The sequence below is a fragment of the Lygodium microphyllum genome, chromosome 5 (genome assembly GCF_053477565.2).
Source record: "Lygodium microphyllum isolate KBCC chromosome 5, Lygodium_microphyllum_v1.1.10, whole genome shotgun sequence".
NCBI classification, from domain to species: domain Eukaryota; kingdom Viridiplantae; phylum Streptophyta; class Polypodiopsida; order Schizaeales; family Lygodiaceae; genus Lygodium; species Lygodium microphyllum.
In genome coordinates this window covers 61,226,535-61,370,713 of record NC_141139.1, presented here as the reverse complement: position 1 = coordinate 61,370,713, position 144,179 = coordinate 61,226,535, and the positions used below count along the sequence as shown (strand labels likewise).

At 41.4% G+C, this 144,179-nt stretch overlaps 1 protein-coding gene and 1 pseudogene across 6 annotated transcripts; both read left to right on the top strand.

The window, feature by feature from the left end:
* The first annotated feature begins 59,832 nt into the window (after positions 1-59,832).
* On the top strand, positions 59,833-130,820 carry LOC148035886 (uncharacterized). Of its 6 annotated transcripts, none has more exons than XM_087677899.1 (7): positions 59,833-60,288; positions 85,173-85,294; positions 126,512-126,594; positions 126,684-126,805; positions 126,953-127,117; positions 127,208-127,301; positions 130,443-130,820. In XM_087677899.1, the coding sequence occupies exons 1-7, from the start codon at positions 60,246-60,248 to the stop codon at positions 130,681-130,683; spliced, it is 870 nt and encodes a 289-aa protein (XP_087534025.1). In that variant the 5' UTR covers positions 59,833-60,245; the 3' UTR covers positions 130,684-130,820. The 6 variants fall into 6 exon arrangements, with proteins under 6 accessions (XP_087534025.1, XP_087534023.1, XP_087534026.1 ...); XM_087677897.1 differs by lacking the exon at positions 59,833-60,288 and adding an exon at positions 60,538-60,621; XM_087677900.1 differs by lacking the exon at positions 59,833-60,288 and adding an exon at positions 60,654-60,924.
* LOC148035887 (uncharacterized) lies at positions 104,861-120,307 on the top strand (annotated as a pseudogene).
* Positions 130,821-144,179: the final 13,359 nt, after the last annotated feature.

Genomic DNA, 144,179 nt, shown 5'->3' with positions numbered 1-144,179 from the left:
TTTCAATTGTGGTCCAGGGGAGCTCTTACATTACCTCCTAACATTAGCCATGGACTACTTTGGGGTCTTCTTGCTGACGTTGTTGTGACACTATGCGTCCACCACTGTGAACCTAAGGGTGAAGTTTTTTCTTTTTGGCTAAGAATTTGAACACATTAGTCAACGTCATTATGATTTTGTTTCCTGTTGTAACTATTTTGAAGGCTCAAGGATCCAAGGAAAAGACCAGCTTGGTTTTGGACTTTCCTCATGGGATAGAACTTTGGAGAGGCTGAACTCATTGACCAATAACTTGGATGCTCGAGGGCTTGATTACAAACTTGGAATAACCTTCATAGGCTCCTAAAGTCAGCTTTCACAATACTAGTCAACAAAGAGTTGCAAAGCATTCTTCTATTGATAAGGTGTACACACAGTGTAAAAGATACACTCACAGCAATTACTTGAGCTATTGTCATTGATGAAGCAGGAGTTAGTGACCTTGTTTTTGGTTATGCGCACTATGGTATGGTTGCAGCTGCAAGGTGGATTGCACAACTTGCCACACCGATTTTGTTGGATAGCCTAGTCAACTACCCCAGTTATAAAATAAAGGTTGTTGGTCATTCTGAGGGAACACCATACTAGGAAATATGAGAATTTCCCATAAGTTTGGGACATGTGGTCAAATCTTTGGATTTGTCATAACTTGAACACTATAACTCTAAATTGAGCGCTCTATAGCTCAATAGATTCCAATTTTCAAGCGCTTTCCAATGATAGGTCACATCATATGTTTTTGAGAAACTTACAAGCATGTTATTCGGGTGCCACCTTTTTAATATTCAAAAAATGGGAATTGGGAGATTCCCAAACTCACTAATATTGTGTTAGGGGGGAACGACTGCATTGCTTACATATATTCTCAAGGAAAAGAAAGAATTTTCATCCATCTTTTCTATTTGTTTTGCAAGTGTTGCTTGCATGACATGGAAGCTTGCAGAATCTGGTAAAGGATTTATAACTTTGGTAATCAATGGGTCAGATCTAGTGCCTACTTTCTCAGCCGCAGCTATTGACAATCTTCGAAGTGAGGTGACTACATCTGCATGGTGATTCTAGGCCTTTCTATCCATATTTGGGAGATGTGGCAAAAGCTGGTGTGGCTAATGCATGGTGACCTATTCAAATGGCACCTAGGTGGTAATGAAACAAACACAAAATGTTATGCAAGCAGTAGTAAGAACACGCCCATCTCTTGGGCTAGTTGGTTGGTCTTGTATGGGTGAACGGTGTCATTTTCAGCTTCGCCTTCTTTAACTATCCAAGAGTTAGAGGGCCAGGATGGAGTCGGTGGAAGATTAGGAAAAGATGGCCTTACGATTGTGAAGGGAGTTCTTTTGCACTATCATTGACTAAGGTCAAAAAATGGCACACAATCTCAACATGTAGAAGACAATAACAGTGTCTTTAATGGGCACATCCTACGGTAGCACAACAAATATAAGCACTACACTAATGTCAATCAAAGACAATATCAAGAGTGCTTTTTTCAAAGCTTGGCGCCTCTCAAATAGAACAATATTAACGACGACACCTTCAACGATTGGCTTTTTGAAGCTTTTTTGAGGTGGCAGAAGAGTATAAAGCAACGAGGAGGGGACAACTTGATGCATCTCTCAATCATTGGAAGAATTCATGATTGGAGGGGGGGTGTGCTACTCTGGGAAAACACCATTGCCTTCTTCATCAAGCTTCGGGGAAGTCCTGCAATCAACAGAAGGTGATGAAGAAGGTGATTGTGTCAACAGCAGTAGGTGACGTGAAGAAAAAGTCAGACGGGTGATGAAGGAGAAGACCAGAAGGTGACGATGAAGGAAAAGATCGGGAATAGTCGGCATTAGGTGACGACGAAGGAGAAGACGATAGAAAATGACAAGGAAGGAAAACACAACAACAAAGAACCGGTCTTCCATGTAGGGTTGGCCATAGCGATAGCCTCCTGCCAATAATCTGCCATCCTATCACAACAGCTGTTCTGGCCTTGTCCAAGCCTTGTCCAACACATTGATGCTTTGCTCTCCATCCTCAAAGTATACAGAAAAGCCAGGGCTCTCCCTCAGGTCAACCAAGTTCACACCCTTCTCTACAAGGGTTATGTTCTCAAGTATTCTCCTGTTATCCACAAGTTCCCTGAATGAGATTCACCATATTCCGCTTCCCTGGTCATGCAAATCAGTAGTTCCTTGGATAGCCCTGATTTCAGCATACACTGTTTGAGATCAAGGAGTTGATGCTTGAGATTATCGTTTGTGCTAAGACGCTGCAATCATTCTATCCTGAAAGAGACAGTATTTGAGTCATATGATCTCATCTATTATCTCTTTTGTGAGATCATTTATTGTTCCTTGTGAATGGCTAAGATTTGTTGCTTTTTTTCTATGACAAGGAGTGATATCATGTTGAGAATTGATCACTTCCTGGCGCCTTTTCATGAGAACGAAGATGCCATTCTAAAGAAGAAGAGCTTTATACATGGACAACAGTCCTCAACATGCATGTTTATGGGAAAAGGAAGAATAGCTATTCATGTGCCATTGCAAGGTGGTCACAACATTGGCTTAATCTATGAAGTTGATGACCTGAAGTAATGTTGAGAGGCATGCTAAGTGGAAGAGGCCTTTCTCAACCTTTGAATCTTAAAGTACCATATCAAGATTGTCAAATACACTTTCAATTTGCTTCTCTTTTCATACATATCCATGATATATAAAGCTCTTTTGTGACCAAACTTGGAAATTCTCTTCTATGTAGCAATCAAGAAATCTATGTATGAGAACATATTGAGAAGATTGAAATCTTTGTAGTCCCACATCTCCTTATCACGAAATCATTCGAAGGAGAATCCTAACCATTCTTTCACTGAATGTATTTATCTTGACTTGAGTACTCTTCTTAATCTTTTGCTCCCATCTTGCTAAGTGTCCGTGCAGCGAGTGACTTCATGAACCCCCCCACGTGAATCCCATGTGACATCTGGTAAACATGACGTGAAAGCATTGCTTCTGATGATCAAGATGGGAGACTCTTCAAATAATCCATCTCTTCATCGACTACTTCCTCCTTTTCAATTGATGAGATGAAAAATTTATTACAAACTCTTTTTTCTGCCATTATGATGCAAAATCAGTAGATGTAGTTATCTATGCAGCAGCAACAATTGGATCCACAACGAATGCTACATCAAGAACAAGAGCATACTCATGGTGCAACCAAAGCAATCAAGGCTGTGGTTAGTGAGCGTAAATTATTTGATGGCCGGAATGTTTCAGCCTATCTTAAAGCCTTTGAAAGCTTGATGTGCTTCTTCGGAGTTCTATCCAATTGGAGCAATTATTTCCTACAACTTGTCACACCTACTTTACAGGTCAGAGTGACCAATTTGTTTGTAACATGATATTGGGAAATATGGGAATTTCCCATAAGTTTGGGACACATGGCCAAATCATTGGATTTGTCATAATGTGAACACTATAACTCCAAATTGAGTGTTCTATACCTCAATAGATTCCATTTTTCAAGTGCTTTCCAATGATAGGTCATATCATATGGTTTTGAGAAACTTATGGGCATGTTATCTGGATGCCACCTTTTTAGTATTCAAAAAATGGGAATTGGGAGATTCCGAAATTCATTGATATTGTGTTTTGTGCAAGTCTCAAACTTGAATGTTTTCAAGAAAGCAATCAAAGATGAATATTTTCTGGAGGATTATGGTATTGCTACATGGAAGACATTCCAAGAGTGGGTCTATCAGCCCAACAAAAGACTTGTTGCTTCTGAGTTGTTGCGGGAGTTTGAAGAGTGATACAACCAATTGGATGCATTAGAGCAAAGAGTTTTGAACTCGGAGAAAGTGGAGTTATTCTTGCAGGCGGCTGATCCTACACTTCAAGATGAGTTGGGAGAGCTTCTTGAAGACCATACACAGCCTATGGGATTGAAGACAGATTGGCAGGATGCTGTCGTTGCAATTTCTACATTGACAAAGAGGCGGAGATAGAAGGCTCACTTGCAAAACGGCATGCAACAACACCAGCGATGTCTTCTCCTACCTCGACTTCTCCTGTTTCTCCTTCCACTTCTTCTCCTATTTCTCATCATGTGTCTATGCCTACTTCTATGCCTATGCCTATGCCTCTTCTTGCTGCAGCTGTCAGACCATCTGCAAAACCGATTGTTGAAGATATGGTGGAGGAAATTTCAAAGAACTTGAAAGATCTTCAAAGTAAGATGATTAGAAGGGAGGAGCAGCCACTTAGCCCAGCTCCAATTCCTGCCCCAACTTCTTCTACTCCAATTTCTGCCCCAACTTATTCTACTCCTACAAATTCTTCTAGAAATGATTTGTTTGCCATTGCATGTGGTGCAATAGTCTAGACTGAATGGAAGGACTGTCAAGATTTTGAAGAAGTGAAATGGATGAAGTTGGTAGTCTAGAAGGATAAGATGATATGTTTCAAAGATATAGAGCAACCGATGAAACCAAATTTTGGTAAAGGAGGTATGAAGAAATTATTGGAGGAGTCTCTTTTGCACTCTTCTTATGTGATGCGAGAGGTGGCAAGAGAAGCTACTACTTATGGTCTTCAGTTGGAACAGTTGCCGAAGGAGAAATTTCCTTTATGGTCCTATGCACTACATGCAGAGAAGAAGGGAAAAGCTTCATCATCCGAACTTTCAGCCATAGGAGATGCAATTAGAAAAGGGACTAGATGGAATGATCGAGTTGACGTTTTTTCTATCTATGCTTACATCATGAAATCTCAAGGATTTGAAGTGCTTGTTGAAGAGAAGTGGAAAAGAGATAATGATTTTCCCTAAAGGATTGAAGAGGGAGACTGGGAGAAGTGATCCAATTCTTCAGCCTTCTTCTTTAGGACTCGAGCAAAGTATGGCTGATGTTCAGATGCTAAAAGTACAAGAAGATCAGAAGGGCCCAAAGACAAAGGATCATAAGCCAAAAAAGCAACATGGATTCAAGCTGCTTTTCGACATTGAGATGACTACGGACTTGAAAAACGTACTTGAGGATCGGATTCTTAATTGCAAAACTGAATTTGCTCTTGGAGAAGTCTTGGGGATTGCTAAAAGAGAATTTCATGATGTTATCATTGACATCATTAAAAGAAAAGACATGTTAATTGAAGAGCCGGCACATGATATCATCCATCATGAGGCTTTAGTTATTGCTGTAGAGGCTATTCTCTATGAGCTGTAGATTGAGGAGATTGATTTTGATGAGGAGACTATTGAGGAGTCTACAAATGGAGTTTTATGTATGCAGTAGTCCAAGAAGTCTCTTCAGCCTTTACTTTAGCCCATACATTATGATGAAAGTGAAGATGCACCTAGATTGGTGCCTCGTAGCCATTTTTCTCATAGTCACTGGGCTCGTGCGACTACAGAGACTATGGTCAAGCTTGGCGAGACAAAGACTCCTTGTGTTTCTCTTTTGGATCATGGCTCTGAGATTAATGTCATAGTGAGAGGTTTATATGATATTGATAGATGGCCAGTTTATGTGGATCATGGTTGGCGCATGCGTGCAGCCAACAACACTATAGGAGATTTGTATGTTGCTTGTACAAACTTGAAGATTTATATTGGAGATGTGGGTACTCTTATCATTTCTTTGTATAGAATTCTTGTTCTTATCCTATTATTTTGGGGCAGCCATTTATTTCTGAGTCTCGGATGGAGATTGAGGTTCTAGATGATGGGTCTCCCTATGCACGGATCCAAAGCAAGGATGGAAAGAGGGCTATCCAGTTCATGACTGTTTGTATCAACCATTAGCGAAATAAGGATTCTTTGAGGGATTCCTCTCTTGTAGTGGGAGAGCTAAATTTTTGTTAGGTACCGCTGTCTTGCGAGACGATAGTGGTACGAGTTAGGGAAGGCTCTCGATCCTGGCAGTGGTAGTTTTTTCTCATTTGTTTATGGTGTATCCACTGAAAGTACTTTGTGTTCTCAACATGTTATTGATATACCTAGAGCTGCTAGGCATTATGTAAAAAGAAAAGAAAAAGAATTGATGCTTGTAGGTGTTTTGGAGGAAGAAGACCGGATAGATAGTCTCTATGATGGTCTTTCATGCTCGGATACTATAAACGATCTTTTAGTATTACTGAAAACTAAAACTCAAGAGTTGACATATGTCTTATAGGTTTGTTCTCTAGTGATGTATTGCAAAATTGCTAATTTCATGCTTCAAGAGAATTTGGGTGCTAAGGATTCTCAGCAAAAAGTATTGTTTGCTTACATATTTTAGAAAAAAGAGTTGGATGATGTTGCATATACACAACAAAATTTGTGTTTAATAAGGTAGTTTCAACAAGGGCTGAAATTCGTAAGTTGTAGCAATGAAGCCACAGTCTTAAAAAAATATAAGACAATTGACAAGAAGGTTAGACCAATTGCAAGGCCGCTACCTTTGGACAGTGATGAGATAATTAGGAGAGCTATTATACAACCTCATTTACAAGATCGTGTATCTTGAGATATTTGCAATCACACCTACTTCAGTCCCTTTGTGAGGAGCAGTGAGGGCTCAAGACCAGAATCCCATATGCACAGTAGGAGAAAGTACCACCACTCAAATCCTATAAAGCATTGTACTTGCACTCTTTTTCTAATGCAATGATAGTACTCTTTTCTTTCCAATAAAGTGTCATGTCACTATCAATACACAAGATTGTGTTTATTAGTCCAAGTCTCAATCTTGGAACCTAATTCACTTGTGTAACAATTTGTCCTAGTCAGGGTCAATGTCTTCATGAGTTTATTTTTCCTGTTTCAACCTCCATAGCTTCCGCATCTGCCATGCTCTAGATTGTGCATATTTCACATGGTATCAGAGCTCAGTTGAGCATGGACCAACTCTCTTTTCACTCCTCTTAGCTACTTTCCATCTCTGCTTAGCTCAGTTTGATTACTGGACCCTATCTCCAACTTCATTTGCATTCCTACCTTCAATGAAGCTTCCATGGCAACCATAGCCAGTAGCACCCTGTTAGCTTTCATATCTCTCTCCACAAGCCAAATCTCTTTGAACTTCCTTCTGGAGAAGTGTTTCTCTACTTCTAGAGCTCCTCCTTGGTACCTCAATCATTGGGATTGGGCAACTATAGCTTCAGCATTGCCTCTTTTTAGAGTTGGTGCCATAACTATGTCTATGGACAGCACCTACCTACCTCTATTGGAGCAGCCATATCTCATCAACCATGCCATATCTCTTCAAGTTTTCTTCTCAAGAATTGTTCTTCAGGTCAAGGCACAAATTCTTGGTACAAAAATCAAGAATATTGATGCACAACATGCCCGGCATTTGCATTTTCCCAAATCTGGGTGCAGTTTTGACAATGATCACTTTGAAGGCTTAGATCTCTCAACTTGGGCAAGATGAGTACAAACCCTTTTAGGGGGAGTTAGATCCATTAGTGAAGGTCGTCCATCTCAAAGGGTTTGAGAAGATTCAACCTGTGGAGCTCATGGGAGCTCATTTACCAATCGATGGTCCCTGTTTTGACAGGATAGCCATAGCCAAACTTCACCAAGCTTAAAAATCTCATCATTTTCTCACTTGTGCCACTGGAACAACCCACTGCCACTCAGACCTGAAGGTCCCAGTATCAAATCAAGAAGGGCAAGATCTAGATCTGAAAGAACTTGAAGGATTTTTGCAAGTTTGAAAGACTCAGGAAAGAAACATAGTGTCTATTTACACTCATTTCTAGTGATCTAAACGCTTGAGTCTCTTGACACATCTCAACCAACTCTTCTGCTACTTAAATTTGATAAGTCTTAAGCTAATTTGTTGTTGGTCTCTCAAGTCAAAAATGGGCAAAGATTCTCCAATTTCTCGTTTCAAAGGAGTCGGGTTTCATACCTGGCAGACCTGCATCAAACTGATCCTGATGAAGAAGGTCCTCTGGGCCATTACCACTGGAAAAGAAAAGAAGCCTCGTGATGCGGATCTTGCTATCACTTGGCAAAAGAATGATGATAAGGCTCTGGCCATTATCAAACTGGAGCTAGATAGAAACTATATCCACCATGTGGATAATTGTGAGACTTCACAGGATACATGAAAGAGACTTGACACTTTGTTCGGTGCATAGTCTAAATCATCAAAGTATGGTCTCTTGATTGAATTTTTCAAGCTTGAAATGAAGTCCAGCACATCACTTGCCACACATCTAAATTACATGGAAGGACTTCTAACCCAACTTGCAGGAATCAACATTAAAATGAAAGAAGATGTTTGCATGGGTGTTCTACTTAAGAGTTTGCCTCCTGAATATAATAATGTATCAACAACTCTAATTAATATGACAAACCCTGAACTTGTTGATATCCAAGCATCACTATTAGAGGAGGAAAAGAAGCTAAAAACTAAGGAAGAACCAAGTACCTCTAGAGATGAGCATGCATTATATGTTGGCAACAGGTACAAGAAGGATCAACTCTTCTATGATTTCTGCAGAAGGACCGGACACATCGAGAAGTTTTGCCACGCCAAAAAGAGGTCCCAAAAGGCCTATCTAGTTGCAGTCAAAGAAGAAAAAGAAAACAGAGAAAAGAAAGAAGAAGAAGAACCACCAGGAGAAGGACAAACCTCATCAGTCCTTCTATTCAGACAGACTTTTTTAGCTATGTATTTCCTAGCCCTAATGCCTCAGACATAAACTTGTAAACTCCTCAATTATCCTTGTACTACAGCCTCTGTACACTTTGTGAGGCCCCTGCTATAGCCTCTGGATGTCCATCATGTTTGTGGTACCCACACTTATCCTTTTCTATGACAGCCTCTAGTGTTTTGCCATGTTTATGGTGTGCCCACACTTTGCAGGTGTTGCTTTCACTAAAGCCTCTACACACCTTGTACTTTTGGTTGTGATTTTGAGGAGGGGTGTTGAGATATTTGCAATCACACCTACTTCAGTCCCTTTGTGAGGAGCAGTGAGGGCTCAGGACCAGAATCCCATATGCACAGTAGGAGAAAGTACCACCACTCAAATCCTATAAAGCATTGTACTTGCACTTTTTTTCTAATGTAATGATAGTACTCTTTTCTTTCCAGTAAAGTATCATGTCACTATCGATACACAAGATTGTGTTTATGAGTCCAAGTCTCAATCTTGGAACCTAATTCACTTGTGTAACAATTTTTCCTAGTCAGGGTCAATGTCTTCATGAGTTTCTTTTTCCTCTTTCAACCTCCATAGCTTCCGCATCTGCCATGCTCTAGATTCCGCGTATTTCACACTATAGGTATTAGACATAAGTTTTTTGCTGAGACATTGAAAGAGATGAAGATTGGAACTGGAGATTTTCTCCTTCTACAAGAGGTGAGATGTTTTGAAGAGATGTTGTGCAGACATGGGAAAGCTTTTGCTTTCTTCCCACATGAGATTGGATAAGTTGATCCTACAGTTGTGATGCCTATGGTTATTTTTACCATTTCGTCTGCCCCTTGTAATCTATGGCCTATTCTTGTGCCTAGGGCTCACTTGCCCAAATTGGTGGAGCTTTTCAATAAGCGGATCAGGATGGGGATTGTAGAGCCATCTTCAGCTCGATATTCCAATAAATGGTTCACGGTTCCTAAGAAGAATGGGACACTTAGATTCATATAGGACTTACAGCTAGTAAATAGGATCACTATTTGAAATGTTGGTGCACGACCTATTGTGGATGAGTTTGCCAAAGCTTTTGCTGGATGTGCTATCTATTCACTCGATGATCTTTACTCCAGATATGACCAATTCCATCTTGCCTTTGAGAGCACTGATTTGACTACGATGAAGACACCTTTAGGCCTTGTCCGAATGTGTACGCTTTTGCAAGGAGCTACTAATTTGGTTGCCCATATGATGAATGGGATGAACAAGGTTCTACGAGATTTTATTCCTGAGCTTACCATGCCTTTCATTGATGACTTACCTATCAAGGGTTGCTTGGATAAAGAGAAGATTGATTCTTTAGACGATCATGGATGCAAGTTCTTTGTGGCTTCACATATTAGAGATGTTGAGAAGATTCTTTGAAAGCTAAAGGAAGTGAATCTAACATTGTTAGGTTTGGAATCTATTTTTGGAGTCAGATAAGTTTTGATTGTTGGACATATGTGTGGATATTATGGCATGAAGCCTTCTCTTGCAAAGGTTGATACCATAGAGAAGATTGCGGAGACTTGCTCTTCTACTTTGGAGGTTCGTAGGTTTCTTGGAGCTTGTGTGTTATATCTTATTTGGATTCCTCATTTTGCTCATATTGCAGGCGATCTCTACTAGCTCTTGAGAAAATGGAAATGTTTTTCTTGGGAGATGAGACATACTAAAGCTATGCAAAAACTGAAGAAATTATTGAGAGTTGCTTCGACTCTTCAAAAAGTACATTACGAGTGTGGGAGACCTATTGTTCTAACGGTTGGTACTAGTCCCATCGGCATTGGATGGGTTGTTGGCCAAGACGATGCAAATGAGAATAGGTATGCTATTTGGTTTGGGGTGGAATTCCTAAATGAGAGGCAACATAGGTATTCACAGATGAAGAGGAGCTCTTGGAAGTTGTCACGGCTCTCAAGAATGACAAAGAGTGCTTCATTGGTGTTGTTGTGGTGGTCGAGACTAATTGTTTGTCTCTTCTAGGTATGATCATGAGTTGTTCTACTCCAGATATTTCCATGCTTAGGTGGATTGGGTACATTAAATCCATGAATCTTGAGTTCAGTCACATAGCAGATAAAGACAACCCAATAACTGATATGCTTTCACGAACAAGGTATGATGATATGGATTTTTCTTACATTGATGACAATGATGGGGCTGATCTTTCAGCCATACATGCTGATCATATTTGTCATGTTTCTGCTTTAGAAAGCTTTGATGAGTCTTTGTATATAGGAGAGTATTTATAGATTGGTTGTTATTTGAGTGCCATGTCTAGACTACATGTCTAGACTAGATGGATGGATTGATGTAGACTTCAAGAAGATCAGGAGAAAAGCTTATGGTTTCTTCTTGCAAAGTGGGCTACCTTGGAAGCATCCACAAAAGAGAGGAGGACAGCCATTGAGAGTTGTCTGTGATAGAGCTTCATGGGTGCGGATCATGAAAGAGTTTCATGAAAGTCTTTGGGCTAGACATCAAGCTGTTTGGGTGACCTATGAGAAGATCAAAGAGCGCTATTGGTGGAGAGGCATGTACAGAGATATCTCACAGTTTGTTGAGACATGCCCTGATTGTCAGTTATTCTCTTCAATGAGGCATAGAGATGAGCTTCATCCTACTTACTTGCTATGTATCCACTACAAGTGGGTTCTTGATTTGATTACTATGCCTTTTGGTTTATGGAAGATGCGCTATATTGTTTTGGCATGAGAAGATCTCACAAATCAAGTGGAAGGAAGAGCATTACAGACAAAGTCTACTTCAGTGGTTTATAAGTTTCTATTGGAGGATGTTATTTGCAGGTATCGATATATTGGAAAAATTACTGCAAATAGAGGTGAGTTGGATGTTGATGAGGCTAGGGAGTTTTTCTCTCACCTTGGCATTAAACTTACATTGACTTTGGCATATAATCCAAAAGGCAACGGCAAGAGCAAAAGAGGCCATCCACCGATTGTGAAAGCCTTGGCCAAAGCATATGGTGGATAAGTCAAGGAGTGGCCTAGGTTGTTGCCTTATGCCTTATGGGTTGATCACACTACTCATAGTGTGACTATAGCTTATATGCTAGCTAAGTTGATGTATGGGCAGAATCCAGTCATGCTTACAGAGACTTGCACGCTTACTTGGAGTGCTTTACCATGGCAACAAGAAGAGATGACTAGAGAGGATCTTTTAACTCTTCGTATTCGTAAGTTGGAGAGAATATTTGAAGATATTGAAAGAGCAGTTCAAAATCTCAAAGAAGCTAGAATTCGCAACAAACACCGCTTTGATGCAGACACAAATTGAGACCTAAAGAGATTAAGGAAGGAGATCGGGTGTTGGTCTATGACAATAGTCTTGACAATCAGTATAATGCTATCTGCAAGGTTTTGAGATGATGGTTTGGACCCTATTTGGTGCAGCAGCATGTCCATGACAATGCTACATATTCCTTAACAGAGATTGATGGCATGGCCTTCTGGATTCCCATTGCAGGGAAAAGAATCAAACTATTCAAGAGAAGAGATGATGCACCTTATGCAATTGAAGAATTGGACGATGGGATTTATGATGGACTTGAGACTTGAGCCCGAATATAATGAAGATGAAGATGTGGATGTTGGAGATGCTTTCACTAAAGATTAAGAGATTACATTGACCATCTAGCATGGTGGTGATGTGGATGGATAGCTATGGTCCATTCGGAGGATGTGCAGGTATTTGGAGGGGGCGGATGTCGTGATGCTGTGCATCCACCACTATGAACCTAAGGGAAAAGCTTTTTTTTTCGCTAAGAGTTTGAACACATTAGTCAGTGTCATTAGGATTTTGTTTCCCGTTGTAACTATTTTAAAGGCTCAAGGATCCAATGAAAAGACCATCTTGGTTTTGGACTTCCTCATGCGACGGAGCTTTGGAGAGGCTGAACTCATTGACCAATAACTTCGGTGCTTGAGGGCTTGATTGCAAACTTGGAATAACCTTCATAGGCTTCTAAAGCTATCTTTCACAATACTAATCAAAAAAGAGTTGCAAAGCATTCTTCTATTGATAAGGGGTACACACAGTGTAAAAGATACACTCACAGCAATTACTCGAGCTATTGTTCCTTTCCACCACACAGTCCTTGATGAAGGAGGAGTTAGTAACCTTGTTTTTGGTTATGCACGCTGTGGTATGGTTGCAACTGCAAGGTGGATTGCACAACTTGCCACACCGATTTTGTTACAGGTCCTAGTCAACTACCCCAATTATGAGATAAAGGTTGTTGGTCATTTCGAGGGGGGAACGACTGCATTGCTTACATGCATTCTTAGGGAAAAGAAAGAATTTTCATATGTTTGTTGTATTAGTTTTGCACCTATTGCTTGCATGACATGGGAGCTTGCAGAAACTGGCAAAGGATTTATAACTTCAGTAATCAATGGGTTAGATCTAGTGCCTACTTTTTCGGCTGCATCTATTGATGCAACAAAAGCTACTGTGGCTAATGCATGGTGACTTTTGTCAAGTTGCACCCAGTGGTAATGAAACAAACATAAAATGTTATGCAGGCAGTAGTAAAAAAAACCCCATCTCTTGGGCTAGCTAGTTGGTCTTGTATGGGTGCACGGCACCATTTTGTTTCAGCTTCACCTTCTTTGGCTATCCAAGACTTAGAGGCTAGGATGGAGTCTTCGATGGAAGATCATGCAAAGATGGCCTTACGATTGTGAAGGGAGTTCTTTTGCACTATCATTGACTAAGGTCAAATAGTGACATACAATCGCAACATGCAGAAGACAATAGCAACGTCTTTAATAGGCACATCCTGCAAAATCACAGCAAGGTAAGTGCTAATGTCAATCAAAGACAGTATAAAGAGTTTTCGAGACCAAAAACGGGTCCGACACTGGCTCTCTAGCACTAACCAGACCTCTAAGACACACAAGACACCCCACACGATCTCATGGCAAAGAGCGTCTAAGGGACATGCTATACTAAACTCTACTATCGATCTTGTGTTTTTAACAAGACCAATGTTTGCCTTCCCCTACTCCTCAAAGGGAGATCCCATACACATTGGTATAATATAGCACGTACCACATACATAGGAGGCAACCTCTCGGTTGAAACACTGCGGCCCCAAAATGCAACTCTCCTACATCTCGAGGATTGGCCCCTTTGATGCACTGCTCCAACATAAAGAACAAACGTACAAGCTCCACTCTTTTGTATATTGAACGATCTAGGAGTTGATATTTCCTCACTAAACTTACCCCAAGGAACCGCTCGTCTGCCTTACGGCCTAGGAATCCTCACACACTCCACGTTGGTCATTTATTAGGCAATCAAGTGCTATGCATCCAGGTTTTATACCATGTGGCATGCAAAATGTAGAAGTGTATGACCATTGTGCGAAACCATTTTTTGATTAGCAATCAAACACATGGTGTGCAAAACAATCCTTTAATGATTTTCCAATCTACTCGTTGTTGCTGCGTTGCTAAAGACTAGCACTGAGTTTCCTCGTGCTACTAGTCTCCTTAAATTTAAATTTTTATCAGCCTATATGCTTTGCATAAACGAAATTAATCAGAATTTAATGTATTTTCAACACAATCACAAATGTTCTCTCCCCCTAACTACTTAGGTTTTGCCATAATGCATAGGTTCAAGGTTCAGTTTATGTCATTTTTAAATGTGGAAAGCAATAAAGCAGAGGCTTAATCCTCATGCCTCAACCTTACTACACATCCACAAATATTAATCATATTTTCCCCTAATTATTTATCATGAAAACCTAATTTTTCTCATTTTTCTCTATTTATTCCTATTTATTTTCTTTAAAAATTATGAAAAAATTGACTTCTAAGCTGCCACTAATCAAAAGCACTGATCCCCATTTTTATATTCATTTTTATTCCATGGGAACTCAAAATGCTCACTAAACCCCCCAATTTTCATGATTTTGTCAAAAACCACACTTTGCACGTTTAACGTGTTTTGAGGAAATTTTATTATATCATCAAAATTTCTAGTTTTTTTCCTTTCATTTCAAAAATAATTCAGCATATGCAACGAAGATCAATCATCATCAATCATTTCTTGCAATTATCTTTCATCCAATGAAGAAAAGTAATACTTACTCATAGAAACCTGCGTGTTCAAGGTGCATATCTCGAGATTGAGAGGCCGCTGACGCTTCCCTCTTGCCGCTAATGTGCTCTCTAGCCCCGATCTATGTTCTCTACCGCTCCATCAGCATCGTTTGCTTGAAAATTGTCATCAACCCTCCCCTCCCCTCCCCCCCAATCCTTCTCTCTTTCATTGATGCATATGAACAATTGCTAAGAGGAGAGAGGAGAGAGGAGAGAGGAGAGAGAAATACTAGAAATAAAAATTTTAAATCCTCCACTAAAACAGGAAAGCTTATAGCCATCTCGTTCCTCTCTCTACCCTGATCGAGAATCTCCCTCTCTCTCCAAACGAGTGTCTATCAAAGAGGCATCGAGCAAATTTCAGGAGGCACAAAAAATTTTGCACCTCCCCTCTGTTCGACAATTTTTCCATTATTTTTAAGGTTTTTATTAAGCCTAAGGTTAAAAATTTAAAATAACCGGTTTGGTTTTTTTTTTTTCACACTGTCCTGCAAGTGGATATTTCGATTTTGGACTGTCCTGCAAGTGGATTCGAGATCCGTTTGGTTTTTTTTATTCACACTGTCCTGCAAGTGGATGGGCAAATGGACTCGGATTCGAGATCCGTCTGGACAAGCGACTTCACAACATCAAAATCTATAAAGTTCGCCTTCGTTGCACACTTTCTTGCTCTCAAAACCAATAGCTACTTTATAACGCCAAACCTTGCATGGATTAAATGGGGGGTCAAACAACCTCCGATCGACGAACCGAGATTTGCTTTGGATTCCTGATGTCAAAATGCATCTAGGAAACCTCTAGCTCAGCCATCTTCCGCCATTTGATTTTTCATGAAAATTGGCTCTTTGACACACACCGGCCATGTTTTCTCTTCAAAACCGGCCCGAACCGCTTTCAAATCGGCTCCTAAACTCCAGCTCTCATTGGCGACCACAAAATAGGGCAAATCAGCCCCTCGAATCCCACAAAAAAAGTCTGCACAACCATAAGCACAAGGAGCATCAAGCTAATACAAAAAATACACAACAAAACACATTACAGCTTTCACCTTACTCCTTGACAAAACCAAGGCATCAAATCCATGAGGAGTAGGCCAAGCATAATCTGACAGAAAGCCCCAAGCAAGTCACTAAGAAACTTCTCCAACACGGCCAAGCTAAAAAGAACTATCAAAGAGGTCATCCTAAGTGGTAGTCTAAACTACCTAACGAACTAAGGACAACTCAACTAGGAGCTCCTACTAGGTGAGGACTCCTATAGCTCGATCAAAGTTTTTTATCTTTTAGACATTTTTCTTTTAGGCCTTTAATGTTTTTTTTTTCACACTCGAGCATGAAAAAGGAGGGAGCTGAGTGTGGTGGCCCAAGGAGAACATGGCATCGGTCTTAGGTCCTATCGTCTTAATACCCAAGATCCTACCAATCCCTCACAAGGCGGCACTTAATCATTTTTCTTATCATCTGCTGCTCACTTTTATTTTCACTCCAACCTTCCTTATTTATCTTTCATGGCAAGATGTCACCCCAAGGAAGATAAGGCATCAGCCTCGGGTCTTGTCTTGTCCCCAAGTACCTACCAGGCCTTCGTAAGGCAATAGACACTTCACTCAAAAATTTTCCTTTTCTTTTCTATTTTTACAGGGGTTAAAACCCCTTTTTACACCCCTCTTTATATTTATATATATATATATATATGCTCTTTCAGATACTCAAAGTTTTTCTTCTTTTTATGATCACTTTTTTTTGCAAGCTTGTTTAACTCCCCCACAACTAATAGAAACTAGAACGACCGCCTAGCAAGTTAGCAGAATAGGATCACTAGGATAGCCATCTAAAACGCATCTCTCAGTGCCTGACAATGCCTTTACAAGAGGCAACGGCTACCCAGACCTCCTTAGATATACCCAACCTAAACATGGGACTTCATGCCTTGATTGCCGGTCCCCAACAAGAATACGAAATCCCCCACAAGTACACAGACACACATAACATAAAAGAATGGTACTCGTAAAAGGAAAGATATCACCTAGATTGGGCCACAAGAAGCTTTGGCATAGCAAAGGCTCCCCCAGGTTCCACGCAATTTGTCTAGCATAGCACTAAAACAGAAAACCGTAAAATGCACCCACACTAAACAGACATTGGCCCTCTTGGCCTAATGAAATAGAACATTTCACTACAAACTACCTGGCCCTCTAGGCCTAATGAAAATAGCTCATATGGATGCATCTAATGGATGGTCTACTACATCTTATATGGCTAGCCGAGACCAAAGATATCATGAGATGTGAGGGCTAGCCACATACTACTTATGCAAGTCAGCTCAAAGCTTGATCTTGGGCTTTTGTAGATCCACTAGCCCAAGCCTTTCTACTGCTATCTCAGTAATAAGGGCCATCTCTTCTTGGGGTACTATGAGCTAAATGAAAGACCTCATTAGACTCATGAATCACAGCTTTGTGCTCATTCAAACCTTTTGTGTTTGGATATTGGCATAGGTTAATGTTGCAACCCAAACTAGGTAGAACTTCAACCCTAGGCCCATCACCTAGATGCAACTTAGGACTGTGCATATTGTCAGATGTGTCATTATGGCCTTTGATCTCATCCACTTGGGAAATCATCAAGGCATATCCACGTGGAATTCTTAGCCTTTCATCTAGCACACCAACCACACATTTAGAAATTTTGGGTCTCCAAACCCATCTCATATTCCTTATTATATTCTTATGCTACCTTATTTTGCCGCATTGGTCTAATGGACTCAAAGCGGACTTATTGTTATAGCCAGATGGCCTCACATCCTTAGGGCTTCTACTCAGCATAGGTGGACCTTGGGCATGATATATCTTCCTCATACACGAGATGTGTTTACTTGCCTTTGTCCACTCTGCAAACGACTGCTTAGCCATAGGAATCATGCTTTTACTAAAAGGAATAGCATCTACTCGTAAGCATGATTCATCCATAAATTGAAAAGGCTTCTCAAGGGCCTTACTAGTAGTACAACTAGGACCACTCATAGCATGCTTATCCATATTCATAGGCCCCATGGTCCTATCAATGCCGCCATTGTAACAACCTCTTGTGGAGCTGTTGCAAGCCTTGATGGGACTTGTTGGGCATGGAATCTTTTTATCCCCAAGAGGCATCTTATCACTGCTCATAGGATTTCCATTTCTTGCTTGGAGATTTTGATCACCAAGATCTCCCGCTAAGGTTGTCTTGATATTAGCAAAAGGATTTTCTCTTTGTAGAAAAGGCTGGATATTTGGATGCACTTGCACTGAATGGGGGAAACTACAAAAGTTTTTCCAACATCTTTGAATATATTGCTCATAGTCAATTGCATGCCTCTTGGCCTCATTTAATGACTTACGATCTCACATCCTCACTTGGATTTGCATATTAATCTCTAAGCCGCTCATAAAGAGCTCACATAGCACATCCTTAGGAAACATAGTAGCTCTTCTTGGCCAAAGTCTCAAGATATCGTCAAAGGCTCTAGCGTATTCTTTAGCAGAAGGGTAAGACTCTTGTCTTACTTGCATAATCTGCCTTAAGACCTAGGTCATAGGCACCTCCTTTTCATATTCATCTAAAAATTTATCGTACAGCTCCTCAAATGATTTAATCGGCCTTCTTGCGAGGCTCCAATATTTTCATATTCATCTAAAAATTTATCGTACAGCTCCTCAAATGATTTAATCAACCCTCTTGGGAGGCTCCAATACCATTTTCTAGCCTCTCCCTTCAGGGTACTTGAGGATACGAGTATCCGATGTATATCATCATACCCGCTTGCAAGACAAGTTAGGACATATTCTTTTAAGTGCAACATCCGGTCCTCAGTTACTAGCCCATGAAATACTGGGAGATCCCTATAAGGAGGAGGGCATTTAGTCCCCTTTCTTGGGGATCAGAACGGGGTCATTAAAATCTTCATAATCATGGCCTAACTCCAGTGTCCTAGGGTCTCCAACCTCTTCCATTTCCACCTTTACTAGTGTAGGGAGGTTAATATTATCATTGCCATCCCTTTCTCCCAACTCATAGAGTGGTCTAGAGAGTCCTATGCTATGCAATAAGGAGTCTACTCCATCACCTGCTGATGGTGTTTTAATAATTCTATCCTTATTTACTACCGTTTCCCTAGAATCAGAGGTAGGCCCTAATAGAACCGCCCTCTCTGATAAGGGTTTTCCACATACGTAGATATTGTACAATGCTTTGTGAGTCCGCAAAATTGTGCTTTGGAACCCAATTGCATCAGGCCTTAGCATTGGAGGTATCTCCTGCTCATAGGCATCTATTACTTTGACTAGTGGCATCACGATCTTTTCCTCTAAAACCTTATCACCACTAAGGATAGTAGATGCCTATGCCTTCCTAGCCTCTTTTTTACTTTCTAATCCTTCCTCTAACTCCCGTGGACTATTTCTCATGATTACTCCATGTCTATTTTCCCGTAGTGACCCAAACTCCATCATGGTGTCACTTTTAGGGCACAAGGTAAAGTAATCAGCCACATTTCTAGCCAAAGATCCCAGTAAACCATTTAAAATGGACAAAGTATATTAAGGGTTATGGGGATTCCTTGGTTTCATCGTCATTCTCATGGCTAAAACTTTAATCAGCCTATTTTAGCATCCACCGCTTCAAGGTGGCTGTCAACTATAGAATAAAGCTAGCATGTCCCTTATAAGACCATGATTCAAAAATTTCCACTTATAGGTGGCTCCTGACAAATGCACCACCCATCGGAACCAAAAACGGGCTCGACACTGGCTCTCTAGCACTACCCAGACCTCTAAGACACACAAGACACCCCACACGGCCTCGCAGCTAGGAGCATCTAAGGGACATGCTATATTAAACTCTAATATCGATCTTGTGTTTGTAACATGACACAATCCAACATTTTCCTTCCCCTACTCCTCAAAGGGAGATCCCATACACATTGGTATAATATAGCATGTACCACATACATAGGAGGCAACCTCTCGGTTGAAACACCACGGCCCCACTACAACTCCCCTACATCTCCGGGATTGGTCACTTTGATGCACTGCTCCAACATAAAGAAAAAACGTACAAGCTCCACTCTTTTTTATATCGAACGATCCAAGAGTTGATATTTCCTCACTAAACCTACCCCGAGGAATCACTCGCGCCTACGGCCTAGGAATCCTCACACACTCCACGTTGGTCATTTATTAGGAATCAAGTACTATGCATCCAGGTTTTATACCATGTGGCATGCAAAATGCACAAGTGTATGACCATTGTGTGAAACCATTTTATGATTAACAATGAGCCACGTGTTGTGCAAAACAATCCTTAAATGATTTTCCAATCTACTTGTTGTTGCTGCATTACTAGAGACTAGCACCAAGTTTCCTTGTGCTACTAGTTCCTTAAATTTAAATTTTTATCAATCTATATGCTTTGCATAAACCAAATTAATCAGAATTTAATGTATTTCCAGCAACTAAACACAATCACAAAATTAATGCTCTCTCCCCCTAACCGTTTAGGTTTTGCCACATTACATAGGTTCAAGGTTCATTTGTATGTCATTTTTTCATAAGGAAAGCAATAAAAACACACTAAAACTTAAAAACAAGGATGATCAAAGGCTTAATCATCATGCCTCAACCTTGCTACACCTCCACAAACATTAATCATGTTTTTTCCTAATTATTTATCATGAAAACCTAAATTTCTCCATTTTCTCTATTTATTCCTATTTAGTTTCTTCAAAAATTATGAAAAAATATACTTCTAAGATTCCACTAATCAAAAGAACTTACCCCCATTTTTATATTCATTTTTACTCCATGGGAACTCAAAACACTCACTAAAACCCCCAATTTCCATGATTTTGTCAAAAACCGCACTTTGTGAGTTTTACGCATTTTGAGAAAAAATTATTATGTCATCAAAATTTCTAGTTTTGTTTCTTTCATTTCAGAGATAATTCATCATATGCAACTAAGATCAATCATCATCAATCATTTCCTGCAATTATCTTTCATCCAACAACGAAGAAAAATAACACTTACTCATAGAAACACATGTGTTCAAGGTGCGTATCTCGAGATTGTGATGCCGTTGACGCTTCCCTCTTGCCACTGATATGCTCTCTAGCCCCAATATACATCCTCTACCATTCCATCAGCATCGTTTGCTTCAAAATCACCATTATCCCTTGTTAGAAGATAGGCATAGGAACCCACTGTAAGCAAGGGTGTATGAGGGCAGATGGGTGTCAATAGCCTTAAGGGCAGGGGAAACCCTAACCCTACCTTGGTAGAGGATATATAAATAGCCTATGGGTCACTATCAAACAAGAGATAGAGTGTACCTAAGTTGTACCTTGAGCAACTTAATAGCCAAGAATTTGTTCATTAAGACCGACATTTACTATCTCTAGCAACATGAGCTACAAATGAGTGCTTATAAGCACTAAGGCACTTTGTTTAAATCATCATTACTGCTAATACCTACACATTCTGAATGTTTTTATCAAGAAATGAAAACAACTAAGTGCTCTGCTTAAAATTGTAAGGCTATGTGTACAATTATAAACACATAGACCATCATACACTAGAAGTGTATTGCATATCTTGAGTGACTTTGTTTCAAGTACACTGGTCAATGAAATCAAAAAGATGAGTGTCATTGTACTCTCCTCAGAATCATCAGCAACAAGCATTGAGATCATAGACCAACCTTGTCCAACAGAAGCTTCATCCACTAAGCCATACCACAAGGAGGAGCCTGAAGTCCAGTCTAGGTTTACTTTATTAAAACCTAAAAAGACTATTAAACCTTGGAAGAAGATTGCACATAAGAAAGGAGCACCACAATCATACCTTGAAATATTACATCTATATGATTTTCAGCCTTTCTCCTCATTGCAACTTTGATTTCAATTGTTTGATTTGCTTCCGCATTCAGTGGCAAATTTGTAAGGGACTAGACACTGCCCTTGTCCTAACAAGTGGTAAGACCTTCCCAATGGCCACAACATATGCTGATGTCCCTCCTCAAATTTGAAAGTTTGATGGCAAAGATTTCCACCCATGGCAGGTACTTATAAAGTACAAAATGATGGAGAGAGGGTATTGGCCTCTCATTCAAGGCACTAGAGTTGTAAACTCTGCAAATCTGGTTGATGTAGAGGATGACCAACACGCCCAAGTAATCATAATGTTACACTTAGATGAGTCCCTGATTCATCATGTTGATCAACTAAACACTGCTAAAGAAAAATGGGATGAGCTTGAAAAGCCATATGGAGCCACTGGTAAAAATACTAAAATCTTCCTTAAAATTGAATTCTTTAGCTTGGAATATAGATCAAGAGAAGATTTGGGAAATTTCATCTCTCACATGAAGGGACTTATGGCACAGCTTGCCTCTGTACAAGATCCAATACATGAAGAAGATGCTATTGCTATTCTCCTAAAAGCTGTAAAACAGGTGTTTCCTACTCTTGTAACCACTCTCACCAACATTCCAGATCCTACATTGGCAAGTACCATCCAATCTTGTTTGGATGAAGAAAAGAGGAACCACAAAGAAAGCAGCAACAGTCAGGCATCTTCAAATTCCCGTGATCAAGTATTGGTACATACAACTCTCACTAGATGTTCTTTCTGTAAGAAAAAAGGACATCTTGTAAACAACTGTTGGAAGAAGTATCCCAAGAAAATGAAATGTAACAAATGCAAGAAGACATGGCATATCACTAGAAAATGCCCCAACACTCCTGATGTACCCAAAGAATTGGTGGCCAACTATGCCTCCAATCCATCTAAAGATCGACTGTTTTGACTCTTTAAATCATCTACCTAAAACACTCTTGTAAGCCTGATTTATAAAGGCATCCCGGGGAGGGGGAAGACATCTTACATGCCTTGTAATCCAATGCCACCATGGCACTGAGGGGGGGGGTGTTAGAAGATAGGCATAGGAACCCACTGTAAACAAGGGTTTATGAGAGCAGATGGGTGTGAATAGCCTTAGGGGCAGGGGGAAACCCTAACCCTAGCTTGGCAGAGGCTATATAAATAGCCTATGGATCACTATTAAACAAGAGATAGAGTGTATGCAAGTTGTACCTTGAGCAACTTAATAAACAAGAATTTGTTCTTGTACTTTGAGCCTCTTTCTCCCTCTTGTGCACACATTCCAATGCTACAACTCTGATTTATAACACCCCCCTCTGTCTTTCATTGATGCATATGAACATTCGCTAAGAGGAAAGAGGAAAGAGGAGAGAGGAGAGAGAAAGACTAGAAAATCAAAATTTTAAATCCTCCATTAAAATGGGCAAGCTTATAGCCATCTCGTTCATGTCTCTGCCCTAATCGAGAATCTCCCTCTCTCTCCCCTCCAAATGAGTGTGTATCGGAGAGGCATTGGGAAAATTTAAGGAGGCACAAAAAAAATTGTGCCCCCCCTCTGTTCGATAGTTTTTCCATTAGTTTCATAGCTTTTATCAAGCCTAAGGTTAAAACTTTAAAATAATTGGTTCGCTTTTTTTGTGTTCTCATTGTCTCTCGAGTGGATATTTGGATTTTAGATGGGCAAACATACTCGGATTTGAGATCCATCTAGACAGGCGGCTTTGCAGCATTGAAATCTATAAACCTGGCCTTCATCGTGCACTTTCTAGCTCGTGGATCTAGTACCTACTTTATAACGCCAAACCTTGGGGGGATTAAATGGGGGGTCAAATGACCTCCAATCGACAAACCAAGATTTGCGTTGGATTCCTAATGTCAAAATGCATCTAGGAAAACTCTAGCTCAACCATCCACCACAGTTTGATTTTTCATGAAAATTGGCTCTTTGACACATCCCAGTCATGTTTTAGCTTCAAAATCGGCTCGAATTGCTTCCAGATCGGCTCAAAACCACTCCTAAACTCTAGCTCTCGAGAGTGCTTTTTTAAAAGATTGGCGCCTCAAATAGAATGGTATTAACAATGATGCCTTCAATGATTGTTTTTCTGAATCTTTTTCGAGGTGGCAAAAGAGTACAAGAGCAACGAGGAGGCGGCAACTTGAGGCATCTCTCAATCATCGGAAGAATTCATGATTGGAGGGGGTGTGCTGCTCTAGGAAAACACCATTACCTTCTTCATCAAGCTTTGGGAAAGTCCTGCAAAGTTGGCAGAAGTTGACAATGAAGGTGATTGTGACAATGCTAGCAAATAACCTGAAGAAGAAGGCAAGCGGGTGACGAAGGAGAAGACCAGAAGATGATGACAAAGGAAAAGATCTAGAACAGCTGGCAAAAAGTGGCAACGAAGGAGAAGACAACGGCAAATGAAAAGGATGGAAAAGACAATGATAAAGAACCAGTCTTCCATGCAGGGCTGGCCATAGCCATAGACTCGTGCTGATAATTTGCCATCCCATCACAACAGCTGTTTTGGCCTTGTCTAACACATTGATGCTTCGCTTTCCATCCTCAAAGCATGTAGCAAAGCCAGGGCTCTCCCTTAGGCCAACCAAGTTCACACCCTTCTCTACAGGGTGGTGTTCTCGAGTATTCTTCTCTCATCCGCAAGTGCCCTTAATGAGATTCACCATATTCTGCTTCCGTGGTCATGCAAATCAGTAGTTCCTTAGACAGTCCTAATTTCAGCATACATTGTTTGAGATCAAGGAGTTGATGCTTGAGATTATCGTTTGGGCTAAGACGCTGAAATCATTCTGTCCTAAAAAAGATAGTATTTTAGTCATGTGAGCTCATCTATTATCTCTTTTTTGAGATCGTTTATTGTTTCTTGTGAATGGCTAAGATTTGTTGCTTTTTTTGCTATGACAAGGAGTGATACCATGTTGAGAATTTATCCCTTCATGGCGGCTTTTCATGAGAATGAAGATGCCATTCTAAAGAAGAAGAGCTTTAAACATGGACATGTGACACAACAGCCCTCAACATGCATGTTTATGGAAAAATGAAGAATAGTTGTTCATGTGCCATTGCAAGGTGGTGAGAACGTCAGCTTAATCTCTGAAGTTGATGTCCTGAAGTAATGTTGCGAGGCATGCTAAGGGGAAGAGGCCTTTCTCAACCTTTGAACCTTAAAGTACCATATCAACATTGTCAAATACATTTTCAATTCGCTTCTCTTTTCATGCATATCCATGATATATAAAGCTCTTTTGTGACCAAACTTGGAAATTCTCTTGTGTGTAGCAATCAAGAAATCTATGTGTGAGAACATATCGAGAAGATTGAAATCTTTGTATTCCTACTTCTCCTTATCATGAAATCGTTTGAATGAGAATCCTAACCATTCTTTCACTCCATGTATTAATCTTGACTTGAGTACTCTTCTTAATATTTTACTCCCATCTTGCTAAGCATCCCTATGGCGAATGACTTCACAAACCCCCCCCCCCCCCCGGGTGCAAATCCCATGCGACAACGCGTCATATTTCCGCCGCCAATGGTTCTTCGTCACTCAATTTGGAGCAAGCAAGTAAAGATTGAATCCATTATCCCAATAATGGAACCAAAATGTCATCGCTCTCACAAGCACACCTCCAAGATCCATGGGTTGCTTATTTCTTTAAGCATTTCAAGTCGAGAGCTATGGCTACCTCTCACATACTTGTGTGCACTCTCCCCCACACACAAATGTAGTGAACTTACCTTTGAATTTAATCGAGCTTCCTCCTCCCAGGATGTGCTTTCAAGTAAGCTCCATCTCCAAGCTTTGAACTCCATAGCCATGCATGAGAAAGGAGAAGATAAGAAGGAGAAGATGAAGAGAGGAGAAGAAGAGCTTCTCCACAATCCCTCACTCTCCTACACATACACACTATTCCTCTCTCATACTCCCTCTCTCATACACAAGAATGAAGCAAGAGTAAGAAGCAAAAAGAGAGCAAGTTTGGCCATACACGGAGAATGAGCTTCTTCATTCACTTGTTGACTTTTATACATGCCTTATCTCCTCCTTGGGCAGCCATCCCCCTTTTTGGTCCAGCCATTCCCCCACTCTTTTTCCTCCTTTTCTATTAACATGGTCTTAATCCATGCCTCTCATTCTTTACAACTTGTGTGAGAGAGAGCTGATGCTCTTTTACAATATAAATTACAAAGCATGTGGTGCTCTTTTTGCAAAATATTAAGGTGCACTTGTTCTTTTGTGACTTCCTCTTACATTTAGACTTCTTCTTGCACTTTGTATGTTTAAAATTTCCTTATTGTACCTTTGTCCTCCATCTTCCTCTTGCCTTAGGGTTGTCTTCCACTTTTGATTTACCAAAATTTTTGGATTTTTTCATCTTGGTCTTCCGAGGGTTAGCAACATCCCTCTTCTTCAACAGATGTTTAACATCCTTGAAAACTAAAGTTGATCTTCATCCAAAATCATTGAGAGTGATGTGAGCTTTTATCCTAATAGGATGGGGATGTGAGTATGGGTTGCCCTCTCCATTCATCCACAAACCATGACATAGAGGGTGGGGTAAGTGACATGTCCTTTTCCCTTCAATTAAAATGAGAGGTGAGTTGTGTCAATGCAGTGTTGCACGCACATGTTGGGCCTCTCAATGCACAAAGCACGATCTATTTTGTGCAAGACACTATAAGGATCCCTTGCTTTTCTTTTTGCATCATATACTGACACAAGGTGGGATGCACAATTACACTATCAACTATGCACAAGGCATACACCCTTCGCATAAGTGACAGTGAGGATTACATTAGCAAATGTCAAGAATCAGGCTACCCTCCTGCATCTATCAGAGCATGAGATAGAGAGTCAAAGCAAGTGACTGACCTTTAATTTTCACCAAAATTGAGAGGAGAGGATTGAGGGACATTACAACAATTAGTGATTAGGTACACTCTCATTTCCCTCTACATGCAAGGGATGGGTCTCTGCAACTAGAATGGGACACATCACTCTATTTTGTGCATTGCATTATAAGGCTCCTGAGCCTTCCTTTCTCGCACCTATGCTAGTTAGGTTGGGCCACAAAGATACATCATCAATTGCACATGCTAGCATATTTCCTACGAGCCCCTCAATCTTATCTATTTGTAAACCGGGTGTATGATATGGGTTTTTCAACTCCTCTTCAAGTGACGTGAGGCATGGGGTGAGAGACTGATTTATCATTCCAATATGAGTGACGATTGAGGAGAGTGCTATCTTCATCATCAACAATAAATTGATAGTCTTCATCAATAACACTACCTCCTTGGGTGCTATTGCATGGTTCTTGCTATGATTGGAGCATGTTGTGCCAAGCCGTGGTACCTCCTGCTACTCCAAATAGTCGACATTGACCCTTCAATACACGCCAATAATCATTATCGACAATTGGCAAAACAGGCCAAGTGTTGCTAACCCTACTCTTGCCTATATGTGTGTACATCATGTCTTAAGTATGGGGCCATCAGGATCTAGTCGTCTATCAGCGCATAGGACCTATTGGTCATCTTCACCTAATCTGGTAAGGTCATAAGTGTGGGGACACATCCCTATGCATCCATTTTACATAAACCCATACAAACATCCTTTATACTTGATTGATTGAGAATGTTTATTTTCTAAGCCTTGTTGGGGCCCTTTCCCCACCCCATCCATGATGTTACACCTCACAATTGAGGGCTTTCCCCTTTCCTTTTTTCCCTTTTTTCATTTTGCATGTTTCCTAGATGAACTCACCGTAATATTACCGGAGCTAGAATTTGATATCAGAGTCATGTTTAGCCTTTCAAATCAGACACTTCTCCCTTTTATAACTCTTTATTTCTGAGCAATGATTCATAAGTTATTAATTTTTAAAGTTTTTAATGTAAATGGGACATATTTCCATGCAAACACATATTTTTTTGCATCGGAATGGATATTTGATATGATACTCTTGACCTTCCCCTTTCCGGGACATTTTTCCTTTTAATAGTCCATCATTTCGATGCATGGATTGTTTGTTATTACTTTTTGCATATTTGTGAGAATTTTTTTAATATATATTCTCTTTTTCCATGTGAATATCCTATTTTCTTCTCCGAGTTGTATTTTGACTTAGTAGCCCTTTATAGCATATCAAATCAAACCTTCTTCCTTTTTCTTGCCCCTCGTTCGAGTACACAGATTTCTTGTTATTAATTTTTTATTGTGTTTTCTTATGTATTTTTATTATTTCTCCATGTGACTGTGTCCCTTGGCCATTGGACTCACATTTTGATGTGACAGCCTTGTCAAGCACTTCCACTCTAATATCTTTCCTTTTCACTACATTGTGTTTTGACTCACGGATTCCCTCGAATTAATTTTTGATTCCTTTTGCGTGTGTATTTTTTAACATTTTTCCATGTGAACCTACCCTTTTCATTACCAACATGTGTTTTGACTTGACAACCATGTGCGGCTCATCACCTTGGCTATTTTTCATTTTTACTACACTTTGTTTTGGTAGATGAATTTCCTAATATTAATTTTTGAGTGCTTGTATATATGCCTTTTTTGCCCTTTTTTTTCCATAGAAATGCCCCTTTTTGACATCAGATACCTCGTTTGGGTCGTCCATCTTCTTCTCACTATTGCATTGTCCACTTTTTTTTTTTTTGCATCTTCATCCAATAGCTATATTTTTTTGAATTAATTTTTTCATACTTTCGCATAATTTGGCCTCCTCGTGTGCTTGCGTGAATGTCATTTTTACCTAGTGCCACGTGCCATCGTGTTTGCAATGCATTGTGTTTGCCATGCTTTGTCGTATTCACAATGCATTGCATTTGCCTATCCGTGCTCCTATGCACCCATTTTTCTTCTGTCAATGCAAAATTTTTAACCTCACCCCGTGTGCATGTTTGCGATGTTGCGAAGAGGGTGGACACCTACTTCTGTATTTATTTATTTTTTCTTTAAAATATTATTTATTTCACTTTCCTTTCCCCATCTCCTTCCTTTCCTTTTTTTCTCTTAAAAAAGTCAAAAATTAATTTTTGAAATTTTTTTACTTTTTGTCCCTCTAACCACCCATGCTCTCTCTCTCTCTCTCTCTCTCTCTCTCTCTCTCTCTCTCTCTCTCTCTCTCTCTCTCTCTCTCTCTCTCTCTCTCTCTCTCTCTCTCTCTCTCTCTCTCTCTCTCTCCCCCTCCATGCATGCCGACACCTTCAACCTCTCTCACCACCTCCATCTCCTCCCCTCCCTCCCCCCTCCTCCTCCTCCTCATCTTCCCATCCCCTCCTCTTCTCCTCCTTCTCCTTCTTCTTCCACCCCCTCTTCTCCTCCCTCTCCTCCCTTTCCTTCACCCTCTTGCCTCGCAATGGTTTGTGTGTGTGTTTTTGTGTGCATGTGGTTGGATTTTTTAAAATTTCCATTCATGCACGAGGAGATATGTCTCATTTTGTCCACGCCGCGTAGCTCACAAGTAGTCATTCTAGATTCACCTTTTTCCCGCTAACACCCAATTTCAAAAATACAAATTTTTTGTCTTTAATTTTTTTAATGTCATTAAATTTTAGAAAAAACTAATGATCAATTGATTTTTCTCCAAATTTTAACAACTAAAATTTACATTAAAATTTAGAAAATTCTTTAAAAACCAAATTAAAAAGCTTTAAAACTACATAAAATCATTTAAATGAAAATAAATCCTTAAAAATACCAAATAAAATAAAAAATCCAACAATCATATATTTTATGTTCTTTATTTTACATAAAAACCAAAACAAATAAAAGTCAAGTAAAAATCTATCAAATTATTATGAAAAAACAAAAATAAAAAATAAAAACCCCAATAAAATAACCAAAAATCAAACAGTAAAAATCACCTACATAAATTCATACATGTGTCTATTTCAATTTTTTTTTTGTCACTACGATTAGCCAAGGTTTTTCTAAATCTATTATTATAGAAGATTGACTAGCTTCTAGTCACCTATTTGTTTGGTTCTTTCATGGATTTTTGGCCATCGCGGGAGTTGAGAAGCAGTGTCCTTATCACCATTTTCTTATCAAACTTTACAAGTGTCCCATATATCACCAAGTTTATTTCTTTTTCCCTTCTACACGTGCACCCTGAGACACAATTAACTTGTAATTAGGATCAACTCAACATTGCATCACCAAATGAACATGCTGCATCCCCTAAATTCTAAATAAAACCAAACACACTGTTACTTGTAAAATAAATCCTAGCCATTGTATGAGCACATTGCACTCTAACCCCACTTAATTCTTTAAGAAAATAAAATTAACCCTTGTCACATATGTAATAAAATAAACCCCCTATCACACATACATGTGATTTGTGCCAAACATAATCTAATTGTAAAAAGGAATTGCGTTTGTAGAGACCTCTATCGAGTCAAAGTCTGAGTGGGGTTGGGGTGTGAAACTCGATTCACCTTACATAAACTGGCTTAATTAAAATTAACTACTATATAACTTTGTAACTCATAAAAGAAATGAAAATTGCAATCACCCACTCACCTCATCACACCATAGGTTGCCAAAATGCATTTACGATGATGGAATTATTGGTCCAAGTTGGTCTAATTAGTCCTTGTCTTTTCTATTTGTTAATCTATGGTCGTGTTATGGGTCTATTGTCATATGTATTTGATCATTGGTTAGTATCACGATTCACAATATGATTGATCTTTGATTTTCTTTTGTGTGGCTGACTATGGGATTTCGAGGTACTTATATGTTGCATATCATGAAGCTATCATTCGCATGTGTATATGTCATGTCAAAATTTTAATGTAGGTTGTGGATTCTTTAGGGATTGGTCTAGTCTAGTCCTATTGGTCTGTGTTATTCCTTGATTCTCTCTAAGTGGTGGTCTCTATGTTGGTTTGCAATAATTTCCTTTCTTGTTTAGTGGTTTGTGTGTGTGTGGCATATCATGTGTAGTCTGAGTGGTAGCCCCACCAATAGTGGTTTAGCATGTCTCTCTACTAATTCATAGCTACTCCTTGTTATTGGACCTCATTGAGTGTTGGTTTCCATTATTTTGTTGCCCTCACATTCCCCCCTATGGATGTCTTGGTGTATGGTCATAACTTATGTTTATCTTTTGCCAACATCAATGAATCTTTGTTTTTACCCCATTCTGCTTCTCATGTTCCTAGTGGCAACCGCCTATTATCAGGTGAGGAGATTGTTGCTATTCTTTAGAAAGAAACTTCCACCCCCTTGGTGGCCAATAAAGTGATTACCAATTCAAGGGTATTAGTGGCTAGTATCACCTCTCTTATCTAAAAGCAATTATGCACATTTCTCCACAAAACACCATATTAGAGATTTTGGAAAATTTCCAAGTCCCAATTTCAAATAAGTGATATATTTGACCACATGGCTGAATCTTGATCCATATTTGAAAGTGGCATTTGGGAAGGTAGCTTATATATCATTTAGGGTAGACTCCATCTTTAAGTGAGACAATATGATTTGACCATGTGGTCAAATAATAAAGGTATTGGGGGTTCCCAAAGTGCATGAAAATTTCCAAATTCCCTAATATAGTGTTACAATTGCTTTATGTGTAGCAAATGCATATCTAAGGAGTGTTTGCTTGCTTCTATCAAGATTCTTGAGGGTATGAAGTTTAATTAGGCACAATTCCTTCTGACAAAGATGGATAAACATTTTCACTGAGTTCAAAAAAGGCAAATTTGTAATGTTTCTTATAGATCCTTTCTCCAAAAGGTGATTACTTTTAAGCTTTTCCCTAGTGGCATTCATGTTCCTAATTCTAATGATACTTCTATGCAACCTCCCCCTATAATTCCTTTCCCTCCTCCAATAATAGAAAATTTTGATGGAAATGAAATCCAATGACAAGGCAAGAGCACCAATGGGGCAACAGTTGGTGTAGAATGAGGGTTTAAAACCCCAAGGAAGAGGGGATGAAGGCTCACTTTTAGTCTCAGCAGTGTGAATGAGAGAGAGAGATAGAGCTTGAGAGAGAAGAGAGAGTCCTAGGGCAAAGCACGGATCGATCATCACATATGAGTGTTTTTCAGCTGTGTTAGGTATATACGAACCTTGCCCCTTGTCAAATCCTTGCATGCTAGAAGTTTGTGTAGCCTTGCATGCCCAAAATCGTTGCCATCAATTCAATTTTCATCTTGTTTGGAACCATGGCCGTCAAAATCAGGTGCACCTGACAGAGTCCGATTCCCAGAATCAGACTTGGATGTCCAATTCTGAATAATTGAATGATCCAATTTTGGAAATCGGACTACTTAGATGCCACTTGACTCGTCTAATCGGACATGTGACTCATCCAATTAGGAAAATCAGACCATCAAACAATCGGACAATCTTAAATTGAACAATTACATCGATCCACATTTGAACACTCGATCAATTGGATTTTGACCTTCATAATCAGACACATCAAGATTAGACCACCCATAATCAGACCACTTGGACTCGGATCGTTCAAGTGGGCCGATCACACCTGGACATTCCGATCTAATAATCACACACCTACAAATTAGACACATGCAAATTGAACCAAAAGCTGACATGAAAATTTTGCCAAATCCCAGTACATCCTAGGCTAGGTAGAGCACCTCTTGCAATAGGGAAACCTTTTGATAGCCTTCTAGACGCATTGGATATGGCTTATAGAGCCTATTGACTATGGAAAGTGCAACCCGATGACCTAAAATCAATATTTAGTGAGCTCGTTATAAGATATCCACCCATTTAGAGCCCCAAATTGACCCACAGATCCCAATTACACCCTCACCAAGCTAAGAGACCTACTTAACCCATAAGAGCGGCTAACAATTGCGTTAGAGCCATATTTGGCCAAAAATGGAATGAGGGGAGAGTGAGAACTGCATTCATCATCCTGCATTATTCGCACCCCACATTGTTTGTCACTTGAAGTACACTTAAAAGCTGAAAGCCTGATTTCACACAGTGCATGAAAAGATCACCACGCACAAATTAAGTGAATGTAAGTTGAGGGCTACTTGTAATAAGAAGGAACACACTTAGACATAACAAGCGGAATGAACCACTGATAGGAGACAAGTACAATGGCTATTGTTCCTTCAGTGAAGAGAGCAAAGAAGAGATTGACATGATAGAATATGACACTGACGGACATGAGATTGAGCAAATACAAGTAGATTCCAAGCCGTGGAAAGAGAGTACATTTAGAATTGAGAGAGGAATCATGCGAATGGAGTGCAATTGCATGTGGTTGGAGCACATAGGAGCGACTGACTATGAATGGGCAAGGCTCACCCAACCAACAAGTGCCGCACCACTACTTAGGACGGAATCACCTTTTGGAGCTATCACCACCAGGGAGACTCCCTCTTCCAAAGCGAAGATGATAGAGAGTTTGAATCTAAGTCAAAAGTAAGCTCAGATAGCGATCTTGAAATATCCCAACCACCTAAGACCAAATGTAGCAAGGGGGACCTGCCAGTCCACCTAAGGCACAAACAGTTGAAGGAGGAAAGAAAGAGGAAATCTAGGGAGTCAAATGCTAAGGAGCAAAAAAATTTGCAAGATCTACCAAAGCAATTCATGAAATTTAAGAAAGGTGACAAAGTAGTGATCTTGCTAGGTGCCAAGAGGTAAGGACAAGCAAACGAACCCTTAGAAGGGCCTGCCAAGGTCAAGGAGGTCAACCTAGCTAGGGAAGGGGAGAAGCCCGATGACCTGGCAATTGAGCAAGAAGAAGCTAATCCCATTGTGTTGATATGAGAGTACATAGAAGGGCCTGCCAAGGTCAAGGAGGTCAACCTAGCTAGGGAAGGGGAGAAGCCCGACGACCTCTATTTATAGCCTGATGACCTGGCAATTGAGCAGGAAGAAGCTAATCCCATTGCGTTGATATGAGAGTACATAGACGTATTCAATTGGTCCCTCGATGAGCTGAAAGGAGTAGATCCAAGTGTAGTGACTCATAACATTCCCATGACACTAGATGCAACGTTGATCAAGCAATGGCCATACCCTATGAATCCCAAGCATACTCATGTAGTAAAGGAGGAGATAGATAAGCTGTTAAGAGTGGGATTCATCTATGAAATTGAGCACAAGGACTAGGTTTCACCCATTGTAATCATCCTAAAGAAGAATAGAAAAATCAAAGTGTGCATTAATTATAAGAAATTCAATGCTACTACGAAGAGAGACAACTATCCACTACCGTACACTGAGCATATGCTCAACAGAGTGGCTAGAAAAGAAGCCTATAGCTTCATGGATGGCTTCTCATGGAACAATGCAATCTATAGAAGTATGTGGAGAAAGTCGGGCAAGCAGTGGACTACGGCAAGTGTGTAGAATTCCTTTGAACCTTTAACAAGAACCATGACATTGTAACTGTGTAGTAAGGAGAGGAAACCCACTAGTTGAGCTGAGCCCCAAGTTGGTGGAGAGAGTGTTGGGCCTGGCCAACAAAGTCAAGAGACAATCCAAAAGGGATGTGTATAACATGCTGGGAATGGACAAGATTTTGGTCCACACCAATGACAACATTAGCCTTGTCGATATCCTAGATTCGAAAGTCTAGTTGTGAGCAAAGATGGTGCATGCCTTGTTCTCCAATCAAAGGTACAATGCACTAATGAGCAGGATCAACGTACCGATGTTGAAAATCATTGCAGCCAAATCCCTTGACAAAGTGAACTTGAATGGCTTCATGCAAAAAATGATCATAACCTTAGCAAAAGCACTAGCTATAGGTGGAAGGCTAGCAAGTGGAGAGTCCCTAGCCTCCAAGGCCAGAAAGAAGTCATCCTCCAAGGCCTCAACCGTAGGATTTGGTGGCGTATTGATAGCCATCATCTAGGAGGAAGTAGGAGAGATGCAAGGCAAAGAACAAGTTGGAGAGACACCCAACAGGTCACCTTTCTATGAGGTAGGAACAATCTAGTGAGAGAATTGTGAGTGAGGAAGGAGAGTAGGAGACACAGTCTAGCCCAGGAGGGGCTAAGAAGTAGAAGAAAAAGACACCCAACACCCCAAAAGAAGGCTGATGAAGAGGTATTGGGACCTAAAATGAGCCCAACACTGGCTATAAGCACTAAACAATCACAAGACAACCCCACACGGACTCGTGGCCAAGAGTATCCAAGGGACACACTACCCTGATTGCTAATGTAGATATTGCATTTGTAGTTGAACGTAGTCCAATGATTGCCCTTCCTTACTCCTCAAAGGGAGATCCCACACATCTTGGTGGTGTAGTACACCAACGTGATACAAACATAAAGGAGGCCCCCCTCCGACTGGATGTTGTGGCCCCACTATTGCAAATCTCCTACATTGAGAGGATTGGCCCCTTGTCAATGAGCCGCTAACACAAATAACACAGATGTAACAAACTCCACTATTTTTTTAAATTATCCAAGAGATAGAAATTTTCTCACTTGACAATTTCCCCAAAGAACTCAATGCCTAAACTTACAGCTTAGGTGCCTCACAGCTCAGCATGGGTCATATATATTGGAAACCAATTGCAATGCATCCAAGAGTTACCATGTGATATGCACAATTGTGAATGGCATCGTGCTCAAACATTTTATAAATCGGCATTGTGTGGTGCAACAAACATATCTTTCCATGATTTCAATCTACATGTCATGCTTCATTGCTAAGGGCCAAAGCCCCGAGCCTTCTCGTGTGGATTAACCCTCTTTTAACTTAATTTATAAACATCATGCATGGTATGCACAAACAAATAGACCAGAATTTCCAATGTTTTCAGCAACTAATCAGCATCAAAACTCCTCTTTCCCCCTACCGTTTAGATTGTGCATCATTGATAAGTGTAAAGAGCGGTTTTTTATGTGTTTTTCTTGTAAAAAGAAATAAAAACAAACTTCAACATGAAGACATAGCTAAAATAAGGCTTATCCCTCATGCTAAAGCCATGCCATACATTCACGGACATAAACCTTATTTTTTTCTACTTTTCTAGAACAAAAAACTAACTTTTCCTATTTTTTCACTATTTATATTCATTTATTTCAATAAAAATTATAATATTACTAATTTACAAGTTGGGACTAATCACAATCAATAAGAATTGATTATATATTTATTTTTACTCCATGTGAACCCCAAAATCACAATAGAACTCCTAAAATTTGCCATTTTCATGAAAATTGCTTAATTAGAAATTTTGCATGTTTTGTTTTAAATTATTAAATGACTCAATTTTTTTTGTTTTTTCCAAGATTTCTAATCAAATTCAATATTTGCAATCAAATGAATCTATTTACAAACAATTGCATCAAACATCTTTCATGAAACGAATAAAATGAGTGCTTACGCATAGAAACCCAATTTTGGAGGCACATAATTAATGGTTGGAAGCCGATGACGCTCATTTATGGCTGTTGACACTCTCTCCAACTCTGATCTACGATCTCCTTTACTCTAGGACTATCATTCTATAAAAAACGTCCATCAAAACCCATCCCCTTCTCTCATAGAATCACGCGTGTGAATAGGCAATAAAAGGAGAGAGGATGGAGGAGGGAGAAAGACTAAAAATTAGAATTTTGTTTCCCTCTATGAAAATTAGCATGCTTATGACCAAAACAAAGCCCTTAGGGAGTAGATTAGGAATGTGCAATCGGTTCTTGATGATACCCAGTATCAGAGAGGCACAAATCTCAAGAAAAATGGGGCGCAAAAAAATTTGCATCCCCTCTCTCCTCACGATCAGTTTTTTGGGTTATCTTTCATTAATTAAGGCTAAGGTTTTAATGTTTAAAATATCTAGTACATCTCTTTGTATTCACGGTGCAATTAAAGTGCATTTTTTGTTTTTGGAGAGGCAAACAAGATCGGATTTGAGATTTGCCTGGCCGAGATGGCTTCGTGACACTGAAATCTATAAACCTAGGACCCACCATGCACTTTTCGGATTTTGAATCATGTAGCTACTTCATAATGCAAAACCTTGCGGGGATTAAATGGAGGGTCAAACGGACTCCAATCGATGAACTAAGACTTGCATTGGGTTCCTCGCATCAAACTCCATCTAGGAAAACTCTAGCTCATCGATCCGCAACCATTGCATTTTGTATGAAAATTTGGTCTTTTACGACCTACGGGCTCTTTTTTGCATCAAAAAGGGTCTTTAAAATCCGCTCTCATTGGCGACCACGGTATAGGGCGACTTAGCCCATCGAATCCCACGAACTGATCTACACAAACAACAATCAAAGCAAGCATCAAGCTACCACAAAAAATATACTCAACAAAACACAAGAACAACTCTCACTCTACCCCCTGATAGAATCAAGGTATGAAAATCCACAAGGGATAGGCCCAGCATAATCTAACAAAAGTCTATAGCAAGTCTCCAACCAACTGCTCTAATACGGATCGGCTAAAAACTCTATCAAAGAGGTCATTCCGAGTGGTGGTTTAAACTACCTATCTAACTTAGGACAACTGGACCAGGACCTCCTACCAGGCGAGGGCTCCTATAGCCTAGTCACCATATTTTTCTTTTAGCACATGTTCTTCCAAGGTTTCATACTCTAGCGTGTAAAAAGGAGGGAGCTGAGCATAGAGTGATCCAAGGAGAACATGGCATCAGCCTCAGGTCTTGACTCAATACCCAAGAACCTACCAAGCCCTCGCAAAGGCGACACTTAATCCTTTTTCAACGCTCACTTTTATTTTCACTCCAATCTTCCTTATCTTTTTTCTTTTCGGCTAGCTGCTACTCCTAGAAAGACAAGGCATCATTGACTCATTCCTAGGAACTTACCAGGCCTTCGCAAGGCAATGAGCAATATCTCATAGCATTTTTCATTTCTTTCCTTTTCTTTTTATAGGGGTTAGAACCCCTTTTTATACACCTTTGTATCTTCTTTATCTTTCAGATATGCATGGTTTTTTCATTCTGTGTATATTTTTTCTGACAAGCTTTTCTAATTGTCTCACAACAAACAGAAACTCCTCAAATGCTTACCTCACAATCGCCTAGCAAGTTAGTAGAATAGGGTCACTATAAATGCCTTCTAAAAAATGTCTTTTAATGAATGACAATGCCTTTAACAGGAGGCAATGACTACTCAAACCTCCCTCAAACCTAACCTAAACCTGGGAATTCATGCCTTGATTACCAAACTCCAACAAGAAAAAATTCCTCCCAAGTACAGGGACACATAAAAACAAGTTACTTGTAAAAGGAAAGACATCACCTGGATTGGGCCACAAGAAGCTTTGGCACAGCAAAGGCTCTCCCAAGGTTCCGCTAAATCTATCTAGCACAAGACTAAAACAGAAAACTATTAACCGCACCTACACTAGATAGACACAAGGCCCTCTTGGCCTAAAGAAATAAAACATTTTAATCAACCAAATACATGGTTTTCTTGGCATATACATTGCACCTTATATGGCTAGCCAAGGTGAGCCAAAGATGTCATGAGATGTAAGGGCTATCCCCATGCTACTTATGCCATGCAGCTCAAGGCTTGATCTTGGGCTTTTGTAGATCCACTAGCCCAAGCCTTTCTACTGATATAACCTCAGTATAGGCTATTTCTCTTTGTGTGCTATTAGCTAAATGAATAACCTCCTTAGGCTCGAGTGTCTTATCATCCAAATAGATTGGTTGTTCCAACTTTCCAAAATCTCCACCTACAAGGAGAATCATAGATTTATGATTGTTCAACCCTTCCTTATTTGGATCATTACATGCATCAATGGTACAATCCAAACTAGGTAGAGATTCAATCCTAGGCCCTTCACATAGATGCATCTTAGGGTGGTGCATAGCATCAGATGTATCAATATGGCCTTTGGTATCCTGCTCAGAATTCATCAAAGCATAACCACATGGAAAGCTTGGCCTTCCACCTAGCCTTCCACCTAACACACCAATATTATTTTTAGGGGTTTTGGGCCTCAAAACCCATCTTACATTTCTCTTTATATGCTTATACATTCTTGATTTTCCACATTGGTCTAATGGACTCAACGTGGGCTTATTGCTATAACCAAATGACCTCACATCATTATGACTTCCATTGAGCATAGGTGGACCTTTGGCATCATGTATATTTTTCATATGAGATATCTTTACTTGCCTTTGTCCACTCTAAAACTTCTTAGCCATAGGAACCATGCTTTTACTAAAAGGAATAGCATCTACTCGAAAGAATGATTCACTAATAGGCGGTATATATCTCCTATGAGCCTGACTAGGAGCAAGATAAGAACCACTCATAAGATGCTCATCCACACTTGTAGACCTAATGGTTCTATCATTAGTTCCTCCATAGCTACCTCTCATGGAATTGTTGCAAGCCTCGATGGGACTTGCTTGGCTTGAAAACTTTTTACCACCAAGAGGCATCTTATCCTTCCTCATAGGATTGCCACTTCCTACTTGGAGATTTTGGCTACCAAGATCTCCTGCTAAGGTTGTCTTGGTATTAGCAAATGAATTTTCTCCTTGCAAAATTGACTAGATATTTGGATGTACTTGCACTGAACGGGGGAAACTCCAAAAGTTTTTCCAACATCTTCGAATATACTACTCATAGTCAATTGCATGCATCTTGGCCTCATTTAATGACTTAAGATCTCCCATTCTCACTTGGATTAGTGTAGTAAGCACTAGACCACTCATAAAGAGCTCACATAGCACATCACTTGGCAACATAGTGGCTCTTCTTGGCCAAAACCTAAGAATATCATCAAAGGCTCTAGCGTATTCTTTAGCAGAAGGGTAAGACTCCTATCTAATCTGTAGAAGCTGCCCTAAAACCTCGGTCATAGGCACTTTTTCTTCATATTCATCTAAAAATTTATCACATAGCTCATTGAAGGATTTAATTGACCCTCTTGGGAGGCTCTAGTACCATTTCCTAGCTTCTCCCTTCAGGGTGCTGGAAAATATAAGCATCCGATGAATATCATTGAACCCACTTGAAAGGAAAGTTAGGCTATATTCTTTCAGGTGCAACATTGGATCCTCATTTACCAGTCCATGAAACACTGGGATATCCCTATAAGGAGGAGGGCATTTAGTCCTCTCCTTCAAGAGATCAGCACTAGGTCATTAAAATCTTAATATTCGTCATGACCTAGTTCCAGCCTTTTAGGATATCTAGCCTCTTTCATTTCCACCTATTCTGGTATAGGAAGGTTAATACTATCCTTGCCATCCCTTTCTACCAACTCATAAAGTGGTCTAGGGAGGCCTATGCTCTGCAATAGGGAGTCTACCCCATCACCTACTAATGATGTTTTAATAATTCTATCCTCATTTGCTATCGTTTCCCTAGAATTGGATATAAGCCCCAATAGAACCTTCCTCTCTGACAATGGTTTCCCACATATATAGATATCATCCAATGCTTTATGGATTTGTGACATTGTGCTTCGGTACCCAACTGCGTTAGGCCCTAGGATCGGATGTATATCTCGCTCATAGGCATGTATTACTCCAACCAATGGCATCATAGTCTTTTTCTCTAAAACCTTACCATTATTGAGGATCATAGATGAGTGTGCCTTCCTAGGCTCACTTTTTCTCCCTAATCTTTCCTCTAACTCCTATGGATTATTACTCAAGATTACTCAATGGGTACTTCCCCATAGCGACCCAATTCGAGCATGGTGTCGCACTCAGGGCAAAGAATAAAGTAATCAGTCACATGCCTAACTAAAAATCCCACTAAACCATTTAGAATGGACAAAGTATCTTTTGAGTTACGAGGATTCCTTGGATTGGTCATCATGCTAATTACTGTAATTGTAATCAGCCAATTTTCACATCCACTGCTTCAAGACGGCTCTCGATTATAGAATAAGGCTAACATATCCCTTATACGACCAAGATTCAGAAACCACCACTTGTAGGTAGCTCCTGAAAAACGCACCACCTGCCAGGATCTAAAACGGGTCCAAAACTCGCTATAAGCACTAGCCAGGCCTCTAACACTCACAAGACAAACCCACATGGCCGTGTGGCGAGGAGCATCCAAGGGGCGCATTGCCCTAATCACTAATGTAGATATTGCATTTGTAGTGGAACGTAGTCCCAACAATTTCCCTTCCTTACTCCTCAGAGGAAAATCCCACACATCTTGGTGTAGTACACCAACGTGATACAAATATAAAGGAAGCACCACTCCGGCTAGATGCCATGGCCCCACTAGAGCTGTCCTACAATGACAGGATTTGCCCCTTGATGTGCGGCTAACACAAATAACACATATGTAACAAGCTCCACTCTTGTTTTAAATGATCTAAGAGATAGAATTTTCCTCACTTGACAATTTTTCCAAAGAACCCAATGCCTAAACTTATACCTTAGGTGCCTCACTGTAATAGTCCCGTGTTTTCTCCCCCATAGGAACACCCCCCTTTTTAATTTCAAAACAAAAATAAATTATTATCAACAGTTCAAATTTTTTTAACTCCCCCTCTCTCTCCCCGCCAACAGCACGTCAGGGAGAGAGAGAGAGAGGGAGTGGTGGTGATGGGGAGCATGCAGCCCCCAGGTGGGAGGGGTGGCCATGCCACCCACCTCCTCCCCCTCCTATATAAGGGGAGGCCCCTCCCCTCCCTCGGCTACACAGGAAGACTGCGCCCCCCCTTTCCTACGTCGCCACCTCTGCGGCAGCTATACTGAGCGGGCCCCTGGGCTGTCATTTGAAGAACACCCCCCTCCTCGCTTGTGCAGCAGCTGCACCCCCCTTGGGCCTTCCGATTGGAGTTCTCCCCCCTCCGACCTACTGAAATGGGGTCCCTGGACCTACGACTCAAGCCACCCCCTGTTTGCCAACCAGCTGCGGCCTGTGAGGAGAGAAGAAGAAAGAGTGAGGGGAGAGAAGAAGAAGGAGTGGGAGAGAGAAGGGAAGAAGAGGGAGAGAAGAAGAAGGAGAGGGAGAGAGAAGAGAAGGAGAGGGAGAGAAGGAGAAGGAGAGAAGAGAAGGAGAGAGAGAAGAGAGGAAGCAAGAGAGGGAGAGAGAAGAGAAGAAGAGGGAGGGAAGAAGAAGAAGAGGGAGAGAGAGAAGAGAAGAAGAGGGAGAGAAGGAGGAGAGAAGAAGAAGGAGAGGGAGAGAAGGAGGAGAGAAGAAGAAGGAGAGGGAGAGAGAAGTGAAGAAGAGGGAGAGAAGGAGAAGGAGAGAAGATAAGGAGAGAGAGAAGAGAGGAAGAAGGAGAGGGAGAGAGAAGAGAAGAAGAAGGAGAGGGAGAGAGAAGAGAATAAGAGGGAGAGAAGGAGAGAGAGAAGAGAGGAAGAAGGAGAGGAAGAGAGAAGAGAAGAAGAGGGAGAGAAGGAGGAGAGAAGGAGGAGAGAAGAAGAAGGAGAGGGAGAGAGAAGAGAAGAAGAGGGAGAGAAGGAGAAGAGAGAAAGAAGGAGGAGAAGAAGAGGAGGGAGAGAGAGAGAGTAGGAGGATAAGAGAAAATAAGAAGAAGAGGGAGAGAAAGAGGAGAGAGAAAGAAGGAGAAGAGGAAGTGAAGGAGAAGTAGAAGAGGTAGAAGGAGGGAAGAGAGAAGTAGAAAAAGAAGAAGAAGAGGAAGGAGAGAGAGAGAAAGAAGGAGAAGAGAAGAGGAAGAAGAGAGGGAGAGAGAGAGAAGGAGAAAGAGAAAGGAAAAGAGTTGTAACAAGTTACCCCCTCATCGACAAAGGATCCCCTTTTCCACAACCTTTCCCTCCCGAACCGATCATCCTGAAGGCCGCTAAGGCCCGGACTTCCCAAACCTCGAGTAGAAATGGCACCCAAGAAGAAAATCGCAGGAAGCATAGGTGCCAAAGCTACCGTTGGTACTGGTAATGCGGGAGAGGCAAGCGGAGCGACCAACGCAATAAACGCCCCTACAAACACGAATCAAACCCAGGTTCTAAGATTTAAAATTAACTATGTATTATTTCTCGTGGACGAGATGAAGGGGTTAGCTACATGCATAGAACAAAAATAAGTCTTAGGATTTTTTTGTTTACTCTAAGCGCTCGGTTGCATGCGTGAAATGGTAGAGTATGGAGTTCGCATAAGTTTATATGCATGAAATGATAGCTTTTACAGACATAAAATGATAAGGTTTTTGCATATTTCACATAAAATAATAGATTTTAAACCAGCTTAGTGCGTGAATAGTCATTTAGAATTCATGCTTCGCGATCATGACTAAAAGAAACACATGAAATGATAGTTTCTGATGGATAGAAACCTAGACCTTCATGAGATCCGGTGCATTACGAATAAGTATAATTGCCTACAAATTGTTTTATCGATCATGCTGTGGACTATCGCAAGTGGATACGCTCCTAGCTTAATTGAAGCTGGTGACCTAACCCTAAATGGATTGTTGACCCAAGTTATGCTTGGTTGTTTGAAAATGTTGTAAAACCCTTGAGCAAGTGTTTTGATACTTCCAAGTTAAATTTTGATTGTGCATGCAATGGGATTGCGATGCCTTGAAGTAAGAGGTTGTGCATTCAACTGTTTGTTAATGTGGCTTTGGATGTTAACCCAAGTGGGGTGTGATTGATGATTGCATGGCCGGGTCTGAGATGTCTGATTGCCATGGAAACAAAAAGGGGTGTTTTCCCTAGTAACTGTTTTAAGATGAATGCTTCAGCTGTGGTTGATTTCCTAAAGGGATAATTAAGGAAGGATGGCGCTAGCTACCCCCCGTGAACCGCCAAACCCTAACCAAGGGGGTTGTGAATCCGTGCCGGGAATGTGGACCGAACCCGCTGTGAGAGGTCTCTCCGCGGAAATTACTTGGCATAGGAGGGCGCTTGGGTGCCAATGGGGGCTCTGGCCGTAAATCCCAATGCCTCCGGGCCCTACACAAGTGTTCTACATGACTCGAGATGGGATCTCGAGGCCTTGATACTAGTTACAAGGCAGAATCTTGGTAAGATAAACCTTCGGGTTTTGTTGACAGGAGACGGAAGGATTTTTCTACGAAGGCAGAAAGAAACACTTAAATCTCCTGTATGGGCAAGAGACAAACATTAATCTGAAGATAAGTTAAGGAAGTGTTTGATCTTGTTTTATCTTGTCTTCGTGTTAGTGGCCTAAATTACGTAAAGGAACCTGTGACTAATAGGTTAATTAAGGAAGCTGCTTTTATGTGTCAAACATAACGTGGTAGGTAATTAGATAACTAAAACAACCCCCGAGGGAAGCGTGGTGGATGTGACCAATGGGTCTATCCTATGGAAGGGTGGTCTCGACTAGCCGAGAGCTTTCCTCAAAGGAAATGTTAACGAGAAATGTTAGGAAAAAGTTGGTCTATGACCTTAGACGATGTTGACTAGGAACCCGAACTTCAGGTCGATCCTAGTAGGAATGGCCGGATAAGTTTCGTTGTGGAGTAGACTCCAGAGACCCTAGTTGGCAAACCTCGTGTCATTCCTTGGGAGTGCCGGGCAGCGTCTTCTAGATATATCTCTCGATGGATTGCTAAGACGTGTCCCGCAATTTGAGGAGCGGCCACGTTACACTCACAACTCAGCGTGGGTCATATATATCGGAAACCAATTGCAATGCATCCAGGAGTTACCATGTGATATGCACCATGCAATTATGAATGCCATAATGCTAAAATATTTTATAAATCAATATTATGTGGTGCAACAAACATGTCTTTCCATGATTTTAGTCTATACATCATGCTTCGTTGCTAAGGGTTAGAGCCCCGAGCCTTCTCATGCGACTTAATCTCCTTTTAACTTAGTTTATAAACATCCTATATGGTATGCACAAAAAAATAGACCATAATTTTCAATGTTTTTAGCAACTAATGAGCATCAAAACCCCTCTTCCCCCCTACCGTTTAGATTGTGCATTGTTGGTAGGTATAAAGTGTGGTTTTTTTGTGAATTTTTCTTATAAAAAGAAATAAAAATAGACTTTAACATGAAGACACAGCTGAACTAAGGCTTATCCCTCATACTACAGCCATGCCATACATTCATAAACATAAACCTTATTTTTTTCTAAATTTCTAGTGCAAAAAACTAAATTTTTACATTTTTTTACTATTTATCTTCATTTATTTTAATAAAAATATTGATATTATTGATTTATGGGTTAGGACTAATCACAATAATTAGACATTGATTTTATATTCATTTCTACTCCATGTGAACCCGAAAATCACAATAAAACCCCCAAAATTTGTCATTTTCATTAAAATTACCTAATTGTGGGTCTTACGTGCTTTGTTTTAAATGATTACATGACTCAATTTTTTGGTTTTTTTAAAGATTTCTAATCGAGTTCAGAATTTGCAATTTTCACTTTTGGAGGGGCAAATGAGCGTCGATTTGAGATCCATCTGGTTGGATGGCTTCGTGATGTCAAAATCTATAAATTGGGACCCGCCATCTACTTGTCGGCTTCCGAATCATGTAGATGCTTCATAATGCAAAACCTTGCGTGGATTAAATGGGGGGTCAAATGGACTCTGATCGACAAACGGAGACTTGCGTTGGATTCCTAAATTGAAATCCATGTAGGAAAACTCTAGCTCATCAATCCACAACTGTTCCATTTTGCATGAAAATTTGGTCTTTTACGGCCTACCAGAATCTTTTATGCTTCAAAAAGTGTCTTTAAAACCCGATCTCAAGAGGCCAAATAGCTTAGGAGGAAAGAAGATGAGGACATGGCTAGGGCCATGCACATGTCGGTAGAGCAGTGCTCTAGGGAGGAGGAGTTGGCTACCACCATGAGCCCTTTTAGAGGAGAAGGACCAAGAACTAGTTCCCAAGTGCCAGACATCATACCATCCCTAGTGATTGATAGAAGACAAGGGCAAGGTCTTGCTTCATCCAATCTCACCCGCTCTTATGCTGACTACCCTAGCTACCACAACTACCCAAAGCACTACACCCAAGGTAGATGCCCACAATCTCATGGCCTGGGTGTAGTTCTTGGTGGACAAGGCACAAGATACAACCCCAGATGTAAGTGTTGGAACCCCAATGATTGGAACTAAGAGACCGGTGGTTGCAGATGCCAAGTCGAGAGACAAGACCTCAAAGGGCAAAAGATAGAGGCCTCCACCACTTCCATCCCCACTGTTGTGCCGCCTTCCGTAGGCTATGATGAATATGTTAAAGAGATTCTCTCACAACTAGAGAAAGAAAAGGAGGATAAGAAGATAGCAGTGGCCGAGTTGTTGGAGGATAAGAAGAAGACACTAGTAGCTGACCAACTCAAGAGAACTCGCCAAGTAGCTGGCTATCAAAAAGAGATAAGTGTGTTGAATGTAAAGCTCAAGGATAAAGAAGGAGAAGATGATAAGTGGCGAGAAAGGCTTGAGGAAGAGCATTAGGAACTGATCAGCCTACAAAGACAGTAGAAACTCCTCACTGTGCAAAATGAAGAGCTAACAAGGCAGTAGATGGACAGAATCCAAGAAGCCATGGATCAGCTCATAGCAGAAGAAGCAAAGAAAACTTCAAAAGGAGAAGAGCATCAAGGACGAATAGATGAAATGATAGGTAGGTTGCTGATGGAGATGGAAGAGCAAGGGGGATTAGAGAGAGAGATTGAATGCTTGGAGAAGAAGAAGGAGAAAATAACCAAAAAGTGGAAAGAGAAAGGACCAATGATAGTGGGCTTAGCTCAAAGACAGAATGAAACCTTAGAGGAAATGAAACAGAGAGCCAAAGAATGGGTGATGAAGAGTGAAAGAAGAGAGTGAGACTTGGTGAGTCGCCTGGCCCTTGTAGAAGGGAATAGAGTTTTAGTAGAAAGTAGGGTGGCAGAGGCCACATAAACAAGATTGGAAGCCCAACAACATGCCTTCCTCAGCACTATCTTGGATATCACACAATCAAAAGAGGAGGAGGCCATTGAGACACTAAAGAAAAAGTTGGAGATCACCCAAAGAGCCATAAGGCATGCGATGTGTGCTCAACTGCAAGGAGAAGGGACCAGTCTAAGTCAACAAGATCAAAAAATTTATTTGCTAAGGGTAGGACTAACGATTCAAGATGTGGACCTTCTAGGCTTCAAGGAAGGAGAACCACAAGATCCTAGGAGAGAAGATGAAATGCAGAGGCCACTTCTAGAAGCAAGACTTGAATTCAAAACGGGTCAGCCAGACGAGCAGCTAGTCCCACAACCTCCCTCTTCATGACTCGGAAACACAGTAAGAGGTGGACACCACTATTGAGAGAAAAGTAGAAATCAAGAAGAAGAGAATACAGATGTTGGAGCAAGCAAGGAGAAGATTACAAGTCCAGTCGATAGTATCCCCAGAAACGCCCAGTCCACCACGACAAGATTATTTTCCAATGAATTGGAATGCATAGCTCATAGTGTGGGGGTAGAAAGAGAATGGCCACCAACCCTTTGACTTCACTTTTAAATTCTCCTCTACACTATGCAAGGTACTATCAACCAAAGCAGTGGAGGAGGTGATAAGCGTGGGAGGAAGGATCAGAGATAGGTGGAACCAAGAGAGGGAGAAGAATCCAATGTATGGGGGAATGGAAGCACCTGATTACAAGAAAACAAAAGTCATAGAAGTGCCCAGGACAATGAAAGGCTAGAGTCCCAACCAAAGTAAAGGAGGAGAATTTGGGATGGCAACATGGATGCATGGATGTCATTTTGAAACACACTATCCTTTGAGAGAAACAACCCCACATATATGCCATATTCGAGAAGGGTAGGGGTGGGGACTTCAACCCAGACATCCATGTTAGTTATATGATTTCCCGAAAATATACAATGTAAATGCCACCAAGTCACAGGATGCCATGATCTTCTCCAAGAATGACTTACGGGACTCGATTGCCTATTTTCTTAATGAGTTCACTTCTTGCTGAGATCTCACCTTTATCACTACTTGTAACTATCTTAGATTACTTAGGGTACTACTTAAACATGATCCTACACCATAAGAATACCACTTTCTGCCCCCATTTTTTAATCTTAAAGATTGCATAGATAGATGTGCCATGGCTAGGTTGATGATGCAAGCTGCCCTCTTACCATCCTTTTGCATGGCCCTCCTAAAGGACATGAACAAAAACCGCTTCACTAGGTGCAACCACCCATTTTTGTCCATAACTCCTCTCTACATTAGAATGAACCTAAAAGGATATATGCAGGGAAAAAGCTTCCTTAGCAAGTCCCTTAAGCCCCTAACTTCTTCTCATGACCATGATGAGAAAGATTAGTTTTTTGTTACTTTTTATGAACAAAGGAAATAGAAAAGAGAAAAAAAAAGGAAAGGAAAAGAAAACAGAGAAGAAAATCACAAGAGAAAGCAAGAAACTCACTATATGAGCACCACAGTCATTGCACCTAGGGGTCCTCAAATTAGGTGCATTTGGTGGCATCAATTAGCTAGCTCCATCCCTAACCCCCTATCCCCTTTTTGATTCCCTACTTCACACTTAGGGCACATCAAGGGCACAACATACCTGGGGAGGTCACACTCGTCAAACTTGTCTCCCTAAGCTTCACCCATCACACCTCCCTTATACACGAACTGGGTCCTTAAGTGTGGGACAACACCTTGGCTTGCTTATGGTTTTGCCTTTGATTATCGGCCCAACTCCCAGTTGTTCCACTAGCACAAGCACATTACACCACATGGTAAGATAGACACACCCCCTAGGCAATGTATTTTTATTTTTCTTTCAAGTAAAGTCGAAGGTGACTAAGCACTGACCTCGGAGGCCCCATCATCCACTCGACATACCCTCGACATACCCTCAGCCTCCACCACCTCAATCACTTGATAAGCTTCTCTTCCATGACCAATCTCCACAAGGCTCCATCATCAATCCACATGACCACCCTTCAACTCACCAAGCCCTCATCAACAAAGACCCACAAGTGCCATAGCACTGACACTCGACTAGGAGGGGGATAATGTTAACCCCAGTGCAGGATAAGAAAAAAGAAAAGAAAAAATAAATCTAACGAAATTTTGAAATGTGTATCCAATGAAGTCAACAAGAAGGAGAAAAGGTGTGTGTATTCCCCCATTGTGCAAGCAGGAAAGCTACAAGTGAGACTCCTTCCTTCTCTCCCATAATCTTGACATCCAGATGCTGGTGATAAAGATTACGTTAGCTGTTGTTGGCGTCGGGATCTTGAGGAGGAGGCGTACCCAGGGAGGCAGCCTACAAATCTCATACCTCAATGATGTGTAAGAAGAGTCGTCTGTTAAGAAGGGCGGACGGATTGATATTGCAAAGACAGCGCACCAAGGGAGGTGGCTTCAAATTACTTGCTGAAGAGGTTCTGTTGGTGAATCATCTATCTTAAACTGCGGGGTGTTGCCACCTTTTCCACAGTCAGCTTCTCGCCCAAGGGTGTTTCCACCTTTTCTTGGAACGAGGCCTATTGTGATAGAGAATTTCTTCCTTTTCTCCCATAACAGTTTTGTTTGTTTTTGCTTCTTTTTTTATTTTCTTTTTCTCTTTTTTTAATTTTCTTTTATTTTTTGTTGTTGTTTTTTCATTAAGAAAGAGAATGGTAGAAATACCATATGTTAGGACCAACCTCGCCACCGTTATTGGATCAGACGAGAAGAGAACAATGTCGGGTTGAGATGTATCTGCGAGGGGGTAGCAAAACGAGACCACCTCATGAGGAGAATCATAATGGCTATCAGAAGCACAACAAGAAGGACAGTGCGACGCCCAAAAGGGAAGGGGTAGGTTGACTATGATTGTCAAGATCCCCAGGGAGGGAAGTACTTCAAACGATAGCCATTGATCAGAAAAGGATCGTCAGAGGCATCAACGGTCTGCACCTAAACAGAGCCGTTAGGATTGACGGCTAGTACTTTGTACGGGCCTATCCACCTTTGTTGAAGCTTGCCAGGAAACTTGCCAAATCTTGAATCATAGGCTAGGACAAGATCACCTTCTTTGAACTCCTTGTGCTTGATGAAACTATCATGATAGGCCTTGCGTCGCGCTTGAGTGGTTTCCATGCATTGTAGGGCCATCTGTCGTATCTCATCCAAGCATTCCAAGTGCAGGAAACGGCGTTGCAGTGACTCACTATCTCCCAAGCGTTTTTTAACTGCCACTCGCAAAGAGGGCAATTCCAGCTCAATAGGAAAGACGGCTTCTATACCATACACTAGCTGAAAAGGGGTCTGTCATGTAGCTACCTTATGAGAGGTTCTGTACGCCCGAGGGCCTCTGTAAGTCGATCGTCCCAGTCGCGACGATGTGCGGCAATTGTTCTTGTCAGAATCGAGCAAAGGATACGATTGGTGACTTCAACTTGGCAATTGGCTCTGGGGTAATAGGGAGTGGACTTGCGATGGCGGATCTTATACAGTTCTGTCAACTCCTCCATGATTTTGTTAAGGAAGTGAGTACCTCTGTCACTTACCAGCTCGAGGGGACTGCCAAAACGGGTGATAATATTCTCGTACATGAACAGGGCTACACTATTACCATCGTCCTGCTTTAGAGCTTTAGTTTCACACCACTTTGTGACATAATCTATACATACTAGGATGTATCTGTTCTGCTTCCGTCTGGTAGGTGGATCAATGGGACCCACGAAATCAATCCCCCACTTCTCAAATGGCTTTAGGGAAAGAATGGGTTGCAGTGGCATGGCACTTGTTTTGGTGGGTTTCCCCATTCGCTGACAAGCATTACATCTTTTACAGTAATCATATGCATCCTTCTGGAGGGTCGGCCACCAGTATCCTGCTAACAGAGCCTTCCTGGCTGTTGCTTCTCCTGCGAAGTGTCCACCACATGGTTCATCATGGCATGCTTTCAATACTATGCCGATTTCATCCCCTGCAACACATCTTCGCAGCACTTCATCTTTGCCTTTCTTGTACAATGCACTGCCTAACAAAGTGTAGGGGGCTGATTCTAACAAAAGCTTCTTCTTCTCATGACTTGAGATGCCAGGAGGATCCTGTTGAGTTGCCAAGAGGTTGGCTATGTCTACATACCAGGGAGTAACTGTTTCAACTAGAAACAAGGAAGTATCAGGAAGGTCTGGATCATCCTGTTCCTCTTCTTCTGTTTGAGGGATCCGTAATAGATGATCGGCTAGGACATGGGAACGGCCAGGCTTAGTGACTACTTCGAAGTTGAACTCCTAGAATAGGAGCAACCATCTCATCAGTCGTCCTTTAACATCTGCTTTGTTCATCAAGAATGACAGGGCTTCATGATCCACATAGAACTTGAAATGTGTTGACAGTAGATAGTATCGAAACTTCTCCAGTGCAAACACTATTGCCAACCACTCAAGCTCTGTAACTGTATAGTTCCGTTCCCTATCAATGACCTTTCGGCTTGCATAATATATCAATTGATCTAATTTAGAGGGGCCCTTTTGACATAGGACAACACCTAGCCCTTCAATTGATGCATCGGTGTGCACATGGAACTCCTTTATCCAGTCAGGAGGCTACAAAATAGGTGCTTGGATAAGGCATTGTTTTAGGGTATTAAAGGCTTCTTCACAGTCATCTGTCCAAAGGAAATCAGCTTCTTTTCTTAGGAGCTTGTGCAGAGGGGCTGCCTTAGTTGCAAAATGTGCAATAAATCTTCTGTAGTAGCCCACATGGCCAAGAAATCCTCTTAATTGCTTGAGGTTTGTTGGTGCTGTTAAGGCGGCAATCTTCTCAATCTTTGTCGGGTCCGTTGCAATCCCTTGTGCAGAGACAATATGGCCCAAAAGAACTCCTAAGGAGATGCCAAAGACACATTTGTCAAGGTTGAGAGAAATCCCATACTCTCGGCATCTGTCAAAACATTGCTCTAGGTGTCCCCAGTGCTCTCGGATCAAACTATAGACACAAAAGTCATCAAGATACACCTCTATGAGATCATGCAGATGATTCTGAAAGGCAGTCATCATTACTCGTTGGAAGGTGACAGGAGCATTACAGAGCCCAAATGGCATCACTCTGTAGGCATAGGTCCCCCATTCTGTGGTGAAGGTTATTTTGGATTGGTCCTCTTCTGCAATTTGGACTTGGTTATATCCACTGAATCCATCCAAGAGGGAATACAGCTCATGACCTGCCACTGTGTCCAACAGTTGGTCTGTAAAAGGGATAGGGAAATGATCCTTCTTCGTCTTTGAATTGAGCTTCCGAAAGTCAACACATATTCGAAGTTTTCCGTTCTTCTTGGGTACTATCACAATGGCCAAAACCCATTCACTGTTAGCCACGGGATAAATGAACTCTGCTACAAGGAGTTTCAATAATTCGACCTTTACCAAAGCAAAATAATTAGGATTCATACGCCTTTGTCTTTGCCTTACAGGTTTGGCATCAGGCTCTAGATCAATGTGATGTTGACATACTATGGGATCAATCCCCTTTAGGTCTTTGTACGACCAAGCGAACACATCTAAGTTCTCCTTAAGTAGGTCTCACACGACCACTAGTTCTTCTTCTGGAAGATTGAGACCCACTTTCAGGTGACGTTTAGTACCCTCAGCATCTAGGAACGTTACTTGTCTTTCACCTTCCACTTCGCGGATTAATGTCCCACGGATTGCTTCTGAATAGAGGTCTGACTCTTTTAAGAGAATAGTATCCTCATCTAATGTCCCACTAGAACCAGTGTCCTCCTTCTAAATAGATGACTCCTTTGTCTGTTTAGGTTGCTGGAAGGGTATCAGAGCTTTGTTTGTTTCAGTGTGAGTGGTAATTTCTTCTGGACTTAGGGATTCATCTTCCGAGGATGCATCCAGGAATGTCACATAGCACGGATCTTCTAGAGGCCATGGCTCTGAGGGCTCTAGCTTCTGTTGGCAAGGGGCATCATCATCATCTTTTCTTTGGATTGAACAGTTAGGGGACATGAGCCACTAGTGAACTTAATTTTGTGCTTTTAATCCGTTGCTTATACATATTCTGCATACTTTGTGGTCCATTGATCAACCCAAATGGAACCATAGTCATTCCATCCAACACCCTGAGATATTCGGTCTCCGAGGTATCTGTAGGGATATCAACCAGATAATTCCCTATCAGAGGAGATTCTTCATCTGCACTTTCATAACCTGCTTCATTTTCTTTCTCATCATTTTCATCCTCTTCCTCTAGAGGCTCTGTCTCTGCTTCTGTAGAGGCTCTGTAGGAGAAGAACAGATCTTCTGCCTCTGCATGCGCTTCTACTTCTGTCACAACTTTTGACTCTGCTTCTGCCTCTGGCTCTGGCTCTGTATCTGTTACTGTCTCTGTAACTATCTTTGTATCCGCTCTATCTCTGTTCTGTAGTCGCTCTGTATCTGCTCTGTCTCTGTACTGTGTCTGCTCTGTAACTGTACTGTCTCTGTACTGACTCTGCTCTGTCTCTGTACTGTCTCTGCTCTGTAACTGTACTGTCTCTGTACTGACTCTGCTCTGTCTCTGCGACTGTCATGTAACAGGGAGAACAGTACATCCATGCTTCTATTTCACTGTCAAAGATGATTTCAGAAGTTAATTCTAATTGAGGCAGGAGGTATTCTCCCATGGACAAGGATTTTGCTTCTCTTGGCAGTTGGTTTACAGTGCCCACTGTTAGGGACTGTGCCTCTGTTTTCTTAGGAAAGATTTGCTTAACAACCTCTTCATCTCCTGATGTACCATCTGTTACCTCGTTAGAGGAATCACTTATGACTTCAATGGATGTGGATCCATTGCCTTTTTGCAATCCATACAGCTTCAATACCACTTTATTGCGTCCTCTACCTAGGGTTAGGATTCCTTTGAACCGATCCGTCCTGGCTCTTGCTTAAAAAATCCAAGGTCTTCCCAACAGCAAAGGGTATGAGGTCCCATAAGAATTTGGTTTGACCACCAAATATGTCAGCCAATAATCTCTTCCTGCAAGGGTTGTTTTTACATATGGAAGGATGCCCAACGGTTTGACTCTGCTTTGGTCTGCCAATCTGATAAGCCATTGTGTAGATTGAATTCCTTGCAACCCTAAGTCCATTGTGACATCCGTCATTATGTTCACTGATGATCCTCCATCAATCAATGCATCTGAAATGAAGCATCCTTCTATCCATACACTAATCTCTGGGGTTCCAGGATCTAGGAAGGCATTAGCCACATCTACTTCCTTTATAGGCTCCGGGGCCTTATTGGTCTTGGTCGCTGTTGAAGGAGCGATCCTTAGTCCATGTCTTCTTGTTAAGATGCCTTTGAATTTCTTTCGGTAGAGCTGGGAGATAGCATTAGCAACTACCAGAATGTTAAGTTTGGTTTAAAAGTGTCTAGGTCTTTGACCAAGTCATAATCTTTAATAGGATCCACATGCTTTTCCAGCTTGCTGGGGAAAGGGGCTACACCCATTTTCATCTTTCCTCTTTCTTCTAACAATTGCAGCATTGGCACTTCTTCTGTTTCTGGAGGTGCTTCTGTATCATCTATCTCTTGGGCCTCTGGTCCTGTCTCTGTAACTCTCTGTGGCATTGTAGTGCTCTGTACTACACCGTTCTGTTCTGTATTGCTCTGTCCCTCTATAGGTAGGTTGAACTTCACAGTCTTGGCAGGAGAATTATTTTTATTTTGAACAACTGGTTCTTTCTTCTTGGTACGCGTAATAGCAGCAACTTCCAACTCTACCAAATTGGAGGCAGGCTCTTGTACCTTCTGTTGGCTATAAGTGGCATTGGCCTTTACAGGGGCTGGACTGGGACAGTCCTTTGCGGTGTGGCCTTCACCTTTGCATCGGCTGCATAAGGGCTTATAATCCACAGATCGTCTAGGGTTTGGACAATTTGGGGAGATATGTCCCTTTTCTCCACACCTATAACATTCCACCTCTGATCTCTGACCACCGCTGGACTATCGTCCTCTATAACTTTGAGAGGGAAATCTCCTTGGACTAAAATTAGGACCGAACTCCCTAGGCTTTGGTCCAATATCTTGTGTTGTCATTTTGGATTCTAGCAAGTTGAATCTTGCATTTTCATCATTCTATCTTCGTTCATGCATCTCTTTCAGAGAGCAAATATCCTTTGTATGGTTTTTTCGCAAACAGTAAGAACAGAAGGCTCCAGGAATGGTTGGTTTTTTAGTACATTCAGTGGCTAAATGTCCCGCTTGATGACACTTTCCGCACCATGTATTAGAGCGCATCACATCTCTTCCAGCTCTCCTGCAGGAGTGGATATATTAGCGGTATTCACCTTTAGCATCTGTAGCTACTTTGTAATCACATCCAGAAGCTCTTTCTTCATACTTGCAACTGAGTTGGATAAGTAGTCCTTCAGATTTTCACCTCCTGAAGTACTTGTAGTAGGGCTTTGGGAAGCATCTATAATTACTGCATAAACTGGTTGGGTCGATCCATAGGGTCCTTTGCTCTGGCTCTGATTCAGAGCTCCTATTATGACTTGGGGTTGTTGATTCCAGTTGGTAGGGTTCCACTGTTGTTGAGTCACCATTGGAGGAACTGTTTGAGACCACTGTTGTTGTGGTTAAACCATCATTTGAGGCACTATTGTTTGCGATGACCACACTGGATTAGGTACATTATACTGCGGCATTGTTTGCATCTGGGGATAAGGGTAGGGAACTGTCCCTAGGACTGCATTTGGTGGGTATATCATTCCAGGCATAGGAGGAGGTAAGACTCCCCTTCTTGGAGTCATTGACAGTCTTGCTTCAACTTCGTCATACAATCTTGCATCTTCCACTGCAACTTGCAAATTGACAGGTCTTCTCAATTCCACGAACTTGCAAACTTCTAGTTGTAGGCCCCTGAGAAACACTCCTTTCTGGATTCCTTCATCCAAATGATGGTTAGTCCATCTCTTCAGGATGGATTCCATTCGTGAGACATAAGCTTCTACTCTTTCTCGAGAGGATTGACTTAGGTTCATGAACTCCTCTTGCATCTGCTCTTCAAAACCTTCACACCTGAATTTAGTGAGGAATGCCAACTTCAGGTCATCCCATGTGCCAAAAGTTCCCGCTGCTTGTCTCTCATACCACTGAAACGCCACGCCCTTGAAAGTGGCGGGGAAGATTGCTAACCAATGCTCAAGGTTTCCGGCATTGTTAGCCACACATGCTACCATAAACTCTGCTACATGAAGATCAGGGTTTTCATTGTACTCTCCCTTAAAAACAAGCAATGGGACTATATTTGGTGGCTTGTCATCAATATTTCTAGGACGAATCTGACTAGGAAGGGAACCTTGAGTCACCATGGGGACTTCTGTAAAGAGTGCTTTTAGGGCGTCAAAGGAGGCTTCTGCTGCTGCAAGCTCGTTCTCAGCTTTGATTTTTGCCTTCTCTCTTCTCACATACCTCTGGACTTGTTCCAACGCTTGTCTCTTTATTGTGTCATTCATCAGGGGGTTGGCTCCAACCAGTTGGTTTGGACTCAACAGGATAGTATCAGAGAGGGCTTCAGTCTCTGAGGGATTCTCTGGCCAACATCTCCTCTACTTCCTTCTTTTCAACATCTTTGAATTCAGCTTTCAAACCACTATAGAGGGGAAGATATTCTATTCTGAAAGTATCAAAACTCATTCTTCTTAGGATCGTTATTGCATCATTATAATAATGCCAGCTTCTGAGGGTTTTAACAGTGTATGTTGTGAAAAACACTCTGTCTACGAACTTTCAGTGGGTTGCTAATTAAACAAATAGAAGATTATCAGTGCACCAAGCATCCCATGTATCTTGCTGTTGAGCATCCACAAACAAATTCCAACTCTTTTCCTTTTTGTCTTCGTGAACCTCTACAGACTAAGACTCCTGAAGCTTCTTCACAATCTTCCACTTGATGATGTCTGGAAACTTCTCAATGAATGTCAAATCTTCCATGGATGGTCATTCTCTCTGTTTCCGCTCTTCAGTTTGTTCCCAAACAATTTACCACCAAGATGCAAGTTTATGTTGCTTCAACAAGAAGAGGAAACAGTCCACCACATAGAGCACGCATCATGATGGTAATATGTTTCCGCCATTGTGGGATGAACTTCTTGTGGAAAGTGGCTTTGATAATGATAAATTCCAATTCTTCAGTGGAAGAATGAACTTTGCAAATATCCATTGAATTCCCCTCTTTTTGACAATGCCATTTTCTTCATTTTCAGCCTGTTCTGGTGCGTGTTGATGACAAGCTTCCCCGGCTGCGCACCAAAAACATAGAGCCCCAAGAGGAACACCAAGGAAAAGGGAATTCTCTTGCAAGAAATCTATCTTGTAACATCAACAAGCTTTTATTCCATTCTTCTGATCATCAAAACAAAGAAAACAACAAACCTTCACGCAGCACCATAGTAGATATCTCCCACGGATTTGATAGAATCAACCATAATCTTCAACATCTTCATAAAATTCTTCAATATAACAAGAAACACAAAGGAATACATAATCTTTGAATGGAAATCAATCACATATTATCCTTCTTCAATGTCTTCATAGTTCTCTCTCTCAATCTCTCACATACAGTTACACTGTTTTGATAGAATTGGCTATCTCTGGCTCTCTCTCTCTCTCTCTATTAATAGTACATCATATCTTCACTACAATGCTCTCATAATAACACTCAATAATCCTTCTTAGGTCGTGGATGCACTTCCCAAGAGGTATGTCTGATATCAAGAGTCACCAGAGCCACTACAGTGTCTTTTCACAGCTTACTACTATCACTATCACTTAGTCTTCTCTTCAGTCAGCAGCTGTTTCTTTCACTTGTTTTAGCTCTTTTGCACTTAGATTCATCCTTTCCAAAGGTTAGAAAACTTTTCCAAAGTCACACATACATTCTACAGAACACTTACAGAAGGTCTATAGAACAGTTACAGTACAGCACCAAAACACCTATAGTACAGAGATAGTACAGTACTAGAACAGAGAGAGAGGCTCTACAGAGGGTCTCCAGAAGGTTACAGAAGGTCATTAGAACCTCATAACTCATACTCAAACCAGTCCAAACTATCAAAAACTATTCAATAAGCTTTCAAAAGATCTCAATCTTCATCAATCATCAATCTATGCTTCATACAGAAGAAAATTAGAACAAAACAAAAGCTATACAGAAGCTATATAAAACCAATCAGAACCTATTAGAACATCACAAAACTTCATATCTCCACTAAGAATCATCATGAACTTCCAAAACATAATTAATATCATCCAAAACACTCTCAAATACTTCCATTATCAACCATACATCACTCTAAATCCATCAAAAATAAATCATTTAGACCTCAAAAACAACAAAAATCAGTCAAAAATTCAATCTTTTTCCACTCTCAATAGCATAAGATGAGATGATATCTATTATTTATCTTATTGTACTTTATATGCATTTGTACTATCACTTTTTTTTAATTCTCTCCTCACTTGAGGAACATTTGCCTTTAAATCGAAGGTCTCTAGGACTAAAGTCACCTGTGCCTATGCTACCATATATTTACTATACATACCACGATCGCATACCTATATATTGTAGGTAGTGGTTACCCATTACTATCACTTTATTCCTTATTGTTTTAGTAATTGTTGAATAAGGGAAGGCTGATCTCATGTTATGACTATTGGAGTTTTCACATACTGTGTTTCTCTCTTGCTCTATCTGCCATAGCTCTTGATTTACTATTTCTTCCACTTATGTGCTTCCACTCGAGCTCTACATTTTATTGTCCAGATTAGCATCGTAGTGAAACTCTAAGATGTCTAAGTGCTATACCCAATCCTTTTGATTAGCCCTCACATAATTATGAATATAGTCTTCAATTTATTAAGTCAATTTCTTTGTTTGCCTATTTTTTTGTGAATGAAAGATTGATGAAGAGAATTGGAGATGGCTATCTAAGAGATTGAAGAGCTTATGCCACATGTTGCTAAAGAAGCACGGGTACATTAGATATAATAGAAAGCCAAAGGTGCTAATTTCAAGAAGGAGATAAAGAAAAGAATTCATCAAATTTTTGATAAAGAAAAAATTTGTATCATATTATGATATTATTTTTATGAAAGCCAATTTTTCACTTGTGAAAATTATATTTTATCAACTAGCATAATGGTCACAACTTGCATTGGATTTATTTTCATCAAAACTAAGGTCTAGTTGCATCTAAAAAGAGCCACGACCATCTAGAAAGACCACAAAGAGAGAGGATAACCAAGGGGGATAGGAAAACCCTAATCTTAATTTCATGTATTTAAATGATGAGAAAGAATAGAATAAGGTATTTATATGTGTGCATAGTTTGTGTGCTTGCCTTCTTGCCCTTTATTGTGAGAGAGGGAGAGAGTGAGAGTTGAGAGAGTTTGAGAGAGAGTACGCATGTGAATACGAGGGACCATGCGGGTGAAGCCTTCTTCTTTCTCTCGAGCACTCTCTCATACTTATGCTTATTCTCCTTCCTTGCAAGCTACAACCATAGAGGGTTGAAAATAATAAGAGTATAGTTTTGGATCATGGAGCATTGCACAATGTATCCTTCATGCTTGAGGGAAGGCCATGCAAGCTAATTCAAAAATGGATCTTGGTATTTGTAAGGCAGGTAAGAGGCCAGGTGAGACATAACTATCGTACTTCATAGTTAAACCTCTTGAATGAATAAGAGGGTGTTCAAAGTCCATTGTTGAGCTCGTGTAATGCAACATTTTGATTCCATTACTGGGATTGAGGATACATGAGCCTTGAAGCCACTCAATATGAGATCGTTACAACATAGATAATCTATTACAATTCTTGTTTTTATTTTTTATTTTTCAAATGCTTATTAACAAGGAAAACATTTTAAAAACTTTGGACACATGTTGTGGATAAGAAAAAGAATGAGGGCATGCATTATGAGTAATTTGACATTACAATGTGTGTTCCAAGAATCTAAAGATCTATCCTTGGAGAAGCGGGGAAGGATATGCCATCACATGGGAGTAATAGTGCCACACCTTAGGAGGAGAGAGAGAGAGAGAGAGAGAGAGAGAGAGGTCCTGTGCATTGATGATGTGTGAGCAAAGACCTCAAATAAAAGCAAAAGCAAAGAAGAATAGAGGGAATGAAGGAAAAATTTAGGGGACAAAAAAGGCTGATCGATATTCTCATCATGCCTTGCTTCGTGTACACAAGTTGATCACCTTCCTCCTATCCGCGGACAGTCGCCTACTTATCGTCATCAACATCGACATCATCTTCACCTTCATCTTCATTAGCAGAGCAAGAGCATCAACATTCTTGTCTTCATCCTCATCATCGTTGCCTATTCTAGGGGTTGCTTGCTGTCCACGACTGGTTCCATGCAATGTCATACATTGCCTGAAGTAGGCCACCCTGCTCATGCTTGCTCCTTGGGATCAGCATCATCATCTCTATGTCAAGAGCGATAGTGGGTAAGCCTTCTCCATCATCAAGGGCTTCATCAAGATCATCAAGGGCAAGTCCGGAAGAGGGTGCCTATTGTATGTGCTGCCTGCACTATTTCGAGGCCTATCCATGCTGTCATCAGCATTACAACCTGTACCTGTGGACACCTCCGGTAACTTCTACCTCTTTGGTATCATCTCTTGTGACATTTCGTTTAATCCTCAGATTCCTCACTCTGTGTGCATAGGGGCTTGGGATGGGACTAATACAAAATAAACCTTCTAAAAACATATTAAATCTGATCTTTTTGAAAAGAAACTTAGCTGTCATCATTGAACAGTCGCCGCCACCACTCTTGTCATGCCGCCGTGCGCCCATCTGACGTCAACTGGCAGCTCACCGCCACCACTTGATCATCCCAGCTTGCGCAGCTCGACCTTACCCCCATGCAGTCACACACTCGAATTGGCCAAAACCAACAAACGAGAGAGAGAGAGAGAGAGAGGTACTTTGTTGAATACGAGAGGGGTGGGAATACCCCTCTCAGGCTATATATACTCTTAGTGCCTAAAGGATTAGGCATTTCTTTTTATTGAGGGCAGAGGCTGATACGTTGCACAGAGAGGGAGAGAGAGAGAGAGAGAGAGAGAGAGAGAGCTGAAGTCGATGCCGGGAGCGAGGAGCGATGGCGGACCTTCATCCCGCCTGACCTAGTGACCGAGTCGTTCAACCCTGTGCAGCCGCGAACCCCGTCAGGACGTGCCGTTGCTGCGCCCGTCAGTCCCTCTTGTGGCCACGCCTGTCGCAGGTACCACCGCCCGTCTGTACCTGCGCCCCGTTCACGCCTCGCGCCTGCTCCCTGGATGCCTGCTGCGACTTCGTCTGCCCGCCTGCATCGACGTCTGGCGTCTGCCCCTCCTGTCGAACGCTGCCCCGCCTGATGTCTGCCCTGCCTGACGTCCGCCCCGCCTGACGTCCGCCCTGCCTGACATCTGCTCCGCCTGTGGTAGACTCCTCTGCGTCAGCGTGCGGGGCTGACGCAGCCACGTTTACGCCTCCCCCGTGTTTCTCTTGTTACCCGGCACCCCGGGTCATCTGCGCATGTCTGCCCGGTTCTCCGTTGCAGTCCTGTTGCTGCAGCCGGGTGGTGCACTGATTTTGCAGGTCTGCGGGACCTGCAGAGCGAGCAAGAGAGAGAGCCAGCGAGAGAGAGAGAGAGAGAGAGAGAGAGAGAGAGAGAGAGAGAGAGAGAGAGAGCCCACCTTTTACGAAAAAAGAGAGAGCCCCTGACAGAGAGAGAAGACAGCAGTATGGCTGGCCTGGATATGGATTTTCTAGACCGGACGGTGGCAGCCCTTGGCCCTGATTCTGATACAGAGGAGCCGGAGGATATGGTGCTGTGCACGGAGGAGATGCCTCCGGGTTTTGAATTGCCGCCTGCGGGCAAACGCTCCAAGCATACTTCTGACGAGCCAATGGGTCCTTAGGAACGTTTCTATGCGCAGGTTGTCTCTGATTCTGTGGATTCGCAGGAGATTGACTGGGAGCATTTGTTGGACTTTGCCAATACTTTGCTTGGCGATTATGTCCAGCATAATAATGAAACTTTTTCTGACGCGGGAACTGATGACGTGCTGGAAGCCACGGTCGACCCGAAATCAGTCTCGCGGTCTTTTTCGGTGTTTTATGACCGTGCTGTTATACTTTTCTTCACTGGCAGGATCCCAGTGCTTTCACATATTCGCCAGTGGATGCACCATTTATTGCAAGGGGAGTGTGTTGAGGAGATCTTCCTTAGACCTCGCGGCTTTTATGAGGTGTTGTTGAAATCAGAAACACATCGAGCTGAGCTCTTGTCCAAGTTGCCCAGTTCACCATTTTCGTATGGAGATGCCTTACAATTGCCATCTCTACAAGCTTGAAAATTTTCTATGATAGTAAAGACCATTTTCAAGCTCTTGTAGGTACCCTTTGTAGGGCATCTCGCAATTAAAGGTAGGAGTGCATGTAAATAATTTAGCTAGTTGTATGCAAGTGTGAGTGTGCACTAATATTCTATCATTTTAAGGTAGCATAGGAATGATTATTAAGAGATGACAACCACAGTGGGAAATTAATTAAGCATGACCGCCAATAGTGGTATTAAAATAGTATGTGGAAATATTATCTATGATTAGAACTATCTATATCCATCTTACAGGTAGTCAATAGAGTGAGCACTAGTGGGGTGGATATATATGAAAATAAACAAATATTAAAAAGTAGGAGAAAAAGTAATATGGATATGTAGCCCTAGGTGACACTCATAGATTACAACTTGGTTAGCAGTAGTATGAAGGAACGTCTCCAGTGCCCACCACTAGCCTTCCAACTCATCATTTCACCTTAGGATAGATCCCAAATGGCTACATTTGTCACGTAGCAAGGGGACATTCTCAAGTGGACCCAAGGTCTACTTTACATCTGGGCAATGAGATACAACAAGTTGTCCATCTCAAGTCGGCGTTTCCAATGAAGATTCACATGTGAGACTACAAATCGGGTAAAAGCCTCAAAATTTTTGGCAAGGATGTCAAAGAAATTGTGAAATTTCTTCGAATTGGTTGTCAATTTGAACTCCGAGAGCAAAAATTGACAAAAGCCCCAAATTTTAGGCGGCACGAGTTGAGATTTGGAAAGAGATGGCCAAAATGGATGAAAAATTGTAGAAATTTTGAAAAAATCCCAAATTTGAAAATTTGGATTTCTATAGTTCTTAAGGTTTGTAGAAAATTGCAAGTAGTAGGTTTAAGAACATGGTGGGCAGATGTGAAAAAATAAGGGGCAGAGTTGAAAATAGCAGCAACTACTCCAAAAGAGTAGCTCCTTGAGCTACGTGTGGGTTGTGTACAGGATTGCACGTAGGGCTATGGGTAGGCTTAAACAATAGCATCTTGTCATTCTCTTCCTCGGGCAGAGAGCTGGTTGATAGCAACACAACCTTAGGCGAGGTGGCACTATCAGCTCCCTCACCCCACGTGGTTTGAGTCGTCTTGTAGCACGTTGATAGCTCCACCCTCCACCCATGACAAAGTCCCTTGCTGTGCCTCCAACTAGCTTTTACATACTTTCTTGCCATGAATATGATATCCTTCCCTCAAGATGGGCCTTTGTGCAAACTTGTGAGCATGTTATGATCCGTGTCGCATTTCGTGTCGCGTTGGGGTGTCCCATGACGTGTTGAGGTGTTAAGATGACAATGTTGGGGAATGGGTCTAGTGCTTCTCTGGAGCCTAAACAGGGTCAAGAGAGGGCCGGACCATCACACTTGGTAGCAGCTAATGGTGGTGGTTGAATTGAATCCATGCATAGAACCTGCTCTGATACCAAATGTTGAAAAATGACAACCAACTATGGAGGAGAGAAAAAGAAAGAGAATGGAAGTGTGCTGAAGCAAAAGAGTAGAGTGTACTTGCTGATTGAAAGAATGAGAATGAAAGGTACAAGATAGGTCTAAGATAGACCTAGCTCTAACTCAGCTAGAGTTAACTGACTCTTACTCTAACTCTAACTCTAACTCTAACTCTAAGAGTGGTGATACAACTTGTAACTTTAGTTGTGTTTACACTAAGAACTGCAAAAGAACTAAAGACTAAAACATTGGGCACTGCCCATAGAATTGGCAAATCCTAACACATTTTGCATTAAAACAGTCCCAATGTTCTTCCCACATCCATTGCATTGCACAATAAATGACTTCTTGAGATCAGGCAATATAAGCACAGGATTCGAAGTCATTTTATTCTTTAGTACATTCAATGCTGAAATTTTCATTGTTGTCCATATGAATGGCACATTCTTCTTTTGCAAAGCATGCAATGGAGGAGCGATTTGAACAAAGTTCCGTACATACTTCCTATAATACAAACAAAGATCCACAAAACTGTGGAGCTCATGAACATTTTGAGGATGTGGCCATGAATGAAATGGCCTCAACCTTAGTAGGATCTATACGAATGCCATCATTTGATACAATGTGGCCCAGAAAGTAAATCTCATGCAAAAATAATTTACTTTTCTTGTCATTAATCAACAATTGATGATTGCGTTGTCAAGCATTTTTTTGAAAACTGGAAACCCCTAGAAAAATTATAGATAGGATGGAATTTTATTAGCTTGAATGTTTGTTTTGTGTTTCATAGTTGGATTTTTTTGAGGATGATCAACTAAGGATTTATTTTTGTTATTTTGTTTGGATTTTTGAGAGTGGAAACTTGATAGCCTTGGTCGAGTTTAGTATTTTTTTAGACAGGTTGGAGCTAGGGTTCGCCAGTAGCTACTGAACATCGTGGAACATGTATGTTTTCTTGCCGAGACTCTTGCGCATCACGGGGATTATGGGCTCACAAGCACTTCACGTTGCACTTGTCTATACAGTGCACTCGGGGGTTGTCTCCTGAATTTATCAAATACTTCCATGCTATGGGTTGGGTTTATGCATGTTTTGCACCATCCTTGAGCACTAGTACGGCATGAGACCCACTATAGCTATATGCAGTAAATCTTAGTTATACGCGCACCTGAGAGAGCACCTTCAATGAGCACGCACTGTTTTCTGCACGCATGAGAGTTGGGATATTCATCACCAAGTTAGGAATCTTTGGTTGAGTGGGAAAGGTGGTTGGATGAGTTTGAGGGTTGTGAAGGATGCCGCTAGTTGTGAGAAGGGTTGTTTTCTTGGTCAACATCTTGAGAACCATCATGTTTTGAGTGACAATGAGATTTTGGGTGGGTGGAGTGGAGTACGACATTTCTTCTTGATGAGTGTTGAGAGGTGAGGATAAGGATTATTACTAATCAAGAAACTGTGTTTGCATCTTGCATCACACACACATGTAGATAGGCTAGGCAATATTTTCCAGTGCATCCATATTTTTTATGTGAAAACATTTCTTGTTTCACTGCATAACATGAATTCGTATTTGCATACCTTCTTCAACTCATGTATGATTGAGCACAACGTATAATTTCAAAGCATATTCTTACTAGGACACAATGCACGAACAAAGGCAAGTACATCTGAAGTAAAAAATAGTTCCTCAAGACTCGAAGGGTGTGTACATCAATGTGGTGGATTGCCATGAGTTGGTTGGCAATTCAAAAAATGAAACAATTCTTTGCTTTCGAAGCTGCACAAAGATATATGCTTTAGAGCTAATATGTTTTGAAGCTTTGGAAAAGTCTCTCTTAGGCTTCGAGGTAGTTTAGTTATGATGATGGTGATAGGACAAAAAATTGAGGAGCTAGAAACTCATTTGAATGAGTATTCAAGCCTTGTATAAGAAGATGAACTTTCTTGAACAAAAGATCAAGAGTCAAGACCATCAAATCTTTATGAAAAGTTTACTTGGAAGATCAAGAAAATTTCCCAAATCAATAAGCAGGAACTTGGAAGTAGTGACTTTGAAGTTGGTGGTTATAGATGGTTGGACTCATTTTGCTCAATTGACAATAGCTGTTGTCAATAAAGATTCTGAAACAAGTCAAAGTGAGTGTTCACGAAAAATGGAGGTTTAATGTAAAGTGAATTGTAAATTTAAAAAAAAAACTTTCAAAATTGAAAGAAGAATGTTTAAAACCTCGATCGTTTGAAAAATTTTAGTTATAAAAATTGGCAAATACATGTAATTTGATTCAAAAATCCATGCAAAAATTTGAGTTAGAGGTTTTTGTATCTGCTATGAAAAATGTTTTTCGTGAAGACTATGATTCAAAGTATTCAAATAAACTTAATCAGTTTTGTAAAAAAAGAGCATGATTGGGGAGGTGGCGGTATATTCAGGCCAGAGATTTGGCATATTTAGAACGCAGAGATTCGATTCGGTGCGCAGTGACGAGATTCGATTCGGTGCGCAGTGACGGCGGCGTTTCAGAACGCAAGGCGGCAAGATTTAAAAGCCGTTAAGGCTATTCGATCGAGATTCGAAATAAAGGCTTAAAACGCTTTTGCTTTTTTTTTTTTTTTGAAAAGCAATAAACGAATTAAAAGCTTTAGGCTTTAAAAAGAAAAAAGCCTAACCCAAAGTGAGTATGGAGAAAACCTATATAAGACTATGAGAAGGAAGAGTTAAGGACCTTCCCCATTGAGTGCAATTTATGGAGAAGTGAGAGGGGGTTCCATACTATGGTATGGTTGTACATGTGTGGCCAACAAGTTCGTGTAAATTCGAAAGATCGGAGGTGCAAGGAGTTGTATTATTCTTGAAAAGGTACGAAATGTTGGTTTCTTGTTCAAATGTTGGTTTCTTCTTTCTAACACAAGTGTTTGGTTTAAATTTTTTCGATTGCTCTACCTAGATTGTTATAAGAGTTTTTGAGCTATCAGAGGCAATGTGTCGTAGGATTTTGTGTGTGGCCTGTGTGATCTTTGTGAAACTTTAAAATTTTCTGCATTTGTGTTGTTTTTTTAATAAAGTCAATTACCCTAACCGGCACTTCTTAACATCTCGTTATTGGATTGTAAAAGAGGCTTGTGTCGATCACCGCTCGCGTAATAGCGCATCTCATTGAATACTATTGCCAAATGCTTGCAATTCTTAGTCTCATTCTTTGAAAAAACAATCATGTTATCAAAGAAAGTGCCCACAAATTTTCCATGCCGTCTAGAATATAAGAGTTGTGGGATACAGTGACTCTAATTATGTAGAGTATGTAGAAATGGAAAGTCCACCTCTGGTCATGTTTTCACTTTTGCTAGGGATGCTATTTCTTGGATGTCCAAGGTGCAAAAATGCATGGCCCTATTTAGTAGAAATGCAGAGTATATTGTAGCCACCATTGAGTTGGAGTGGGATCCAGGAGAGTGGCTATGGCCAGCCACTGCGGTCGCCCGGAAGCCACCGAGGTTCCTGGAGTACACAGCTAGGATTGGCAGACGTGCTGATGCAGGAGGACATGGATTGGGCACCATCATGTAGCAAGTATTGGTTCTCTCCTAGGATCCCATTGTCAGGTACTCAGAAGATTTGACTTATCTTAATCAGTTGACTTTCAAGTCGATGGCCGCTCAACTCCAAGTCTATTAATATAAATATATATTTTTAGCTTTTTCGAGACATGAAGAGAGCTTTCTTTCTATGCTCACACAAACAAAGATGCTTGCAATAACTAGAAATGATTGTTTTTATAATTGTACTATTACATATTGATTGTTTCCAACACGTAGAGGGCATGTATGGACACGAGCATTGTCTTGGTAGAAATAGGCTTTGTTTGGGGCTGTTTTAAGGAGACTAAATAATGGTTAATGCACCATAATTATGTCTGAGTGCAAAGTGGCTCAACACAACCCTCAACTTGTCTCCATTTCTTTTGTGTGTCCATGGTTGTAGTTTTCTAAATAATTGTCACATTCAGCTCCAAGTATTTGTTCTTTCCATTTTCTTGAAGAATTAAGTCTCAAACATAAGCAGACATTACAATTGTTGTGCATACTATGTTGTACGGGCATTTACACTCGAAAAACCATGGTCTGTGAAAAGCTGTCATTATCTCCTAGTGAGCGTAAAAGATGGTCATATCTAGGCTATCATCTCTTGGGCATTTGTCCCCCTAGTAGGGTTGTGAGTACTCTAATGATCTCATTGTTAGAACATGGTGCCATAAAAGTCAATCTTATACTGTCTATGACCACCCTCCTAGTGCTTTGCCATATGTCTTGCTTTGCAAGGAAGACTCAATTTGATAGGAAGGCTACAAACCACCGCTAGGTACTAAAATGGAAATTTTGTTTACCATGGCAAAGACTTCCTTGAAAACCTCATGGTCAAGAGCACTGGCAAAAGCTACAAATATGGTTCTTGATCTCAAAATTGGAAAATCATACTTTGGGGAAACTTCAATGATTACTGGAGAAGGCACTTGGTCAACTTGTTGAAAAGTTGGTACTAGAATCTCCTCATAGGTTTGCTCAACCTCCACAAAATTCAAGCTGTTTGCAGAATTGACTGAGCTATTTAAATTGAGATGTTCTTAGTGGCGTCATGCAAGACCTTTTGGATCTAGCACTCAATACATGCTGTTGCATGAGGAGTCTTTTGCTCGATCTGGCAAATCCCCGAGAGAATCAACTCCACAACTTAACTAAAAATGCAGAGTTTTCAATCTGAATTGAGGATGAGGGATCAAGAGAAGTGCCAAGCTGCTGCAGGTTCGATATGGAAGAGAGATCTGAGAGAAATGGGTTGCTGTCTTGGGATATGAAAGAAGCAGGGCAGATTTGATTTGATAATGGCTGCAACTGATCTGATGCAAAATGTGTGGCTGGGGAGTCAGGACTACAAAACATAGCCTTTCCAGGACCAAGAACATTGGAAGTGCATGCAGAAACTGATGTGTGCTGCTTACTTTTCTGTTCAACCTCTGCAATATTTTGCTCTCCATCGTGCGAGCACTACAAATTGAGCTTACTAGTTTCTGACTTCCAGTTAAGCATAAGAACACAAAAACAAAACAAGGCTGTCTTGTGTGTGTGTGTGTTCGTTCGTTCTCAGCTGCTTCATGATTTTCACATCTTCCCTTTTGTTGTTAAAAAGTAGGATTTTATATTGATAGAGTGATTATCATGTTTCGTGTTGAAAGAGACCATATTGTGGACCCTTCCTGGCTAGTAGGGACTTGAGCCGTGAACATCAAGATCAAAGGTTTGGAAGCTTATTGGGGGCTTATGTGATGGCATATTAGGAATGCACATTGTGGGCTGGTCTTTTGCGGCAAAGAGCACTACAATCTATGCTACCCTATTACGTTTTTGAACTTCCATCATCCACTCGTTGCAGAGACAATGGAAGCAGCTCCAGGAGGGAACCCCTGCCACCAATAGGAGCTATGATCGATGTTTCTCTACACTTGGGGCCACCATGGCTTATTCTTCACAATATGGGATGGCCATGCTTGATGGCCTTCCACACTGCCTTGAGAGGTTTTATGCATTTTTGATGTGACTCTTTAGCTATAACTATGCTGTTGAGTACGTATACTTCTTTGGCTTTGAGTAACATAGTTAGGCCCATCTTTTTATTTGCCAAAAAGGATCTTTTTAATGATTGCTATTGACAAAAGAAACTTATCTACAAGTTGGTTCAAGTGAAATTGGCCTTCAATGAAACTAAAGGAACATAGACTTGGAAGCACAACAATGGAGATTAGTACACAAATTACTCACATAATGGCCATGGCCAAAATCGAAGTTAAGGAAAATGGAAAGGGGAATGAAACAGGAATAGAAATGGAAATGATAAAAATTTGCAGTAGTTTTTCATTATTTTACTATTTTATTTTCAGTCAGCCTGTTTATGTAGCACTGGCCAACTTGATCATATTATTTTATTATTTTTGCCTATCCTCCGGTTGCAGTCACTTTGTTTAAAGTGGAGATAGAGAGGACTTGGTCTGAGCCCCGCGTTTTCCATTAGGCATGAAAATGGCACAATACCAGTGTCACTTCTTGTAGCTTTCCCATGATGGTTTCATAGTGAGGCCGAGCTATATGGATGCTCAACTCTCTCATGGGCTTTGAGTTGCTATTGGACAAATTCACACCTCATCACATCAGCTGATGATTGAGACACGTCGATGGAGCCATGTTGCAACAAATGAGAGGATCTGCCAGCTTTATAGATGGGAGCTAGAGACGAAGGAACGCTACATTTGTAGATGCACTGTATACTATGATATTCGAGGCCGCTACCATTGCCTCTTTAATGAGAGCTTTGGACCATTAAGATGGGTGATGGACTACGAGGACCGGAGATGTCTAGGCCTTTTTTTATTGTTTTTCCAACGGCATAGAGTAGCATTGTTACGGGATCGGAGGCAGCCCCAGCCACATCCACCCCTCCAGAGAGCAATTACAGACTTTTTCAGTATAGCTGACCTCTTGGCCACTGCTACCTTAGACACTACATCTCCTACTGATAGTCGCCATTGAGGGACATCGTCAGCTGGCATCATAGTAGAGAGAGCTACAACATTATGCAGAGCACGATGCCCTAAGGTACCTGCTTGGCAACATAGGCATGCTCATATGCGACACATTTGCATCATGATTGCTCGTTATAGATGAAGATTACCACGATGACTTAGTCGGAGGTAGCTTGCAAAGTCTTGGTGGATTCCATACACCAAGAGGGAGATACTCTATACACTTTTCAAATTTTCAGTTTTCCATTTCAATTTACAATGCAGACCTAGACATAATTTTGCTTTCTTCTTCGATGAGAGATGATAATACCAGTTGTATTAGTTATGGTCTCATAGACCATTCTGTCCTTCTAGAGACGTTAATATATCTTTCTTTCCTTCTTTCTTTCTAGATGCTCACTTCTTTTTTTTAGTTCAGTCATATGCTTCCACATTCACTGCACTCTAATACCTCATGTCCGTGTCAGACTGAGGCTCATAGGCAAGAGATGATGGTGCAGGACAACACACTTGAGTATTAACACCCGCTCTCAAATCTTGGATGTGGTTAAAGGCCAGAGAAGATGGAATGGATCCAAGGGTGGTAGAAAAAGTGCCAATGGTGATGAAGTGGATAGATGAAGAGACTTCTCACGATACTGGGGGTCCCCCTTTCAAACACAAGGGACCATGGAATCCATAGCCACATCATTGATATCATCCCCCCTCTTAAAGGGATAGAGGTACAAGGGAACTGCTAGAGGAGATGATGAAGGATGGGATGGAACATGTAGGATAGATGATGCACAATTGGGAGTGGGTGTAGCGATGGAAGATTGCTTCAAATGACTGGGTACTATAAAAGGGGAATGGAGCCTTTGTATACCCCTCTCTTGCCAATCTATCGCTAAAGTGGCTCTTGAAGGAGAATCCTCAATAAATATTAAAAGCGGATTGCTTGGTGACGACAACTTGGGTATGGAGTCTAGTAAGGCCATAAATTGAGAGGAGTGAGAGGCCCAAGTTTAGAACATGTAGGACTTTCGAAATGGAGCTCAATGGATAGTCAGGCAATAGTGGCAAAGTGCCAACACCACTAATAGGCAGTGAACAAATGTCACTGATAGTGGGAACTCTTCCCCATCACCTTGCTGTAATTTCTACATCACTAAGACAATTGATGAAGAAGGCTCCTCCATCTCATGAATGTGAAGAAACATGAACTCATGTATGAGCTGGGGAAGAGATAAAAGAAGGCTCAGATGATTTAGCTCCATCCTTTGCTCCCGGACTAAGATGAGGATATTCTTCCAATACTTCTATTTGGGATGAGTGTCCTTCCCACAGTATGGGCACTTAGGCTTCTTTGAATTTGTGTTAAGGCCTGAAGAAGACTCCGAGTGTCTAACCTGCTTCTTGTTCTTGTTCTTGATATGCTTGTTATCCTTCTTGTTTCCCCCTCTTGAACCTTCAGTAAAAGCTTTAGTAAGGCTGGATCCATTAGCACCAATCTCCTTGAGTCACTCTTCGTACTTCAAAACAAGCGGAGCTAGCTCTTGCTGAGCTAAAAAATGCATTACATGCTGATTACCTCTTAAATGGCCCCAAAACATGTGAATTAATGAAAAACCCTGAGAAGGGGAGTGGTTCAAGAGAGTTTCTATGTAAACCCTAATTTGGGAGGGTCCATCCACATCTATAAATAGGCTACCTACCATTCAGCCCATCCCTTCTATGCAAAGTTTCTCGCATTCACGTGCAGATTTTGGCCGCATCAGCCTTTCTCTATGTGGTTGTCTAGCCTTTGCGACTGCTAACACCATTCCGTCTATTGCTCCAACTCTTGGTGACTACCTTCCAACTGCCCGATGACCATCCTATTGCTTTGTTTGGACGTCTCAGCCATCGCCAGCCTTTGTAGGCTCTAGTTCAGCTTGCGTTTTTAGTCCCTTATGCTTGGTGAATGGTGGATCTTCTCTTAACTTCGTGGTGACTCTATAGGCTTTTGTGTTTTGTACTTTCTGGTGCCACCTTGATCATCATCAGCTTCCTCAGCGGTCACTTGGTTCTTGATCACCCTCAGGGATCAGTGTTTTCATCTTTCATTGCTTTTTGACACTTTGGCTGGTAGTTATAGCACTCGAGATTCGTCTCCAATGGACATCACACTTTGACACTCATTGCTCAGCCCTTGAGCGTTCTGTACACTGTTACATTCATTTACTGCATTGATTCATTCACTTTAGAGTTCTCCTTCTCTCTTTGTTTGTGTTTGTGTTTGTGTTTTTGCGTTTTGCATTTAGGGTTTGAGTTTCGTATGTCATTGTTTGTGTCTTTGTGTTTCTGTTGTGGTTGTATACTCTGTGTTTCCTTAGTGAAGCTCTTCCTATAGAATAGTCTCCCGAGTCCTAGAGGTAAGCAAATTGGTATAGAAAACATCATACTTGGGAGATGGTAGCTCAGTAAAGAGAATTATTGCCATGTTCTCTGACGAAATCAACTTGTCAAGGGAATTAGGGATGCAAGTTCATCCCGCATGTCCATTCTATTGATATTATCTTGTAGTAGAAGGGGAATCATCAACATAAAGTATCCGGAGTTTCTTCTCTAGGAGGATGTGGTGGGCAAAGGTCTTTTGATGGTAAAGAGAAGAGATCTCCATCCACACCTGCACTATGGTTCATCCACACCTGCACTAAGGCTGGATCCATTAGCACCAATCTCCTTGAGTTACTCTTCGTACTTCAAAACAAGCGGAGCTAGCTCTTGTTGAGCTAAAAAATGCATTACATGCTGATTACCTCTTAAATGGCCCCAAAACATGTGAATTAATGAAAAACCCTGAGAAGGGGAGTGGTTCAAGAGAGTTTCTATGTAAACCCTAATTTGGGAGGGTCCATCCACATCTATAAATAAGCTATCTACCATTCAGCCCATCCCTTCTATGCAAAGTTTCTTGCATTCACGTGCAGATTTTGGCCGCATCAGCCTTTCTCCATGTGGTTGTCTAGCCTTTGCGACTACTAACACCATTCCGTCTATTGCTCCAGCTCTTGGTGACTACCTTCCAACTGCCCGGCGACTATCCTATTGCTTTGTTTGGACATCTCAGCCATCGCCAGCCTTTGTAGGCTCTAGTTCAGCTTGCGTTTTTAGTCCCTTATGATTGGTGAATGGTGGATCTTCTCTTAACTTCGTGGTGACTCTATAGGCTGTTGTGTTTTGTACTTTCTGGTGCCACCTTGATCATCATCAGCTTCCTCAGCGATCACTTGGTTCTTGATCACCCTCACGGATTAGTGTTTTCATCTTTCATTGCTTTTTGACACTTTGGCTGGTAGTTATAGCACTCGAGATTCGTCTCCAGTGGACATCACACTTTGACACTCATTGCTCAGCCCTTGAGCATTCTGTACACTGTTACATTCATTTATTGCATTGATTCATTCACTTCAGAGTTCTCCTTCTCTCTTTGTTTGTGTTTGTGTTTGTGTTTTTGCGTTTTGCATTTAGGGTTTGAGTTTCGTATGTCATTGTTTGTGTCTTTGTGTTTCTGTTGTGGTTGTATACTCTGTGTTTCCTTAGTGAAGCTCTTCCTATAGAATAGTCTCCCGAGTCCTAGAGGTAAGAAAATTGGTATAGAAAACATCATACTTGGGAGATGGTAGCTTAGTAAAGAGAATTATTGCCATGTTCTCTGACGAAATCAACTTGTCAAGGGAATTAGGGATGCAAGTTCATCCTGCATGTCCATTCTATTGATATTATCTTGTAGTAGAAGGGGAATCATCAACATAAAGTATCCGGAGTTTCTTCTCTAGGAGGATGTGGTGGGCAAAGGTCTTCTGATGGTAAAGAGAAGAGATCTCCATCCACACCTGCACTATGGTTCAAAGTCTATGCATATGCACAAGGATAGGATCTTGGAGACTCATGAAGAGACAAGATTGTGCGCTTGAGTTAAGCCGGTCCCAAAGGGCAGTTTAGTCCATCGTGGAATCTATGTGGGGATCCTCCACTGAATGGAGGATTGGGATAGTAACAAATTCCCATAAGTCGAAGGTGTCAAGTATACACTCCATTTTGCATGACCAAAGGGAGTAGCTTGCACCATCAAGTCGATCTTCTTTTGGGAGAGAAGGAAGAATAGGCACTTGAACAAAAAGTGCTATAACAACTATGTGAGGTCTTGAAGTATGGGCCTTGTGAGAAACATGTATTTTTTTTGGGGGGTGGAGGGGGCTCGGATCTTCTTGATTGATGAGAGCGAGAATGAGGCTCTGAACGTCAATCTTTGCGTCCCTCTTTCAATGATCTGATTGATGGGACTGCCTATTAGAGGAAGGCTGAATAATCTCTCATCTAAGACATCCAAAGCATCGAACCGGTGAAACTCCATAGATCTGCAAACACACAAAAAATTACTGTGTTTTGATGTCCAGCTGCTTGAACGGAGGGAAAATCAGGTACACCCTGCAAAGAGAAGCTGTAGATGTACCGCACAATTCGTGGAAGGCCTAAACAAGGCAAAAAATCGGCATTCTTTGGGATAGATCTGCTCTAAACAGCCATCTGAGTGCGGTTTTCTCTTCATAGAACCTCTGAATCCTCACTTGGTGATGATACCACGTGAGAGTGCACAATGGAAGAGAAACATGAAAAAGGAGAAAGAAGGGAAGAGAAAGACTGCAATGAAAGAAGACAATTTGCTTTGAACTCTGAATGAAAGCTGAACACAAAGGTGGACTAATTAGTCCTTGCACGCAACCCATAGTGTCAGTGTGGGCATGGGATCAAAATGACGATGGAAGGCAGCAACGGAAGATGGAGGAGTGTCCCAAATGTTGGAGTGCGCTGAAGATCTGCAAAATAATGATGACAGCCAAGTAGGGGAGCTGTATAAATAGTCGAAAAAGAACGAAACTGGCTGATTGCTGCTCATGAATGCCCAAAAAACTGACTGACTGCATTCTTGGTGATAAAATAATGCAGCCATTATAAGAAAATATTGATCACAATAAAATAATGCTGATCACCCTTGTCTAGTGTGAATTGATGCTGCAGCCCCATTGAAAAACAAATGCAAAGGGCTGGAAACTCCCTACTACTAGTGTGAACACACCTAAAACCGACTAAAATAGAAATGCATGCTCTAAACAGAGCTGTGTTCTCTGTCAAAACACATGACAGACTGAGTGTGAGAGTTTCTAATGTCCCCGTTTGACTCAGATTGAGGCTCACATGTAGGAGATCACTATGTATATCATGCATGACTGCTAACACGTACCTCGTATGCAAGCTAGGGATGTTTTAGAGATCATACTCACCTCCCAATCGTAGAGGCAATGGGCTCACCCTCTCAGTTTAGAGCTAGCAACATATGAAGCCACAATCATAGTTGAAGAGTTGGTGTCCCATACCATCGACCCAAATCATTTTAATGTCTGGACACGACCAGTTGCCCTAACTCTTAAGTGCCCTTAGTGCATTCACACTAAGTCACTCATGACCCAAGGTCATGACCAAAGCTACGGGTGCCCATTTATTTTTGGATTCAAGGATGTAGCCCTAAGTTGGAGTTGCTAGTTATAGAGTTGTCAATCCTAGAGAGGGACAATGAGGAGAGTGAGCTTGAATCATGGGATTTAGGTGCTGAAGAGGAGCCAAACTCAAAGACTTCTTAATGGTTCGTTTTTAGGTTCCTTGATGGTTCATGTTTCTCATGCAGGAGTTGGGAGTTCATTCTTTTCTGGAGACAATTAGGGATGGCTTCAGGAGATTATAGAGGATACATAATTTGCAAGGACAACAACAACATATTGGTTACTTGGGTGGACTTGCCCTTATGTACAAGATTCTGGAGGATAGAGAGGCCACTTTAATTGGGGAGGCTCTCGCATAGATACTTGGTGCCGGGCCATGCAACATGAGATGGATTTCATTAATTTGATATTTGGTTTTATGTCCTCTACGAAGGTAGGTGATTGAGGTTAAATGGATCCACAACTCCAAGTATCGAGCTAATGGGAGCTCGGCCAAGCACAACTTTAGGCTTGTTGCTGAGGGTTTTGTCTAGAAGTTTAGATTAGAATTTGTAGAGACCTTTGCGTGAATATTGTGTATGCTAACATCAGCATGGACTTGGCTTTGGTTGCCCATCATAGATGACTAGTTTACCAGATGGATGTGAAGTTGGCCTTCTTGACATGGTGATCTTCAAGAAGAGATTTGTGTAGAGAAGCCACCGAGTTTTTGTCCTAGGATGAGAGAATTAGGCTTGCCATGTGCTAAAGGTTCTTTATGCTTGAAGCATGCATCTTGAGCTTGGTATCAATGTTGAATGGATAGATGGCTTGTTTTTGGACCATGGCTTTTGGTGCTTAGATTATGAGTGTGAGGGTTTTGCCTAGAAGCTTAACTTAGACTTTGTAGAGACTTTTGCCCGAATAGTGTGTATGCTAACATCAAGATGGTCTTGGCATTGGCGGCTCATCATAGATGGCGTGTTTACTAGATGGATGCGAAGTTGGCCTTCTTGACATGGTGATCTTCAATAGGAGATTTGTGTAGAGAAGCCATCAAGATTCTATATCCTAGGATCAGGGAATCAAGCTTACCATGTGCTAAAGTTTATGCTTGAAGTAGACATCTTGAGCTTTATATCAATGGATAGATGGCTTGTTTTTGGACCATGGCTTTTGGTGGTTAGATTATGAACCAACCTCTATTTTTTCTTCTTAGATAGGCTGGCGACCTTTGTCATTCTTTATTTTGAAGACATGATCATTATAGGGATAAAATTAGCACATTGCTCACACTAGAGAGATGTCAGCCACGAAGTTTGAGATGATAGATCTTGGTCTCCTTCACTCTTTTGGGCTAGAGGTGTTTCAAATGTTGCTAGAGAGTCTTGGAGATCTACTATAATCTTTTGCTTTACTTTGGGTTTAGGTGCCAATTCTTTGAGTAGTAAGTGACATCCCACTATTGCTCTTTCTTTTGCTGAGGGAGAGTATAGAGTGCTAGCTTTATACACGTCCTTATGTGTGAACACACCTAAGGTGTGTAAGTGTGTGTCAAAGATGACATTTTACACCTTCCAACATTTAACAAGGGTCAAAGGTTTGGGGAAAGCCCTAGGCCTATATAATGAGGACCTAAGCGTTGAACCTTCATTAATATCTATCACATCAATTGATTTAGCTTCTTGTGTACTTGCAAGAGTTCTCTCTTGAGAGGCTAGAAGAGATTTCCTAGCCTGACGGAGAACATTGAAAGGTACTAGGGTGTTTTTGGGTGATGACCTCATGTCGACCCAATGGGCTCACACGCGAGAGTGTATACCCAAAATTAAGATAGCCAAGGAAGAGGGTAAACTGGCTTTTTATTTTGGAGGGAGAGTTGTGATCATGGAGAGGTGCACCAAATAACGGTGCAAAACCTATGGGACTAGCTTCATAGTAGCAATCTAGAATTGTAATAGGGCCTTGTGACTGGATGTGAGAGCATTTGAAAGAGACATTCAGATGGGGAGATATTGTCTTCTACTTAGAGACACATCAAGAACCAAATACTACACTATCACAAGTGATATGCTATAGATGGGAGTCAACATATAGGAAGGAGACTTGTACAAGTCACAATAGCTGAGACTCAGGTGTTGTAGCAATGCTGTTCTAAGATGAGCTTTAGTAGATGGCCCAAGTAGTTCATAGAGATGAGCAGTTAGGTACATGTGGGCGAGAGTATAGGGCAAAGAGTGGACTCTCTACATTGCCATATGTTATTTCCCCCCTTTGACGTCTTGATACGACCTGGCCAAGGGGCAATCACCATATATGGCCCTTGATGAGGATGTATGGGAGTTTTCGAGGGAGGGAGACGTCATCCTACTAGGGGACTTTCATGCTAGAACAGCCTATCTTCAGGTGTCTTTCTTTGGTGCATCAAAGGAGATGCTATAGGAGCAGAATGTGGCAGAGCTATAGCTAGAGAGTGTGAAGAAATGCTCTACATGTAGAAAACACAAAACCAATTGTATAACAAAGCAAACCATTGAAAACTAAGCATAATCTGATTATAAACTGATCACTTTACTGATTTGAGAACTGATCACAAACTATTGCAAATGTGATCCCAAACTAATCACAAACTCATTGCAAAAACTAACCAGCAATCAATGCAAAAACTGATGCAAAACTGGTTCCAAAAGTGACCATAAACAGCTCTCAAGCTGATAAAAAACTGAGCTGAAACTGATTAGAATTTTTGTCTCAAAATTGAGGCAAAATTCATGTCAAATCGATGTTAAGCTGATGCAAAAGTATAGTTCCTATGTCGGAGTGAAACTCATACTCATTTGCATACATCTCACAGTGACTAGTATACTTAAGTAGTGACCTCATGGCAGACATACTGCCAAGACAGTACCTTGAATGCATACTGAATACATTTGAGATCCACTACATATGAGAGCTGTCCACGGCTAGAGGAGTGGAAATGTTGCCTCCTCCTTGAGCATTAGGTAAGACTCCAAAACCTTGCTCTACTGAAGCTAACCGAGTCCAAACCAAGGTCGACTCTAACTGAAAGGCAACTTGGTAAAGTTGCACGATACATTAGAGTTGTCCGTGACTAGAGGAGTGGAAATATTGTCTCCTCCTTGAGCATTAGGTAAGACTCTGGACCCTTGCTTTATTGAACCTAACCGAGTCCGAACCAAGGTCGGTTCTAATTGAAAGGCATCTTGGTAAAGTTGCAATCACTAAGGATTAGAATTTACAATAGAGAAATTTGAAATTTCTTAGCCTCTGGTGATCTCAATGCTGTAATCTTTGGAGCAAGGCTGGGAGATGAGAGAGAATGCTGAGGAGAGAGAAAATTTAGACTTTCTTCGTGAAGAACTGAAGAAAATCAGTCATTTACTATTACTACCTTGTCTCAATGGCCTGTAGATGCTGTCACCTGCTGCTGATCGGTCTTCTCTTGCCCCTGGCTCCCTCAGAATGTCCTCCAATGGCTATAGATGAGACCAGTAGCATCTCCTCTCTCTCTTTGGCAGGCTGAATGTACTAAAAATGCCTCTCTCCAGCATCTAAAGACATTTTTCAGTCTTGCATGGGCATTTTCGACAAGTGGTAGTCTTCCCAAATGGTTTTTCCAGCATTATCCATATGTCAATATTAATTTTCAGTCTTTAAATATTAAACTTAATCTAATAATTATTTTGATATCGAAAAAAATAATATGGCTAGCCAATAATTAAATTGGCTAGGCAACTTCCATTTCCAAGTGTCTTTGCACCATCTTTGACCATCAGATTGGCGTTAGGTGCCATTAACCGCCACTTCTCTAGTGTCACTATTTGACACGTATGGCCAAATGAATGACCTAGGCCAACAACTGGCACTAGATATACCACCAAGTACCTATGCCGCATAACTTATAGCAATGTTTGCCTTTAACATCCAGTGATTTCCTCGGGTCACGGGCTTGTAAATTTACTCTAATCCTAGTTACACCTCACATGTGCAACATCTACTTAGCCATGTGATGAAAAATTAATCCATATGTTAATTGAGGTTTCAAAAATACATGTCCTCATGATAGAGTATGTGGACTGTTATACATACTTGGGGAGTTTTATTCGCAAGCCCACCTCCTCTATAAGAGAGGTGACAAACACTAGATTGACTATACAATTTTTGGATGACAAAAGATGTAGCAAAGATGCTGATATAGCACTCGTAGCATCCTACACCAATAATCAATCACCTAAGTGCAGATATTGCAAGCCTATAGGTCACACGGTTGACCAGTGTTACAAGAAGAAAGACAAGCAACACACCTAGTATAAAGCTGCTAATACCTTATTTGATAGTGACCCTGATGAGTCATCTACTACTTTTGATAAGGCTCTTGATGTGTCTATTCAATCATTGTCTTTAGACAATGATGAACCCTATCAATATGCATTTTGAATTAAATCATAAATAAATAAATAAGGAATGTGTTTGGAATTAGATATAGACCATGTACTGCATACATAAATACCTTTTCAATACATGTATTCCCATGTGGGATACTTTGCTCGGATTTTTCTTTAAAAAGATTTGTATTTTTCTTTCTTTGATTCTATTAGAAGTGTTGCATGGGGGTTTGTGACCAGTTTATGCATGACCCCCAAATTGATCCCAAAACCAAAACCCGCTTATTCGGCCTCCGGTCATATGCCCAATGCCTTGAGCCACTTTACGCATGACCCCCAAGCTGACCTTGAAAGCTATGCCTATGTATTCGGCCTTTGGTCACGTGTCTAGTGCCTTTGAGCCATGTTGGCTTTTGATCAACCTCTAAGCTATGCACACACACCTCTACATCATGCCTTACCTTGGGTCCTTTAGCTTCTCAGTAGACCATGTGCGGCCACCCAGGATACTCTTTGGTAGAGGGGAATGTCAGCTGAGATTGGATCTCCACAATGATAGCCTACACTTAGTTATTCTTGGTGATAGTTAGAGCTGTGTGGCCATAGCAAGGAATCCAGTGCTCCATGCTCGCATGAAGCACATTGAGATCGAGCATCACTATGTTTGGGAGCGCATGTGGGATGAGGAGCTAGAGCTGTTTATCATTGCATAGCAGATAATGTGGCAGACATCTTCATGAGGGCTCTTCCATTGCCTTTACTTCTTCATCATATGCGTTTCTTGGGAGTTAAGGCATACTTGTTGGACAGCTAAAATTAAGGCCTAAATTAAGCTCAATTTTCTGGCCTAATTAATCCTAAAAAAAAGAAAAGAAAAACACACCCCAAAAGGGATATTTTAAAGAAACAGATATTTAGAAGTTTGGCATGACAAATAGCTCAAAAAATCCTATAAGAGGACAGTTGTAGGCTGGCCACCTCCATCCCTTATAATCACACTTTTTCCACTATTCCTTCCAGCTTATCATGACTCACCCTCCCTTGCTGAATTTTCTACCCCAGCCATCACAGTGACCTCTTGCTGCCCTGATTGCTATCATCCTTATCTTCACCAAAGATAGTTGCTGCTGACCATGCTTGGTGCGGACAGATATGTTGCTAGTTTGGATCATGCTGCTGCTGGTTAAGGCTGCGAACACTTGCATATTGCTGCCCACTGCTCATGGCCACCCTTCTTCACTGATGTGCTGCCGGTTGCTGCCCTTGGAGGCTGCCCACTGCTCATGGCCACCCTTCTTCACTGATGTGCTGCCGGTTGCTGCCCTTGGAGCCTGTGTTTTGCATCTTAGAGGATTGCTGCCATTGTTTCAGCCATTCACAGGCTGTCATGTCATCATTAGCAGATTGCTTCTTTTGCATTTTGGATCCATCTTAGTTATGTCATACCCTTAGAGCTGTTTCTGGCTCTTTGAATCCTCCATCAGCTCAACACTAGGCCTGGTCCTTGACACATGGAGTCCATTGCCCCTTTGTATCTTCCCTTAATTTCTTTACACTTCCCTTTCCTGAGCATTCATCAAATTGTGTTATTGTAAATGTTGTACACTTTGTGCCTTCCATGTTTGCCTAGGCATTCCATTACACTATATTCACATGGCATGTTCTTGTAAGTCCTTTGTCTAGTGTTCACATAGTGTGTTCTTGTAAGTCCTTTGTCTAGAGTTTTGCCGATGCAAACACATTGTTGTTATCCTCCTTGGTAGGGTCATCGAGGAGGAAGGTTCTATTGCAATCAAACTCAGTGGTTGATTCAGCTTGCAAGTTATCTTTGTGTAGAAACTTTGCCAATATGGCTCTTTGCTTGCTCTCTTGGCCAATATTTTCAAAGGAGGTAGCACCCCTTGTGGGCATTCTGGTATGCACGTATCTCTCATCCCATCAGCTTGAGATCAAGATAGGGAGAGCAACTCATATCCCCGGTGCAGAGCAGATCTGTAGGCTGTGTTGGGTGGAGATGGAGAGTGAGGAGCACTATGTATGCAGATGCAGAGCCTACCGTACGATTCCGGGCAGATACCCCACACTTTTTAGGGTTACTTTTCTCTCAGATCAGTCACAGAGTCACTAGATCTGGCCAATTCTTGATCGAGATCCAGAGGCTCCGCACGCCACCATTACAGGATGGAACAACACCGAGGGGAGTCAGGTAGTCACAGCTCACTGACTCCTTCCAAACGGTGACTACACACAGTACTGACACAGAGGGGGGTGACAACCGTGACAGTCCAGAGAGTTGAGGAGGCTAGAGCAGCATGCCAACCATGGAGACCAGGGTACTGGACATAGAGGCCACACCAGCAAGAGATGAGGGAGATTTGCAGATGCCACAATTAGTACCTGGCAGAGATGGGAGATCAGACCAGGTACTACTCTTACACTATCTCCTCACGGATGTATTACATTCTCTGATAAACCACCCAACCCCCCCCCCCCCCCCCCCCCCTTCCGACTAGATGGAGTTAGTGATTACTGTACCCTAGATCTAGCTACATAGCAGATCCATAGATTCCCCCACTATCTCTCTAATGTACTCGCATTACCTGTTATTGTATACCTTTGTAGTTTCTCTTGACATTGTATATCACCATTACAGGTCACATCTTACCATCACAAATGACATCTCAGTATGTTACACTTCCATACTCAGTGACGATCATCATTGTACATGGTTATGTCTCATAGGCCAAATTTTCCCCTAGTAGACATTAATATATCTTTCTTTCTTTCTCGAAACAAAAAGAGTGTGAAAGAAATTATCAGAAAGTAGAAGATTGATGCAATTCCCATGGATTTACTTGTTCTCATGCAAAAAGAGAAGAAGTGATAATTGTTTGTAAAGCTTATGTAAATTTTCTAATGTTATGTAAATTAAGTTTGAATGATTTAATTTGACATTTAGCAAGGAAATTAAAATGCCCGATGAATTAATCCACACTTTAATTTACGTGACATTGTCAAGGAAGTGTCATGGAAATTAAAATGTCGTATTAAATTTAACATGGAAAATTAAAAGGATAGAGTAAGTTACACTTTAATTTATGTGAGATTGGCAAGCAAGTGTCATGGAGTTTAAAATGTCAGATTAATTCGTTTAAAATTCCATTTACGTGGCATCTAAATATTGCCAATGTCGTAATTTTTTGTGTTGGCAAAAGCCAAGATTAACTTGCTTTAACCACTATAGTTGTTAACCGGGTGAGCTGATTTTATAACATTGAAGCTGGTTTAAAAGAAGCGAACAAAATTTTGCATTGGATTGTCTACATGCATGGTGAGAGGAGTACATGATGGAGACAATGGGGTCTCTCCGATGTCTTCCTATACAGAGAAGAGAACTTGTTGGGATCGTTTCAGTAATAATGCATTATTTTACATGGCAGGTCAACTCTATATCAACACTAGGATAAGGTTCAAGGTTTGTGCAACTTGCAATTGATATTAAGGCTTAGTCAAGAGTGATGACTCAAACAGTACAGAATAGGGTTGATGCCTATCTAGATGCATTCACGTAGAAGAGAAGTGACATATGCTTGTAAAGCTAGTGTAACATTCCCGAATAACTCTAATATCATTTTCTACTGGTAGAATCCAGATGAGCTGATTTAAAAAAAAATGACAAACGTGTTTCATCTTTAGGATTAAGAGAAGTGTGCATAAAGTTTTACATCGATCTTAGACAAGCACAGCAAGAGGAGCATATGATTGGGACAATGGGGTTTATACTAACCTTATTGTAGATAGCAAGAAGTTGCTGGGACCATTGCTCACAAAAAAGCTAATGCAACATCTTTCGCTTAGGGCAATCCCATATGGTTTGGCATTCCTGACCCCTGGATTTGTCATTGTTTTAGCCTTGTACTGAAGATCTTCCTTGAGCAAATAACTTCTTTCGCTTTCATCTGTTGGAATTATAAAGAATGTAGTTTCTTCAGTGATGATCGGTAAGATGCCACTTAATAGTTTCCTGGGAAATAAAGAGGCAAGAGCCAAGCTGTGGCCAGAAGCTAGAGGCAAATCTAATGTGTGGCTGGCTGTATTTTGCCATGTTCCTTGACTGATTGCCCTACATCAGGCTCAGGTAGCTCATGTCTGGCTGCACAGGTGATGTGCACTGCTGGTAGCTCATTTAGACATGGGAGCTTTTTTCTGTAGTTTTAACTAGGCTAAGGATGAAAATTTGTGCAATTGTAGGCTTAGGAAGCGCTATAAGGCAAACATTACATTATTCTACTGCAAAGAAGAACTGATAGTTGTTTGTAAAGCCAGTGTAATTAATGCCAATGTCCTTAGTATGTATGGGATGAGCTGATTATTTATATTGAAGTTGTTGCGATCTTTGGCTTAAGAAAAGTGCACACAAATTTTCCCATTGAATCTTGTGCATGCATGCATGGCGAGGAGAGTACATGATCAAGACAAGGAAGTCTTGGTTACACCTACCTGTGTGGAGTAGCAGGTTGGTGGGACCATTGCTCAATATAACCTTTTGAGTTTAGGAGCCAACTTCTGGCCAGAATGCTATGGAAAGTGAAGTGCGAAGACATTGACAATCCTGAACTGGAGGTCCATTTTAAATGATGAAGATGATACTGTTCACTACTTGCAGTTTAGACAGCTGAAGGTTGTCGTTCTTCAACAATTACCTCATCATCATCAGAATCTGATGTGATGATGTTTTCGGGGTTACTTATTTCTCCCTTTCCTTGTGATCCATCAAAGTTTTCTTGTGGGACCGTAAGCAGTAGGGCATACTTAGTGTTATTCTTTTACTTTTTATGCTTTTGGTTGACTGAGTTTTTTTGATTTTTGTTATTACCTGTTCTGTTTAGAGTCTGAAAACCATCATCCTTAGGTTTGGATGCATTTTGTTGGGGTATGGTTTCTGCATGTTTCGTTTCTGGGAAATCTCTAATGAAGTGCCCTATTTTTAGGCATTTATAGCATGCATTGGGTAAAATTTTTATAGATTCTTTGCTGCTAGTGCAGAATTATTTGGAAAAAAAAAGTAATAATTGTCTATGTGTAAAAATTATAATGTGGAATCATGTACTTAGTACACATTATGTTTGATCTTCAATACCTCTTTGTTTTCTTAATGCATGGTATTTTATTGGGAGCTATGGTTGCAGAAATTTTTGATTGGACAATGGTGACAATTCCAAATTCAGCTGGTGAACAAATGGTCGGTATTTTGGATAACACAGGCTCTGAAGATATAGCAATTTTATGTCACGGGTTTCGTTCCTCAAAGGTGCATGTTTTATCTATGAGATTTCGTGCTAATAACAAGGTCATAATCTTGATTTGAAAGTGTTATATTGGTGCGCACACACACACACACACACACACACACACACACACACACACACACAGAGGTGCACACACGCACGCACGCATAGATGTTGCACATATACACACATGTGCAGTTGCAGAGTGCCTGCATGTAGTAATGATGTGTGGAGCTTTTGAATCTCAACGAGGAATTTTCCCAAGTGGCGCTGGTCTTGGGATTCCATGACTAGTTTGAAGGATCTGTCTCCTCTAAATAGTAGTAACTTGCTCAGACTGTGCTGTAGGCCCTGCATTTGTAGATGTAGTGCTTCTCACTCTCCACCTCCTGGCATGGTCTGCAGATTTGCTTGGCTTTGGGGATGTGGGCTGCTCTCTAGTCCCGATCACAAGGTGATAAGAGGAGGCCATGAGCTGGCCAACGGCTACCTGCATCTCATGTGGCATGTATCCATCTAGGTATCCAGGTTTCTCAATGAAACCATCTACTATAGTCGTCACAAAGTGGTCCCTGTAGCATAACATCTTCAAGGGAAGCGGTTGCTAGGGTGAGATCCATGTATGTTGTATGTACAACTAGTAGAGATCTTGTTGCATGACCAGGTTTCTCTTAATGTGAAAGAGGTGTATGGAGGGAGAGTCAAGGTCTTACTAAAAGGGGGGGAGGTAGTCCGTGTCGATCCCATATCTTGTGAGCCACTGCTTGATCTCTGCATACCATGAGGTCTTGTATCCTGCTTGAGCTAGCTACCTAGAGGCCTTGAAAGCTCTCATAGGTAGTCTATCTGGGGGCATGTTGTGTACTTTGTATATGAAGCTGATGGTTTGAAAAAGGGCCTCCAACATTATGGAGGTGCAGCAAAGGCTGCTCTAATCATGTGGTACTAATAGTTTGCTGTGGATCATCTGTGAGAGCATGATGATACGTGGTCTCTCAATCTGTGTCCATAAATATGTAGCCAAGCCAAGGGTCCAAACAGGTGCACCACACATCATGGTTGGTGTGACCAACATGTCAAAACAGCCACCTCCATGTGTGGCTCATGGAAGTGTGCCTAGTGGCATTGTCTCACCAACATGGCGAATGCTTCATATCCTCATGTAAGTCAATCTTTGGCTGCTTGTGCCATGGTGAATCTCCCAGGGGATGCAGTGAATGTGACCCCTAAGTAGGCCTATGAGTCCACAACCTCCACCTGTCTGGTTCCTAGGGTGAAGATTGATCTCCTCCTTATTGGGGTTGATGTTTGAAAGATCATGATATTGGTTTTCCCAAGATTAACTATCAATCCACTTTGTATACAGAAGTCATAAAGGGCATAGAGTGTTAGAGATCACAGCCAGGCAGGCAGGCAGGTCAGGCAGGACCAGTCGGACAGTGTGCAGTCGGACTGCACAGTTGGACTGCCACGTGGCAGTGACCTGTGCAGGCAGTCGGCTGCATTAAGTCAGCCGACAGGGTATTTCTGGCACCCTATTTTTTGGCAGATTCTGGCTATAAATAGCCGACATCTTCAACAGTCTCCTACACTTCTCTGCTTGCAGATTACAGACTGGTGACACGCGCAGATTCCGTCTCTGTTCGCAGATTTCAGACAGGAGACAGTGCAGACTGCAGCGGACTTCGAGGTGAACAGCAGGTTGCATCGTCGAGGTGGAGACACGCAGTCCAGCGCACTGCGCCCATGTATATATCTGCATATCTTTGTATTCAGCACACTTTATACAGCAGATCTTCATCTTTCATTGTCTCTTTCTCTCTCTTCTCTCTCTGCGTTCTCTCTCTCTCAGTCCTACGCTTCCGCACCGCTGCACTCTGACATGGTATCAGAGCAGTGTTAGAGGGCTGACTGAGCGCAGAATCAACCTGAAGAGGAGTTTCCATCGCGACACAAATTTGCGTTTTTTGCGTTTGAGGGCAGACAGGAGGGCTGCGCTTTGGAACAAGGCTGAAGCGAGTGTGGGCGCGCAGGAAAGGAGTCTAGGTGGTGGATTTGCTGCTGTTTGACGCGGAGGAAGTTTGAGTTTTCAGCCTACAAGTGCAGGTTTTGCTTTTTCATCGCCTCCGGCGGGTGAAGAAGTTTCAGGATGCAGAAGAGCCTTAGCAGGTTGAGTTTTCACAGTGAGAGGGGGCTGCTGCTTTTGCGTTTGTGAAGGCATTATAGGTGAAGATGTCTACAGAGATTGACTTGGAGTTCCAGTCGATTATGGACCGGAAGGTGCCTTCTTACCGGCTCTTCCTGCAGATCAGAAGCTCGACGGCGACAACTACCGCATTTGGCGCATTATGATGTTGGCTATCCTTGAGTCCTATGATTTGGTGGAGTTGGTACAGGAGGAGATCGACCGGCCCTCGGCAAGAGATGAGTCCAAACTCTCTTCCGATGCTCGTGCGGAGTTGGCCAAGGCTTAGTCTCATTGGGACAAACTGAATGCCAGGATTCGTTCCTTTCTCTTTTTATCATGTACTACAGCCGTGATCGCTCACATCGAGCACTTGACAGTGGCTTGGGAGATATGGCTGGAGCTTGATCAGATGTACAATCGGATGACCCTTATGAAGCGGGTTTCTTTGGAGGTACAGATGCGGACCTTGTCCGTAAACAAGTCTTCTTTGCTGCGGGAGCACATTAACAAGCTAAGGCAGCTTCAGATGCAGGTTCAGAATGCGGGGAAGCCGATTTTCTCCGAAGACATGGCGATCACACTATTGTCCCAGTTGCCGCCACGATTCGGTACATTTTACTCTGCCCTTATTGCTTCGGGGCGAGAGTCTACTCTTCGGTGGGAAGAGTTGGTTCCTATGGTCTTGGACCAAGAGGAACAGTTAAAGGGAGAGAATGCTTCCAAGTTGGAGGCGCTGACAGGTCAAGCCTCTCAGAAGAAGGGGAAGGACCAAAAGAAGAAGAAGGGGGATAACAAGTCCAAGAAGGACAAGGATAAAGACTCCACATGCCATATTTGTGGAAAGACTGGCCATTGGAAGAAGGATTGCCCTGACAAAGACCAGAAGGACACCAACAAGAAGGACACCAAGGATTCTGGAGCAGTGGCTGTACCCTCATCAGCTGCATTTCTTCATCTAGCTGTCATTGAGGACGCTTCACCGAATGCTTTTGATGCTGTGATGACGGCTCCCCAGGCTCGAGAGTGGATCGTTGATAGTGGTGCCTCCCGGTACATGACTCCTTCGTCAGATGGTGTTGCCCAGTTGTGACCCTCGCGTGGGCAGATTCTCATTGGAGACAGCTCTTCAGTATCTATTGTAGGTCGGGGTAAGATGGAGCTTATTCCAGATGGACGAGGTGGTACCCATACCTCAGAGGTTTTGCATGTACTAGGCTTAGGGTACCATCTCCTGTCAGTTCATAAGATTTGCTCCCTTGGCCTTTTGGTGGAGTTTGACAGTTCTATGGTGCGAGTCCTTGATCGTGGATCGAGGAAGGTTCTATCATCCGGATATGAAGAGAACGGCATTTATAAATTGCAGTCTTTCACCGCCCTCTCTACTCTTCTTCTTACCTCTCAGTCATAGTCAGAGTTATGGCATGCTCGGTTTGGTCACCTGAACTATGATTATCTTCGGAGGCGTCACGTGGACAGCTTGTTCGAGGATTGCCGGATATAGTGGTGAGCCAGCAGCCATGTGTCTCTTGCATACGGGGGAAGCAGCATAGGGATGCCATTCCCCACACAGCTTCGCGGCGGTCTACTTCACAGATGGAGCTTGTATCTACGGATTTATGTGGCCCTATGAGGAACGAGTCCTTACGTGGGAGCTCGTACTTCATGCTGATCGTGGATGACTACAGCAGGATGACATGGGCCTACTTTTTGGCATTAAAGTCAGAAGCTTTCTCACACTTCAAGGATTGGCTTCTCTTTGAGGAGAACCGATCGGGCCGGAAGTTGAAGACCTTGCGATCCGACAAGGGCGGTGAATTTGTTTCTAATGAGTTTGCTCGGTTTTGTGCAGATAAAGGAATTCACCAGGAGTTTGCCAATACCAACACTCCTCAAGAAAATGGCATTCTTGAACGGAAGAACCGCAGTGTGATCGAGATGGCGCGCACCATGATGGAGCACCGACAGACCCCTCAGGTTCTGTGGGCCGAGGCTGTGGCTACTGCAGTCCACATCCTTAATCGATCCCCTACTTCGGCCGTGGAAGGGATGACCCCGTTTGAGGCTTATTTTGGGATAAAGCCAGATGTTTCTTACTTCCGGGTCTTTGGGTGTGATGCCTATGTTCACATTCCCAAGGCTCACCGTGATAAATTTGAAGCAGCTTCCCGAAGACAGGTATTTGTTGGCTACAGCTCCCAGTCCCAAGGCTATCGATTGTATGATCCCGTCAAGCGGGATGTGTACACTAGCCGCGATGTGCGGTTTGTGGAGGTTCCGGCTATCTCAACGGGTGAGGAGCATCTCGTTCTTGGAGATCCAGGGGAGAGTTGGGCTCCTTCTACAGTTCCACTGGAGCCCGTGCCTTTTGATTATGATTCTGTTTCTGACATAGAGTCTACTGTTCCACCGGTCATCCCTGAGGAGTTACCACCGGTGAATATTCCAGAGTCTTCTGCTGATGGAGTGAGACGAGGGGATGTTCGGCCTCCTCCTCGCTGGGCCCGTGACACACTTCGTGATTCAGGGATCGAGGGGGTTCCTGAGGAGTGGGGACCGCAGGTTGGTCCGCGGCGGTCACGGCGGCACCAGGCACATTCTACGGAGCTTGTTTGCTCTAACTATTGTTTGATGACCCGTGTTATGCAGGATCGAGAGCCCACCTCTGTGAAGGAGGCTTTACAGTCCGCACCATGGAAGAAAGTTATGGAAGCCGAGTTGGAGGCTATTGAGAGGAATGACACTTGGTCACTCGTGCCTCGCCCCCCGAATAAGAAGGTGATTGGCGTCAAGTGGGTCTTCAAGACCAAATACCTTAGTGATGGTTCTTTGGATAAGCACAAGGCTCGCCTTGTTGCTAAAGGTTTTGCACAGCGCCCAGGGATTGACTGTCATGATACTTTTGCCCCCACAGCTCGTATGGCGACCATTAGAGCTGTTCTTGCTTTGGCTGGCCATAGGAGATGGCCTGTTTACCAGTTGGATGTGAAGTCGGCCTTCCTCAATGGTGATTTGAAGGAGGAGATCTATGTTGAGCAGCCTCCTGGTTTTGGATCCTCGGATGGGAAAGTCTACAGGTTGAAGAAGGCCTTGTATGGCCTCAAGCAGGCTCCGCATGCATGGAACGAGAAGATTGATTTGTTCGTCCAGTCTCAGTTGGGATATCGGCGTTCCAAGGCCGATCCGCAGCTTTATGTTCACACTTCCGAGGATGGTTGTGTGCTTTTTGTCTTATATGTTGATGATTTGATTGTCACAGGTGATGATGCACAGCAGGTCCAAGAGACGAAGTCAGCTTTACATCGGACGTTCGAGATGACGGACTTGGGTCTACTCCATTTCTTTTTGGGCCATGAGATTTATCAGTCTTAGAGGGGGATCTTCATCTCTCAACAGAGATATGTACAGGAGCTCTTGGTGTCTTTTGAGATGGAGGATTGTCGTGCCCTTTCTACTCCTATGGATCCGAACTGGAAGGCCACTTCCCATTCAGCTTCTCCTTTGGCGGATGCTTCCTGCTATCGTCAGTTGATTGGGTCCTTGATTTGGCTTCTCAACACTAGGGTTGATCTATGTTTTGCAATTGGGCTCTTGGTAGGGTTCATGAGTGAACCTAAGACGGTGCATTGGCAGGCTGCTCAGAGGATACTTCGGTATTTGAGGGGGACGTTTGATTTAGGGATTCATTACCCTGCAGGGACAGATGGTTCAGATCTTGTACTTGCAGGTTGGAGCGACTCGGATTGGGCCAGTGATGTGGACCACAGGCGGTCTACTACAGGTTACTGTTTTACCTTGGGTGCAGGTGTTATCTCATGGAGTAGCAAGAAGCAGCCCACGGTAGCCCTTTTGTCTACTAAGGCGGAGTATCGGGCCGCGTCTTCCACCACATGTGAGGATGTGTGGCTTCGGAGATTATTGGAGGAGCTTGGGTGCCCCCAGACTCGTCCTACTTTGCTGCAATGTGACAATGAGAGTTGCATTGCCTTGGCATGGAACCCTGTTTTTCATGCCCGGACGAAGCACATAGAGATTCAGTACCACTTCATCAGAGAGAAGCTTTTGGATGAGACCATCACTGTGGAGTACTGCAAGACGGAGGACAATCTTGCGGATTTGTTTACGAAGGCACTTTCCTAGGCTCTGCTTCGGAGACAGTCCAGATCCCTCAGGCTTCTGCCGTGCCCAGGCTCTGAGAGGGGGTGTTAGAGATCACAGCCAGGCAGGTAGGCAGGACCAGTCGGACAGTGTGCAGTCGGACTGCCACGTGGCAGTCCGACCTGTGCAGGCAGTCGGCTGCATTTCTGGCGCCCTATTTTTTGGCAGATTTTGGCTATAAATAGCCGACATCTTCAGCAGTCTCCTACACTTCTCTGGTCGCAGATTACAGACCGGTGACACACGCAGATTTCGTCTCTGTTCGCAGATTTCAGACAGGAGACAATGCAGACTGCAGTGGACTTCGAGGTGAACAGCAAGTTGCATCGTCGAGGTGGAGACACGCAGTCCAGCGCACTGCGCCCGTGTATATATCTGCATATCTTTGTATTCAGCACACTTTATACAGCAGATCTTCATCTTCCACTGTCTCTTTCTCTCTCTTCTCTCTCTGCATTCTCTCTCTCTCAGTCCTATGCTTCCGCACCGCTGCACTCTGACATAGAGATGTCATTTTAAATTGGTCCTATGACTTAGAGACCAAAACAATATCGTCAACATAAAGCATAATAGAGACTAGTGTACTTGCTTTGTCCACTCCATCTCCTCCTCCTAGTCTTCTATCTCGTCGATGTAGAGTCTGAAGAGTGTAGGGGAGAGAGGTCATTCTTGCTTCACTCTGATGGTGTTAGAGACCATGTCTAAAAGTCATCTTGGGCATCTCATTCCGCCTATTTGCCTCTTATACAGTGCATAGATGCCCCAAATCATGTCCGATGGGATCCCTAGTGTCTTAGTCTCTTTGGTAGTCTATCTCATGGGATCGTAATTTGTATCAAAAGCTTTTTACAGAAATCCACAAAGTAGCAGTAGAGTCTTTTCTTCCTCACTTTTTGCCTACTCAATCATTTCTTTAAGGGTGAAGATGTGGTCAAGTGTGGAGAACCCCTATTTGAATCCAGCTTGTCCTACTACTCTCAATCTCCCTCTCTCTACATAGACACTGAGCTTTGCCTTTATCAATGCTCCATATATCTTGGCAAATGTGTAGCCCACCATGATGGTCCTATAGTTACCAAGATCTACGGGATCTCCAGACTTGTGAATAGGCACGACAATGTGCATGGTTCACTCGTCTGGAAAGCCTTTGTGAGTGTCTTATTAAACATGAAAGCAAGTGTACATGGACCAAGACTAGTAATATCATGGAGGTACATGGGCATTGGGGCGTGTTTCTCTCTCCGGAGCAATGATCTCTTGTATCCTCATATATATGTGTCTACAACGACTGTGTTTGAGTCTAGGATGTTGGGATTGGCCAAGCTAGACCGCTCGATGAATCAATTTTCCTTGTGTAGGTGTAGGTTGTGGCTGTGTTAGTCTTCCCTCAATGCTCCTTTTAGATGCAAAGTAAGATTGGGACTGGTTTGAAGCCCCATGTGTCTCCCTCATAAAGAAATATGTAAGTTGTCTCTAGATATGCCTGGATGCTTTGAGGCTTTGCTCCTGAGGAGTGTCTCTTTAAGCTGTTGGTTTTAAGGAAAAAAGGCTAAGAAATCGCTTATCAACATAATCTATGATACTTGATAATGGTTTGAACCCGTCTCTGAAGAGACAATGAAAGCGGCCTAACATCTTTAGGTATACAGGATAGCGGCAAATGTAGTGCACCTATGTCTCTGGCTCCAACTAATATATCTAACTGCTCCTTTGAGGATATGGATCTATATCTGCTAGTCTCAATCTCAAATTAATGTGGAGAGGTGCACAACTAGCCAATAGCATATCTAATCCCATGGGAAAGGTGGGTGTCCATGTATCTCAAATGGACAAAAAAGCCATTATCTGTGGAATGGAGAAGATACTATCGGTAAAAAGCCATCTTTGTTTCCAACTCTTGTTGTTAGATTTCGGGCTCAGATTCTGAAAACTGATGGAAGCACGAGTGTTCTTCACCTCCCAGCCACGCCTAGATAAGTGCTGGCCCTCAATCTTATCTCTTTGCCAGCCGTCAACTTGCTGGAGTCCTACTATTCCTGGACTCCCTTACTCTCTAGGCTCCCCTTGACCCCGTTCGGGCGCCCAAGAGCCCGGACGGTCACTCTCGTGCATGTTCCCCTAAATTTACCTTAATGTAACATTAAATATCCCTTTTAATGTCACATTTCACACTTATGACCTTAATGTAACATTAAATATTACTTTTAATGTCACATTAATGTCACATTTCCTTCCCCTTAAGAATCGGTTTCGTCCTCGAAAATGATATTTGGAAGGTCTAACTGTAAATCGGGAAACCTTTTCTTTAAAGTACTTACTCGCTCCCATGTTGAGCTTTCCTCTGAACAATCTTTCCACTTAACCAAACATTCTTGATAAATAGTATTCCTCGTTCGTCTATTACGAACATTTAATATTTTTTCTGGTTCATGTGGATTAGATTGGTCATAGAATAACTCCTCAATATCATCTTTTAAGATTAGATTATCCAAATCACCCACCTTCTTCCTTAGTTTGCTTACATGAAAAACTGGATGTATTTTACTACCAGCAGGTAGTTGGAGCTTGTAAGCCAATTCTCCCACCCTTTTAAGTATTATGAAAGGACCACAATACCTTGGTGAAAGCTTTGGACAATGTCCCTTTTTCATAGTTTTAGTTTGTTCAGGCACCTTAAGATATACCAATTCTCCTTCTTTAAAGGAGATGTCTCTTCGGTGAGGATCTGCATATGCTCTAGCTCGACTTTGAGCCTTTTTAATATTTTCTTGAGCAAATTTTAACATATTATTCATGTCCTCCAAAAAGTCTTTAGCTGCCTGAACCTTTTCCTTATGCAGTCCTACTGCAAAAGGAGCTCTGGGTTGAAACCCATACATAAACATAAACGGACTATATCCAGTGGAAGAGTGTTTGGCACTGTTATATGCAAACTCTGCTATCGGTAAATACTCTTCCCAATTAGTTTGCCTTTTACTCACATATGCCCTAAGCATATCTTCAAGAATTTGGTTAACCCTTTCAGTTTGCCCATCTGTTTGCGGATGATCCGCCGTACTCATGCTAAGTTTAGTATCCAATTTCCTAAATACCGCACGCCAAAAATGGCTATCAAATTTTCTATCCCGATCAGAAATTATATTTGCCGGAAGGCCATACAATCGGTATATGTTCTCTACGAACAATCTAGCCAATTCTGGTGTTTTAACATCAGTTGAAGTTGGAATAAACCTAGCCATTTTGGTTAACCTATCCACAATTACCCACACAGAGTCGTGCCCCCTCTGTGTTCTAGGTAAAGCAACAATAAAATCCATGGAGATACTCTCCCATTTTCCCGAAGGAATTTCTAATGGATGGAGAAGTCCTTCCATTTTTAATTTTTCAGCTTTATTAACCTGGCATTTATTACATTTGACCACATAGTCAAGGACGTCCTTATTCATTCCAGGCCAATAAAACTGCCTTTTAATAAGACTATAAGTCTTATTAACTCCTGGATGTCCCGCACTAGGGGTATCATGACACTCAAAGAGTATCTGGCGCCTTATTTCTATATCTTTCGGGACACATACCCTACCCTTGTAGAGTAAATAACCATTATCAATGGTAAAATTCTTCCACTTGAATCCAGTTTGAGCAACCCCTGATGCTCCATTTCCTAGTTGAACATCTTCAGATATTCCTTCCTCAGTAGAAGCACTTTCATTTGGATCCCCATTTTTTATTGCTTCCCATATGTTGGAATATGCCGGATCAACCTGACATTTCCCTTTTAAAGATTCAAGCAAGTTGGAAGTGAACTGAGTGAAACTCAATTCATTAATGATGGGCATTCTGCTGAGTGCATCAGCTACTATATTATACTTTCCTTTTCTATATCTTATTTCATAGTCGAACTCTTGGAGGAGTTCGGCCCATCTGGCTTTACGCCCATGTAAATCTGGTTGATCATTAAGCCACTTAATGCTTTCATGATCCGATAAAATCAAAAGTTTGGCACCGTACAAATAATGCCTCCATTTCTTCATTGCATGTACTATTGCATACAGCTCCCTCTCATAAACAGAATAATTCTGTTTTGCACGATCTAATTTCTTGCTTTCAAAAGCAACTGGTCGACCTTCTTGTAATAAGACCGCGCCTATTGCCTTGTCACTGGCATCAGCTTCAACCACAAATGGTTTATTGGGATCCACTATTAATAATACTGGAGCTGTAGCAATAGCTACCTTAAGTTTTTGAAAACTTTCATTTTGGTCTGTTCCCCAATTAAAACTTTTCCCTTTCCCTTAAAGTTGGTCTGTCATTGGAACAGCTATTTTGGCATAATCTCGAATGAATCTACGATAAAATCGAGATAAACCTAGGAAGATCTGCAGCTCTTCCAGGTTCCGTGGAGATGGCCATTCAATAATTGCCCTTACTTTTTCTGGATCCATGTTGATTCCCTCTTTCGAGATTATATGCCCTAAATATTTGACCTCTTGTGCAAAGAATTCACATTTAGTTTTCTTCGCATAAAGGGAATGTGTTCTTAACAGTTGGAATACTAATAATAAGTGTTTCAAATGTTCTTCTCTTGATTTACTAAAGATCAAGATATCATCCAAAAAGACTACTACAAAATGTCCTAGATAGGGCCGTAAAACACTATTCATCAGCTTCATAAAAGTAGCTGGTGCATTAGTGAGACCAAAAGGCATCACTAAAAAATCATAATGCCCGTATCTAGTACGAAATGCCGTTTTGGAAATATCTTGTGCCTTAATTCTTATTTGGTGATAACCTGATCTTAAGTCTATCTTTGTGAAGAATTTTGCCCCTTGCAATTGATCAAAAAGATCTTCCATTCTGGGCATAGGAAATTTATTCTTCACCGTTATTTTATTAAGTGCTCTATAGTCAACACAAAGTCGCATAGAACCATCTTTTTTCTTTACCAATAAAATTGGTGAAGCCCAAGGTGAATTACTGGGTTGAATAAACCCTTTATCCAGTAATCCTTAATTTGTCTCTCAACTTCTTGATACTGTGTTTCACTTAACCTATATGGTGGTTTTGAAATTGGGTGCGTGTCCTTATTTATATCAATTGGGTGATTTATTTCACCCCTATCTGGTGGAAGGCCACTAGGTAAATCAGAAGGAAACACATCTTTAAAATCATTTAACAAACTGTTCAATTCATTATTTACATTCAATTCGCAAACATAAGAAAATTGTTGCTTTATATTACAGGAAGTAAAAGTATTTTGTACAGGAAAAGACCATAGCATATATACCTCACAAACTTCCTTCTTTATCAGCTTCTGAACTTCAGTAGAACACAACAAAGGATTATCAGATACTTCATGTTCACCTTGAATGACAAAAGTCTTACCATCCCTTTCAAATTCCAGTGTATTATGGTGATAGCTACGTTTTAAGGATGGTTCCAATCCCCATAGCCACTCCCTCCCTAGAGCAATATCAGCTCTTTCCATATTCATTATTTGGAAATCAAGCTTATCTTTATATCCTTGGATCTCGATTTCCAAATTGGATACCATGTGTGACATTAATGTGACATTAAAAGTAATATTTAATGTTACATTAAGGTCATAAGTGTGAAATGTGACATTAAAAGGGATATTTAATGTTACATTAAGGTAAATTTAGGGGAACATGCACGAGAGTGACCGTCCGGGCTCTTGGGCGCCCGAACGGGGTCAAGGGGAGCCTAGAGAGTAAGGGAGTCCAGGAATAGTAGGACTCAAGCAAGTTGACGGCTGGCAAAGAGATAAGATTGAGGGCCAGCACTTATCTAGGCGTGGCTGGGAGGTGAAGAACACTCGTGCTTCCATCAGTTTTCAGAATCTGAGCCCGAAATCTAACATTGGTATCAGAGCCTATGTTTTTGATCATTAAGAATCTGTCAGGCCGTCATTCAAGAAGCGGGCCATCAGTTAGAAGTGTTCTGTTCCATCGCGTGAGAAAGTGTGTCGTCTATCCTGTCCCGTCGCGTGCAGTACTTCCGCCCTGCCCCGTCACACAAGAAAACCGTCACACGACCTGACGGAGTATTTCCGCCCTGCCCCGTCACGTAAGAAAACGGGCCGCGAAGAAAAATTAAAAGGAAAAGCCACGTCACGTCACATTAATGTGACCATTTCGTTGCGGGCAGGAAACGATTACACCATATCAAGGCGACCCGTCTCGTCACGGACAGAAAAGAAATTAAAAAAAAAAAAAAAAAAAAAAAAAAAAAAAAAACGTAAGAACCAGGGTTACGAAGACCAACCAGACCAGCGCGAAGACCAACTAGGACCAGGCGAGGAGCCACCAGCATCCGCGAGCACCAGGAGTGGAGTCGCCAGCATTCGCGAGGACGAACCAGCTCAGACGTGAAGCTGCCAGCAGCCGCGAGAAACAGATCAGAAGTGGAGCTGCCAGTATTAGATTGCTGTTGACAGATAGGACTGCTTCTGAGGCGGATAAGACTACGACTGCTGTGAGACAGGCAGAAAACTTCATACATAACTGAAGCCACAGCCTGCCATAAAAATCAGGGAAGTATTTTATCTTGTATGCAAATTTCTTATTTTTGCTTTCCAATTCCAATGTATTAATGGCAGAAAAAGGGAAAGAAAGGGTAATGGAAAGTTCTAGTTCTGGGGATCAATCTATGGTAGATCCCCATGAACCAGACATACAAGAAGAACAATGGGAAGAATTTTTTGCCACGAGAGAGCAATTTGATGATCTTTCTGCTCGTGTGCAAACTCAGGGGGTTCAAATGGAGTTTTTAACTCAAACACTAACTGAAATAAAATCTCAGTTAACTTTATTGTTGGAAAAAGACAAAAATAAGATAGAAATCTCGGATGTCCCATCTTCATCGAAAGATTTAGATATGACTATGCGAGATCCTAAGGAACCCCAAACCTACGATAAATTGAGGGATAATCCGGTTTTAAAGGATATGAAACCACCTCAATTTTACGGGGAGGAAAAAGATAGGAATAAAGATACAATCTTTAATTTCCTCCAGAAATGGGAAGATTTACATAAATTAAAAAATACACCACCACATCTCCAAGCATTGGAGGCCAGTTTAACTTTGGGGCCCAAAGCATATAAGTGGTGGCGAACCTTAAAGGAGGCGAATAAAATACCTGAAACTTGGGCTCAGTTTGAATCCGTATTTTTAAAAGAATTTCTTCCTGAAAATGAAATGGAAAGAAATTGGGAAGATTGGGATTATGTCAGACAAAAGGGACGACCCCTACTGACATATTTGGAGGAATATCGTAAGATAATCCTCAAACTAGAAGGAATTGATGAATTCCAAAAAACAAGAGGATTCATTAGGGGACTGGATAAAGCCTGTAAAAAGGAAGTAAAACGGAGTTTACCTAAGACACTTGAAGAGGCAATTAAATTTGCATTAATTTATGAAGATAGTATGCGTCCAGGTACACTCACCAGTCTCACTGATATGGAGCCCAAGTCTAAGGAATTAGAAACCTCAAAGTTTGTGGGCAAATTTAAAAGAAAAATGCCATTTTTCAAAGGTAAAAAACAACCCTTTGAAAAGAAACCATATATGAGGCCAAAGCTAAGTCCTGATGACTTTGATAAGGCCAAAAAACAAAAATTGTGTTTTAATTGCCTATCCCCTAACCATGCTGCTTGGAATTGCCCTCAAAAGAAAAAGGGGGAAGACAAAGAAAAGGACAAGGGCAAGGGAAAAGAAAAACAAATCCATGTAGTGCAGACCTTAGAATTAAAGGGCCATGAAAAGTATAAATCTTTAGAGGTCTTGCACATGGATGTACAACATAAGTGTTGTATGTCAATTTCTTTGTGGCAGCCTACTTTTGGGCCACATGATTTACTTAGAGTACATGGATTGGTAGCTGGAAAACGGGTTAGAGTCATGGTTGATGACTCTGCCACACATAATTTTATAAATTATGCACTTGTTAAAAAATTAAAACTTCCCCAACAAAACAGTGAGCATCAATACGTTGTGCGTATGATGCAAGGCCAAGACAATAAAATATGGGATACCATGGTATCCAATTTGGAAATCGAGATCCAAGGATATAAAGATAAGCTTGATTTCCAAATAATGAATATGGAAAGAGCTGATATTGCTCTAGGGAGGGAGTGGCTATGGGGATTGGAACCATCCTTAAAACGTAGCTATCACCATAATACACTGGAATTTGAAAGGGATGGTAAGACTTTTGTCATTCAAGGTGAACATGAAGTATCTGATAATCCTTTGCTGTGTTCTACTGAAGTTCAAAAGCTGATAAAGAAGGAAGTTTGTGAGGTATATATGCTATGGTCTTTTCCTGTACAAAATACTTTTACTTCCTATAATATAAAGCAACAATTTTCTTATGTTTGCGAATTGAATGTAAATAATGAATTGAACAGTTTGTTAGATGATTTTAAAGATGTGTTTCCTTCTGATTTACCTAGTGGCCTTCCACCAGATAGGGGTGAAATAAATCACCCAATTGATATAAATAAGGACACACACCCAATTTCAAAACCACCATATAGGTTAAGTGAAACACAGTATCAAGAAGTTGAGAGAAAAATTAAGGATTACCAGGATAAAGGGTTTATTCAACCCAGTAATTCACCTTGGGCTTCACCAATTTTATTGGTAAAGAAAAAAGATGGTTCTATGCGACTTTGTGTTGACTATAGAGCACTTAATAAAATAACGGTGAAGAATAAATTTCCTATGCCCAGAATGGAAGATCTTTTTGATCAATTGCAAGGGGCAAAATTCTTCACAAAGATAGACTTAAGATCAGGTTATCACCAAATAAGAATTAAGGCACAAGATATTTCCAAAACGGCATTTCGTACTAGATACGGGCATTATGAATTTTTAGTGATGCCTTTTGGTCTCACTAATGCACCAGCTACTTTTATGAAGCTGATGAATAGTGTTTTACGGCCCTATCTAGGACATTTTGTAGTAGTCTTTTTGGATGATATCTTGATCTTTAGTAAATCAAGAGAAGAACATTTGGAACACTTATTATTAGTATTCCAACTGTTAAGAACACATTCCCTTTATGCGAAGAAAACTAAATGTGAATTCTTTGCAAAAGAGGTCAAATATTTAGGGCATATAATCTCGAAAGAGGGAATCAACATGGATCCAGAAAAAGCAAGGGCAATTATTGAATGGCCATCTCCACGGAACCTGGAAGAGCTGCAGATCTTCCTAGGTTTATCTGGATTTTATCGTAGATTCATTCGAGATTATGCCAAAATAGCTGTTCCAATGACAGACCAACTTAAAGGGAAAGGGAAAAGTTTTAATTGGGGAACAGACCAAAATGAAAGTTTTCAAAAACTTAAGGTAGCTATTGCTACAGCTCCAGTATTATTAATAGTGGATCCCAATAAACCATTTGTGGTTGAAGCTGATGCCAGTGACAAGGCAATAGGCGCGGTCTTATTACAAGAAGGTCGACCAGTTGCTTTTGAAAGCAAGAAATTAGATCGTGCAAAACAGAATTATTCTGTTTATGAGAGGGAGCTGTATGCAATAGTACATGCAATGAAGAAATGGAGGCATTATTTGTACGGTGCCAAACTTTTGATTTTATCGGATCATGAAAGCATTAAGTGGCTTAATGATCAACTAGATTTACATGGGCGTAAAGCCAGATGGGCCGAACTCCTCCAAGAGTTCGACTATGAAATAAGATATAGAAAAGGAAAGTATAATATAGTAGCTGATGCACTCAGCAGAATGCCCATCATTAATGAATTGAGTTTCACTCAGTTCACTTCCAACTTGCTTGAATCTTTAAAAGGGAAATGTCAGGTTGATCCGGCATATTCCAACATATGGGAAGCAATAAAAAATGGGGATCCAAATGAAAGTGCTTCTACTGAGGAAGGAATATCTGAAGATGTTCAACTAGGAAATGGAGCATCAGGGGTTGCTCAAACTGGATTCAAGTGGAAGAATTTTACCATTGATAATGGTTATTTACTCTACAAGGGTAGGGTATGTGTCCCGAAAGATATAGAAACAAGGCGCCAGATACTCTTTGAGTGTCATGATACCCCTAGTGCGAGACATCCAGGAGTTAATAAGACTTATAGTCTTATTAAAAGGCAGTTTTATTGGCCTGGAATGAATAAGGACGTCCTTGACTATGTGGTCAAATGTAATAAATGCCAGGTTAATAAAGCTGAAAAATTAAAAATGGGAGGACTTCTCCATCCATTAGAAATTCCTTCGGGAAAATGGGAGAGTATCTCCATGGATTTTATTGTTGCTTTACCTAGAACACAGAGGGGGCACGACTCTGTGTGGGTAATTGTGGATAGGTTAACCAAAATGGCTAGGTTTATTCCAACTTCAACTGATGTTAAAACACCAGAATTGGCTAGATTGTTCGTAGAGAACATATACCGATTGTATGGCCTTCCGGCAAATATAATTTCTGATCGGGATAGAAAATTTGATAGCCATTTTTGGCGTGCGGTATTTAGGAAATTGGATACTAAACTTAGCATGAGTACGGCGGATCATCCGCAAACAGATGGGCAAACTGAAAGGGTTAACCAAATTCTTGAAGATATGCTTAGGGCATATGTGAGTAAAAGGCAAACTAATTGGGAAGAGTATTTACCGATAGCAGAGTTTGCATATAACAGTGCCAAACACTCTTCCACTGGATATAGTCCGTTTATGTTGATGTATGGGTTTCAGCCCAGAGCTCCTTTTGCAGTAGGACTGCATAAGGAAAAGGTTCAGGCAGCTAAATACTTTTTGGAGGACATGAATAATATGTTAAAATTTGCTCAAGAAAATATTAAAAAGGCTCAAAGTCGAGCTAGAGCATATGCAGATCCTCACCGAAGAGACATCTCCTTTAAAGAAGGAGAATTGGTATATCTTAAGGTGCCTGAACAAACTAAAACTATGAAAAAGGGACATTGTCCAAAGCTTTCACCAAGGTATTGTGGTCCTTTCATAATACTTAAAAGGGTGGGAGAATTGGCTTACAAGCTCCAACTACCTGCTGGTAGTAAAATACATCCAGTTTTTCATGTAAGCAAACTAAGGAAGAAGGTGGGTGATTTGGATAATCTAATCTTAAAAGATGATATTGAGGAGTTATTCTATGACCAATCTAATCCACATGAACCAGAAAAAATATTAAATGTTCGTAATAGACGAACGAGGAATACTATTTATCAAGAATGTTTGGTTAAGTGGAAAGATTGTTCAGAGGAAAGCTCAACATGGGAGCGAGTAAGTACTTTAAAGAAAAGGTTTCCCGATTTACAGTTAGACCTTCCAAATATCGTTTTCGAGGACGAAACCGATTCTTAAGGGGAAGGAAATGTGACATTAATGTGACATTAAAAGTAATATTTAATGTTACATTAAGGTCATAAGTGTGAAATGTGACATTAAAAGGGATATTTAATGTTACATTAAGGTAAATTTAGGGGAACATGCACGAGAGTGACCGTCCGGGCTCTTGGGCGCCCGAACGGGGTCAAGGGGAGCCTAGAGAGTAAGGGAGTCCAGGAATAGTAGGACTCCAGCAAGTTGACGGCTGGCAAAGAGATAAGATTGAGGGCCAGCACTTATCTAGGCGTGGCTGGGAGGTGAAGAACACTCGTGCTTCCATCAGTTTTCAGAATCTGAGCCCGAAATCTAACACCATGGTATCCCATATTTTATTGTCTTGGCCTTGCATCATACGCACAACGTATTGATGCTCACTGTTTTGTTGGGGAAGTTTTAATTTTTTGACAAGTGCATAATTTATAAAATTATGTGTGGCAGAGTCATCAACCATGACTCTAACCCGTTTTCCAGCTACCAATCCATGTACTCTAAGTAAATCATGTGGCCCAAAAGTAGGCTGCCACAAAGAAGTTGACATACAACACTTATGTTGTACATCCATGTGCAAGACCTCTAAAGATTTATACTTTTCATGGCCCTTTAATTCTAAGGTCTGCACTACATGGATTTGTTTTTCTTTTCCCTTGCCCTTGTCCTTTTCTTTGTCTTTCCCCTTTTTCTTTTGAGGGCAATTCCAAGCAGCATGGTTAGGGGATAGGCAATTAAAACACAATTTTTGTTTTTTGGCCTTATCAAAGTCATCAGGACTTAGCTTTGGCCTCATATATGGTTTCTTTTCAAAGGGTTGTTTTTTACCTTTGAAAAATGGCATTTTTCTTTTAAATTTGCCCACAAATTTTGAGGTTTCTAATTCCTTAGACTTGGGCTCCATATCAGTGAGACTGGTGAGTGTACCTGGACGCATACTATCTTCATAAATTAATGCAAATTTAATTGCCTCTTCAAGTGTCTTAGGTAAACTCCGTTTTACTTCCTTTTTACAGGCTTTATCCAGTCCCCTAATGAATCCTCTTGTTTTTTGGAATTCATCAATTCCTTCTAGTTTGAGGATTATCTCACGATATTCCTCCAAATATGTCAGTAGGGGTCGTCCCTTTTGTCTGACATAATCCCAATCTTCCCAATTTCTTTCCATTTCATTTTCAGGAAGAAATTCTTTTAAAAATACGGATTCAAACTGAGCCCAAGTTTCAGGTATTTTATTCGCCTCCTTTAAGGTTCGCCACCACTTATATGCTTTGGGCCCCAAAGTTAAACTGGCCTCCAATGCTTGGAGATGTGGTGGTGTATTTTTTAATTTATGTAAATCTTCCCATTTCTGGAGGAAATTAAAGATTGTATCTTTATTCCTATCTTTTTCCTCCCCGTAAAATTGAGGTGGTTTCATATCCTTTAAAACCGGATTATCCCTCAATTTATGGTAGGTTTGGGGTTCCTTAGGATCTCGCATAGTCACATCTAAATCTTTCGATGAAGATGGGACATCCGAGATTTCTATCTTATTTTTGTCTTTTTCCAACAATAAAGTTAACTGAGATTTTATTTCAGTTAGTGTTTGAGTTAAAAACTCCATTTGAACCCCCTGAGTTTGCACACGAGCAGAAAGATCATCAAATTGCTCTCTCGTGGCAAAAAATTCTTCCCATTGTTCTTCTTGTATGTCTGGTTCATGGGGATCTACCATAGGTTGATCCCCAGAACTAGAACTTTCCATTACCCTTTCTTTCCCTTTTTCTGCCATTAATACACTGGAATTGGAAAGCAAAAATAAGAAATTTGCATACAAGATAAAATACTTCCCTGATTTTTATGGCAGGCTGTGGCTTCAGTTATGTATGAAGTTTTCTGCCTGTCTCACAGCAGTCGCAGTCTTATCCGCCTCAGAAGCAGTCCTATCTGTCAACAGCAATCTAATACTGGCAGCTCCACTTCTGATCTGTTTCTCGCGGCTGCTGGCAGCTTCACGTCTGAGCTGGTTCGTCCTCGCGAATGCTGGCGACTCCACTCCTGGTCCTCACGGATGCTGGTGGCTCCTCGCCTGGTCCTAGTTGGTCTTCGCGCTGGTCTGGTTGGTCTTCGTGACCCTGGTCCTTACGTTAAAAAAAAAAAAAAAAAAAAATTCTTTTCTGTCCGTGACGAGACGGGTCGCCTTGATATGGTGTAATCGTTTCCTGCCCACAACGAAATGGTCACATTAATGTGACGTGACGTGGCTTTTCCTTTTAATTTTTCTTCGCGGCCCGTTTTCTTACGTGACGGGGCAGGGCGGAAATACTCCGTCAGGTCGCGTGACGGGGTAGGGCGGAAGTACTGCACGCGACGGGACAGGATAGACGACACACTTTCTCACGCGATGGAACAGAACACTTCTAACTGATGGCCCGCTTCTTGAATGACGGCTTGACAGATTCTTAATGATCAGAAACATAGGCTCTGATACCAATGTTAGATTTCGGGCTCAGATTCTGAAAACTGATGGAAGCACGAGTGTTCTTCATCTCCCAGCCACGCCTAGATAAGTGCTGGCCCTCAATCTTATCTCTTTGCCAGCCGTCAACTTGCTGGAGTCCTACTATTCCTGAACTCCCTTACTCTCTAGGCTCCCCTTGACCCCGTTCGGGCGCCCAAGAGCCCGGACGGTCACTCTCGTGCATGTTCCCCTAAATTTACCTTAATGTAACATTAAATATCCCTTTTAATGTCACATTTCACACTTATGACCTTAATGTAACATTAAATATTACTTTTAATGTCACATTAATGTCACACTTGTGCTAATGCCAACCACATTCTCTTGGTATCCAAGTGAGTGAGGTCCACTTTGGTGATCTTGCCAATCTCTATGTGGCTCAGAGTAAGGGATGGTGCATCAAGGAAATACTGAAAGGAGGGGTAGATTGTCCATGCTAAAGCCATGTAGCTACTGACATCTGTGCACACAACATGAGGTATCTTCCTCTCTGGCAAGCTGTCAAGAGGACTCAAGATCTAGTCATGCATATCTATGTCTAGGTAGACCCATATATTGTGTATGAATGAGACTGATTGGGTGAGGGCCTCTACTAAAATCAGTGTGCCTCTAACTCAGCTTTGATGAACTCATGTGGGAGCAAGGCCCGTTGGGTGTACTTATTCTTATGGTTTGAGATATGGTCATGGTTTGCTTTGCTAGGGTACACTGATTTAGATTGAGCTAGAGGTTGGGATATTGGGTGTTCTCATGATGGCCATATCTTTTCTTTGGGTATGGTTTCTATTTCTTGGTCAAGCCGTAAGTAGGAGATAGTGGTTACTTCCATAGTCGAGGTAGAATATCAGGTCCTCTTTGACAACCCCACAGCGACTGTCTACTTGAGGAGCTTACTAGGGATACTATATTTTTCATGTACTTCATTGATTGTCCTCTATTGCGACAACCAGAGTGCCATTGCACTAGCTAGTAACCCCATCATTAATTAGCGGATGTGACATGTTGGTGTCCACTACTACTTTACTAGAGAGTAGATTGAGCTCGGCACAATCCATCTAGAGTTTGTGTCTTCATTAGGTAATGTTGCAAACATTTTGACGAGGGCCCCCTCCCCTACTATTTCAAATTGATGGCGCGTTTTGATTCTCTTTAGCTTTCCCTTCCACTTTGAGAGGGGACAATCTTCTTCCCTTGAGGGTGGTAGGTTTTTGGTTCATTATTGCTTCATAGACATTATTTTTGTACATTATATCATTATTCGTATCCTTTGGATGACTATGATTGTGAGAGGGCGCTTGGGCAAGTGAACAATTCACCCATGAGGGCACTGTCCAAGTGGCACCCTTGCATAATGTTTTATATGAGCATGTTGATCTGCATTTCCTCTTGGATAACCCCATGCATTGGCATTTGTTTTTGTAAACATGCATATGTGCATATCTATCCCTTTTCGGTCAAAGAGTGGTCAACTCTGGATTTACTATATTCAGTGCAACTCACATGGTAGTCTCCTAGGGCAATCTCCCTTTACTTTCATCTATCTTTTTTGCTTCTCCACATATCTTCCATAGATTCCTTTGTTACCAACATGAAGTGGTGGTCAATATAGCTTGTCCGTTTTGTGATATGTTGAATCTGACTATCCCTTTTATTCACCACATAGTCACAAGTGAAAGGGGATAGGAACACTAATGAGGACAGAGACAGGGAATGGGGGACCGGGATGTTGAGAAGCCATTTTTTTAGTTTACACACTTCATTTAGGGTTTCACAAAAACAACCCCAAAAAGGGCTAGTGTCCACATTTTGGTCACTTTTTCAGAGGGCATCCACACAGTGGTGCGCCACCCTAATAGCTTATGCCTATAAATAGGCAGTCACTTCATTCATTCATATCTTTCTCTTCAATCATTCTTCACTACCTTCTTCTGTCACCACCACCACTTCCCTTCTCTCACCATCTTCTTCCACTACTCTCACACCCCTTCAAGAGGACATTGCAGTTCGTGGCTCGTGGCTTCCTTCACCCTTCCTCTTCTACTTCAGGCACTCTATTCCATCATCACACCTTATGTTTGGGCCCTGGGGCATCTTTCACTTGGCATCACCTGGCGTTAGTATCCTCCTCCATGAGGCTCCGCCTTCACTTGTGTTTTTTAGGTTGGAGTCCTTCTCCTTGCCTCGTGTTATCATCTCCAGCTTGGCGTCTGCATCATAGTCTTTGGCGATAGTCTACATCATTGAGCGTCAATGATTTCATCATTCGTCTATCACAAGGGCTACTAGGACTTACGCGTTTTTGCAGCTTGGCTTCTCCTCCATCACTTGGCATCACTCGTCTATGATAAGGGCTGATGGGACTTGCGTTTTTACAGCTTGGCTTCTTCTACATTAGCTGGCGTTGCTCGTTTGTCATACGTGCTGTTGGGACTTGCGTTTTTGCAGCTCCGGCTCATCCTTACATATGGGCTGCTCTCTCTACACTTGACAGGTCTGCGGTTGGCTCTCTCAATAGCTGTCCTTCATCTTCTAGTGATTACTTGGATAGCCCACTGCCCCGAGGACTGTGTTTTGCTCCCTTCATTGTGTAGATTTCCCACAGTTGTTGCCACTTGATTTAGACACGATAGTGCAGTTATCTTCTGAGCTTCGGCTCCACTGTATTAGCTTTTATTCTCATAGCTTGATTCAGTGTATCACCACCGTGTTCTTGTGTTTTTGAGTTTCTCTTCTTTCTCAATGTTTGCCATACACACTCTGTGTTACTCCATGCAAACCCTAGTGTCTCTCTGCACCATCACTTATTTTGACATGGTATGAGAGCATATATGTTATTTTTTATAGGATATCAGAGCATACCTATTATTTTGACATGGTATCAGATTGTAGGAGCTTAGAGAGCTAAAGACCTTGTTTATCAGAGAAAGCAAGGACAGGTTGTGGGTTTGACATCATCTACTGATTTTCCCCTTCATTTCCGCTGCAATACCAAGAGATCGAGATACCCTTCTCTTCCTTTCCCCCTTCCGAAACCCTTTTACAGGTTGCCACTTTGGTGCTATGGCTTTTCCACAGGTAGATGGATAGGCCATTGGGTGCTCCTCTTTTGGCATCATTGGAACTCCCACCGATGCTTGCCTACATGGACCTTTGCTCTCTACCCTGCCGGAGTATATGTGTCTACCCCTAGACACTCGCAGTGCCACCTCTCTCCTTTGGGCCATAGAATTTATTTTGAACCGGTTTTTAGATTTTTATGCTCAAGGCAATAAGATGCATCCAATGTGCACTAAGCTCTTTCGAGCCACAAGAGGATTGACTGGTACCATGGCCTCATCACGACCATCACAATGCGCTATAGAGGTTGCTTCTACTTCTTCTAGTGTTTTAAGAATGCCACCTTGACAACGTGTGGTTTTGCAGTCTGCTACCTTGAGAGATGATGATTGTTGGATACTGTCCCCTTAGTAGTCTGCCCCTTTGAGAGAGAATGATTGTTCGACCCCTTATATTACTTTGGCTTCGCGTTCGGATCCACTGGGAGACAACAATGTTTGCCTACCCATGGCTCAGTCTGAGCCTCCCTTTTCCCCACCCTCGACTACTCAAGTTCGAGAGGCCACCTCTAGGAGTTCGACACCCCAGATATCTTCTTCGGCATGATTGGCGGCATTTCCTTCGTCATCAGATGATTTGGAGTTTGTGATTCATGAGTTTTAGATTCCCTATCTCTCACCAAGCAGGACTTAGGGGGGAATATACTCTCTTTGTCCTTAGAGGGAGCTTCTACTTCTTCGACCTTAGAGTGAGCCCTTGCATCTCCACCCTTGGGGGGGTACCTACTCATCATGAAGTGCATCACTTACCATTTGCTCTTCGGGGATGGCTGTCTTTGAGCAGTCATTTCTTCTATTGATACCCAGGATCTTTAGAGACTGCCTAGATCGAGGCCTTGGAGGTTCAACCATGACTTGGTGACGAGGCCTTCGAATTCTTTTCAGCATGGAGTTACGGAGCTAGTTGCTTCTCTCTCGAGGTGGAGTTAGGTTCTATAGTTTATCCTGTCTATTGTTCCTTACTACAGGTTACCTTTCAGGTGGAAATCTTAGATCTCCGGAATCCTCTTCTTCTTCATTGTATCTCTCTTCGCTTCTCTTTCTTCATTCCTTTCTGGGATTGAGAGGGGGTGTTGAGAAACCACTTCTTTAGTTCACACACTTCCTTTTGAGCTTCGCACAAATAGCCCCAAAGAGGGCCGGTGTCCGCATTTTGGCCACTTTTTCAATGGGCACCCACACAGTGGTGCGCCACCCTAGACAGCTTATGCCTATAAATAGACAGTCACTTCTTTCATTCTTATCTCTCTTTTCAATCATTCGTCATCACCTTCTTTAGTCACCACCACCACTTTCCTTCTCCTACCAGCCCCTTCCACCACTCTCACACCCCTTCAGGAGGACATTGTGGTTCATAACTTATGACTGCCTTCACCCTTCCTCTTTTGCTTCAGGTACTCTATTCCATCATTAGGCCTTGGGTTTGGGGCATCTTCCACCTGGTGTCACCATCATCTACTTGGTGCCAGTACCCTTCTCCATCAGGCTCTATCTTCACCTGTGTTTTTTAGATTGGAGGCCTTCTCCTTGCTTGGCATCATCATCTTCAGCTTGGCATTTGCATCCTAGCCTTTGGCGACTGTCTATATCACCGAGCATCAGCGATTTCATCATTCGTCTATCACGAGATTGTTGGGACTATGTTTTTGTAGCCTGGCTTCTCCTCCATCACTTGGCGTCACTCGTCTATCATAGGGGCTACTAGGACTTGCGTTTTTTGCAAGCTTCTCCTCTATCACTTGGCGTCACTCATTTGTCAAAGGGGCTGATGGGACCTACGTTTTTGCAGCTTGGCTTATCCTCCATCATCTGGCATCATCATTATCTAAATTGCTTCAACATTTGGTTTGCTTTCTCTACGTTTGACAGCTCCGACACTCTAGGACTTGCATTTTACTTCCTCGACAGCTGGTGATCATCTTCCACATCTCTGACAGCATTAGAGGATTGCGGTTTGTTCCGTCAGCAGTTGTTCTTTACCTTCCAGTGATTACTTCAATAGCCCGCTTCCCAAAGGATTGCGTTTCGCTCCCTTCATTGTGTAGATAAACCAAGGGTGCTGCTTCTTGATTTATAAAGGATAGTGTAGTTATCTTTTGAGCTTCAGCTCTGCTATATCAACTTTTCTTCTCATAGCATGATTCAGTGAATCATCATCGTGTTGTGTTTTTGAGTTTCTCTTCTCTCTAAGCGTTTGCCATACACACTCTGTGTTACTCCTTGCAAACCCTAGCGTCTCTTTGCACTGTTGCTTATTTTGACATGGTATGAGAGCATACCTGTTATTTTTGACATGGTAGCAGAGCTTACCTATTATTTTGACATGGGACATCATTAAAAACATTCAAAATACACTTAAAAATTAACAATTTTTTTAACTTTACCTTTGTCCAAAATGTGCATCATCAAAGTAACATACAAAAGTTAATTTAACATTAATTCACAATAATGAGCCCAAAGGACCATCTCTCAAGGCAAGTGCAAAGCTCATTAATTTTTTAATTTTAATAATACAATAAAAATAAGTTGGGGAGAGTAAAGCACATATGTCATGACTCATTTGACAAATTAGCATTGATAATGAAATTTCATTGAGTACAAAGTTAAAAGATATAAAAGTGGGATGTGACTGAAGTAAACAGTCTACTTTGATAAATTCAAAATGTCAAATGACAAAAAGAGTCAAGACTATTGCAAATCAAAATGACAAAATGGCATATCATCAATGCCAAGGCCCAAGATACATGAAAGATGGCACAAAGGCAAATTGAAATGGGCCATTAGTCATGCCATGGCTGCAAGTATCACTTGGAAACCTCCTCATCACGATGATCACTATGATCATCCTCATCCTCATCCTCATCTTGATGGTGCTCCTTTGGTTCCTTTGTTTGTTGCTCTTCCCATTCCACAAAAGGATTTGCTTTTGCAATCATGCTTTTACGAAGCATATACAAGTTGGTACTCACCAAAACCAAATCATTTGCCTCGTGTGCCAAGGCGATTCCTTTTTTTTGATGCTATATGGCTGTAGGAGCTCCATAATTATTCCAAACAAGATGAACTAATTGCCTGACGAAGTACGTGAATGGCCAAATCTTGTAGCTCAGGCCCATTAGTGCCAAAGTTCTTCCACCATCCTCATATCAACATCAGGCACCATTCTCTCCAAGATAGTCCTCCAACCAACCTGCATCTCTTTGTCTTTCATTTGATTGCCACCTTGAAACGCAGGATTCAAAACAAACGCTGCTCCATGCAAGGGGAAATAGTAAGAATTCCATCTGCTGATGCAGAAGTCATGGATGGACTCATACTTGTCTGCATCAGGCTCTAAATCCTTCAATCTCTCTATCATCCTGTCCATGGCCTCATAGACCTTGCCAATGCATGGCTGCATACTGTCCACAAGCCTTAACAAATGTATTATTGGCTGCACCATAGCGTCAATGCACTTCACATCCTCCCAAAACAAAGTTTCTCTGCCAATTCTTTGCATTCTATCCCAGTAGTAGTGATATAGCCAATGGTAAAGAAGTAAACTCATCACTAATAAAGAGCTGTCTTAGAGCACCATTGCATGTGCTCAATCAACCCAACATAAGAAAATTGAATGCAAATTGAGTTTCAAAATATTTTAGTAGCATTTTTTTGGACTTCTTGCTGAACTCATGGCGCAAGAGCTGATGATTCAGCACAAAGGTCACCATAAAATTTGCATTATCAATGATAGGTTGTATCCATGGCAACCTTCCAATGTCTTTTAGCAAGTTGTTCAATAGTGAGCCCTGCGATAAGAGACAATAATATGCGGATTGACATTTTGCAAAATAACACCTATTGCCCTATTTACGGGCTCACCATCATCTCTACCAATAAACTCCACTGCATCTGTTCACTCAGCAACAATTGTATCGGCTGATTTTTCTATTTTCAAAGCATCATGAGATGAAATGAAGTACATCTCACCTTGAGAGTAAGCAACCACCCCATGGATAGATCTTCTACGCGAGTCACTCCATCCATCTGAAATGAGTGACACACCATTCTTTTGCCATGCATACTTGGTTTTCTCAGCTGCTTGCTCCACCACTTGCCTTTTCCTTTCGAACAAAGTGGTATGTAAGGTCTTTGATGAAGGAGTATAAGTTGGGCCACACTCCCCAATATTTTTGCACATTGCTTTAAAATATTTTGATCTCGCAACATTGAATGCAATGTGATCATGAAAAAAGAACCATGCAATGATAGCATCAATTTCCTCTTTTGTTGTAGCCCCCGTTACTCCTCCTCCCCATGGCGCACGTGGACAACGGGGACCTCAGCCCGCTCCACCTCAGCCACTTCCTCCAAGAATTGTAGCTCATAAAGTTTGGGATACACGTGATGCACAGGCCTTGTCGCTGATTGCTCTGGTAGTTCAGCGGTCCATCATACCTCACATCCGTTCAGCATCTTCTTCACGAGATGCATGGTTGACTTTGGAGCATATGTTTGCAGGAAAGAATGAGACTCGGATCTCTTTCTTGAAGAAAGAGTTGGAAACTTTGAAGATGCATGAGGGTGATTCTATGCAGGATCACTTAAATGAGATTCAGGACTTGAGAGAGCAGCTCATGAATGTAGATGAGTATTTTTCGGATGCACAGTTGATATCCACCACCTTGAATTCCTTACCTCCTTCATACTTGTCTTTTCATATTGCATTGAACCTCACCATGAGGATTGCTGAGCACCCACTCACTTTTATTCAGCTGGTTAGTTTGCTTCTAAAGGAGGAGAAAACAAGGAAAAATAGTGGTGTGGATGCTACAGTCTCTGAGCAGGCTTTTGTGGCAAGACAGAAAGGCAAAAACAACAAGGTGCTCCACAGAGTTCTGGCACTTCGGGCACATCGCAGAATCAGACACAAGGGGGGACACAAGCTAAAAAAGGAAAATGTCACTATTGTAAGAAGCCCGGCCACTATATCACTGAGTGCAGGAAGTGTATTGCCAAAGAGAAGAAGAAGGAGTCAGGAATGTTTGTTTCTACTACTCCTTCCACTGCTAGTGAGTCCGCGTCCTTTGTTGTGGACAGGGACTATTGTTTTTACACTTGCAGTTATGACATCTCTTGGGCCGATAGAGCACTTAGCTCTACAGAGGATGCTGACACTTGGTTCTTTGATAGTGGTGCTTCTAGACATATTACATCTCGCAGAGATTTGTTTGCTTCAGTTAGTGCACCTCCCGTTGGGAAATCGGTACAGTGTGCCAATAATGCATCATACCCTGTTCGTGGTATTGGGGAGATTCAGCTCACAGCCATTGATGGCTCTATTCTCCGCCTGCAGGATGCTTTGTTTGTGCCTGGAATCAAGAAGAATTTGCTTTCTATGTAAACTTTGGCAGCTTGATGCTTTTGCAGCGTACTCAGATGTTGGATGGCTTACCTCTCTTGGAGAGACCTCCTGAGAACTTATGCGAGGGATGCATTTTAGGGAAAATGCTTCGTTTCTCATTTCCTCGTGATGTTGCTTTCAGCGCAACAACCAGATTGCAGTTGGTGCATTCAGATTTTGTGGGCCTATGCAAACCATGTCATTGGGCAGTTGTTATTATTTTGTGACATTCATTGATGACTTTACATGTTTTTGCTGGGTCTACTATTTGAAAAAGAAGTCAGAAGTGTATGATGCATTTTTGGCTTTCAGTACACTTGTTGAAAATCAATCTGGATGCAAGATTAAGACTCTCCGTTCGGACCGAGGGGGGGAATACATGTCCTCTATGCTGAATTCCTTTTTGCAGCAGAAGGGCATAGTCCATCAGTATACTACAGCCTATACTCCATAGCAGAATGGGGTAGCAGAGAGGAAGAATCGGTCACTCATGGAGATGGCCAGATGTATGCTGAAGGCAAAAAGCTTGCCTCATAGTTTTTGGATGGAAGCAGTCATGTGTGCTTGCCATATTTTGAACAGATGCCCTATCAAAGCCTTGAAGACCATCACACCTTTTGAGGCTTGGAACAGCCGTAAACCTTCTGTTGGCCACTTTCGTACCTTTGGGTGTCTTGCCTATGCCATATTCCACAGGTACTTAGAAAAAAGTTGGACAACAAGGCTGTTAAGTGCATTTTTATGGGATATAGCAATGAGAGGAAAGGCTACAGACTCCATGATCCTGTTACAAAGAAGGTTTTTGTCAGCAGGGATGTTGTTTTTGATGAAAAATCAGAATTATCCTTGGCTGGTTTGGACACATATCAGGCTGCCCGTGATGTTTTTGAAGGGCTGCTGCCCATTACTTTTCGTGATTCAGCTGGAGCTTCAGAAAATGAACCTAATGTTCAGCCAGCTGCTCCTATGGAAAGTGTAGAAATTCAGCCATTGGCTGATCGGAATAGTCAGCATCATGCTGAAACTGAAATTCAGCAAGAGCTTGCACACAGTCAAGATGCTAGATAGCTACCTAGATGGTATTTGCAGACAATGCAAGATAGTCCTTTGGATGCACCCATGGCTGGTCGTACTAGAAGGCAAACTCGTTTGCATGATTCAGCACATACCATGGAGTTTATTATGGCAGCAAGTACTTTTGATAATGAAGAGCCTGAATGTTATGAGGATGCACAACATAGTGTGCATTGGATGGCAGCTATGCAAGCTGAATTAGATTCTATTACTAAGAATCAAACTTGGGATTTGGTGTCCTTGCCATTTGGGAAGAAAGCCATTGGAACGAAGTGGGTCTACAAACTGAAAAGGAAAGCAGATGGATCCATTGATAAATACAAAGCACGGCTTGTAGCTAAAGGCTATGCACAGAAAAAGAGCATTGATTATGAGGAGACATTTGCTCCTACTTCCCGTATGACGACCATCACGTCTATGATTGCTTTGGCTGCACATTATGGTTGGACAGTGCATCAGCTAGATATCAAGATTGCATTTTTACATGGGGAACTTTAGGAGGAAGTTTATGTACAACAGCCCATTGGTTTTGCAGTTGAAGGCTCAGAACATTTGGTATGCAAGCTCAAAAAGGCACTATATGGTTTGAAACAAGCTCCTAGAGCAAAAAGGCACTATTTGGTATGCAAAAATAGATGCTTTCTTGCTTGGTCAGGGGTTTCTAAACAGCTCATCTGAGTCTACCCTTTACGTATGTAAAGAAGGGGGATCTATGCTGATTATATGTATTTATGTTGATGACCTTCTGCTCACTGGAACACATGCTGATCAGATTTCAGCATTCAAATAAAATTTGCAGCAAACTTTTGACATGTCTGACTTGGGAGTTTTGCATTACTACTTGGGCATCCAGTTCATACATAATGCTTGAGGTATTGGGCTATCACAGTCAAGGTATATTGGGCAGCTTCTTGAGAAGTTTGGCTTACAGGATTGCAAGCCAATTTGTACTCCCATGGAACCTGGACTGAAACTGTCATTACATGATGACAGTGATTTGTTTGATATACATACATATGCTCTTGCAGTTGGATGTCTTATCTATCTATGCAACACTAGGCCGGACATACAGTTTGCAGTTTCAGCTTTGAGCAGGTATATGTATCAGCCACGTATGTCATATTGGCAAGCTGTCAAGCGTGTTTTTTGCTACTTGCAGGGTACTCGATCTCTGGGGTTGCTTTATGCCAAGGGGGGACCACTGCAGTTACATGCTTACAGTGATTCTGATTGGGCTGGTGATTATGATACACGTCACTCCACTAGTGGCAATTGTTTCTTTCTTGGCTCTTCTTGCATTTCTTGGCTTAGCAAGAAACAATCCACTGTTGCCACATCGTCATGTGAAGCTGAATACAAGGCAGCTTTCACTACCACAGTTGAATGCGTATGGCTTAGACGCTTGCTAGCTGATTTGGATGTATCTGTTACGGAGCCTACTGCTTTGTTCACTGACAGTCAGAGTGCCATTGCAGTGGCACGGAACCCAGTGTTTCATGCCCGCACGAAACACATTAAGATCCATTATCACTTTGTCAGAGAGAGGCTACATGCAGGTGATATCAGCCTTGTCTATTGTCCTACCACCAGTAATGTGGCAGACATCTTCACCAAAGCTCTTCCTCGTGACAAATTTGAAGCATTTCGCAATGCTTTAAATTTGATATCCTTTGGTGGCGAATGATCCTTGTACTCTTGATCACTCTTCACTCCAGGGGAGTTTGTTGGGTATTTGACTCACGCCTCACTTACGCCTACGCTCATATGAGAGTGTCGGTGATTAGTAGGACACTGGGGCACTTTTTACTCTCGGTAGGAGAGGTTTTTTCCCCCAGACTTATGGTCTTATTGTCGTATGTACTTATGTGCTTATGTTACACACTTATGGGCACTTAGTGTGTGTCGGGTGTGAACACCCCCTACAACCCTAAGGTTTAAGGGTTGTACTTTGTACTTTCTGGTTACACTCTTTCAGTCTATTCTCTTGGGTGTCGTGCTTCACTCTGTCTCTCACTCTCACACTGTCTACTGAATCTCCGCTGCACCTCGATCCTTCCATCTCACACGAAGTGGATCGATGGAAGTAGATGGTGAAAGCCATTTCCACCGTTGGTCTATACGAGGGATGGTATGGTGTCACATACAATGACATGCGTACCAAGAAACTCAATGAGGAGAGAGAGGATTGGTAAGTCCCTTGAGCCCGTGCGTGCCGGTTGGGCGAAGTATGAATGCTCTATTCTATCCGATGGATGGAGTGACCGCAAAAAAAGGGGGATCATCAACATCCTCGTCTCTTGCCCACTTGGCACATACTTCCTACGAGCGGTAGATGCGGGCACTAGGGGAAGAAGAACCACGGGCTTGTTCATGTATCGGCACATACAACAAGCCATCATTGAGGTAATGCTTCTAAATCCATTATTTTGTAATCTCTTTTTTTAACCTCCCAAATTTATTCTAATTTCATCGTGTATAATCTTGTAGGTTGGGTCACAAAATGTGGTGAAAGTTGTCACGGACAACGCCTCGAATTGTGCATCTGTGGGGCAGAAACTTGAGACTGAGTTTCCGTCCATAGTATGGATACCATGTGCTTCACATTGTTTAGATCTTTTTATGGAAGATATAGGCAAGTTGGAGTGGGTGACGAGGATTGTCAACGATGCTTGCACAATCGTTGGCTTTGTCAACTCCAAGGTCCGAGTTTTTGCGATATATCGCTCGTACTCGGACTTGGAGTTGAAGAAGCCCTCGAAGACTCGGTTTGTGGCCATGTGGCTTCTCCTCGAGCGTCTCTATGATGTTCGCAACAAGCTACAAAAAACAGTTATATCAGATGAGTTTAAGGAATGGCTTGAAGGGGAGTCCACATCAAGTCGAGTGGAAGCAAAGGCTGTTCAAAGGCTTTGCTTAAAGGAGGAATTTTGGATGGATGTGAGGGGCATTATCATTGCCATCACTCCCATCTACAAGGTGCTTCACATGACGGGCATGGAGGGGGCTACTATTGGCCTTCTCTATCATCTTATGGAGGATGCGATAGAGGAGATACAATCGTTGACCATCTTGGATGGGGAGGCCTCTTCTTCATGGTATTGTTTTTATTTTTATTTATTTTTAATGATTCATGCTTCTTTTTAGTTTTAGAATCTATATTTCATATTGTCTCATACTTTCTTTTTAAATTTCACCTCTAAATCTCTATCATCTTACAGCTACTGTAGTGATATCTTGGATACCACTCTTAAAAAAGATGACATTCTCTTTTTGACAAAGAAAAGATGGGAGTGGATGAAGCGACCCATACATGGGTTTGCGGCACTCTTGCATCGCGCCTTCAAAAAATTCTCTCCCTTCATGGATGCCAATGTCCTTGTTGATCGTGATGCCTTTCTTCCAAAGGCTTTGGTGGAAGAGCACCATGGTGCCTTCTTCCAAGAGCTCATTAATTATAGCGATCAGTGGGACACCACTTTCACATCTACCATTTTTTGGAAGGGGGAATCATTGGTGAAGCCTCTTTTTTTTGTGGGAGTCATTTGGCTATCAATTGCCTCACCTCCAAAGAGTGGCCTTATGCATTTTTGCACCTATTTTTTTTTTTTCATTTAATTCTAGTTACAACTTACAACTTGTAAACTTAAAGTTTGAACGTACTTTTTCTTCATATAGTTTAGGATTGTTCGTCGGGTGCATGTGAGAGGAATTGGTCCGTTTATTTCCTCATGCACACCAAATTCGTAACAAGCTTAGCATACGACAATTGGAGCGACTAATTTATTGTCGCTCCAATTTACGTATGCTACGCAATATGCATGAGATGTCTATGGCAAGACAGGTATCGTATTCTTTAAATGTATAGATAAATGTGGATTTACTCAAGCTCTCTGCTAGTATATTTAAAAGTGTGACTCGCAAGAGAGACTTGGAGGAGGAGCAAATCTTTAGGGAGCTTTACTTGGAGCTCGAGGAGATAGACCGGCGGGTCTCTTGCACTCGTGGATGGCGTGCCTATATTGTTATTCGCCCTTGCACCGGTAGCAATGAAACTTCTACTTCGGCATCCATATCGGCTGCCCGTGATGCTTGTGGGGCCCTTAGAGTCTGAAAGTTTACCAGCTTTCTTCCATGTGTTGCCTGACACTAAAGGAGCCGGTAATATGTCACTATTAGGTCATACTTTCAAGAAGCAAATGAACTGTAATGTGGATTACAACCTAAACTGCATTCATCTTGCTATAGGAAATGTGCGTATAGTGACGACTTTCAGCAAGGGCTATCCTGACTCCTCCACCATTACGAAGCCACCGGTAGAAACCCCTACGACCATGCTTCAGCCCAAGAGGCGTGGGAGTGGCTCGAGAAGTACTCCTAGTTCGGCCTAGGAGGACATACCTATCACTGCCTCTCACCTAGAGATTAGAGAGCCCGAGTATGATGACGAGGGCAATGTCATTAGTGAGGGTGATTTTGTTGAGGAGGGTGATGGCTCCTCAAGCGGTGACGAGGATGATTTCACCTTCGATGTCGAGAGTGATATGAGCACCTAGAGTAATCATGTATCTTGATTCAGATTGAGCCATGGATGATGGCTTTTATCTCAATCCATTTTTGTACACTTTGTGTATGAGGTTGCACATCTGGCTCATAATAAAGTTGTTTGTTTCATTATTCATACTACATAGTACACTCTCGAGTTTTGTTTCAACTCTCTTTTGTACTTTTGACTTGAATCTCTGAGTTTATGTTTTAACTTGTAGGTCCAAACATTAATCATAGACTTAAAATTATATGTATTTTTTCTTTCGTCGGACGTAGGTCCAAGATTTATTAGTCCGATTAGTACCGTACTACCATCAGACTGTACTAATCGGACGCCATCGGATGTGACAACCATGATCTAATCCAAGCACTAAAGAAGAGAATCAACTTGCTGCTCGGAGATTGCAGAAATTTGAAGCCCTAATTTTCAGAATTGTAGAAAATCAGTCTTTTTGCATATGGTTCAAGCACTTTGGTGCCCGTGTTTTTGTTTCAATAAATTTTTGTCAAGGGAGAGGAGCTAGTTCCCCTCTCAATGTGGTGTCAATTCTTCTCTCTCTCTCTCTCTCTCTCCTAATTTTCATGGTGTTAATTGATTGAGTTGGTTAAGTTCAAAGTATTTTCATTCTCATGTTCTTCCCTGCGCTTACATTGGTATCAAAGCAAGGACTTGTTCTTTGCAAGAACTTTTCTGGGGACAATCTTTGGGCCCAACTTTCTCATCGTGTCAACAGACGAAGAATAGAATTTTGGTGAATAATTAGAAGGCTTCCGCCACCATATCTGTATGCTTCTCCAATTATGAGAAGATACAAAGACACAAGGAGCTAGAAGCCAATCTAGAAATTCAAGCTTTGATGGAGAGAAGGGCTAAAGCACAAGCTGGAGAGCGAAGGTCTTTGAAGATTTCCTTACCTAGAAGGCTCTCAAGACAGATGGTATTACGACTGCAAAGGCTTGTCTTAGCATGAAAGGTATCAATGTAATTGATGCACCTAAGTCTATGAAACGTAACATATCACCTATCATTCGAGGATCCACCCAAGCAATGACTTTAAACTCTCATAATACACAAGCTGCCTCCTCTTGTCCCAAGAATTTCTCCATGGAGAAGAGCACAAAGAAAGTCAAAGAATCGGCTATTTCCATGGTAGCTGAATCTCCAAAGATGCTTTTAGCAAAGGAAAACGATACTAAAAGAGACTTCAAGCCTGGAGAGAAGAGCGTTAAGTTTGACGTATGGTAAGATAGATTCTCAGAAAGCTGTCTTTTACTAGACAGTTTGATGCTGCTTTTGGTGGTGAAGATTATACAAAAAAATAAAATATTAGAATGGTTAAAATGCATCTAAAGGATGCTGCTTTGAATTAGTGGCTCAAAGTTGTTCAAGAGAGAAAGGAACCCATGACAATGTTGAAACATATATGAATAAGTTTGCAACTGTTTCTCTTAAATTAACATCTCTTAATGAAGATCCTTTCAATATGGAGATCAAAAAGTTTATCCATGGATTATATTTGACAATAGGGCGAGTTGTTAAGATGGCAAAGCTTGATACTTTGGAAGCAGCCGAAGATGCGGTCTTAGAAGTTGAAGAACTGCATATGCCATGGATGCTTATTAAAGCCTCAAAAGAAAAACCACAAAGGAAGAAGATCAAGATGTTTGACTAAAAGAAGTCAAATAAACAAGAACCAAAGCATAAGGATGGAGGTAGACCACCTTTCCCATCCAAAAAGAAGCTAACATATCAACAGTTAGTAGAATACAGAAGAGAAGGACGATGTTTCTCTTGTGGAGAAAAACGACACATGGTTGGTCAATGTCCTAATAAGGCAAAAAAGGAAAACCAACCTAAAAGACACCTCAAGCAAATGCTTTACCTAAGGAATCCTTGCAATAGAATGAAGCTCTGTTAGAGAAAAGGGAGCTTTTTATGGCTTGAGGTAAGATTGCTAATCAACCTATTCTTATTTATTTTGATACAGAAGCTACATATCATTATATCCATCCTCGGATTGTTGAAGCTCTACATCTACCAAAAGAAGAGGTTTAGAACATCGAAATATCAGGTGTTGCTTTTCAAGGAATGGAGTTTGAAGTTACTCCCATTCTTGTGAAACTATAAATTGAGATAGGAGATTATGTAGATCATGAGAGTTTTGTCATGGAGGATCTTGGTCATTGTGATATTGTATTAGGAATACCTTGGCATAGAAGAATAGATCCAGCCATTGATTGGAATCAAAATAAGTCTAGTTTTCCTTTCAAGGGTAAAAATATATCTTTTGATGTGGGAGTGGAACAGAACTCTATTTTCATCTTATCCCATATACAAATTTATAAAGCAATGAAAGAGTCTATTTCCTCATATTTGATTTTTGTCAAAGATTCCAACAAAGAGTCTAGAATTGAAGAGTCCATCTAAGATATGAGCGAGGATCGAATGAGTTTCTTAAAAGAGTATAAAGATTGTTTTGCAGACACTTTAGTTGACAAGTTACCATCAGAGAGGCCAGAAGATCATCACATTGATGTCATTCGTGGAAGCTCATCTCCAAATAGACCACCTTATCACTTAAGTCCAACACAACAAGAGGAGATCACGAAGCAAGTGAATGAGCTGTTAGAGAAGGGTCTAATAAGATCTAGTTCCTCACCTTTTTTCTCCCTAGTCCTCCTAGTGCAAAAGAAAGATGAATCTAGGTGTATGTGTGTGGACTCCAGGGCCCTCAACAAAATTACAATTTGGAATAGGTTTCCCATTCCAAGAATTGATGATATTTTGAATAGGTTGGATGGTTTCAAAGTATTCAGCCGGATTGACTTGAAGAGTGGCTACCATTAAATAAGAATTGCTTCTCAAGATATTCATAAAACACCATTCAGGACAACTTTTTATTTGTATGAGTTTCTTGTGTTATCATTTGGTCTCACCAATGCTCCTGCAACCTTTAATAAAATGATGGAATGAATCTTTAGAGCACATCGAAAGTTTACAAGTATTTTCTTTCATGATATTTTGGTTTATTCAAAAGATAAAGAAGAGCATAAGCAACACTTGAAAATAGTGTTTCAAGAACTCCACAAATACAAAATTTATGTGAATGGCAAAAAGAGTAAATTTTTCTTAGAAGAGATTCACTACTTGGGCCATATTGTATCCAAAGATGGGATTTGAATGGATCTAGCAAGGCTATTATAGAATGGCCAGAATTGACTACTGTTCATGAAGTTTGAAGTTTCTTGGGATTATGCTCCTATTACAGGAGATTCATTAAATGGTTTGCAATGGTTGTTGGGACCATTGCATGATTTAACCAAGGAAGCAGTGGCATTTTGACGGACCAAATAAGAGAAGGAAGTTTTTGAAGCTCTAAAGTTCTATATCAGCAAAGGACCTATTTTAATGATATCTAATTTTCGAAATCTTTCTTTATGGAATGTGATGTCTCAAGAGGTTGCATAGGTATAGTCTTAAACCAGGAAAAACATGCAATTACTTATGCAAGCATCAGGTTGCAAAATGCAAAAAAGAATACTACTACCTATAAAAAGGAGTTAATAGCCATTATTCAAGCTTTAAAAGATTGAAGAGACTATCTTTTAGATGAAGAATTTCTCATCAAGACGGACCGTGACAGTTTGATATATTTTTTAGCCAACCAAAGATTTTTGAAAAGCATATTTGATGGGCTAATTGTTTAGCTGAATTTAAATTTCAAATATCGCATATTCCTAGGAAGCAAAACAAGGTAATAATGCCCTGCGAAGAAGACCTAAAATTCATGCAGCATCCATGATTCATCCTACAGATTTTACTAGTATGGGGGACATGTATGCTTTTGATGAAGATTTTAAAATCATCTGGAAGAGTTTACAACTTGGTAAAAGGGTAAACTCTTATGTTATCAAAGATGAATTTATTTTGATGGAGAATTAGTCATGTGTTACTAAAGATTTGAGGCTTAAAGTAATGAAAGAATGCCATGCGGCTTCTTATATGGCTCATCGTGGTATTTTGGCCACAACCAAGGCACTTGAAATGTTTTTTTTTTCTAAGTCTTCGACAAGACATTGAACAATTATCAAAGAATGTATTATGTGCCAAAAGATTAAGTTTGATCATTAAAAGCTTGTAGGGCTTTTGCAACCATTACCAATTCCAAGCCAACCTCGGAAAAGCATTGTTATGGATTTTATTTTTGGCTTGCCAAAATCAATAAACGGTATTGTATATAGACTATTATTGACAAGTTTAGCAAACAAGATCATTTTATTCCAGTCAAGAAGACTATCAATTCTCAATATATGGCTAGAGTATTTATTAAAAAAAATCTTCAAGTATCATGGGTTATCACAATCCATCGTGGGTGATAGAGATCCACAAACCACTAGTCTCTTTTTACAAGCTCTTTTTGAAAATTTGGGGACAAAGTTTACATTTTTTTCTTTTTATCATCCTTAAACTAATAGTCAAAGTGAGATAGTACCAAAACATATTGACTCAATGATTCCAAATTAATTTGATGCTTATATACTTTGAAAGGCAATTTGTATTATTTAAGTGTTTCAAAATATGGTTAAATGTTCATCTTTCTATTTAAGGATGGCCAACAGCCAGAATATCCTATAATTATACTTAGGTGTCATTGATAAGATACCTAAGAGAAATTGAAAGTGTAGTCAAGTGGTTAGATTGATTAAAAATCTTAGATGACTAGGACTTTTATACTCAAATAGTCATATTGACTAGAAGCCCATCTAATGAGTAATTTTAGAAAGTGAAACCGGATGCTCATGATCAAAGAAGCAAATCATGAATCAGTGAACCTATATAATGAAACTCTCCAAAAGCTAAATTTGAGCAACTTCTCCTTTTGTATATCAATTGTTACTAAGACATATTGGCTCAATGATTTCAAATTAATTTGATGCTCATGTACTTTGAAAGGTGATTTGTATTTTTTAAGTGTTTCAAAATATGATCAAATATTCGTCTTTCTATTTAAGGGTGGACAATGGTCAGAACGCTCTATAATTATACTTGGGTCGTCATTGACGAGATGCCCAACAAAAATTAAAAATTTAGTCGAGTGGTCAAATTGACCAAAAAGCTCAGATAACTAAGACTTTTACACTCCATTGACTAGAAGCCCATATAATGAGTGGTTTCAGAAAGTGAAACTAGATACTTATGATCGAAGAAACAAACCTTGAATCTGTAAACCTATATAATGAAGCTCTCCAAAAGCAAAATTTGGCGATCTTAAAATTTAGGAGGTTACTATTGATGGAAGTTCCTCAAATGGAGATTTTGTTCGCATCAAAGGTTCTAGAATTTTACAAGGAATAATTGTGTCTTCAGTAGCTATCTCAAATTCTTAACAATTTGAGAGATTTTTAGAGTAGAAGGTTTGGAAGCTTATTTCGCTAGAAAAGTGACATGTGGCATCTAAAAGAGGACATGTGCCATTTTCAAGAGACGAGGTCTCTCTCTTAATTTGAAATAAGCTCTCATGCTGAAATTTTAGCCACATGCTTTGTACTCTCCTATCTATCTCTCATCCAAGAAGCACTTTCTATTTAGCTTAATCTAATCCAAGCACTGAAAAAGAGAATCTACTTGCTGTTGGGAGATGGCAAAAATTAGGGTTTCAAGACCCTAATTTTCAGAATTTTCAGAATTGCAGCAAATGCCCATGGTTTTGTTTCAATAAATTTGTGTCAAGGGGGAGGGGTCGGTTCCCCTCTCAACTTGGTGTTGACTCCTCTCTCTCTCTCTCTCTCTCTCATTTTCATGGTAATAATTGATTGTGTTGGTTAAGTTCAAATATTGTCATTCTCAATCTTTTCCTTGCACTTACACTCCCTCTCTTTGCATAGGCATTTGGCTTTGCCTCCATCCGTGCTCCATAACTAGTTCCGTAATTACTTGGATCTAGGAGATCTCCAAACCTGTGAATAGGCACAATGGTACGCATTGTTTACTCACACCAAACACAAAAGCAAGGAGAGGGGCCGAAATGTCCATTGCATCCTGTGTTATCCATCGATTGTCCATGCTATAGGTTCTCTATCATCTTCCTCATCATATCATTTGTGAAGGAGCTGCATGTGGTAGGTAAAGGCTTGGAATCAACGGCTGGTGTGGTACATCATATGGGTTCTCTGCATAGGAGTGCCACGTCTCTAGGTCCTTGATGGGTGTGGGGAGGTGTGGCTCCCACAATTTGTATCATGTTGTGGCCACATCTCTGGTTATTAATAGGTGGTATAGTTTCTAGTACTATGCTTCCTCGTATGCTTGACGTTTATGGCAAGTGAGGATCCTCATTTGCCTATGGGCCTCTCTCTTTTTAATATGCCCTAGCCCTCTGCCATTGGTTCTAGGGTATGGTCCTAGGTCAAGTGCCTGTGTGTGTGTGTGTGTGTGTGTGTGTGTGTGTGCGTGTGCGTGTGTGTGCGCGCGCGCGCGTGTGCGAAGCTCCGGAGGGCAGCAAAGTGTTGGATGGAGTTTGGGAGGCGAGTGTCACCAGGGGAGCAGTTTGCTCGAACTAGGTGAGACCACTAAAGATGTGGTGACTATATATGTCAGCTAGCTCATGTGTGAAATGGAAGGTGGTAGGCTGGGTGTGGGTGGTGGTTGGAACTTGTGGGTATGGAGAGGTGGATATGGTGAGGGATATGTAGGCATGGTCTGCTCCAATTGGGCAGGGTGGGATAGTGAAAGATCTGATTAACTCCATTGTCTCAATGCAGCTAAGGATGTAGTCCACTGGGCTGGAACCAATGGGGATACACACGTGTGCAAGTGTCTCTGTGTGTGTGAGAGAGAGAGAGAGAGAGAGAGAGAGAGAGAGAGAGAGAGAGAATGGATGTGTATGATGGCAGGAGCATGCTGTTCTGATTAATTTGGCATCAACGCTTCTTCAACATGGCCTAAGTGTCTATAGATTTGATTTTCCAGGGAGTGGGTGAGTAATGCTGTTTGAGACTTTTTATTCATGAGGTTCGATATGAAGTGTATTTTTGCATGCAGAATATATGAATTTCTGTTTTCCAGAGAGAGTGAAGGAGAGTTTCAGTATGGTAATTACTGGAAAGATGCAGAAGATGTTCGGTCTGTTGTAACATACTGGATAGAACAAGGACGCAAGGTGAGGGTCCTCATTGGCCATAGCAAAGGTACCGGCGGTCCTCTTTTGGAAGTTATTACATTGATGTTTGCTTGTAGCAAGGCAGATTTTTGTAAATCAATAGGAAGTAGTGTTACTCTTCCATATCTTTGTTTGTTATTAACTATTTTTTGAGGCTGATTGTATATGCATGCAGGTGGTAATGCAGTGCTTTTATATGCATCCAAATATATGGATGTTGATTTACTAGTAAATGTGAGTGGTCGCTTTCACCTTCAAAGGGGAATGAGAAAGCGGCTGGGAAAAAATTATGCAGAGTTGGTTGTAAAGCATGGGTACATTGATGTAAAAGATAAATACGGTAATGGATATTTCAAACAAGTAACTGGGTGCAATGCCTCTAAAAATTGTTTCTTTCGTTTAATTTATTATGTAGTATTGTTGTTTACAGGTAATGTCGAATATCGTGTCACAAAAAGAAATTTGGAAGATCGTTTGAACACTGACATGAAATTGGCAGTCTCCTCAATACCGAAGCATTGCAGGTAGGCCCTTATTTATACAAGCTTCTATCCAGATATGCTCACTCCATGATATTATTTTGCTAAGGTGCCTTGAGTAATTGGAGTGCATGGAAGATGTTTGCAATAGTCCATCTTCTACTTGTAAGCCCTACATTGAGTCACTGAGGGGCATTAGGAGCTCTGTCCAAGCTATGTTTGGACATGTATGCCGACCTAGGTCATTAAGAATTGTGTGCCTATTTTATGGAAGTCTTTCATTATTGCAACACACAGTCCTGTCGTCATTCCCTTTCAGCCATCCATCTTTTACTCCCCAGTGCCCTCACTAGTGGTATACTTGTATATCACCTTACAAGATCAGCAAGGCTCAGGGACTAGGGAGAAAACTCAATTAGTGAGACTATAGTCTGTCCTCCTCCGTTAAGGACGTCAGTACGACCCCCACAGTTTCTACAGCCAATGCTTTTCTACTCGTTGATCCTGATGTAGAGATGGACATCAGAGACAAAGTGGTTGCCTTTGATGCATCATCTCTGGCCTACTGATTGGTAAGTGATCAATCATTAATGCACTCCTTATAAAACATAATAGATGCGGCTGTCTCAGGAATCCATTCGAGGGTTCTGAAAGTAACCCCGCTGGGGAAGGGGCTGCTTTACAATTAGCTTTCGCACTTCGAAGGAGTAGTCTAAGATAGCACTTGCCACCAGCAATTGGATGTTTGGACCACATAGGCTTTCTTTGATAGGTGGGTCAAGGGCAGGGATTATTCCATGCTAGATGATGGTACAATTCTGACAGATCACTTCTTTGACCTCAACGAGTACTTCATACCCCACATTGCCCAGATTGATTGATCTTTTGGATGTATCATTCAGAGGGATGACCTTTGCAAGAGGGTTATGGTATAGTCCCCACCTCCTTGCTTGGTTCCCTTCCTCAGGTCATCGGGATCCCCTCGATGCATGATGGGGGAATATGCTTCAGAAAGTACATTACACTGGCCTGGTAGTCTAGTTTCTTTTAGCGGATTGTCTTAGGGCACATTAGAGGAGACAGGTCAGTAGGTCTCGACCAATCTTCTTTTAGGATGAGGGGAGGACTCTTGCTTGCAAGAGAAGCAAGAGAGAGTTGCAAGAAGACAATGATAGAAATAGGGACAAGCAAGAGAGGAGTTGGTTGGCCACCCATGAGGTAGATGGTATGAGGATACAGCTTCAAATGAATCCTCTTTATACTCTCTTGATTTTTTAATTTCTGTACTCTTCATATGGTTGTGGAGATTGCAGAGATGAGATAAAATCGAGTTTCTACTACAAATGATGATAGTTTTGTCTCTAAGGTTGGTTACACACACAAGTGGATGGCCACTTTTCCCAAAAAAGGAAATGTCTGCAGGGGTATGTGTCACATTTTTACAGGCTCTAGGTTTTGTGCTCGATGGGGACACTTCAGGCTTGTGGTTTTGCGCTTGATGGGGACACTTCTGGTTGGGGGATCTCCTCTGCCTAGCCTTCTGTCCACACCCATAGCACAAAAGGACCTGACCAGCCTTCTGTCCATGCCCACTGCACAAAAGGACAAGACTATTCATATTAAAAGTGATATTCACAGTTGACAGGAGTTGAACCACCACCAATTGCAAACCAGAGGTATTGAGAACAAGTGGATCAACCAAGATCTCAGCTCACATTTGTTGTTAACAATCATCATGCCTTGTCTGTAATCCAATTTGCGGATGGTTTTAGGGTGGTAGGAACTCTCGGCCGGTGTGTAATGGGCCGAAGATGCATTGGCAGTCTCTCGATGCATTCAGTTTTCAAACATTTTTCAGCTTTACTCTTGGAGGTTTCAGCTAAGAAAAAGGTAAGTATGTTTCATATGAATGCATTTGCCTTAATATACATTGTAGATGAAGAATTTTCCTTTAGTATTTGAATTCTGTTGTGGTTCAAAACCAGCCATCAAAACTACGTTGTCCACAAATTTGAGCCCAATCGCTAGATATCTTAGATATGTAAGACCAATATTTGACTACCAAAGGCCTTTAAGGATCCTATGCATAGCACAACTCATCGTGTCTCAAAAAATTTGATTGCTAGAATGTGCTTGTTCAACTAATCCATAAGTAATCTATGCATAGTTCAAAACATACTTACCTTTCTCATCAGCTTTTGGTAAAATCATGCATAATATGTCAAGCACTACTCAAATGCCTTGTCATCAAGCAAATTGTGAGTACGTAGGGTTACCCACTAAACCCTAATCCTAATCTCAAAGATGTGATTTGGAGGGTGTGTCATATGTGTCATGTGGAGACAAAGTAGTGATCTAGAGGGTGCATTGTGCACATTCAGAAACTCGGGATTCCCTTTTTGGGATCTAGGCAGCCAAAGTTGCAACAATTTGTCAAGGATGTGAGTAGCAATGTCCAATTGGTTATCATATGGTCTCAAGTCAGGTTCAATATCCTTCTTTTTTTTGGGTGGTCTTGTTTTTTTTGGGGGGGTTAGGGGTGCACAAGTATAGCCCCAAGAGAAACTGCCATGATAATTGTATACATGTTGGCGACTACATATAAGAATTTGTTGACCTTTCTATGAGAGGCTGATATGTCTTGAACATTGCAAAGGTCACATAGACATTGCCACTCTATGGCCTTTTAATTTGTAGGGTCACATAAAAGCTTCAGATGTGAACTTCCTCTGTATTTGGATGTTGTCTTGGCAAGTCAGATGTGCATTAGATCTAGAAAATTTTGGGGTTTCAGAGTTTCCTTGTAATATATGTAGTTTTGGCCTGTAGAAAAGTGCTCTATGCAGCTCCAAATTTTAGCTAGTATAAGTTCCTTTCTTGTTTATCTTGCTTTTCTATGCCAGTGTACCCATTTACATTTTTCTTGAGCTCAGATCAATTGCCATCATCTGGATATTTTTGACATCAAATGTACAATATTCCATGATCAAAACTGTTACTCTTAAGTAGTTGAATTGTGAATCAGTACAAAATTTTTCTCAACCTAGAGGTGTCTACATAATAGTTAATACTCGTAAATTTGAAACTACCTATAAGCATCAAGTACTAGAAGGTCATAGACAAGTCTTCTACGTCAAGTCTTATGCAAGTTTATTTGGATAATATTGGTTTCCTTCATTTTTGCAGAGTGTTGACTGTACATGGCTTAAATGATGAAATTGTCAGTTATGAAGAAGCGAAAGAGTTTCACAAATGGATAGCCAACCATAGGCTTCAAATTTTGGAGGGTGCAGATCATGATTACCACCAACATCAAATAGCCTTAGCATCAATAGTTTTGGAATTTTTGAGGAGTGAAGGTATAGTTAGTAATACCAGTAAAGGATTGAGCCCTTTTGAAAGAAGACCATTCACTGCACGCCTTTGAGTTGATAACCAATATGCAGGAGTATAATTTAGCGTATGGAAGCAATTCACTTGACATCTTTGTGTTCACAAGCAAGTCCTAATTTTCCATTCAAGTATTATTTTATTCATTTAAATATATAGCTCATTTGTGTCAAATCTCTATCAAAACTCTCTTAAGCTTTTGTTTCTATCTTGTGAGAACCACTGCTTTATTTTTCCATAAAGAATTGGATTTAATTCTTTATATATTGGGTTTTCTTTAAAGGGTCTTACGAAGAGGTTTTCCAATTAAGCTTCATAATGTGTAAAATATCCTAACAAGGGAGAATTGTGTGAAATACAATTCAATAGTATGTGAACTTTGAAGTGATGTGTGAGCACACACCTTATGCATAGAAGAAAACTTAGAAAAAGCATTAATATAACATTTTATGGTAGTTTTCAATTGAGCAAGAGAATTGTAGTAGAAACTTGTAACCATGAAAAAGACAAGAATGTTGGATTGGAGAAAGATTACAATGGGATAAGAATTGTAGAAAAAATATGTAAGTGTAAACAATTGTGCATGGATTCCACATAGAACGGTTTGGAATTGTGGTGAATCAAGACAACCACCCCCACGGATGTAAGAGTGGAACAATGGGACTTGAATTGTAATAATATAAGAATCAACCAAATTTGAGATATTAAGTTGTCATTATAGGATATTGTAGGATATTGGAAACATAAAGACAATTGTAGCCATAAGGCAAGAATCAATGAACATAAGTGATACAATAAATGTCAAAGGATTGGGTTGGAGTATTAAGTGGGACATTTTATATAGCAATAAGTAGGATGTAGCACGAAGAAAACTTTGCAAATCTCATCACAAAGTAGCTTAGTTAGCTTTATGGCCTTCATTTTAGGTTTATTTCATTCTTATGGCTTTCAAATAGAAAAGGTGTTGGCACAAAGGTTTTAGAATGAATTGGCAACTTAGAGTTTGGAATTTAGGTACTTTGGTTGAGTGGAATGGTGTTGGATGGTGTTTTGCTTGATTATATCATAGTTGCTTTTGTTTATCAAATGATCGTTTGTATGTTGTACTCTTATACATTGTAGTGATTGTTATAACTTGTATCAAAGATTGAGTTTTGTTAGATATGCTTAATGCTCCATCCTTGTAAGGTGTCACCAATAATCCATGGTGCTCAAAGTTGCAAGGCTCCCATTATGAGGAGAAGCCATATGTGAGCATGGATATGGGTTAGATAATGACTTGTATATCAAATGAGGGCTGTGACTAAATGACAAAAAGTTGATGTTTGTGAGCCTAGCCTTTGGGTTAGATAGAGTAGTTAAGCTTGTAGCGACTCAAGGAACACTACATGTAGTCGAGGCCAATGTCCCAAGCCCACAATAAAGCAAATATTCCTTGATCGACTAGTCAAGGTTCATAATATGGTATGTTGATCACACCAACCTCACTGCCTTCACGGGTTATAAAACGGAGATCCCTTTAGAAGCATGATCATTTATCTTTCGCCCAATTAGGATTCTTTTAGCCAATCTTAAACCCTCCACCTATCATCTGTCTTGATCGCCATCATCTAAGCTTCATAATGGAATACTAAGTTAGATGTCTTAAAAGGTTAATATCCTCCGTAAATGTGCTTTCTCAATTATCCTTGTATTGCCATAAGGATACAAAAAGAGGAGGAAGAAGACTATTTTTCTTACATGAGCATGATTATAATGAAATGAAAAGCTGACAATTAAAAAGAGAGAAGTTTTGGAGCAAGAGGTGAATGTGCTAATCTCTCTCTCTCTCTCTCTATATATATATATATATATATATATATATATATATATATATATATATATATATGGCTTTTTTTGTTGCTATCTTTTCAATACAACATAATGTTGGTTTTAACCCTTGTTTTATTGTAGGGATCATTTTGGGTGAGTTTGTATAAGTGTTTCTCTCTCTTCCTCTCTTTTTCTGTCTCCGTATTTTCTTATTTTCTACTATTTTTTTAGTATACATTCATGTAAATACTAACTCTTGCTATTGTCTATTTGCAAAGATCAATTTGGGCAAGATTGGATAGATGCTCATTGCTTTTTTTCTCCCACTTACTCATAGATACTCCTTCCTCTCTGTGTTTTTCATTTTCTACTATTTTTATAGTAGGGTTTGATGCTAGTTCTAACTCTGGGATTGATTGTTGTTGCAATACTTAACACAAGATACAATAGAGATGTAAGGCCCCCATTATGAGGAGAAGCCAAATGTGAGCCTAGACATTGGTTGAGTCCTGACTTGTATATCAGATGAGGTCTATGTGACCGGATGGCAAAAAGGTGATCATTGTGGGTCTAATCTTTGGGTTAGACAGAGTAGTTAAGCTGGTAGCAAATCGAGGCACATTGCATCGAGTTGCGGGGTAAGAGAGTTATCAGGGGTCCTAGCCAATGGTAAAGGGAATATTCCCCTATTTCCTAGCCAACTAGTGGAGGTGCACATGGAAGGTCAATAGACACATGGGCACATGGAAGGTCAACAGACACATGTGCATATGAAAGGTCAACAGACACATGGGCACATGGAAGGTCAACAGACACAAGTGCATATGGAAGGTCATCCATCATGACCCCCTTCACAAGCTATAAAAGCTAAACCCCTTCATAGCTATTGATTATCTATCTTTCACCTAGTCAGAGTTGTTGTTCCAGCTAGCCTTAAGCTCTTCACCTATCTTCTGTCTAGATCGCCATCTAAGCTTCACATAGTGGAAGCGCACGGGTGGACAGAGCCATCTTTGTATCAGTTGTTTGAAGTTAAAGAATTTACTGATTCTCCTCTTATCTGTTGTGTACTCTCTATCTCTTTCTCAGATTCTGTTCACTGCACCGTATAATATTTTACATGGTATCAGAGCCCAGGGGGCTCTTGAGATCGGAGAGCATGCAAGAGGCAAAGGCTTCAACAGCAAAGAGAAACTATGTCGACTTCCGGAAGCGGTGCAGGAGGTGGTGTTGCTGTACCGGCTATTCAAACACTGAGGATTCGTCTACCAATCTTCAGCGAAGGCAAGTTAGATGGTACAAACTACACCTTGTGGAAGTTCAAAATTACAACTATCCTTGATTCTTATGAGCTTTTGGAGACTGTGCTGGGGAATGACGCAGAACCACAGCCTACCCCCGACCCATCAAATCCTAGTGTGATGATTCCTCCGAATGCAGATCTTCTGCGAGCTTGGAAATGAAGGAATGCAGATGCATTGTGTGCCTTAGTTACAAGCTGTTCTGACAGTGTTTTGACTTTGATTCAGCATACAACCAAAGCGTTAGAGGCTTGGAATGTACTAAGGAGTTAGTATGAAACACGAAACTAAACAAGGATTCAAAACTTGGAGAATCAACTAGCAGCGGAGAAGTTTGCTGAAGGAGAGACGGTTGAAACATTCATCACTCGGATTAAGAATCTGCGCGACCAGATGGCTGGCGGCGCTGGGATACAAAAGACTAGCGAAGAGCTAGCTCGGAGGTGTCTTCGGATTTGTCCACAAAAGTTTGATGGACTAGTAACTGCCCTTAATACTCAGGTGGGACCTCAAGCTTTGACTTTTGAGAAGTTTTGTGCATTATTAATGGAGGAGGAGTTGATGCTGAAAGCCCGAGAAGGAAGCAACAATGGAGATGCTGCATTCTCTGCCAATGCAAAAGGCAAAGGTGTTTCCTCTACCAAAAATGATGGTGACAAAAAGAAGAAGGGCGGCAAGAAGAAGTTTCAAGGAGAGTGCTTCTACTGTAAGAAGAAAGGACATGCAATTGCAGATTGTTGTATCAAGAAGGCAGATGAAAAGAATGGTACCCTTAAAAGTAAAGGGAAAGAGACATCCAATACGGTTGAAGCAGAGTTGGAATTATTCATGGCGACCATTGAGGAAGTGTACTCCTCGGTGCAAGAAGAATCTACCACTGACTCATGGGTGTTGGATAGTGGGGCCTCCCGTCACATGACCAACAAAAAAGGTCTATATAGTTCTATGCAGCCTCTACAAGAATCCATCACAGTGACGGTTGGAAATGATGCTAAATGCCCTGCTACGGGCACAAGTACTATTTCTTTTGTTGCTTCAAATGGTGAAGTCAAAAAGCTTTCAAATGTGTTGTATGTTCCCAAAATCAGGAGAAATCTCTTATCAGTTGCTGCCATAACTGATCTTGGTCATAAAGTGAGGTTCAAGAAGACAAGTGCAGAAATTATTGATAGTGCTGGCACAATTGGTCGCAAAGGAGAAAGAAGGAACAACCTGTATGAGCTAAGTGCTCTTACAGCCACCGTTGGAGTGGGCACAAGTAAGCTTTGGCATGAAAGGTTTGGACACATCGAATTTGCAGTATTGAAGGAGATGAAAAAGCAAGGTATGGTTGCTCACCTACCTACAATAACTGAATTGAACGAACCATGTGAAGCTTGTATGATGGGCAAGCAACACAGAAAGGCATTTCCATAAGAAAGCAAGAATAGAGCACAGGCTCCTCTAGAGTTGGTGCATGCTGACTTGTGTGGTAAGATGTCTACACAGGCCTTGGGGGGGATCTTCTTATTTTATGTTGATTGTCGACGACTACAGTAGGAAGATGTGGATGTACTTCCTTCCTGATAAGGCTCAAGCTTTTGGTAAGTTTAAAGAATGGCTAATACTTGTTGAGAATGAAACAGGGAAAAGTGTGAAGAAATTTAGAATAGATGGTGGTGGTGAGTTCAACTCAAAGGAGTTTGAAGGCTTTTGCAAGAGCAAAGGGATCAAGCGTCAATTGACGACGCCTCACACACCTCAGCAGAACGGTGTTGTGGAACGCAGGAATCGCACCATTGTGGAGATGGCAAGATGCATGCTAAAGCGCAAAGGATTGCCTAACCATTTTTGGGCTGAATCTGTTAATACTGTAGTCTACATTCTAAATCGGAGCTATACAAAGGCTCTCAAGGGAAAAACACCTCATGAGGCTTACACTGGTAAGAAACCATCTGTCTCACATTTCAAAATTTTTGGATGTGAATGTTATGCACATGTTCCAGATGAGAAGAGAAACAAGTTACAACCAAAAAGCAGAAAATGTATCTTCTTGGGTTATAGTGATGAGCAGAAGGCTTACAAATTATATGACCAAGAGGCAAAGAAGATCATCACAAGCCGTGATGTGGTGTTCAAAGAGGAGCCGCATACAGTGGAGGAGGAGAAGGCAAGTTCTTCCACTTTATCATCAAGCGAAGAAGTAGTCCACTATAAACCTGTCCCGAGAGCTATCCCTATCCTTAAGGAGGAGGAAGCATCATCTTCAGATGATGAGGACAAAGTTCACCAACCTGACATCACCCCACCGGAAAAGTCATCGCCGCGCTGGGTGAAGCAGCTCTATGACCATAATAATCCTATGCCTGCATTTGTTGAGGAGAAGGTAGACGGACCAAGGAGGTCTCAGAGAATAGAGGAGCAACGGAGGGCTTCTGCTCACATAGTCAATATGGCCTTGATGGTTGAGATTATGAGAGAAGTAAAGGAGCTAACTGATTTAGAAGAAGCACTTGCAGATCCATCATGGAAGGCTGCTATGCAGGTGGAGTATGACAGCATAATGAAGAATGACACTTGGGAGCTAGTGGATCGACCAGCAAAGCGGAAGGTTATTGGCACCAAGTGGATCTGGAAGGTAAAGTACAAGGCTGATGGTACCTTAGAAAAGTACAAAGCTAGACTGGTTGCCCAAGGATTTTCACAAGTTGAAGGGTTTGATTTTCAAGAGTCATTTGCCCCAACTGCCAGAATGACCACTATTCGCACGGTACTTGTTAGAAATCAAGCTCACCGTCAGTGTGTCTTCATCTATGACCGACATCTATGACAGCTAGTGTGTACAGCTATCTACATGTGACTACATTAAATAAGTCGGGTTAGTAGTCAGTCAGTGACCTGACTAGAGTTAGTCAGTCTAGTCTACATTTACACTAGGTCACTTTATCTTGTAGAGTGTATGTGCTTTTCAGTAGTGTGTGTGGAAATGAAGGAATGAGCTTGAGAGCCTGAAGGCTCATGGATATGGAGTCTTTCCCTTTCTCTCTCTCTACTCTTTGAACATGGTATCAGAGCTTCATCCATGAGGCTGTGGGAGAATGGGCATGACAACTTGCAAATGAAGCCATAGTCAAAGGAAGGAATCAGCGTGGACTGCCTTCTAAAAATCGTGGACTGCCTCCTGAGTCTGAAAATCGTGGACTGCCTCCTGAAACCTGTGTTTGAAAATCGTGGACTGCCTTTTGAAACTGTGTCCTGAAATCGTGGACTACAACCTGTGTCTGAAAATCGTGGACTGCCTCCTGAAAAACAGCAACCTGTATCTGAAAATCTGCGCCTGCTGATCTGAATGGACAGCAACATGTATCTGAAAATCTGCGCCTGCTGATATGAGTGGACAACAACCTGTCAATCTTCAGTGGGGCACTTAGACAAGGTTCATAGAGCATGTATGCTCACTATTGAAGGTATTTGAAGTGTGCAAGGAGTAAATGCTTGTGTGGGAGCTCTGTTATGAGCTGGAGTGACAGACACAGACCTGTAATCATTTTTGAACTGCTGTAAACATGAATGGACAGCATGCATTCAGTCATTACTGACACACATGAGCCTTGAACTACACTCAGAAGGTATCTTTGGAGCACAAGAATGTGTCAAAGCATGTATACATTGGATCAAATGTCTTGGAGCTGAGATCTCTTGCTCAGAATACTCAGAACTGAAAATCAATGATAGGCTAAAATCTGTCATACACAGTTGCTCAGAATACTCAGATCTGAAAATCAATGACAGGCTGAAAACTGTCATACACAGTTGCTCAGAATACTCAGATCTGAAAATCAATGACAGACTGAAAACTGTCATACACAGTCAATGACAAGTACTGTGCATTACTGAAGCAATACAGGTCAACTTGGGGGTTCCATCATCTATATGAACTGACCTATACATGCTGAATGCATGGAGAATTGAAGCAAGCAATGAGCATCATTGAAAAATGAATTTTGAAGCTGAAATTAATGCAGTTACACTGTCCTGGTTAATTACAAACAACTCATGAGGTTTATGCCATTGGTCAATGAAGACAGGTTGTCTATGCCTACTCAGATGCTCATGTATTGAACTTGCCACTACAAAGTAAATGTATGACATGGTCAAAAGACATTTTGGAGCTGCTTGGAGCTTGGTATGCTGAATTTTGGTTGACTGCAACCTGAAACTGAATTTGTTGACACACTCAGTTTTGGACTTGAAATTGCTGCTGGTTACTCACAGTTTACAGTTTTCAGACTGCATGTATGTACCCTGGCAGTGAGGTTACATAAGCTTAAGTTGAAGCAAACACATAGCTTATATATTGACAGTTATATCTACAGTTGAGACCACTTGTTTGTGGGTTGTTTTGGGGTATCAGTGGGTTGAAATACCCTGGTTTTTTCTGCAATTTAGTGCAAAAAACTGTCATAAACTGTTACATACTGAACTTAGTCAATCATACTTATTGGACTGCAGGGAGTCAGGCACTTGATAGACAGTCTATTGCATCATGGCTAATGCACATGGGACTGACAATATCACTCAGATAGTTGGAGAGAAGTTGGATAATAAGAACTTTACATTATGGAAATTCAGAATGAAAAACTTTCTAGTTGGCAGAGGTTATTGGGATTTATGTACAGGAGATGAAGTTGCTCCTGAGTTACCTGCACACAATCCAACAAATGAACAGAAAAGAGCCTACAGGCTATGGAATGAAAGAGCATGCAAGGTGCTGCATTGGTTTTCCTTATGTATATCTGATGCTATGGTAATTCAAATCACTGGATGTGAGACTCCGAAAGATGCTTGGGACATACTGATGAAGAATTATGGAACCATGACACATGCAAGAAAGATCCAGTTGAAACAGCAATTCAACAACATGTCTAGGAATGGCAAGAGCATACAGACGTATACCATGGAGATTAAGACCATAGCTGATCAACTTGCTACAATTGGCTCAAGTGTATTAGAAGATGATATGATTGCTGTTGCTTTGAATGGCTTAGGCAAAGAGTACAAAGCTTTTGACACTTCCATTTCTGTCAGAGAAGAGCCCCCTAGCTGGGAAGAGCTAGTTGCTTTGTTGCTGCATGAGGAAGTCATACTTGGTTTGAATACAGGTTCTAGTGCATCTCAGAGTAGAGACACGGTGTTGTACTGTAGCCAGCGTGGCAGAGGATCTAGAGGTCATGGTTCATTTCGAGGTCGTGGTGACACTCGTAATACTTATGGACAGCAGCAGCAGCAGAGTAATTGGCATGGTGCCAATACACAGGGCCAGCGAGGATCCTGGTGGTTTTAGAGGCAGGGGGAGATCACTTCGAGGAAGAGGAGGTGGATCTGGATCTTGGCAGTCTACTGATCAGTCCAACAAGGATAAGGACTGTCATTTTGTGGTAAGTATGGGCACATAGCGAAGGAATGTTACAAAAAGCAGAATGACATGAAGACAAAAGGGAAACAACATGGGCATTATGTATCCTCTAGTGGTGGTCAAGATGATCAGGTTGATAGACTCTTTGCCATACAGCATGTGTCCAAGACTGCATCAAGGCAGAATAGAGATGACAGATGGTACATTGACTCTGGAGCGTCAAACCACATGACCCCGCATGGAGAGTGGTTTGATGAGATGGTTGCAGGTACACATGGTCATGTATGTACTGGGGATGATACCCAACATGACATAAAGCATAAAGGGATTGTTCCATTGCTGATGCCTGATGGCAAGAAGAAAGGCCTGCATGATGTTTTACATGTACCGACCATAACAAAGAATTTGTTGTCTGTGGGTCAAATGGTAGAACAGAATCTGCAAGTGAGGTTTAACAAGGATGGATGTTTCATTGAGGAGTATGGAAATGGCTGCAAGCTAATTGCCAAGGGCAGAAGGGATGGCAGGATGTTTACTTTGGAAGCGACCATTCCAGAACTTAAAGCAGCTATGTTTTCTCATGATGAGAGTGCCATTCGGGATGTAGAGATTTGGCACAAATGGATTGGACATGCCAATGTACAAAAGCTGAAATCTATGCAGCAGAAAGAAGTAGTACTTGGATTACCTAAATTCAAGTATAATGATTTTGGTCATGTATGCCCTGCATGTCAGTTTGGGAAGTAGGCACGGTTTCCTTTCATGAGACATGTAAAAAATAGCACTAGGCCTTTACAGTTGGTACACTCTGATGTCTGGGGTCCTTCACATAATGCTTCCTTTGGCGGTGCACGATATTATGTCTCATTTATTGATGATTTCAGCAGGTACACTTGGCTTTATATCTTGAAAGATAAGGATGATGTGTTTGATGCATTCAAAGACTTCAAGAAACATGCTGAAAATGAATTGGGTTGTTACATATCATGTTTGAGATCAGATGGAGGAGGTGAATATGTCTCAAACTACTTTGACAGGTATCTTGCTAAACATGGGATTAGAAGACAGCTCACATGCAGTTATACACTGCAGCAAAATAGTGTTGCAAAGAGGAAAAACAGGGTTTTGATGGAGTCAGCTAGAGCTATGTTGAATGAAAAATGTTTGCCAAATGGTTATTGGGCTGAAGCAGTGGTGACTACTGTATATGTGCTGAATCGAACCCCTACAGTAGGGATTCATGATGTCACTCCGTATGAACGGCTATATAGTCATAAACTTGATATTTCACACTTGAAAATATTTGGCAGCATTACATATGTGCATATACCGGATGAGAAGAGGAAGAAATTGGATCCTAAGGCAGTGAAAAGTGTGTTTATTGGATATGCACAGGAATGGAAAGCTTATAAGTGTTATGTACCTTATACGCATGAGACACTCATAAGTAGAGATGTGGTATTTGATGAGTTAGCATCTTGGTATGGGAATCCTATTGCAGTGCTTACTGATGGCTCACCCAGTATGAGTCATGCTGAAAATACTCCTACAGAGAGTACTTCCATGACTGGTCAGACAGGTGATGTATCATCTACAGTGAGTCCTTGGACAAGACGATTACGGAGTCGCACTACTGCATCCACTGACACGGATATGTCAGTGAGGGGGAGAACAGATAAGGGAAAAGAAAAGGTTTTTGAAGATGTAACAGCTCCACTCACTGCAGGTTATGATTCATCTAGCAGTGACAGCTTAGATAGTGAATTGGGGATTCCGTCTGTTATGACGCCAGGTGCTAGACAGAGCCGTTATGTGCCACCTCATGAGAGTCAAGCTCACAGTGAGCCATAGCTCAGGAGATCAGAGAGGGTCAGACGACTTGTTGACAGGTATACTTACACTGGATATTCAACCCGTCATTATGCTTATATGACGAAAGTAACAGGTTTTAGAGAACCAAGTAAGTTTGATGAGGCAGTTTCAGATGAGAATTGGCGTGCTGCTATGGATGAGGAATATTCAGCTTTGGTTGAAAATGGTACATGGGATTTGGTACAGTTACCTGAAGGCAAAACACCTATTGGAGACTTTCAGCCCTGTAGCAAAGATGGCTACAATTAGAACTGTGATTGCTTTGGCAGCAGCTAGAGGCTGGAAACTATGGCAGATGGATGTAAAGAATGCATTTCTCAATGGAGAATTACAGGAAGAGATTTACATGGAACAGCCTGAAGGCTATGTACATCCAGAATTTCCAGCACATGTATGTCGGCTGAAAAAGGCATTATATGGGTTGAAACAGGCACCCAGAGCATAGAATGCTCGCATCAGCAGTTAGTTACAGCAACATGGTTTTCGATTGGGAGATCCTGATCATAGTCTGTTTGCGAAGAAGACAGATAGTGGCTATGTTTTTCTAGTTGTCTATGTTGATGACTTAATCATTACAGGAGATGATGAAAATGGGATTGCAGAAATAAAGACATGTTTACAGGCTGAGTTTAAGGTCAAGGATCTTGGAGAGCTGAAATATTTTTTGGGGATTGAGGTTATCTCTACACCTCGAGGCATATGGCTGCTACAGAAGTAGTATGCTCATGACATGTTACAGAAATATGGTATGGCTGATTGCAAGCCTATGGATACGCCTTTGGAGCAGAATGTCAAGCTACAGATTGATGTTGGGACAGAGATTGAGAATGTTACTATGTACAGACAGATGGTAGGCAGCTTGATCTATCTCACGATCACTAGATGACTTGAGTTATGCTGTGGGGCTGATCAGTCAGTTCATGCAGAAGCCTCCCAAACCACACTTGGATGCAGTCAGAAGAATTCTGAGATATGTAAAGGGTACCACAGATCATGGGCTGTTTTATGCATATGGGAAAACCCTTGACTTGATGGGGTATACTGATGCTGACTGGGCTGGTTGCACGTATGACAGGAGGTCAACCAGTGGCTATGCATTTGGATTGGGTAGTAGCATGATCAGTTGGCAGAGTAAGAAACAACCTACAGTTGCATTGTCCAGTACGGAAGCAGAGTATCGTGGTGCGGCCTTAGCGGCCTGTGAAGCTAAGTGGTTACAGAAGTTACTAAATGACTTGGGAGTACACTTGGACAGCAAAGTCAAGCTGTACTGTGACAATTTGAGCAGTGTTATATTAGTAAGCAATCCTGTTTATCATGCAAGATCAAAACACATTGAGGTTCACTACCATTTCATCAGGGAAATGGTTTTAGCAGATCAGATTGACTTGGAGCATGTGAAGACTGAAGACAAGGTAGCAGACATCTTTACCAAATCACTTGTTGGTAAAGATAAGTTCATTCACTTTAGACAGCTACTTGGAGTGATGCAGATGATTTGAGTTTTGTTTTTGAGCTTGAGGGGGAGTGTTAGAAATCAAGCTCACCGTCAGTGTGTCTTCATCTATGACCGACATCTATGACAGCTACTGTGTACAACTATCTACATGTGACTACATTAAATAAGTCGGGTTAGTAGTCAGTCAGTGACCTGACTAGAGTTAGTCAGTCTAGTGTACATTTACACTAGGTCACTTTATCTTGTAGAGTGTATGTGCTTTTCAATAGTGTGTGTGGAAATGAAGGAATGAGCTTGAGAGCCTAAAGGCTCATGGATATGGAGTCTTTCCCTTTCTCTCTCTCTACTCTTTGAACAGTACTTGCAATGGCTGCCCACAAGAAGTGGCCAGTGTACCAAATGGATGTTAAGTCAACGTTCTTAAATGGTGACCTCAAGGAGGAGGTGTACGTGGCTCAGCCACCAGGGTTTGAGGCCCCCCATTCTGAGAAGAAAGTGTGTAAACTGAAGAAGGCATTGTATGGGTTGAAACAAGCCCCCAGAGCATGGTACCAACGGATAGATAGGTTCTTTTTAAACCTTAACTTCAAAAGATGTGCCTTAGATGCTAACTTGTATGTTTACAGGGATGGTAAAAAGTTTGTAGTGATTGTCCTATATGTGGACGACCTTCTTATTACAGGTGACTATGAAGATATGATCAACCAAACTCGAAAGGCTTTGAGTTTTGAGTTTGAAATGATAGACTTGGGCTTGCTGCACTATTGTTTGGGGATTGAAGTCTGGCAAGAGCCAAGAAAGATATTCATCTCTCAGAAGAAGTATGCACGGGAGATCTTGAAGGTATTTGGCATGACCGAGTGCAAGGAGATAGCTACACCTATGGAGGTGAATGCAAAGTTATCTGTCGAGGATACATCAGCACTAGCAGACATTGGGAGGTATAGGAGGTTGTCTGATCTACTTGTGTAACACCAGACTAGATATCAGTTTTGTTGTTGGTGTTTTGAGCAGGTTCTCAAACAAACCTCATGAGAGTCATTGGAAGGCTGGGATGCAGGTGCTCAGATACTTGAAGAAAACTCTTGACTATGGTATCACATATAGTTTCGAAACTTCTCTTGTAGGGAACTATGACTCAGATTGGGCAGGAGACATTGATTCCAGGAAGTCAGTTTCTGGTTATTGTTTCTGTTTGGGTTCAGGAATTTTCTCTTGGATTAGTAAGAAGCAACCAACAGTGGCATTGTCTTCTATCGAAGCAGAGTACAAGGTAGCTTGTTTTGCTACATGTGAGGCCATATGGTTGAGAAGGATTCTATGGCATATGGGAGTGTAGGATGAAGAACCAACTGTGCTGAGATGTGACAATCAGAGTTGCATCGCCATTGCCAAAAATCCAGTGTTTCATGCACGCACCAAACATATAGAGATCCAGTATCACTATGTGCGTGATTTGATGGAGGATGGGATAGTGGAATTGGTCTACTATCCAACAGAGGAGAATGGAGCAGATATCTTCACCAAAGCACTTACGAAGGATCTGCTTCAAGTTCATCTTCAGAGACTCGACATTGGGCCGAGGAGATAGTTCACCTATGGGTGGACATTGAGGGGGGGTGTTAGATATGATCAATGCCCCACCCTCATTAGGTGCTACCAATGATCCATGGTGCTCAAAGTTGTAAGGCCCC

Bases quoted from the DNA above. Each gene is read 5' to 3' on its own strand.
- LOC148035886 (XM_087677898.1), top strand. From the start codon at position 85,088: ATGTACTTAGTACACATTATGTTTGATCTTCAATACCTCTTTGTTTTC. The intron at 126,595-126,683 runs GTGAGTAATGCT...TCTGTTTTCCAG, and splicing joins TTTGATTTTCCAGGGAGTGG to AGAGAGTGAAGGAGAGTTTC. The intron at 127,118-127,207 runs GTAATGGATATT...TGTTGTTTACAG, and splicing joins TGATGTAAAAGATAAATACG to GTAATGTCGAATATCGTGTC.